We start from the raw sequence: 134563 nt of genomic DNA on the forward strand, positions 1-134563 counted from the left end.
TTACCACTGGCTTGGGGATATATTTTTTAAGAAGACATTTTTTTTTTCCAAGAGGAAAAACACGCAAGAGCTATAATTAGTCAGGAAGAGGAAAGAGGAGCGGTGTGTGAATCACCAGCGACAGACGGTTTGAGCCCAGTTAGCAAGAGTTTCAGAGTTGCTAGGGCGTGGGTGAACCGAGGTGGGGGGGGGTTGTGCAGCGTGGGGACGGTCTGTTACCCTAGGATATCTGGGGTCCTTGAACTGAAAGGACTGATCCTTTGGGAGGACCACTCTAAAGAATCTTTCTGTCCTTCTCTGCCTAAGCCTGTCACCTGACACCCCAGTCACAGCTTTTAGCTTTACCTGCCCTTCCCTGCCCTTCCCCCGGGCGTCTGCCTAGCTTTAACACTGGAAGAATGAAGTCCCTGCTTGCTAAGAGACTTGTACCTCAGGGGGGCAGGGTTTAGGGATTAGAGGGTTAGGGACAGCCCAAGTTATGCTGGCTCTATTTGTCCTTCAAGCACTCACTAATGAATGCTCTCTGTCTGGCCCACAGTCAAGCAAACTGAGGTCCAGGCAAGTGCCAGTTCTGGCCCGGGGCCACACAGTCATGAGTGGAGTGGCCTCTCTGCCTATCAGATATCACAGCTCTGCCAACCCAGAACCTGGGCAGGGCTCTGGGCCAACCTTGCTCACCCAGCCCACGTCCTGGTGGGAAGGCAATGGGTCACCTATAAGGCAGGTAACTTGAATCGGCCTCCCGTCAGTCACAGAGGAGTTTACAGGGGAGGAGTTAAAACCTGCGCTTAAATGCCAGAGCAAGGAGACAGTGAGGCACACAGTTTATCCCAGCAGGTTGACCCTGGAAGGACACCAGTTCAAGACCAGCCTTGGCCACATATAGAGACCTGTCTGTTGTGTCGTGCCCACCAGAGAAGACTGCTCCGATATGGGTTTAATCCGATAAGCATGAAGAAGTATGGTTCCAACAGCTGGCACCACTTGGTACACAGTGCTTTCTCCTAACCCTACACCGAATTAGTCTTCTAAATTACAGGGTGCACCACTTCTAAATTGGAGATTGGGTGGGAGAACAGAAGGTAAGTTCCCTTCCTGTTTCCTGCTCTCAGAGGCCAGTTCCCAAGGGAGGACCATGCTACGGAAGAGTCCTAAACACATCCTCCCTGTCTCAGTGCAGGGATCCCAGGTGTCAGATGCCAGTCAGTTCTCAGGTCAGGCCTGTGCTCTGTGGGTATTTGACAGTGAGCTTAGAGTCAAGAGGTCCAGTCAAGAGTAGTGCCGAGTTCAAAGGGCTTTTGGGGATCATTCATTTACACCCTGCCTGATACTGTGCTGGACTCTGACACACCAAAAGGCGATGAAGGCGACAGTCCTGTGGCCACAGTTCAGGGCAGAGTGAGAAGCTTTAGCAGGGGGTGAGCCAGAGTCTGTGGGAACTCCTGATGGGTTAGGGAGGACTCCCTGAAAGAAGAGGCAAATGAACTGAGGCTGAAAGGATGGATGTGTCTGTCCTTAACCAGGGGAAGAGAACTGCAGGAGAGCAGAGCACCAGCAATGGGAGCACAGCTGGGGAGAGCACACGAGATGCGGTTGGGAGCACTTCCTTGTTCATTCAGAACTGAGGGCCTTGTCAGTGTGTGTTTGTGTGTGTGTGTGTGTGGTATATATGTGTGTGTGTGTATGTGTGTGGTGTGGTTTGTGTAGTGTGTGTGTGTGTGTAGTGTATGGTGTGTGTGTGTATGTGTGTGATGTGTCTATGTGGTATGTGTGCTGTGTGTATGGTGTGTGCTGTGTGTGTGGTATATGTGTGTATGTGCTGTGTGTGCTATGTATGTGTGTGCTGTGTGTATGTGATGTCTGTGTGTGGTGTGTGTGTGTGTGGTATGTGTGTAATGTATGTGTGTGTGTGTGTGTGGCATATGTATGGTGTGATGTGTGTGTGGTATGTGTATAATGTATGTGTGTGTGGCGTGTGTGTGATGTGGTGTGTGTGTGTGTGGTGTAAAGAGGTAAGGAGGAAGAGGAGGGCTCTCTGGATTATCCCACACCAGCCTTCTCCACAGACATCACAATCATCAGGCCTTGCTGCAGGGGGCAGGAGATAATGGCTTCTGAAGCCCAGTGGGGCAAAGAGAACTTGGTGGGGTGGGGCAGAGCTGGGAGGCTTCTTCAGCATCTGCTCTGGGTTACACAGCGCTCCTGCCTGTCAGCTCACTGCTCACCAGCTGCTTACAGATGTGCCTGGCGTCACCCCTTCTGGATGAGGAGCTATTCTCTTTAAGTGCCCAGCCATGGCTCCCTGCAAACTAACCTGCAGCCATCCCCAGCTCCCATCTTTGTCTCTGTTACCTCATTTGCCTGAGAAGTCTGGGGACAGGTAGACCCTGGACGGGACCTTAGTTCTGCACGGCACAGTCTGTCAGATTGATTCGTCTGTGATGGATGGTGCTAGCAGTCCTGCCATATGGCTGTGGGGTTCTAGGTGAGACTTCCCAGCTGACTGCCAACCTGTGAGCACTGGAGGTGCCCAGTGTGCCTTCTGAATGCCTAGCTTGTTACTGTGCATATCCTGCCTGCGCTGGCCCAATGGCGCCTGACCAAGTTGTGGACACCAGCCTGTAGGCAGAGGCAGTGCCAGGTAGACAGCTTCTGGGTCATCATTAGATAGATGGACACTTGATCAGTGAGCTCCTCTGGCAGCCTCTGCTGTGTCTAGCTCTGGAATTACAGAAATTAATTAGATGCCAGCCGAGCGAGGTTATACACATCTGTAATCCCAGCATTTGGAAGGCAGAGGCAGGAAGATCATAAGTTCAGGGCCAACCTAGGATATGTAGTATGTTTAAGGCTATATAACAAGTCCTTATGTCAAAGAGAGAGGGAGAGTGAAGAGGGAGAAGAGCTAAGTAAATTAGATGCAGACCCAACCCCAATTCCTGCCCTCAGGTGCTCTCGGCCTAGTCAGCCACAAGGGAGGCAGCAGGTGACAATAAGTCCCTGGCCATAATAGCAAAATATGCCTCAGACTTTGGGGAGCAAAGTCCTTCAGAATCTACCTTCTACTTGGAAACCAGAGGGGACCATCTCAAAATCACCCCTGGTCTCCTGCTCCTTCAGATTGACCTGCCATGGTTAGACATACTAGATGGTTTTGTGTGTCATCTTGACATAAGCTGGAGTCACCAGAGAGAAAGGAGCCTCAGTTGAGGAAATACCTCCATGAGGTCCAGCTGTAAGGCATTTTCTCAATTAGTGATCAATGAGGGAGGGCCCAGTACACTGTGGGTGGTGCCATCCCTGGGCTGGTGGTGCTGGGGTTTATATGGGCAAGCCAGGGGAAGCAGGCCAGTCAGCAGTGCCCTTCCATGGCTTCTGCATCAGCTCCTACCTTCAGAATTCTGCCATGCTTGAGTTCTGGTCTTGACTTCCTTTGGTGATGAACAGCAATGCTGAAGTGTTCACTGAATAAACCCTTTCCTCCCCAATTGACTTTTTGGTCATGATGTTTCATTGAAACAGGAGGAACCCTACGGCAGCTCCCAAGTGGCCTGGTGTGCAGTTTTGCTCCACAATTCCACTGCCTCTTCCTGGAAACCTGCTTCCTCCCTGCCTCCAGTTCTAGTGCCCAGTTAATGATCCCTCTGGCCATCTGCCTGTGCTGGACTTTCCTTTCTGCCAGGATTTTGTTTGTTTGGTGACAGAATCTCTCTATGGAGCCCTGACTGTCCTGGAACTCAGTATGTAGAGCAGGTTAGTCTTGAACTCACAGAGCTCACCTGCATCTCCCCCCCCCCCCCCCCCGCCCCCAGTGCTGAAATTAAACCCCAGCACAACGCCTCATCTTCCCTTCCAATTTTACTCGACATTTCCTGCTCAAGAGCCAGCTTCTTAGTCTCCTCCTGTCTCCAACAGGACTTGGACCTTATGGGGAGGTAGATAACCAACCAGCTGTTCTTTTCAAACACACAGTTTATTGTCCACACATAAAGGGGCCCAGCACAACTCATAACAGATGAATCTAACAATCTAGCTTCTAAATGATACCACCAGTATCGGGATCAGGACTCACGGACAGTGTGCACAGGAGGCACACGTGGGTTTCAAGCCTGATAGCCAAGTGCACAGCAAGCCATCCTGTCCACGTCCACCGGCAGGGGAAGGACAGTAGAGGGTGCTGGCTCAAGACTGACAGAAGCTAACTGGTCATGGCCTCAGTTATGCTGAGCTGTGTCAACCAGAGTGCTGGACACTCAGTGGTCACAACGTGAGAGCCAGCCAGAGTCAGGTTATCACGGTAGGAGATGAAGTCACTGAGAGGGTCTATACTGTTGCTGGAGTGTATGACTAGTGTGTTAAGGTTCGTTGGAGACCACAGTCGGCTGAGCTGCCTAGAGTCTGAGTTTTTAGGACCTTCTGAGGATTATCATATAATTGCAGACTCTTTGGCCTGCTCCTGATTGGCAAGGACTGACTGATCCCAGGGTGTCTGCTGGTTACGCTGAGGTGCTCACTTCTGCCACTAACACACTCTGCTGTCAAGAGTGTCTGCATTTTGTTTTTTCTTTCTTTCTTTCTTTCTCTCTCTCTCTTTCTTTCTTTCTTTCTTTCTTTCTTTCTTTCTTTCTTTCTTTTCTTCCTTCCTTCCTTCCTTCCTTTCTTCCTTCCTTCCTTTCATTTTTCTTTCTTTTTTTCTTTTTTCTTTCTTTCTGTTTTCCTACACTTCCTTCCTTTTTGTCCCCCCTACCCCTTTTTAGACAGGGTCTTTCTATGTAGACCAGACTATCCTGGTCTTTCTATGTAGACCAGACCAGATCCTCACAGAGATCTGCCTGTCTCTGTCTCCTGAGTGCTGGAATTACAGGTGTGCGCAAGTCCACCCGGCCCTGCTTTGTTGGTTACAACACTCTCAGAGAAGCTTCCTATCCTGCTAAGGCTTTGATGGGTCCTGTGCCTGCAACCCCTGCATGTTCCACGGAGCACTCAGCATGGAATTAGATCCCCCCTCTGTGTGTGTGTGTGTGTGTGTGTGAGAGAGAGAGAGAGAGAGAGAGAGAGAGAGAGAGAGAGAGATCAGACTCCACTATAGACAGTACACTGTGATTTTATTGGTCATTGCTATATCTCATCACTTCACCCACAGAATGACGCCAGAGTGTGTTCTTAATAAAAATATGTGCCTATTGAGTAAATAAATGCAGAAACTGCAGTGCTTCTAGAACAAAAACACAAGTTCAAGTCCCCCAAGCTGGTAAGAGGGCAGTGTCAGCCCATATCCCCCTGCTGAGAATGTTTACAGAGGTGGTTTATGGCGTTTGAAAGAGAATGGCTCCCATAGGCTCATACATTTGAATACTTGGTCCCAAGTTCATGGAACTGTTTGGGAAGGATTAGAAGGTGTGGCCTTACTGGGGGGGGGGGGTGTCACTGGAGTCAGAGGTACTTTGAGGTTTCAGAAACCCAAACCATCCATTCCCAGTTCTCTCCTCTCTCTCTCTCCTTCTCTCGCTCTCCCTCCCTCCCCCCCCTCTCTGTGTGTGTGTGTGTGTGTGTGTGTGTATGTGCCTTGTGCTTATGGATAAAGATGAAAGTTCTCAGCTAGAGCACCAGTCATGCCTGTCTGCCTGCTGCCACACCCCCTTCAATGATGGACATGGACTCTAACCCTCTGAAAACTGTAAGCCCAATAACCTTTCTTCTGTAAGTTGCCTGGATCACACAGTGTTACCTGTGGCTGGTTTGGGGACAGCCATGAAGAGATCAGCAACAGTAATGACACCAGCTAAGTCGGTGGCCTCTTCATTATAAAATGAGTGAGAATTTAAAAAAAAAAAAAAGCAGGATCCTGGCCACAGGGAAGGGAAGCTGTTTCTCTTACTGTTTGCTCTCTGAGTATGTGCTGTTTGCAGAAGGATATGGGCTAGGGTCTGCAGGCTCCTGGAAGTTTCCTGTTTCTCTGGGAAACCTGGGCCTGGCCCTCAAGAAATAGTCTTTAAACAACTGTGAGGACCAAGGGACTCCACAGAGACAGGCACAGGCCTCTCTCTTCTGTAGCTATCCATTTGATGGCCTCATTGGTAGGTTCCTGTCCCCAGCTGTGGTTGCTAAGAGTCACATATGGACCACAATTCAAAGCAATGTTCAGTTTCTCCCTAAGGCCCTGTCACCGGTCAGTATGTCTGAGGAGCCAAGACTCTGTGGTGTAGGTAGTGGTGGGCATGCATAAGAACAGGCACTCGGAGATGGAATGAAAGGCTATTGTGAAAACCACACCCCAGCCGGGCGGTGGTGGCACACAGGCAGATTTCTGAGTTTGAGGCCAGCCTGGTCTACAGAGCGAGTTCCAGGACAGCCAGGGCTACACAGAGAAACCCTGTCTCGGAGAAAAAATAATAAAGGAAAAAAAAAGAGAGAGAGGGAGAGAGAGAAAGAAAACCAGACCCTGCCTCTCTCAGAGTCTGTAAGGCCAAACCTGGTCTCTCCTATCAGACCCTGGTCGTCAGGACAATCTGGAGAGAGCCAGCCTCCCTGGGTACAGAGCCCTATCATCCTTACCTGGCAAACTCTTAGGCCAGAGGCCACGTGCTATGCCAAGGCCAGGCAGGGAAGGCTCTAAAGGACACAGATAGCTCTTCTTCTAAAGGACACTGGGCCATTTATCAGGGAGAGATAAGCAGTAGCCAGAGAACAGAACTGGAAGGAACTGTCTGCAGGAGATAACCCAGGGTCACTCAGAGGTCACAGGACAAATCATGTCTCCACCCTGGGCCCACTTCAACACCCCCACCTGTGCCCCATACAGTGATATTCTGCCCCCACAACCACAGGCCGCAGGTGCCTGTCTTTGTTTCCTTTTGGTTAAACTCTTCAGTAGCATGGCCCCTGTGATTCTATATTGCTGACTTTTATTTATGAGTACACTGTAGCTCTCTTCAGACACACACCAGAAGAGTGCATTGGATCTCATTACAGATGGTTGTGAGCCACCATGTGGTTGCTGGGAATTGAACTCAGGACCTCGGGAAGAGCAGTCAGTGCTCTTAACCACTGAGCTATCTCTCCAGCCCCTATTGCTGACTTTTAAATGGGAAAATGAAGTATCGGGTCTGGCTTTGGCCTCCTCTTAGCAGAGGAAGCAAACAAACACTGGACCCCAGCCTGCCTTTTGCCTGGCTCAACAATGTGGGTGGGAAGAAAACTAATGACCTACCTTATTGGGTACTACACACACACACACACACACACACACACACACACCACGTGACCTCCGTGCAGTTCCCAGGTGTGGACTAGACGAAGACAGTGCCCAGACAGGTGAAGCCCCCAGGCCCAGGCCCTATTTCTTGGGAGTGGTCAAATTGAGTTTGAAGGCACTGGAGAAGTGTTCCAAGTCAGAGTGGACCACTGTCTGCTCACTGTGGTCATGGGCACTGACTGGCAGAGTCTAGAACAAACCCACCAGGCAGAAGCAGCTCTGGGGTCCTTCTACCCAGATAGAAGCTATCAACCATAAACTGTCTGAACAGCCAGGGTTGTTCTGCCTACCGTTCCTCCCTTCTTTGACATTCAGTAGGTTTCAACAAATGCTTTGCAAAAGCTAAATGCGGTGGTGACACATGCCTGTAATCCTGGCACTCAGGAAGCTGAGGCAGGAGAATTGAGAGTTGGAGGCTGCCTGGACTGTATAAGAAAAAAAAAAAAAAAAAAAAAAAAAAAAAAAAAAAGAAAGGGGCTGAGCTGCCCCAAACCCAAAAACTTTTGCTGGGCAGTGGTGGCGCACGCCTTTAATCCCAGCACTTGGGAGGCTGAGGCAGGCAGATTTCTGAGTTCGAGGCTAGCCTGGTCTACAGAGTGAGTTCCAGGACAGCCAGGGCTATACAGAGAAACCCTGTCTCAAACAAAACAAAACAAAACAAAACAAAACAAAACAAAACAAAACAAAACAAAACGGCTCTGTAAAAAAAAGAAAGAGAAAAGAAAAAACTTCTGAACAAAACATAAGCAACTACCACCTTTAAAAACAGTTTTTCTTACATTTCTTTTTTTAGTGTATGTATGTGTGTGTGTACCCACACTTGTGCATGCACATGTGTGCACATGTGTTGCATGCACAGTGGTTCACCTGTAGGAGTCAGAGGGCAGCTTCTTCTGTCCTTCTACCTTGTGGGTGCTGGATGTTGGACTCAGGTCCTCGCGGTTGGCAGTAAGCACCTTTACCCACGAGCCGGCTTTCAGCAGATGACAAGCTCCTGACTGCTCATCATCTGCTGGGTCCCCATAATACCCCGCCCCATATAAAAAGGACAGTGGCCTCTTTGGAAGCTAAGAGGTTGAGTCTAAGCCTTGGATTTCACATACAGAAGGGGGAGGAGGATAGAATGAGGGGACTCTCCTAGCTGGAGCCAGACTTATCATCCCCTTAGGGTGCAGCCCTCTCCTGGCATCCCTAAGGGCTACTGCATTCAGATGTTAGAGGAGGCTAGACCTCAGGATTGAGGGAAAGTCTTAGGGAGAAAAATCTGAATTTCTTCCACGTTCTAGTATTCAGGCAGTAGACTTAACCCAGAAATATTTCCCTTTGAGTTCATCTGACAGGCACGAGAAGTCCCAGGGGCCTGGGGAGGGGGGCACTGGGGCTCACAAGTATCTATCTTCTAGGAGATTCCGTATCCTCTTTCTTTAGCCTGGGCCTTGCTGGGAAGGCATGAAGGTCTAGCTTGGGACCAGAAGGGAGCCTGTGGCCATCATCGTCATGTAGAAAGAATCTCACAGCTCTGATGGATGGGCGCCAGTCTGGCCGCCGCAGGCCCCGGAAGCTCCCATACTGAGTTGCCCTTCCTTCAGTCTGGCCAGGGTCCTCCACCCGCACTCCACCATGGGCTTGCATGGACTGGAAGTTATGGAAAGGAGTTTTGCTACATGACACAGGTTGAGTGACCTGACATTGTGCCATGGGGAGACACAGGCCTCCAATCTTTAGGACACAAGTACTTTCCTTGGCTGGCCCTGGACCAGAAGCCAGAGCAATCCTCTCATAGAAAATTCCTAGCCTTAGGAAGCGGTTCTGGTATTTGTTCAGGGAAGCGAAGGAGGTGCTGGCTGCCGGGCACAGACAGAACAGGCAGGTCCTCAGGGGACAGAGCATCCATGTGATCACAGGACAACCCAAGAAACCTAGAGGATGGCACATTCTGCTCTGGCTCTGCCCCAGATGCTGGCTGAGCTCAGTTTTCTGGTACTCCCTTGTTTAATTAATTCTCATGACCCTGGGAGATTTGCACAATTATTAATCCCTGTTTACAGATGAGGAACAGAGGCCCAGAGGGGCTAAACCCTGCCTGGCATCCCAGAGCATCGATAATCCCCGTGCCCAGTGCACACACTCAGAGGGACTAACACTCCCCAAGGAGCACCTCACTGCTTAAAAGCACAGGCCTGGCGCAACATCCCCACTGTGGAATCCTGAGAACTTAACGTGCCCCACACAGGTGCTTTTCACAGGATGCCAACCAGATGGGTGCAGGAGCTGGTCGGGAGACCAAGACAAGGCAGAGAAGCAACCCAAGGCCCTCACTAGAGGAAAACCGGTTTCAGCAGTGTGGATCCACCCCTGGAGCACATCTGTGATTCTAGCTGAGGCAGGCATTGAATTCATAGACACAGGGCCACACTGTGTACAAACAGCCCAAGAAGCGTTCTCAGGGCCCTCTGTGTGCTTGCACACACACAGATCCCCCGCCAGGGGCCCCTCACAGTCTCTCTGTCTACTGGGGCACTGCACCCTTGCTGGGAACAAAGAGAGAAGAGCAGAGAACTGAGGCCCCAGGACCGCATCCTGACTAGGGCTGCAGGGCTGGCCCAGACCTGACTGGCAGCTTAAGAGCCTTCACTTTGTTGTTCCTCAGCTCATTTCTCTTCCTTCTCAGTCACTCTCCCCCCCCCACGCCCCCCGCCCCCCCACCCCACTTTACACTCCCTACCCACCCCGGCCCCTCTATTTCTGTCACCTCTGACACAAGTCACACATGGTACCCTCTTCTGTCTCGGGCATCTGTCTGGGGGTAGAGTTGCCTGAGCCCCACTCCTGCTGGGCTTCATGCTTGCCTTGGGCTGAGCTTGAATAAGAAGGAACTCAGGAACCACAGGCCTCCTCTGTCTCCTGTAGCATTCCTCAGCCTGGTTGCATTATGGGAAGATGGAAGATCCTCAAGGTAGGTATAGCATCAGAGGCTAGAGAAAAAGGGTTGGAGCTCCACGGGTGAAAACGTGCACACAGCCAAGGCTTTCCACAGTAGGTTGAGGCTTTGGGGGCTTCCCATCTCTGCCACCCGCCCAAACACCTTCCTGACTATTTCCTGTGGCCCAGGAGACTAAGGTGAGGCAAGCCAAGCCGATTCTGAAACAAACTCCCTGTGGCCTTTGACCAATCAGGGCATTATCCTCAGCTCAGTCCTCAGCTCAGTTTCTCCACCTGTCGAATGGGACAGGGGAAGGGAGAGTGTGGGAAGTGTAGGCCTCAGGGATATCCACTTGGATTAAGAAGACAATCAATGGGCTAGGCCTGGTGTTGTAAGTCTTTAACCTAGCACTCCGGAGGCAGAGGCAGGAGGATCTCTGTGAGTTCAATGCCAACCTGTTCTACATATTTAGCTCCAAGAAAATCAGAACTATGTAGGGAACCCTTGCATAAAAACAAACAAACAAAAACAAACAAACAAACAAACAAACAAACAAACAGGACAAGTCGTGCCTCCTACAGGCCTGTCACAGCCAAACCGCATTCATCACGGCCTCTCGGTCCCCTTTTGTTTAAATACTGCAATTTCCCTCACTCAGCCTGGCCTGAGATCTCTTAGCTGGTGCCAAGATCTGATAGGGCTGCTTCTTGGTAATCTGTGGCTTGAGTGCAGTGTGGGCTGCCAAGGACCTGGCTGAGATGGGGCCGCCAGAAACCAATGGCCTCTGTGAGCTACACAGCTCAGCTTGGTGAGGCGCAGAGAAACCCCGAGAAGCAGCCACAAGGGCCACTGGCCCCTAATCGCTAGCAGATCCTAAAGCCTAACGCCCAAGCCGGGCATGCCCTCTCCTCAGCCATACCATGGCCAAGCTGTACTTTTGCCTTCTTTGCCTAACGGTAGCTGACCAACCCTATTTAGATGCTGCCCCCTTCAAGTTCCCTTGACCTCCCCACTCAGGACAGCAATGAGACCCACTCCTCAGTGGGCTCAGACTCCATTTCCATGCCTTGAGTTCCACCCCCAGGGGCCTCTCACAGGTGCCCAGTGTCAGGTCTGGTGGACCAAGAAGCAGGCCACATGATGCAGGGAGCAAAAGGTCCAGGGCAAGGGACCATGGAGAGCTGTCTCTTAACTCTTAACTTTGATCCTTACCTGGTAGGGGTGTAGGGCAGAGCAGGCAGAGTTGAGCCTTGGCCTGAGTCTCCAGGTTGGCGTTGGCACTTTCTCCAAAGGAAGGAGGAAGCTGCCAGGGTTGATCAGAAGCAGGCCTCCTGTTGCCTCAGGGCTGGGCTATCCTTCATCAGCTGGGGGCTGGGGTGGCAGGGCAAGGAATCCATTCATGTTGGTGACTTCTCTGGGATCCTAGCCAGCACCATGTGCAGGCCGGAGAGCATTCTGTTGGACTGTGGTTGGGGACAGGGGGACAAAGCACCTGTGTCCCAGGGACAGTCAGGGTCTGGATAGGAGCCTGGTTACTTGGAATCAACCACTTAAGTCTGCCACCTCCTGAGCATTTCTGTCTCAGCCTGACCGGGCTAAGCAACACAGGAGAGACCAGGACCAGAGCTACAACTGGGCTCAGGCATCCTCTAAGAACGGGACCCCAGGAACACTCCCTTTGTAGCACTTTGGAAAGTTGACTAGGACCAACACTGGCCTATGAACAAGCTGGTTTAGCACCTGCCCATACTCAGACTGCCATCTTCAGATGCTTCCCATCCAAATCGCATTCCTGCACCCCTGCTGCTCCACCTCCACAGCCTTTCAAGTCAATATTCCCTCACCCCCATCACTGGCCTCCCCACAAGGTGATTCAGCCCCTCTCTGATTGTCTGTCTGTGACCCATAGAGCATACCGCGTGCTTTAGGAGAATAGGTGTGTCTCATGGGTTTTTTTGTGATGATTCAAGGCATGCACAAAAGGCTTTGTGTAGAGCCTGAACAGACCAAGGCCACACTCAGGTGGCAGTGGCAGGAGCCATCATGGTCACTTCAGGTCCTGCCCTGCCTCTTCCAAACTTCTGAGGTTCCCATCAGCCTCTCCCCATTTTCCACACAGGAATCTGGGACATGCTGGGGTTAAGTGTCCCAAATCACGTAGCTATAGAAGGCACAGCTGAGGCTCTAACCTGGCCATCCTGACCCTGTTCCCTGTTCAGAGGCCACATGTGGCTCTCAGGGGACTGCAGCCTGCTTCACTCACATGGTTCTATGTTAAACTGGAGGCTCCCAGGACAGGAGCGCTGGCTTTTGCCTGGCTCTGCCTCCAGGTCTCTGGACAGTGCTTGTGGGTTCAGCAGCAGTTACCTCGAAGAGAAGGGTCCAGGACTCTGCGGATTCACTGCTTCCTTTCTCTCCCATGATAGTCTCCCAGGTCTAGAGGTGGGACAGGAGTTGGCACATTCTCTATTTCTTCAAGATGGGGTGGGGATGAGGGTGCCCCTGAGGCTGACCAGATGCTGCAGTAGCTGTATAGAGCTAAGAGAAGGATTGACCTTGCGGCTCTGGCCAGACATCTCTGCAGCTCAATGTTGGGATTCCAGGCACATCCAGAGGCTGCAGCAGAGACTGTGTGTGTGTGTGTGTGTGTGTGTGTGTGTGTGAGGGGGGGTGACACCAGGGCTTGGTATCTATGGCAGAGAGAGAAAGAGAGAGAGAGAGAGAGAGAGGCAGGCAGGCAGGCATCACCCTCTGCCTCCAGCACCTGCTATAGTTGTTGTGAAGGGAAATGCTGCAAGGAATCAGGATGGGCTATGAGGGAGCTGGAGGAGAGGCTCACATATTCCCCCCACCCACCCACCGTGGTGTCTCTTAGGATTCCCTCTGGTGCCTGCAGGATTACAGCTGAGTTCCCTGGCTCTTTGCCTCAGCCTCCCTGGCTGCCTTGGTTTTATTGCATGAAAGACAGGGAGAATAAAACCTTGCTGTGAGGACAGGATGGAGTGTTACGGACCTAGAACGGAGCCCGGCACACAAGAGGGCTAAAGCTCACAGCCTGCTTTGCCCCGCCTCTGTGGATATCTGTATTCCTGAGAAACAGACATCCTGTCTGGGTGGGCAGGGAATAGCATAGATATGGGACCTCAAGTCTGTGGGAGGGGACAATCCCAGTGAGGAAGTCTGGCTACAGCTGACAGCCAACAGGAGTCAGGATCACTGAGCACATTAGAGGCTGCCCCCTCCCTGTGCATTCAAGTGGCTTTTTCCTTGGGGCAGACACACAAGGATAGATGGGATTTCTGAGTTAAAAATCTGTGTGTATTTCCAGAGCTTTTGACTCAAGTGGCCACATGACTTCCAGAAAGCAGCTCAAGCTTGCACGTACCCGGGAAATTATCAGACAGCAGAGCCAGGTACAACTGAGCCACCCACCCCCTGGTGCTGATAGTTCAGTCATTCCCAGGGCCAGGGATGAGGCCACCTAGGGTCCCACTGCCAGTACGGGAGGACCCCTGACCTGATCCCAAGGTTCCATGGCCTCGTGGTCCCTTCCCATGGCTCCTTCCACTTAACTTCTTTAGAGACTTGAAAGTGAATGAGCTAGTCTTGCCCTGTAGAGGAAGGAGCAGGGAGGAGGTGCAGCCAAGCCACAGCCTTCATCTCTCTCAGGAAGAGGTGGTACCAGCTCAAGCAGGAGGCAGCCTCTGGTACAGTGGGATAGACCATGGGACAGCCTGGTTCCTAAGCCTCTCTAGGGTCGAGCCAAGGTCCAAGACACAGCAGCTCAAGTCTATCCCTCCTGTCCAAGCAAGGGCTGGGCCTTTGGGATTTCTAGCTGTAGCTTGACCTATGATATTAGCTGTATCTGTTAGAACCGCCAATATTGGTTGTGTCCCTTATCCATTTGTCCACGGGCACTCCCCATGACATTAATGGTCTAATAATATTTTTACATTCAGTATTTGCATTTCAAACGTTGAGGTCTCTATCAGCACCTGCCTTGCATCAGAGTCTGATATGGTTTTGTTTCACAGCTGAGACTAATCTTTGTAAAAAAACCAAAAAACCCAAAACCAAAAAAACCAGTGAAGGATTCTCCAGAGCTTTGTATAATCTTTGTAATTGAGGTGACCTTTCCTCCAAGTTCCTCAACTTTGTTCCAAGCTCTTAAAGCCACTAAATGACATTGTTCTATAGTAGCGTCATCAAATTGAATCTGTTCTTGTAGATCAGGATACCACCCTTCACCCAGCAACTGTGGACTGGCCTCTAGTACAGCTGTTATCAATCCCTTCCAGTCTTGGGGAATAATCTATTTTCAGAAGCCCAGCCATTTAGAGTTTGTTTCACGTAAGGCAAGTGCATCTCATATGAGATCATGACCTGTTTAAATGACCTTAGATTTAAATGGCCTGTAGGATGCCATCCTATCTCTTAGCAGGCATCTGCTGTATGACTCCCAGGAAAGCTGAAGATGGCCTCAGAATCCAGGACCATCCCTCCTCTAACTGGCAGCACAGTTGGTGCAAGATTGACCCTTTCTTTCAAAACAGGCTGTTTCATCAGATTGTCCTCCTGCCTTTTCAGTTTTTCTCTGACCTGACTCCCCTCTCACAGTTTCTTTCCCTCTTTCCTCCTCCGAGTAACTCCATCTTGCTCAGGTACTAGGACTGAGCCTCTTTGTTCTCCCTTCTCTAGTGTACCTCACCAACTCTTCCTCGCCAACTCAGAAACAAGAGCGTAGAGTGACCCTACCTTTGAAACAATAGAGGAAGAGGAGGAAGAGAAGGGGATGGAGGAGGAGAAAGAGAAGGAGGAGGAGGAGGAAGGGGAAGAGGAAGAGGAAGAAGAAGAGGAGGAGGAGGAGGAGGAGGAGGAGGAGGAGGAAGAAGAAGACCACTTCTGGGAACAAAGTGGGGGATATCCTAGTTGTACCAGACACAGTAACATTTTTTTTTTTTTGCTGCCTCTTGAAAAAACAAAATCCATCCTTCATCCCCTGCTGTTTCCTCTACAGCATTTGAAATCAATTTTCCCATTCTGCCTAGCCCCACATTTGGGTGCCACTTGTGGTAGGTAACTTTACTATTTTGTGATTTTTCTTTCTTAGACCTTTCTCTGCCCCTTTCCACCCCTACAATCCCTCTATATAGAGAAAGGATAGAGGTTAAAGGGGGAAATGTTATCATTAGTCTACTGATTAGGGGTGTAGAGTTCCTTGGGGCAAGTTTGATCTTCACCATCAGGATAATTAATTTCTTCTTGTTGTTTCTTCTTTATGCACCACTATTAAAAGCCACAAACAACCAACAACCCACCCTGCCTCTTAGGGCCCTAGCATGTATATACCTTTCTAAAAAGTTCCCAGAATTCCAAACCACACAATCACAGAAAATATCTGAAGCTGGCAAAATCACGCCTCTGCTAGAGCGCAAGGCAAATCATAGCCAGCTGCCGTGAACAATCTGAAGCAGCCCTGCATCCCACACCTGGGATTAAAATGAAAATGCATTCTTATTTCTGTGCTTTGTTTTTTTTTTTTTTAAAGAAACCCAAACTCCAAAATTTCCACTACAGGGGTCCCCCATCTCACCCCCATTTTATTGAATACTGGCCTCAGGATCCACACACATGTAAGAATGAATCTAATAGAGTAAGATGGAGAACTTGAGCCAAGTCTTCAACCTGGTCACTGCTGGCCTCAGATGTCAGGGAACATCCCCTCTGGGAGGGGAATTTGCCAGGGCTCATTGACAGTGGTTTGGGACCCTGGATTCTCCAGGTCACAGGCTCAGATTCTCATGGCCAGGGGGTCTTCACTGGTGGAATCCCTCCTTTAGTTCTGCCACTCGGCACAGTGGCTTGGTGTTCTGTTCCTTCCACCAATCTACGGGGACACCAAGGTGCATTCTATCCCTGGGTTCTCTGGTTGGGGCAGATGCCAGCCACAACGGGGCTGTTTGCACTCTGCACAGCCCCAACAATACAGCTCCCAACCCTGGGCCCTTCCCTCTGCAGGAGAGGCCTTCTGCAATGTAGATTAATAGCAATAGGCACTGATGGGAACCCAGGAGCCATAGACTCATGGCCTGGGACAGGTAGAAAGCCCATCACAGTTGGCCCCAACAGCCTGCATCCTCCAAACTTCTGAGCACCCTCTGCATGTGCACTACTACTGTCCTGGGAGGGATTCAACTCCCCTGGGCCCCCAGGATCCCCCAGGTCTGATGAGGTATCTTCATAGTCATCATTCAAGCGAGACTCAGAGAAGTGAAGTGACCTACCCAAGAGTCCTACAGAGGGTCCCTTCTGACAGTGGGCTCCAGGTCAGGCTAACAGCAAGGCCTTCCATGGCCTTTGCTCTTCTGAGATCTCTGATTCTGCGCAGAGCCTTTAAGGAGGGCAGAACTCACTGTGTAGGAATTGCAGTTACAGCCCAGAGAGAGCAGGGCTGGCTGGCCCTGGATCACATAGCATGGAGTCACTGACTAGCTCAGGCAGCAGTAGGTATCTATACAAGAAAGGAGGTGCTAAGGAGTTTCAGGGGTGCTGGCCCAGCCACTGTGGGGTTTTCTGTTTGTCCCACGTCCACCCCGGGGCTGGACTATTTTATGGTTTGAGTGATGAAATGCGTTCAGGTCCCTCTGCATAAACCTCAGTGTGAATGTTACACAGGTCTTAGGCCTGTTCCATCTAAGGGTACCTTGTCACCCTGCTGCCCCACAACGCTAGCTTCCCTCTGTGTTCTTCCCAGACTGATACTCCATGGGAGGACAGAGTGGAATCCTCTCATAGGGACTCCCTGAAAGCATGATGGCTGGGCTGCTGGCTACAAGACACTCGAGTGTTTGGCCTAGCAGGTTATTTTGCAAGAACTTGGGAGTCTGAAGTAGATCGTCACCAATGGCTGGCCAATGTGCAGCTTAGGAGACCCTGGGACCAAGAGCCAGCAGGACATGGCTGCAAGCCTGTGTCCCTTCAGGGGTAGAGCCACAGTGAGAATCCAGACAGTTACCCTCCTGGGCCTTCTGAGGATCTCTGGCTCACTGCATCTCTCCTTTGGGTTTCAGTGGTCTCTGTTTAGGACAGGCCCTGCTTGGGCAGGTGCCCTCAATCTAGAAACTGCTCAAAGTCCGAGTCCCACACTGCTTCACCCTGATCCTTTAGGCATCCTAGAGGGGGTTGGTCTCGACTGTCTGTAGGCCAGGCTCCCGTTTCTCCAGGCCTTGAGGCACTTGCACCCTCGCAGGCCCTTGGATAGACACTGGTCCTGAGTGGACTACCCAGGAGTCTGAGGAAACTGAAAACGCCTGAAAGTCCAGGCCTTGCTCATCTGCTGGGGGGCTGAATATCAGCTTGATTTCCTCTCAAGACCCTGGGCTCTTAGACACCGAGATTTCTAAAAGGTAGGGTGTCAGCAAGACTGGCATCTAGGGCAAGGGAATCCTTGGCCAGCCTTGTGTGAAAGGGCACCCCCTTCTCCCCCAGAGTGTCTAATGATGGCCTGGGCTGAGCTCAGCACAGCTCCAGAGAAGGCAGCACCTCCAACCCCGTGCTCCTAGGAGGCCTGGGCAGGAACCCAGATGAGGATGCCAGGGCACGTGGCTCTGAGGAAGGCTGAGCTGGGCACTTCCTGCTGATGGATGCCAGGGCTCTACTCCCCTGCAGGGGTAATTCTTCAGTCTTAGTCAGCGGAAGTGCGGTTGGGCCGCCAGGCCTGCAGGGACTATGGCGGCAGAAACTGTGGAGGCGGCCCAGCCCAGCAGGTCTCCCACACCCACACAAGCCATGTTTAACCTTCACATTTATCCTGCGGCCCGGTGCCCAGAAGCTACCCTGAGCCCAGCCCCATGGTCCAGCTGCCTCCTTAACTCCACCCCTTACCTGCCAGAGAGGTTGGCTATCACAGCATGCGTGCTTATTCTTAAGATTTATTTATTTATTTATTTATTTATTTATTTATTTATTTATGGTTTTTCGAGACAGGGTTTCTCTGTGTAGCCCTGGCCGTCCTGGAACTCACTTTGTAGACCAGGCGGGCCTTGAACTCAGAAATCCACCTTCCTCTGCCTCCCGAGTGCTGGGATTACAGGCGTGGGCCACCACCGCTCAGCTTTATTTTTATTTTTAAAAAAATATGTATACCTGGACAGTGGTGGTACATGCCTTTAATCCAAGCACTTCAGAGGCAGAGGCAGAGGCAGATGGATCTCTGAGTCTGAGGCCAGCCTGATCTGGTCTACATAGCAAGTTCCAGGACAGCCAGAGCTCTACAGAGAAACCTTGTCTCAAAAAAACAAAAAGAAAAAAAATCTCTGTGTCCGTGGTGGGACACATACACACACATACACAGGGGGTATGTCAGGAGTGCCTGAGGTGGCCGGCACTGCACTTTCCTGGAGCTGGAGTTACAAGGGGTTGTGAGCTGTTGCTATGGATGCTGGGAACCAAACTCAGGCACAATATGTGCTCTTAACTGCTGAGGCGTTCCAACCCTGTCAGTGTGGTTCAGACCACACTACCTCAGGGACACAGGTTCTTACCTGTGAAGTGGGCCTGATGGTGAAACACATACATCCTTGGTTTATCCACACCCAACACAGGGAGGCCATTCTGCAAGTGTGCCCCACTCTCAGGGTCCTGAGTCTATGCCTTCACTGAGCAGAAGCGCTGAGTGCTCCTTTTGGAACAGGCTTGCCCGGATGGTTTACACCATGTGCTTGTGAACAGCTGTGATCCCCAGACCCATTGCCTTGACTCTCTGGGTTTCTGGACCCACGGAACTTACTAATACTATTGTGGTCTTCAGGCCCAAAGGTGCATGGGACCACAGCCTGCCCTGTGTTCCACAGTCCCTGCCCCTTTGTGAGGAAGTTGGGTCCCTAGGATCCTAGTGCTGACTGTAGGACAGTGTGTGTCTCTTCACAAAAAGCAAGGTAAGGCCTTCTATACTTCTCTAAGCAAAACCCAGCTTTAGCCACCTTCTTGGGTCTCTGTGCAGCCAGATAGCCACAGTGGGCTGAGGCTAACCCCCAAATAAGTAACTCTGGCCTCAGACTAGCTTACATGATAGAAGGCCAGTAGCCCCCGAAGGCCAGGCAGAGGACAAGGGTCTCCTTTCTCTACCTCCAGAACAGAGACCCTTCCAACTGGGGACAGAAGACACGGGTAGAAGTTGTTACATCTTGGTGTGGTCAACTTGAATGGAGCCTGATAGTACACTACCGTACCCTCTTTCCACACGGGAAGATTGAGGCTCAGAAGCTGGTCTAGCATTCTCTCACAGTAAGCCAGAAGAAGGAAGACGAGAGTCAAGAGGGTCTTGGGGACCCATGAGGTTGGACCAGACCCCAGAGTCCTGGGCCTGGCTGGGTGGGGGGCAGTAGAGCTCGGTCGGGCAGGCTGTTGATCCAACCCAACAATGATGAAATGGCTCCTTTGTCCTGTGGCGCCAAAGTTGCTGTGACTGGAGGAGGCGTGACGTGAAAGGGTCATTGTTCCCACTTGGGCGGCCACTCAGGGAGCTGGAGGACCAGCCCAGGGCAGGCTTTGTGCCAAGGCTGTAGCCCTTGCCTGCTGCCTGTGGCTGCTTGGGATGTCCTGGGTTTTCTGCCTCTGACCCATGGCCAATCCCTCTTCCTCTTGAGCCAGGCTAGACACAGGTGTCCCTCTGCGACCCTGGAATCAGAATTCTGCAGATCCTGAATGGGGGTGCTGATCCATGGGGGGCTGGGCCCGTTGCTTCACGGGCAGGTGCACCTCGGTGCTTGTAAGTGCCACAGAGCTCAGAGGTAAGGAAGGTGCTTTGTCCTGGGTCACGGAAACATGCTGGGTGCCATTTATATCCCAAGGCTGTGGCCTCAGGGCTACCTCCTCCCCACCCACCACCCCCTTGGCACCTTGCCAAAGAGGAAAGAGACCCAGAGGAAGAACTTGGGTGTCCTTAGGCAATGCAGTGGGAGTTTATCTGATGCTATCCACAGATCGGATGGGTGTCCTTGCTCCCTGGGTCTGGAAGCCCCTCTGCCCCAGGGTCACCCTTCTCCTGTTTCTCCAAGTCCCTCCCCCTGGACTCTTTCTAAAACCTAAACCTGATCAGGTGCTATGCCTGCTTCAAACCTGCTGCAGCCCTCCTCCCACAGCCCAGATTTTATGTGCCTGGTGCTGGCGTTCAAAGCTTCCCCGCAAGGCATAGAAGCAGCAGCGTGCTCGGGGGTGGGATTACCTGATCCCCCCCCCCAGCCCTGTGCAGGTTCTATTCTGCCAGATGCATCCTCAGCTCCTGGTTTCTCTGCTTCTCTCTCTCCCTCCAGGACTAACTCTCTGCTCTCCAGCTCACCGTGTGTATGCTCAGGAATGCAATGTGCTCAGGGTCCAAGACAAAGCTAAAGGCCCCTTCCCCCAACCCCCTGCTGTCCCCCTAGGTGGACCAGCTGGCTCCAGAGCCCAGAACTCCTCTATACAACTCTCTCCACTGCCTCCCCAACCATCAAGCATGAAGCTTCAGGTCGGGCCTGACCCCAGCTAATGAACCCCTCCCCCAGTCCCAACTGGGCTTTGGCTCAGCCCTAGACTTCTTTCCCTGGAGGAATGTAGCTAATTAACCGAGAGGGTTTAATTAATCAATTAGCGTGGCTTCCAGACCCCTGCACTTAGCTGAAGCAATGGCAGATCCTTTTGAACAAGATGACCAGAACCTTCTCTGGCTGGAGCCTAGCCAAGAGTAGGGGAGCGATGAGGGTGGGGAGAGGCAGGGGAGCAGCACCATGGGGGCGCTCAGTGCCACCTCCTTTGTATCACTATAAGCCCGGACAGGCAGGATTGGGTCACCCGGCCATATGAAGGCTTTGAAAGGGGGCAACCCCTCTAGGGACCTAGGCAATACCTCATGTGTATAGTTCACACAGATACATAGATACAGAGCTCATCATGTTCCCAAGGTGGCCCAGGGGATGGCTGGCTGAGCCTGGCCCCGGCTTGATACTGCACAGGGGCCCATGGAAACCAGAAGAGACATCAGTCCCCAGTTTGGGGACTGAGCTTAGGGAAGGGCCTCCTAGAGGTGGGGGTTTTGGAGACGGGCTTGGAGAAAAGCCAGAGAAGAGGTAGCTGTTTGAAAGGGATAGTGAGCGGTTCCACATTCTGGGAAGAGAAAGCCACACACATCAAGGACGGGAGGCAGGGTGCTCTGAGGGTTCGGGGTCACTGGAAGATGTTGCCTCCTCTGGGACGCTTCCTGGGGTGTTTCCTGTTAGAGCTGGTGTCTCTACCTTTCTGCTCCTCCGGCTTATGTGCTGTGGTAGGGTAGCACTCTCTAAGCTCTCCTCATTGTTGCTAACTGTCCCCTTCCCAGATGTATGGGCAGGGTCTCCATGTTCTATCTCAGCTGCTTCTGGTGACTGTTATGGCTTCGGAGGGGAATGAAGACCAAATGCCCCTTTAGGAGCCTGTGAGCCGGGTCGGTGTGCTCACTGCCAAGGCTGACCACTGGAGTTCTATCCCCAGCACCCACCGATGACCAGAGAAGTGACTCCTGTGGGTCTCTGTTCTCTGACCTCCACAAGGTCCACGCCCAAGTACATATAGGACCACACAAACAAACAAACAAACATCTCAACACTAAAGGTTCCTTTCATCTTCCAGCCCAAGCCTGCCTAGTGTAACCCCTTCCTGACCACAGCCATACTGCTTTACCTCAGCTTTCTCATCTGTCTCTCAAGGCTGGTCCAGCCCTTCCCTCTGAAGGCTGCAGGGAGGATTAAATGAGTTTATCATCTCAAGCCTGCAGGACAGCCAGACCTAGAGCGAGGGCCATGCTGGGTAGGTTGTCACCACCATCACTCTTAGAAATGCTGGGGATCCCACAAGTCGGCACAGTCCCCAGGCAGGGCCAACCAGGAGGGGCAGTACCGGGCAGGGGCTCAGGCCAAGGAGGGGTGCTTAGCTAGGTCTCTAGCTTCTGCCAGGGACAGCTGACTTTTGGCTTTCGCAAGTCAGCAACAATAGGCCAACAGGAAAGCCAAACAGCCCTGTTCTTTCCCTTTGGAAGCCAAGTCCAAAAAAAAAAAAAAAAAAAAAAAAATCAGAACACAGGTGTTTGCCCCAGAAATGCTGCTTCTGGGCAGGATGCCCAAGGGACAGAGAGTCACAGATGTACAGAAATCACAGTCAGACTCTCTGCCCAGAGGTATGGAAGGGCAAAAGTTGGACTATCAGAACTTCTAGCAACCAAGGAGAGGTTGGTTATCATTCCACTCCCCCCACTTCCCCAGCCCTTCAAGGACAGGGTAAAGAAGAGTTCTCGTTCTAGGGGTCTGGCATTAGGTATGAATAAGACTTCTCTCCTGCACTCTCCTCATGCACAACACACATGAAGAGCTGGGAACTCCCAGCTCCCAGCTCTTCAGAGAGGAAAAGAGGCAGAGCTAGTTAGAAAGTGGGTCTTGGTTAGGGGGACTGAGGGGGGCTCGTGGAGATGCTGGGCTAAGGGTGGGTCTGTTGGGAAGATTGTGTGGTGGGATAGGAGATAAACAGATCTAATGTCAAGAGGGGAAGGGAGTAGGCTGGGACTAAGGCCTTTCCTAATGGCTACATAGGAACAGTCACAATCCAAGCTTGAATGGTTTCCAGACCAGAGCAGTTAGCAGAACTGGGACCCGAGGGAAGTACCCTCTGCTAAGAACACTCTTACTTCCCCGGGACCTCAGGAACAAGTGAAGGAGGGTGTTCCCTGGGAAGAGAGGAGGGACAGGACAACAGAGAGGCTACTGTGGAGGGGTCTCATGCTGCAGTGGGAAAAGGCCTAGTCTGGGCTCACCTTATCCCGGCAGCCCTTAGGCCCTGTGCGGAACTCTGGCCCTCTTCAGCTAGGCAGTGGCCTCTGGGGTCCTCGTGGGTACTGAGGCCAAGCTGACCAGTCCTTAGGACAAGGCTGAGGGTCTGAGTTTGAGGGCCAGGTCTCTCCAGATCATTCTCACCATCAGGCTGGGTAAGGATCCTATGAGGGTGGTCTACCTAAGGTCTCAATGAATTGTGGCGGTCCCCTGAAAGGTGCCTATGTAAATGACTGTCACTGTGGGTCACATTCCTAAGACTGAGGAGGGCCATCATGGTCGTGCTTTTCTGGGAAGCAGAAGAAGAAGGAAGAATCTTAAGGCTACTGCCCCTCCTGGGGGCTCAGTTTGGAGGACGATAAAGGTTACTACAAGCTCTACACAGAAGATATGTGTAGGCACCGGGACCCATACAAACCCTGGCTAAGGGTCACTCTGTGTGTGTGTGTGTGTGTGTGTGTACATATGCATGTGTATTCATGTGTTTGTGGACATAGGTGGGCAGACTAGAGTATTTTTTGCAGTTTACTCTTCCACCTTATTTTTTGACACAGAGTCCTTTATTGAACACCAAGCACGCACTGATTCGGCTAGGCTGGCCAGCCAGCTTGAGGGACCCTCCTGTCTCTGCCTTCCTAGCTGGGATAACAGATGCACACTGTGGTGACTGACATTTATACGATGCTAGGTATCGGATAGAACTCAAGTCCTCATCACTAAACCATCTTGTCCTCTTAGCTGCAAGAAGCATCTCCTAAGGTTTGGACTCATGAAGCTGCCAGTCAAGGACTCAGGCTCTCTGGACACAAGTTGGGACCCTCTGCTCTCATATGACACCTGCTTCCCATAGGGCCAAGTCTTGTTGGTAGAGACAATATGTCCTCTCACCGTCTGCTCCTGAGCTATGTGATCCAGCCCTTTTGATCTACCCAGAATGACTGTCTAGCCTCCTCGCCATCCCTTGACCTGCGCATTTTCTCTTCAGGCTACTTGCCGCTCAGTGACTAGACTATCTGACAAGGACACTTAGATCCAGACAGCTTTGAACTGGAAGTTACTTAGGGGCCTTTGTCCCCTTAAGAGGTTTCCTGGCCTTTGGGGCTCATGTAGAAAGGAACGGTCTCTGGTTTGCTTGCAAGCCACCAGGTGAGAGGAAAAGTGGCCAGGGACGTGGCCATGGAGCCCAGGAGCTGTGGATAGTGTCCCTGGAGCTGTGCCACAGGAGTCCGGGGGGGAGGGGCTGGCCACCTCGGCAAGGGGGATATCTGCCTGGCCTGGAGTCTGTGACAGGGGCTGCATGTGGCTCAGTCAAGAGACACTGAGGATAAGGCCCCTGAGAGCTTTTAAATGCTGGGATTTAATCTCCAGGTCTGGGAAGAGCTGATGTCACTCAGGGCACCAAAGGACGGGAGGAAGCCGTAAGTCAGACAGGCTCTCCTTCATCCCCGTAGGACTTGCTTGGACCTGTTCGGCCTGTGAAATGAGGAGGCCTCATGTGCACCCACGAGTATGTGTGTCTGGCCTCTCGCAGGGCCCGAGGGAGGAATGTTTCCAGACTGATGGCAGAGGAAAGATGGGGCAGCAGGGTGAGGACTGACTCCCTCTGTGGCACCCCTCTGCCCCACTGTGGAGGTGCCTGAAGAGCTGCAGGCCTCCTTGGAATCTACTAGGTCTCTGACATCAGACAGGACCTGTCGAGGAGGCTTCTCGGGTAGGAGAGTCCTGTGTCCTGGTGGTGCACAGGACAAGAGTGGAGCGAAGGGTCAGAAGCTTGGGCTTTCGCTTACGTCCAGAGGTGTCCAGAGGTTGGTGCTGAAACTCCTAGACAGAGCACGTGGCCCGTTTGGTGGGAGCGCTGGAGGCAGTAATGAACCACACAATCGCAGCACCCGAGTGTGCTGGGCAGTAACGGTGGCACAGAGAGGTCCTGTCACAGCCTGCTACCACCCCCTACCCACCCCATTCAGGAGGCATCAAGTGTTTTCAATCTTAAAGGTAGCAGGTAGGTAGAGTGGCCCTAGTCTAAAGGCTTTCTCCCCCCAGGCTCAGATCAGGACCATTAGGGGACATGTTCGTCTTTTATGTGGTCTCCTTGTCACAGCCACCCTGCCCCACCCCCCAAGATGACTAGTTCATAGTGCTTCCAGTTCTTCTTGGTGTCCAGCCTTAGTCACTCTTGCTGTTGCAATCTGATTCATTTATCAGAAGTTGAGGGCCCATTATCCTACCACCCAGGCTGACATCACAGAACTTTCCCTGGGGCGAGTTCCCATTCCTGGGACTGGCCAGCCGGCACAGGAAATGGCTGGTGTGTGAATGTGCCCGTGAGTAAGTGGCTTGGATCCTTCTCCCCTGGGAACACTAAAAAGCGACAAAGAACTGGGTTCGTTGGGTTCCTGGGGAAAAGTCTGAGAAGGCAGAAACAGGGACCTCGCAGGGCTAAGACAGGGTCAGGAAAGTGAGGGACGGATAGAATGACCTGTGAGTGTTCACCCAAAATTCAGGGGGGCTCGTGTTTGGGGTCCAGCTGAGGTCGGGTTTGAAATGTTCAGAACCCATGGATAGGATTTGGCTGTGACAGGGTAGAAAGACCATGCGGGAGTCGACAAGGTGAGTCTAGGATTCAGAGCGGCCTGGCCTGGCCGAAGGGTCAGACCGGGGATGCTTCAGCCGTCATCTGGACCACGGCCCCCAGCCTCAGCCTCAGCAGCCAGCGCTTGAGGGCAGAATTTCCAAAGAATGAGGGTATTGTGGGTCCGAGACAGACCACCAGGTTTAAGACTGCATGGTTGTGGGGCTCAGTGGTTAAGAGCACTAACTGCTCTTCCAGAGGTCCCGAGTTCAAATCCCAGCAACCATATGGTGGCTCACAACCATCCGTAATGAGAGCTGATGCCCTCTTAGTGTCTGAAGACAGCTAAGGTGTACTTACATATAATAAATAAATAAATCTTAAAAAAAAAAAAACTGCATGGTTAGGAGGAATGGGGTTGGCCCCCTTTGTGCACTCTCCTCAGTCCTCAGCTGAGGAGTCTGCTCAGGAAGTCACTGCTGTTCCCACCCCTCTAACGTGCCTTGGGCACACTGGCACTGCCAGGCACTTACTCGGCCTGTTAAGGGCCCAGCCTCCAGCCAGGCGCCTGCGGGCTTCCCTAGCCCCAGGCAAGGGTACTGAGGGAACAAAGGGGCAGTCTCTGCCTTCTCAGACACCCACCCCTGCCCGGCCCTGGCACAGAAGGACCAGGGCCCCAAGGAACCCTGACAGCAAAAAGCAGCACATGCCTCCCTGGCAGCATTGCGAGAACCCCACTTCACTGGCCGCCGGCAGGGACGTGAGGCCCTTTACTCGGGAGTCCTGAGCACTTAAATCAGGCCACCAGCCGCTACGGATGGGTGGCAGAGCCTGGTCCCTCTGTCCTAAGGCAAGCTGTGAGGGTGATGACGGTTCGGGTGCTCTGCGACTGAGGGGCGGCAATGAGACAGGGTCAGAGAAGAGGCAGGACAACAGAGGACCAAGTCCTGGGAGAGGCTGGGCCTGCCTATTCACCTTGCGCCTGTGTCACCTGATGCAGGCAGAGGCAAAGGAGCTAAGGCATTCTGCGACAGTCCAACAGGGGGCTGTGGCCTGCTGTGCTCCCTGCGCTCCAGAGCCACTCTCTGGCTCCCAGCTGTAGCCTGTTAGCGTGGGAATCCCAATGGAGGCCTGAGCATACTGTTTCCACCAGGCCCCAGGCCTCACCAGAGAAACAGGTGCTGGATACACCAAACACCAGTTCAGTCTCTCAGTGAGTTTGGCGCTCCTTTACAGTTTTCAAAACAGGGTAGCTCTGGCTGTCTTGGGCACCCAGAGAACCATACCTGACCGGTAGACCAGGCTGGCCTTGAATGCAGAGTTCTGCCTCCTCTCCCTTTTGTGCCAGGATCAGAGGTGTGCACCCCTCCCCCTCCCAGCTTGGGTTTATTTTCATCCCAAAGTCCTTGCTGCTATGTCCTATATTTGAGCTCCTCCTGGCCGGGCTGATGCTAGGCGAGATGAGGCCCACTCTCACAGAAACAGACAGCACTGCTCCTGCCTCACCTTCCAGGCCTTAGTGAACACCAGGACTCCGTTTAAAGAAAAAATAATATTTATTTGCAATATAAACAAAGTCCCGTTGCTAGCTCGGGATATATATATATATGTGTGTGTATGTCTGTGTTTGTGTGTGTGTGTATATATATAGATGTATGTAGGGTCGCAAACTTTCCTTCATAAGATCTTAGAGCAAAACTGGCCACCCTCTGGTGTACCCTCATTTACACTCTGACCCATGTTTCTGGGTTTTCTTTTTAAAAATGAGAGAGAGAGAGACAGAGACATACCATGTACAGAAGTTTTTAGTCAATTTCTCAACTGTGGCAAGTTTTTAAACTGCTTCCCTAAGAATCCCTGACAACCACCCCTGTGAGGTAAGATGTGGCCTCAGTCACTGCCCACTGAGGTGTGGGTCCCATCGGGGCCCCAGCACTTCCCTTTCCTCATGGTGCCCAGGAAGAAGCCAGGCTTGAGAAGCGATGGAACTGGAGAAGTGTTATGGAGCCGGGCTCTGTGCTAGGTCCGGGGCCTCTCCCTCCCACCGGCCAGTCCTCGCCCCACCTGCCCCGCCTCTTGGGCTGCAATAGATGTAGGTTGCCTACAGGTAAAAGGCAACACAGGCCAGGGCGGGCATGCACCTGGACAAGGGGGCCGGGAGTAGACCTAGACGAAGTCTCTGGCAGAGATGAGGGGCTGGGAAGGCTTTGTCAGGCACTGTGGGCCTCTATTCCCAGTTAAGAGACAGAGATGAGTGAGGACAGAAGTGGTGGACAACTTATAAAAGGGCCAGGGCCCAGCCCTCTGAGGGGCTGGGCCCAGATAGCTAATGCTGCTGCTTGGCACTCCCCTGCAGCAGCACCTCCAGTAGGACTTGGCAGAGAGGTCTGCAGGACTCTTAGGTTGGCAGGGGGGCAGACAACACAAAGACCACCAGCGCCCACCAGGCGCAGCTTGTAACAACGGCCCGTGCCAAGGCGGCACTGAGGTGGGCCGGGCCACAGGTAGGAGATGGTATGACCAGGGCCCTGATGCCTGGAGAGCGACAACCCACCCTTTCGGAATGGCCTGCTGGAGAGACAGACTTCACGCATGTGCAAAATGCATTTGGTCAAGAACATGGCGTTTGTCTTTTCCACTGAAAACAAAATACACTGATGGTTTGCTTTTGGAAACAAGAAAAGAAATTGAGAACACATCTACCCCCCCTTCTCTCTCTCTCAGAAAGGGGTGAAATATCGGTTTATACAATCCATTGTTGCATTTAGCCTGAAAGATAACACTTTGTTTTTTTTTTAAAAAAAAAAAGAAAGGAAGAGAAAAGAAAAACCAAGAAGAGCTTGAACACTCTCTGCTCCAGGGAGCTTGGATTTACCTGCCAAAAGTAGCAAACTCAGGTCTGTGTGTCTTTAAAAATAGCCAGAATGGCTGGGCCATCAGCAGAATGGATGTCCTCGGGGCAGACACAAGGCCCCCGCTGGCCCCCAAGCCACAAGTCTGAAGGTTGAGGCCTGTGCTCACTTCAGCAACATGTCTGGGAAGCCGAGGCCATCTGGCAAGTGCTGCCACAGGCAGCCTTACTGTGGGCCCTGCACAGGATGGCATGGGAGCTCAGCCACTGCTCAGCCTGGTTCTCTGGACGCAGGTGACATCTGTGGGTTCTTCAGGCCAGAGGGGCAGCAGGCTAGGAGCCCCAGCAGGCCCTGCAGAGGGCCAGGAGACCCCTGGTGCTGCGCCCATCTTCGTCATTGGGGCACATCGGGCCTCACGTGGACTCAAGCGTGTTGATTGGGAACAGGTTGTGGTTGGTGGGTGTGGAGAAGTAGAGCTGTTCCCGGGGGGCGTGGTTGTCGCAAGGGCTGCTGAGGCCCAGCGTCCGCTCGAAGTCCAGCAGCTGCCCCATGAAGTTGAAGTTGGGCGAGATGTTCGACTTTTTCCTCTTGACGAAGTCGTAGGCATCGTTGAGGGACAGGTTCATCTTCTGCATCAGGTAGGCGACGGTCACCGTCACTGAACGGCTGATGCCTGCCAGGCAGTGCACCAGGACACCGCACTTCTTGGAGCGGGCTTCATCTGAAACACAGGGACATGGGGGTCACAGTAGAGCCCTCTCCCAAGAAACCCCCAAGACAGGTGGGGGGCAGAAGGGTCACACAGAAGGACAGAGGCACAGAGGAGAACTCAGCAGCCAGCTAGCACAGGCAGAGGCTTCCTGGTAAAGCCCAGCATGGATGGAGTCCTGGAGGACAATACTGACCCCCCTGACCGCCACTGGGCCTCCACGTCCTCCACTTGGCAGCCTGATTTATAGCGACAGGGTTTCTCTGTGTAGCTGCCTCAGAACTCACCCTGTAGATCAGGCTGGCCTCGAACTCAGAAATCCGCCTGCCTCTGCCTCCTGAATTGCTGGAATGCAAGGTGTCCCCTACCACTGCCCAGGTGTTGCCAGTGCTTTTGTAGGGACCTGTGGCACACACCGGGGTTCACCAAGCACAAATTACTGTCACCCCTGGGCTCACTTCTAGTCCCACTGGGCCACAAGTGGTACACAGGGTGTCACCCACATCCTCCTGATGACACCACAGCCAGTCAGCCATTGTGTCAAAGTGAAAACGGATGTAGAAATGAAGCGACAAGTGCTCACAGAGGGTCCCTCCACGTCGCACCCGCTCCCCCCGGGACTCCCAGCACATCCTGGGATGAGGCACCCGTGGAAAGGAATGGGCAGCCAGGCCCAGCATGGCCGTGGACTGTACCCACTCAGCCTCCTCAAGACCCAGGGATGAGAATGACATCTCCTGCTACGGGCAATCCCTTTCCTCCCTTTCCTCCCCACTCCCTTCCAGGCTCCTCCAGGGCCACGGAGGGCACCTCTGCCTGAGACACACAACGTGACCTCTGCAAATACTGAGTGAGCCCCTGGACAGTGTCACTGGGCTCTTCACCCCTAGACCCCACAGCAGTAGCTTCTTTTTGTACCACAGCTGCTAGGGTCATGACCTTACAAGTGACAGCCCCGGGCTCCTTACGATCCCTGCCTCCCAGCCTCCTGGCCAGGCCCACAGCTGACAACTGAGGTTCTCCTGTAGGACACAATCACTGCTATTCTTCACTGTCTCTGGACCGGCCAAGCTCCCCTCACCATCTCTGTTCATCCAGGGCATCTACTCCTAAGTAACCAGTAGGACTGGCAGGCTGGCCGATGGCTCCTGGGACTAGGGGCAGGACAGGTGGCAGTTGTGGCCCTATAAGGAGTCAAGTGGTCTGACTTTGGAATTTGGGAAAGGGGTGAGGGAAAAGCCCTTAGAGTGACATAGTAGGGTCACCCCAGATGGCCCACGCTGAAACATTTCCTTAGAGCTTTGAGACTATGGCTCAGTCCTGTGTCAGGGAGGTCTAATTAGGGGGTGGGGGCGGATTCTTTCACATCATATCTGGGAACCTTCCCTTCCACCTCTGCATCCTGGACTCTTTCTCACCAGAAATGGAGGAGAGCTCTCAAGAATAAAACCATCCACAAGCCAGGCTTTAGTCCTGAGCAACCTGGGGTCCCTCTCTCTGTACCTTCCCCTTTTTGTGGGAGCCCAAATGCTGAGGCAGCAGCTCCAGCGCGCTTGGCTCCGTCTCCTGGGGCAGGGTTGGAAGCGCTAGGCAGCCCCTCCCCCAGACCTCAGCTTCCTTCCTTCCTCCCAGCCCGGGCACCTAGTTTTGGTTCCCAGTAAGCGGATGAGGCGGGGGAAGCCTCCCACTTCCTGTTGTTAAAGTTAGCCCAGCCCAGCTGACACTAAACGCCCTCAGCTGGACACAGTGGCCATCAATCTGGAAAACACTGCCCAGGTCCTCCCTTACCCTGACACTGGAGGCTGGGCAGCAGCAGAAGCACCAGGCTCAGAGCGCACAAGGTTTATGTTTATCCCGAGCCGGTGTCCTTTCCTGGCTGCCTGGTTAAGACCTGAGGCCAGATGAGATGACCTCCAGGCCCGCTGGCCAAGGAGGAAGCAGGAGGAGGAGCCTGAGTCAGCTGAGGTCGGGGACAGAGGCCTTCCTCAGGCCGCCCCCACCTTCTCTATGTAGGCAGCTAAGAGCACCTGGATCCCATAGAGACACACCAGAGAGCACCCCACGTCCCAAGCACCATGTCAGTTTAGGGTCAATCTGGTTCCCTGGGCTACCTCTTAGCCCTTTCGTAAGCATAATAAAGCCAGAAGAGGCATCGTGACAGTCCCATCCTACAGAGACACATGTGCCGAGGCGTGATGCAGAGAAGTGAGACCCGTGGGAGTCTGTGCGCTGTGATGTCTCAGCTTGCTACGCTAGAAACGACAGCAAAGCCAGAAAAACAGAGGGTGGACCACAGAGTGCATTAGGTACTGAGAGCTGGGGGAGTCCAGGATTCAGGGGACTGCTGCTCAGGTCCTAACAGGTAGAGGGGCCCGAGGGACTCCATGAGTCACTGCAAGCACGGGTACACCCACAGGCACACGCCAGCACATGCAGAGCACACACAGGTCTTGACAGGCCCAGAGGTACCCAGTTGGGCAGGGGCGACACCCAGCGTCCCTCACACACTTTGCCTCACCCACCCACCCACTCACCCACCCACCCACCCAGCCCAGACAAAGCCACCTACCAATGAAGCTGATGGCCTCCGGGAAGAACTGAGAGAGGTTTTGGCTCCAGTGGTCAGAGATGGGGATCTGCTTGTAGGTGAACTCGCCACCGTGCTCAAAGGCGTTGGGCAGGTTGGGTGTGACATTGAGGATGTATTTGATGCCGTACTTGCCAAGAACATCCAGGTTGGTAGAGTCCTTGGCACAGCCGAGGTAGAGGTAGGGCAGGATCTGGACCGGAAAGGCCGGCTGGCTGGATGGCACGGGGCTGCCATCCGACTCGGTGGCACTGCTGGGCAGCTCTCGGTCGGACTCGCCGTCCGAGCAGTCTGAGCTGATGCGCAGGCCCCCCAGGCCCAGCACGGAGGTGGGCGGTGAGCCGCTCGGCGAGGCCGAGCTGTCCACGTTAGTCTCGCAATGCTCTGAGTATTCCGTCTGGAACTTGTTGAAACCACCTGTGGTTAGGGCAAGATTGGGGGGTGGGGGCGTATGGTGAGTCAAAATGGGCCCCAAAAGACTATTGATGGCCAGGACTCCCCACGTCAAAGGCCACATACAACATGTCCACGGTCAAAGGACAATGTGACCATGCCAAATCCATCACGCGTGCACCCACTCATGTTCTGACCATCTAAACTATTAGCACTTCACAGATGAGGGGACCAAGGCCTAAGCTCTGAGCGGGTTCCATGACCGTTAAAGTATACTGGCCCTGTGGCTTGATGTAGATCACCTGGGGCCGGGTACCTCTTCCACATCTCCACATACACCAACACACACCTGAGTGCCCCGGAGTGGCTGATGGGCAAAGAAAGGCCAACAGTCCCACCACAGGCCAGCACCTGTAGGTCAGCAAACCCCTATTCCAGAGAGAGAGAAGCCAGGACACATATGGGCCAGTCAGAGGCAGAGGCCGTGCGACCACACTTGGGGAGGGTGGTAGGAAGTCCTTTTCCCCAGCAAGAGGGGAAACGGGTACTAGCGATCTTTTCGTCTGGAGCCCTTCCTCAGGACAAGCACCCACACACTGTATGTGACCCAAAGAGAGGGGTCATGGGGGCTATACAAGGACAGGAGAAACAAGGAGCATCATGCAGTTAGACATGGCCCTGCGGCACCCGAGGGTGCCGCAGGACTCCCCTCCCCTCCCTGCCTGTCTGCTGCCAGCAAGAGGCCATTTTGGAATGTTAATTGGAAACACCGGCTGCAGCCAATAGCTCCCCCCCAAACCCCCGGCCGCCAGCCTGCCTGCTTCCCCCTTCTATAAACTCAGGGGCAGTGAACTGAGGACCACTTCCCAACCCCCAACACACACACACACACACCTGAGCCACTGCCCACATCCTGCCTGAGTGCCTCCAAGAAGCCGCGATCCAGATTGATAGGGGACATACTGGGAAACCAACATAAACGGGCCCCATGCACAGGAGGGTGGGAGATACTGTGAAAGGTGCCTTCCCGATCTTAGCTTCCTAATGACACGAAATCCCAGGCTAGCCTATGGGCCCTGCTCCTTTCTGGGCTCCAGCAGCGATCTCTCCCCTCCTCCGAGCTCAGCCGGAGCCTGTGCGCTGTTGTCTACCCATCAGCAGAGAAAAAAATAAGTAGGAAAGGAAAAGTTGTCTCAGCCACTGAACGGTACTGAGAAAGAGGACACAGATTGGGTTCCCTGTGCCTGGCTAAATCCACACCTCAGGGGATGGCTCCCAGAAGGGCGGATTCGGACCAGGGGCGACGTGGCGCCCGGCCTGGCCAAGCGAGTGGAAAGGAAATAGCCTGCAGCGAGGGCGCCAGGGAGCACAGGCGCAGCCCCAATGCCGTCTGGGGTCTAGGTTCTGTCCTCACCTTGGAGGTAGTAGGCCTGGCAGCCGTCGTCTCGCAGCTTCTGCAGGAGCAGGCCGAGAACTGAGGCGGGGGCGCCGGGCTCCGGCTGCCACTCAGCCGTGGCCTCGTCGTAGAGCAGCACGGTGGCCGCCTTGCAGCGCGTGGCGAAGCGCTCCTTGTCGGCATGGTTGGGAATGATGGAGCGGATGGGCAGGTTGCCTTTGCGCAGGCGGCGCAGCATGAGACCCGGGATGGCCAGGTTGATGGCCGTCTCAATGTGCGACGATTCGAAGAGCTCGTGCGGCCGGCAATCCAGCAGCAGCAGGGACGCGCCACCGCGCGCCTCCAGCTCCTCCTGCAGCCACTCGGCGCTCTTGCAGGGCATGGCCCCCGCTCCCGTCGTCGCTCCCGTCCCGATGCCTGCGCCGGACCCAGATCCCGCACCGGGCTCCGACCCCGCCCGGGTGCCCCCAGCCGCCGCCGCCCCCGAAGTCGACATGTGCGCCCGCACTGGGGGCCCGCGGAGCTGGTTTTTCATGGGGATCCCGGGGCTGGGGCCGGGGCCGGGCAACCCAGCCCTGGGACGGCGCCCCGGCCGCGCTGGCCCCAGCCGCGTCTCCGGGCGCCCGCCTCCCGCCGAGCCGCGCGCCCGCCGCCCGGGCCTCCCAGCCACCGGCCTCAGTCCCGCCCGGCCGGCCCTCCGCGCGTGCCGCGGCCTGACAGCCCCAATTAAACCGCGGCTCCGGCGGCCGCGCGCCCGGGCGTCCTCCGGGAGGCGGGGCCGTGAGGCCGGCGCCCGGGCTTAAAGGCACCGCGCCTCCGCAGCCCCTCCCCCGCACGCGGCGCGGGAGCGCCCTCGGCCGGCTCCTGCGGTCCCGCCTAGCCAGGACCAGGCTACCACCTGCCCAGGGGCGAGCTAAGGCAGCCAGCCTCGCAGATCCCCTCTGGCTGAGCGCCTAGATCTGTGCCCTGCAGAAAAGCTGCACTGGGACCCCACCTAACATTTACAGAAGCAGAATTTCTTCAGGATTGGGGTAGAGGGGACGGTCACCCAGAGCCAATCTTCCCTTCCTCTTGTCTGTTTTCCTCATTCATCCTCTGATCGCGTTCATTCAACAAATGGAAACTGAATTCCTACTATGTGTCGGGCTGTGTTAGGCGGTCTTAGTTTTAGAGGACCGCATCATCCCCACCCCTGATAGCCATGGGTTCCAGACCTGAGTTGGAGGAACTGCTGAGGGAATAGGTGACTTGGGGGATGGTTCAGGACCGCTATCACACACCGCAGACAGACGTGGAGGAATTCGGAAAGGACTATCCCTGGGTAAGGGAACGCGAGCTCTTTAAGGAAGCTTTTACAAGTGCGGTGGCGACTAGCTCGAAGTGAAGCGCCACGTGACTTTCCCAATGGGGCGGGTAGGAGGGAGGGAGGGCTCCATAATCCGAGCGCTTCCCTTCACCTACCTCTCTCTTCATGCGCCAATCAACTTTCGCGGTAGGCGGGCACGCGCTCGGCAGATAGTCAATCACCGCCGAAAGAGGCTGCGGGGAAAGGAGGCGGGTCCACCCCAGCTGGAAGTGGGCGGGGCCTCGTCCGGCGTGGTGCTCGGGTTCTCGGGCGGGTGGGGCTAAGGAGCTAAGTGGCTCTGCAGGTAGGGCTCAAACAAAGCCGCTGGACTCCCGCGGCGAGCGTGCGCAGCACCTACCGCGCGGTTTTGACCTTACCTAGGCGGTCTTTCCCTTGGAGGGAGTTGTTCTTCCCAAGCCCCGGGTGCATTCTCGGAACAAGCAGGGGGGGCCAACTTCTCCATCCCGGGCTAGTCATTTCTGAGCCAACTTGACCCCAACCCGGGATTGAGGTGTCAGGGGTGTCCAGTCGGGCTGCAGTTTCAGACTTCATCTCCCACGTAAAGGGTTTTTGTTTGTTTTGTTGTTCTCAGCCGCAGGAGCCCTCTTCTACATTCACTCTCAGAAAGGTCGCAGCAGGGCAGCCAGGGAGAGTTTTGTTAGGAGGGGTTGTAGTTGTAAAGAACTGACCCTTTTGCAAGTACTGTACTGGACGCTGCTTGTAGACAGCTTCCAGAGTCCAAGTGCTAAATCCCAATCTGTCCTGCCACTTGGTGATGTGTGGTATATCTTGAGTACCATTCTTCCTTCTTGGTCTCAGTTTTGCCAAGCGCTAATTTGGGCGAGCAGTGGTGACAGGGTTTTCACTGTGTACTCTTGGCTGTCCCCGAATTCTCTCTGTAGCCTAGGCTGGCTATGAAGTCAGAGATGGCCTGGCACTTCTGCCTCCCAAGTGTTACCACGTCTGGGCTTCCTATAGTTTTTTTTTTTTTTTTTTTTTTTAAAGATTTAAGTGTTTTCTCTCCTTGTATGTCCATGCACCACAGAGGCCAGACAAGACTGCCGGGGCCCCTCACAACTAGAATTACAGAGGGTTATGAGGCTATGTGTGGTGCTGGGAATCAAACCCAGAGACCTTTCTTTTTAGGAGAAAGATGGGCTTGGAGCCTCTCCTCAGAGGATTTCATGATTTACTGACATGCTGTTAGGGGGACACGCCCAGAGGGGCAGGCCAGAGTCACATTAACAAGAGTCTCCTGCTGTCCTCAGGCAAGGCTGGGTCCTTTTGTGTGCAGGCATGCTTGCTTCTGAGTGTTTCTGAATGGAAAGGTGGGAAGAATTAGCTAGGTTCAGCCCAGTGATGGCTCCATTGAAAGAGACACCTTTGGGGTGCACCCCATGCCCTAGAAAAAGGCTAGAGAGCCTGCCATTCCTTATGTTAGCTGTGATCTCACTGGTTGGCCTTTCTCTCCTCTGGAGTCTCTCAAAGGGACACACACCTGCAGGATGCTGGGAACTGGAAATGGTCCTGGAGTGGGGTGGGGGTGGGGGGTAGAGGGTGGGGTATATTGAGTAGAAATGGAAAAAGCATCAGAGTTTGGATGAGGGAGACCATATGGGAAGGGGCTGACTGTAGAGACAAAGAACAGCAAAAAGGGTCTGTGGAGATGCTGGCAGGAGCAGGGCCTCCATCACCCACCCAGGCTGGAGGAAAGTCTCAAAACCTTGGTTCTGAGTGGACACCAGAACCTAGGAGCCTCCCTCAAAGATGCTGTGGGAAGGCCCTTGAAAGAGATGTTTTGCTGGGAACCTGGTACCTCGTTCTCTTTAATCCCTCCTGCACCTCACAGACGTGCCTAGCTTACCAAGGTGTCCCTGAGGGAAGGGAATAGCAGACCAAGGCTTCCCTCACGGCCTGGAACCCCGGGATAAGCAGACCCCAGAAGGCGGGCGGTCCGTAGGTGGATTTACTTTAGCTCTTTGCAGGCAGAGCCTCTTCCACACTTCCAGGCCCTTGTACCATGGTGACAAGAATTTTTCAGATTGCAACACAACACATCTGCTCGCCCCAGACAGGAAGCCTACGACAGACCACAGTATGGATACCACCAGGTTCAACTTGGTGAAACATGAGTTTTATTGGGGTTACTTACAGGAGCAGAAATGACTCAAAGACAGCTGTATCAGCAAAGCCCACTCCAGCAAGGGTGACAGCTCACAAAGGCTGGGAACATGGAGCACACTGCACAGCCTGCAGGCAACTCCACAGGTCGGAGAGGCCTTTCCGAGTGACTCAGTGGTTCTAGGCCTCTTCCGGGTAGCTCTGCTAGTTTCTGCTGCTTCCAGGCAGCTGTTCTGGTCTTGAAAGTCGCCTTTGCCTCTCAGCTTTGGTCTTCCTAGAGCGACTCTCAGCCTTTTTATTGCTTACTCTGACAGGGAGGGGCCTAGTGAATCTGGTCAGTGTCAGGGACTTCCGGAAGCTATTTTGAGTTGTTTACCTTCCTGTTTAAGTAGTTTCCCTGCAGGATAGAGTATTCAAATCCCAGAGGAAACTGTTACACAGTAACCATCAGCTACAAAAGCTGAGACTTTTTTTGCCCCTAGCCTTTGTCTACTCTCTGATGTCAGTTTAGGTGTCCCTGTCCAGAGGCGTCCTTTGATCCTTCAGTCCAGATCAGCTGCTGTTAGCTTCTAAGACCCTTGTCCCTGTCCGGTCTCTATCCCATCACAGCTACCAGGCCACACCCCTACAGATTCTTCCATCTGGATGCTCAGCGGTATCTCTGGTCCTCCACTTCCTCCATCCCTGTCTTGTCTCTAATTACCTGCAGCCCAAGAGGCGCGTTTGAAGCCACCTTCCCTGTGTGTGCACATTCAATCCAGAATGACAGGGAAAGACAAACCTGGCCACAAGGCAGCAGGGCATTTCCTGCCTTTTGCTGTTTTCTAGGAGGAGCTGCAGATCCCCGAGAACAGATGTGAGCTGGTGTGTACGTACCCCCAACCCCTTCCTGTGGCTTGGTGACCCCACTGCTGGGTCAGTTTAAGCGTCTTTGAAACAGACTTCCATGGGTGCTTGAGGTTTCATCTTGTTTTGAGTGGCGTGGCTTGTGGGAGAGGTCACTCTCTTGTCCTCCAAAGAAGCGAGCCGTATTTAGGTTGAATTCCTATTCTCTTTCTCCTTTCTGCAATCCCTCCATCTTTGTTTCTTGTTTGTGTTTATTTTTTGAGACAAGACCTCTCTTTTGTAGTCCGGGTTGTAGCCCAGACTGGCTTCAAATTACAGTCCCCGGTTCAGCCTCCTGGCTGCTAGGCCTACGGGTGAATCCTGTGCTTCCAGCTAAGGGGGAGTGGGGCGGGGCTTCTGAGCAGTCTTGTCTACCATCACCCATGCGGAATGAGCAGGACTAGGGCAGTGAGGGACAAGGCAGTCAATGACTCCTGCTGCCACTGGCTCAGCCACCCTGTGCCCAGGCCACCACCGGAAGCTCGCTGGCTCGCTCGCTTTGCTAGCCCTCGAGCCTTGGACAGTTTGCTTAGCCCTTGGTGGGTCACTCACCTGGGGAGATGATGTCCAGACAGGTAGGTCAGGAGTGATCTGTGAAAGACTAGTCTGGAACAGAACTCTTGCCACACACGCTCACATGTTTGCATCTATACACGCATGTAGGTTCAAGAACACACGGCATGCCTCCCTAAGACATGGATCTACCTATGAGATACATGCACATCTCATAGATATGGATCATAGGTATATATCTCAGGCACCTAAGTGCATGTAGAAAAGATAGACAGCATGTACGTACATTGTTATATGCATACACACACCCAGCCCCCATCTCTGGCATTTGCTGTTCCTGTTAGGTAGGGCAGACAGGCCAGCCAGGCAGAGGGGCTGTCCCACCAACCCAGAAGGAACCACACACCTACCCCTACTCACCAGACTCATTGCCTCCTACTGGCTAGTTCTAGGGTCTCAGTGGTTTGAAGTTCTTGGAGAAGACTCTATCCTTGGCTAGTCTCCTGATTTCTTCCTGGCCCCAAAGGATAGTCCGAGGGCACAGGGTATCCGAGAGCCACATCTGCCCAGATGTGTGGGCAGAGCAGGAGAGAATGTAGAGCCTTGGGGAACAAACAACCAGAGCAAGAGATAGGGCCATGTCCAGGTCAGAGCACAGGGCATGATAGCCCGGGAAATCTGGGGCAATCTGATCCCCAAGGCTGCCTTGAGAAAGCAAAGAGAGAGAGAGAGATGGGGGGGGGGGAAGGAGAAAAGCCAGGCCTTAGGCCAGCCTTCTACCTGCTCCTTCTCAAGCACTTCTGGAGAGCCTGCTCTGTGGCAGGAAAGATACACCACGGCAGAGGTGTGGGCATTCGGGTAAGGTGAGGCGAATGCAAGTCCTCCTTACCCAGCAGGACAGGGCAGAACCTCTCCACATGGAGTCCCCATCTCCACAGGGCAGTCTGAGAATGGAAAATAGGAGGCAGGAATCTACATGGGGCGGTCATCCATGGTTTATTCCAGACAGACATTACTAGTCAATTGCAGTACTTCTTGCTAAGCCAGACCCTAGCTTCACATTTATTTTATTTTTTTACAATAAACATTACCAGGCCAAATAATTGTGATAGCAAAAGGACATAAAACCTATTTGCAGCCAGTCCTGGTGCAAGACCTGGCTGGACTACAGAGCGAACTGAAGGCCAGCTTGGGTAGCTTAGTGAGAACTTGGCTCAAAAATAAGAAAGTAGGGGCTGGCGAAGTGGCTCTTCGGACCCAGGCACTTGATGGGAGTACGTGAGTCGGATCCCTGGGACTCATGTGACAGACGTGGAGAACCCAGTCCCACAGGGTGCTCTCTGACTCTGTACTCAGGCCCTGGTACTGCAAAAACAAGCCTTCCTTGTGGTGGACTCTTAGTTCACAGCCTCACCTATGTCATCCTGACCCTCCCACTCCCTGTTCCAGGCTCAGGGCTTCTGTCCCCACCCTCTTCTCCCCAGGTACTGCGGAGATAACTCATGCGCTCGCTCGCACAGAAGATGGGCACTTTCCTGTATCTCTAGACCATTTCGTTTTTGAGAAAGGGTATCACTTTGTACCTATGACTGGCCCTGAACTCCCCAGCCTCACTTGGGTCCCCATCCTCTCTGTTGGAAGTGCACATCTATTGCACAATGCCCATCGCGTCTCTAGTTCCTGAGGGGCCCCTGGGAGGCAGTCTCTCTGCCTGGTCACAGCGGGATCTGTTCAAAGCTCCAAATTCTCCCATGTAGGGCCCAGCCATTCCCATCCTTTTCCCACTTAAAGACAGTTGGTCCCGTTGGGTCTGGTCCGTTTCATCCCTAGAGTCCTGCCAGTCAGTGTCAAGCTAGGCTCCCACTGGCCACTCCAAGTCCTTGCTGTCCCTGAGAAGACAGGGACTGTCGGGCTGGTCAGTCCTGGGCAGGTGAGACCTGCGCCACCCTCTTTCCGTGGTGTCTCTGGCTTTCACCTTCTCAGCCCTGCGATTGCCCCACATTCCTCAGTGAGGTGAGTGGAGCGGGGCTCTGACCATTCTACAGATGGGAAAGCTGAGGCACAAGAAGGGAAGTGTTTTGCCCACTGGCTTGGCCCTGGTCCCAGGCAGTTACTCATATACCCACAGGGCCCGGGGTGAGTCATGGTGGCCCAGGTGATGGGAAGAAAACATATAAACTTGGGCAAGGGAAGGGCGGGCTAGGAGAGGGCGGAGGCCGGCCCGGGGCTCCCTGTATGGGTTCCCACACACCAGCCCTGTGGGCTTCACTGGCCAGGTGCACCTCTGACTGTGTCTAACACATTCCCTCTTGGCCTCGCTTCCGGCCTTTGTGTCAGCTCTGGGAACACTGCCAGCTTTGCTGACAGATGAAGAAACTGAGGCCCATGGCGTTCACAAGTCAAGCCTTGGCTAAGGCCTGGGTCTGGACTAAAATCTAGACCTCCTGGTTCTTTGCCTCATCTGGATGCAGGCGTCCCTGCTCTGTCCCCAACACCTCAGGTCAGAAGACTAGCACAGCGCGGGAGACTGGGAGTGGGGGGCAGCCCCGTAGAGGGAGGGGCTGCAGCGTGGTTTTCTACTTCTACAGCAAACGTGAACAATGTACCCAGGACCTGGAGACCATTGGACTCCACAGCCCGGCATCCTGACCTCTCCCATGGGTCCCTCCAGTCTCTCTCCAGACTTCCTGTCTCCAGCCCTATAGCTCTGTTATACACTGCCCCCAAGCACGGCTAAGAATGATGGTGAGTTGGTCCTGCCCCAGGTCCCAGCCTCAGCTGCCCCCCTCCCGCACCCCCTCTACTGCTACCACTTGTGGCCAGTCTAGCCCTGACTCTCTGTACTTTACCTCAGGGTCTCAGCTACCCACCACATTCCCTTTGGCTAGACTCTGACAAGGTCTACCCAGCTTCCTGTCAGACCCCTTTGCTGGTTCTTGCCTGGGTGTATGGGTTCCCCTGCTAGAACGAATCTTCCTTTTCTTCCCCAGACCCTCCAGTCCCTTTCTACCTGGGTACCTGAGTAGATACCCGCAAAGTGGCTGTGTCAGGATTAGAACCCACCCCCCGCATGCTTCTACACTGTCAGCCATAATCACGTGCTCCCACGACTTAAAATGTTTTGGGGCCTCCCCTGCCACATGGTATAGAACTATAGCAGCCTCTAGCTTCCATTCCCCCTGTGGCCTTCAGTGTGTCCCGCCTGACCTACCTGGAGTGGCTCAGTAGGATTCCCTGGAGCCTAAAGTCTCCCTGTCATTGGCCTCTGCTCTCCCCCAGGGCAGGGCCTCAAGTTCCTGTCAGAGCTTGTCCCTCCCCTGCCAGGAACAGGATGGCATTCCCTTCCTCCACAGGCTGGACCAGAACTGTAGCCTCTTCGTGGATGTCAAATCCTTAGAGTCCTGAGCCTGGTTTCCAGGCCTATACCAGCACCCTTAAACTTGGAAGAGGGGTGTGGCAGGTTTTTGGCTCAGCCAGATGCCCCATCTTCTGACACTGAAGTCATCCTTAGAGAGCCAGGGGAATCAGATAGGCTGCTGACATTTTTCTGGGGCCTCAGAGGTAGGCTGAACAGAGAGGGAAAGGGGTCACTGTCTTGAAGTATCCTCCTTCCCAGAATTCCAAGCACTCTGTCCTCCCCTCCTCTCTGACAGTCTCTGGCTAGAGGCAGCACTCCCACGAGCCCACCCTGGACATCTTTGGGGAGCAGGGTATTTGGCTGCCGCCAACTGCTCACCACGCCAGCCGTGGCCTCTGGCATCAAGCTTCTGGTCCTTCTATGGTTACCTCAGCCAGGGAGTACGGATGGGCTGGGGCCCAGCTAAACTCTAGAACTCATTTGTAGAAAGTAGCGATGGAGTTAGAGGTCCCTGCTTCCATCTTTCCAAACTCACGGTGGGTTTTGAACAAGGGAAGCAGGAGTGAGAAGGTTCTTGACTACCAAGCCAGTCCCACCACCTCTGACTGAGGTGGCGAGGGTGGAGCAGGCCAGGAATTCCCAGGGCACCTGGCCTGGGCTGGCGGATGTGCCAGGGGCCTGGGCTGGGCTTGTCTTGGGTGGGCAGGTCTCTCTGTAGCTGCTAGGCCTAATTGCCTCATTAGCATCTGCCTGTCGCCTGGGCCTGTCTGTACCCCTCCCTACCAGCCTACGCAGCCCTGTTTTTCAGGAATCCCTCCTATGAGGTATTGACGGTGGCAGTGACGGTGACCATGATGATGCTAGGGAAGTGGCCTGGGAACCACCTGGCCTGGCCCAGACACGGCTGCCGGCTTCGGGTCCCTGTCCCAGGTGTCACACCTAGTACATCTCGCACAAGCTGGGCTGTCCTGGAGCTAGGTGGCCTGACCCCAGGTTGGTGACACCAGGAAATAGATTGGGGGTGGGAGGATGTCCTATCTGGCCTGGCTGCACCCAGTCCTCCTCCTGGTACATCAGCAAGTGTCCCTCCCAAGGCAGGCCCCCTCCATCTCATGAAACATGCAAAAGATTATTGGCAGGGCAGAGATTCAGTGATTGTTCTCTGATGTGAGGATAGGATGGGCCAGAGGCAAGCATCTCCTGGCATCTAGCTATTACAGCGCATGAAGTATCTGCCATGAAGTCTCAGAAGACAGCATGAGCCAGGCATTCTGGTGCACACCTTTAATCCCAGCTCTGGGGAGGCAGGGACAGGTGATCTCTATCTCTGTGAGTTCAAAGCCAGCCTGGTCTATATGGTGAGTTCTAGGACAGTCAGGGCTACACAGTGAGATCCTGCCTCCTTAAAAAAATAAAAATAAAAAGTAAAGAAGAAGAAGGAGGAGGAGGAAGAGGAAGAAGAAGAAGCAAGAGAGTAAAACCAAACCAAAACAACAACAAAACCATAGCTCTGACCCCCATCTCCAGGCAGCCTGACAAATCTGCCTGGGCTCGAGGGCAGGGGAAAGGGCCCCTACTCTTAGGGCTTGACAATGGGCTTTGAGCAGATTCTGAAACAGCAGTCGGCCCAGGAACACTGTCCCTGTACAGGAACTCAGGGTGAAACATGGCTGGATTCCTCAGGGCCCAGGCTCTGCCCGGTTGTGGGTCGCTTAGCCAGCTCCCAGGACCACACAAAGACTCGGGGAGCTGAGAAGACACAGCTATGCTGTCAACTGGGTGGCCCCAGCCCGGGGCCTCCATCTCTCCATCTGCCTAGCTAACTCCCAGAAGGAGGAGGGAAGCCTGGCAGGTTCTTAGTGGGAAATCCTGGAGAAGCCCTCTGTGGCCAAGGGGGCTGGCTGAGTACGGGCTCTGCTCTCTTCTCAGTCTGTAGCAGTAGTCTTGGTCTGGTCAAACTGCATTAAGTAAGATCAAATACAGATACCTGCCAGGCCCTGCTGTGACTTTCAAGACAGAGTAGGGGGAAACGGAGCGAGGTGGAAGCTGTAAGGCCTAAGCTAAGATAGCTGGCTCCAGCCGGAAGCCATCATTGCCTCTCCCCGAGCTGTTTCTTTCTCTGTAAAGTGGGTTGTAGGGTGCCAAGCAAATCCTCCTATGTGACTTGTGTTCAGTCAGGGCAGACTCATGGAGGACCGTGGTGGGGAGGCCTTCTGGAGCAGAGATCCAGGAAGGGTGAGGGGTACCTGTGCCAGCACGTAGGCAGAGTGGGCTCTGGGCAGAGAGGCTGGCTCTAACTGGGTGGGAAGCCGAGACAAAGGAACTCTTTTGAACCTTGAACCAGTGGCTGCCCCATCCCCAGGCTGATGCCGTGGGGTGGCAGTGCGGGCACTCCCAATACCCTGGGCCTGCCTGTGCAGGCCTCACTGCATGGGAAAGGCCCTGCCTGCCGCCCGGGCCTCAGCACCCGATGCTGTCCCACCCACTTGCTTGTTCTCCCACGAGGAAGGAAGATTAGGCGGAGAGTCACCAAGGCCCTGGCCCGATTGAAGCCTCCTGCAGCCTCCTGCCTTGACCATAGATGTCCCCTGCCCCCATGGGCTCCTCCCTTCTTAGCTATCACCACCGTTCAGTGTCCACCTTTCCTAAGAGCCAGAAGAAAATTACTGTTCAGTTCCGTAGGAGTCTTTCTTATTAGGGGTTTCTGACTGCCTTACCTGTAGTATTTTCCAGAATGGATTCCACACAACTCTAGGCTCGCCATGTACACACCTCTACACAAAAGGTCATGTGGTCACACATCTGGAAACAGTTCCACTGTATGGGTATTCACTGAAGGCTCTGTCAAGTCCTGCAGGGAGGGTATCAGCTATACGTACTTATTCAGGTATTATCCAAACTCTAGCGATCAGAGTGATCAGTGTCAGGTTTCTGTCTGTCTGTCTGTCTATGCGTGCATGCATAACCTCCATGAAATGGACTTTCAGGAGAATGTGGCCTTATGTTTACTTGGTGGCTATTCTACAGGGCACTGATTTCTTCCCTGGATTTTTCCATTTTTCAGACAGGAGGCTGAAGGTCATCAAGCCAGTGGCTCAGAAGCCTCAAAATCTGCCCTCAGGGATATTGAGCCTTGCCTTTTACACGGATCCAGTTGCCCATTAGGATCAGGGCTCCTAACCCAGCTGCGGAGGAGGCTGAGGTACTTACTGAGGAGGCTGAGGTACTTACTGAGGAGGCTGAGGTACTTACTGAGGAGGCTGAGGTACTTACTGAGGAGGCTGAGTTACTTGCTGAGGAGGCTGAGGTACTTGCTGAGGAGGCTGAGGTACTTGCTGAGGAGGCTGAGGTACTTGCTGAGGAGGCTGAGGTACTTACTGAGGAGGCTGAGGTACTTACTGAGGAGGCTGGGTTATCTAAAGGGAGAGGACAGGAAGCGCCGAGATGGCCTGGCTGTACTTCCTTCCTCAGCAAGGCTGACTCTTGGCCATAACCAGTTCTTTGTGGTCTCGGCTTAGAGCTACTCAAGGCCAGACAGAGATGTTGTGGGGTGCACATGGGGAGGCCGAGTCTCCGCATGCGGGCTGCGGACAGAGCACTCTCCCCAAGCCCAGGCCAGAGTTGGGTTACGAGCCCTGAGGGTCTCTTAATGAGTTCCACATGGCGTGGATGGCTGAGCGGAAATGGGAAGGGGCTGGGGAGGGGGAGAGGGGCCCGGGAAGGGATTGGAAACATGTGGCTGAGGAGGAAGCCACGGCAGGCTCAGTCCCCAGAAGCTCTACCGCACCCCAGATTGGCAGGCAGGCTCCCAGGCCCCTGCAGGAGGCCTCAGGCCAGTGGTCCAATGGGGGCGGTGCAAGAGGCCCTAGGAGGCTGCTCTTCTCTGATAGAAAAAGACAAAATCCTGGCTCTGCCTGTCTAGGTCCTGGACCACAGGGGTTTGGGGGTATAGAACCTGGTGGGCAGGAGAAAATGGGGATAAAAGCCTCTTCACTTGCAGTGACTAGTGACAGAGCTGTCCTCTCAAGTCCTGTCCTTGTGCCAGGCCTGGTGGTTTGAGGAGCTAACCGCCAGTCTGACCCTCACCTTAGCACTCACAGCTGGTGCATGGAAAGGCCTGGCACATGGGGCTGTGTGGAGGCACCTGGACTCGCCTGATGGTTGGAAGTCCTACTGGGAAGAAGCCATGCTGGTCTGTGGTGCATGGTAGAGTCCAGTAAAAGATGTGTGACATTTGGGCAGGCAGTGACCTTCGAGGCGTTGTGGAGCACAGTGGAACCCCTCTGCGGACCGAGCCCTAGCTGGCTGGCATGGAGGGTGGGGGGGCACCAATGATCCAGGCCAGCCTCGTGGGTTCCTATCCGCGCCCTGGGCCATGCGCCTTATTTCACTGCAGAAAAACCCAGCTCTCGGAAACGGAATTGTCTCAGCAGCCAACAGGGCTGCTGTTGGCTGTCACTCTGAGAAGGCCGAGGCTCAGAGGTGAGGTTCTACCTTCCTGGCTGCAGGAACCCTGGGGCTGAGCAGCTCGCCACGGGGCATGAAAGCGAGCCCCCCTTGGCCTGTCTTTGGAGGCTGGGCAGGAGTGGGTGAGCTGTCTTACGAGCGAGCGGAGCTTTCTACTGTTTGCTCTTTTTGCTTTACCTTTGGCGGGCTGAGTGCCGTGCTCCCAGGGGCAGGCAGGGGGGAGGGTTGGAAAGGCCTCGGCTTGCTACTGGGCTTTCTGTTGATCTGCAGGAGGGGGGACAGGTTCCCGCTCTTGGGGGTGTTGGTGGCCTCACTGAAGTGGGAACACTTCCCCTTGCTCTATAAATGGTTCTCTGGAGAGGGCCTCCACATACAGAAGGGGCTGCTTCCCCGTGCTTCCTACCAGCTAGGGAGCAAGAACTCAGGGATGGTTCAGGGCCTATCCAGGCACAGTCAGGAGCGTCCCGCCCTGGGCCAAAAGACAAAGTGAAGCTTTCAGAAGCTTTCAGTGTGGTGGAAGTGAGCCCACGGCACTCACTGCGCCTAGGCTGGGGTGGGCTAATCTACCAGGCAAAGGAACCAGGCCCGGTGCCCATTCAGCCATGTTCACAGCAAGGGGAATTATGCTCTGAGGTCAATGATGCTGCCACCAGCCTATCGGTGCTCCCTTAGGGAACCTGGTGTCACTCTTCAGCAGCCCAGGGAGGGGTGGGGCAGGTGGAGTGGTGCTATTTGGTGAGAAACTTTCCCTGTTGCTTCTGGTCCCCCTCAAAGGGTCACACAGCAGTTTGGGCTGGAGCCGTCAAGGGCCTATCTTGAGCAAATCATTAGGAAGATGAGGTTACTGACAGGGAGCTGGGATGGGGGTGAGGGTGACTCACCACGTGCTCGCTTGCTCAGCGGGCTGGGTTTCCGGGAATCTGGGTAGTCACAGACATCCACCCCGAAGCCTGTGCTGGCCCTCCCTGTGGCAAGGGGAGGTGGCAGTGGTGGAGTTTTTACCTCCTCACACTTCCTTCTTGCCCCTGGAGATGCCTGTGGCAGGAGCTCTTGGACTAGGAAATGAAGGCCACCTAGAATTTGAGCAAGAGAGACCCTGGCACCAAGTCCCTTGTCCCCACTGACACGAAGAGCCAAGTGCCAGGAAAGAGACCTACCTATGAGGTAAAGACAGTGCTACATCGTCCACATTCACCCTAGGTGTTTTACAGAGGTCAGGAAATACGAGAGGACTCTTTAAGACCACAGAGCCAGGGCCTGCGCAATGGACGAGGACCAACATCTCAACTGTGCTGCCCCTGCCCCAGATGCCCACTACCAGGAAGAAATCCTGAGCCAGGGCAAAGTTGTCAAATGACAAAGATCCCAGGACAGAAGGCAGGAAAATGGGAGAGTTCCCAAGGAGACTGTGAAATGGCCACAGGCCTTTGGGGACCTTGGAACCCACCTGTTAGAGGGGGGTACCCCTGGGGGTAGTACTCAAAGATGAGGGGCAGGTAGGATGGCTAGTTTGGGTCAACTTTGGGAAAGAGGGAACCTCAATTGAGAAAATGCTCCCATCATATTGGCCTACCTGTAGGCAAGTTGGGGGGGGGCATTTTCTTGATTAATGATTGACATGGGAAGGCCCAGCCCCCCCCTCGGGTGCCACCCCTCAGTTAGTGGTCTTGGATTGTATAAAATCCGCTGATTAAGCCTTGGAAAGAATGCCGTGTTTCTCTGTGGCCTCCTGTTCAGTTTCTGCTTGAGCTCCTGCCCTGATTTCCCTCATGGATGGACTGGGATCAGGACGTGTAAGCCAAGGCAGCCTTTTCCTCCCCAAGTTGCTCTGGGTCAGAGTGTTTTATCACAGTAGCAGAAGCAAGCCAGGAAACCGAGGGCTGGAATCAGGCTTGGCGACCTCTTCCTGGGATGGCGCTGATCAAAGCCCACCTGGCCGGCCACCGTGGCTTCTCTGACAAGAAGTGCGGCCCCAAGCCCGGGAACCTTGAGGAGCTGCCATGGTAACTTAGCTTAGAGGGAGAGAGGGATAAGGGCGGGGCACACTGGGGATGGGATCTTCAACCTTGCAGGATACCGGAAGTCCACTCAGGGTCCGCGTTGGCTCTGATGGCTCCAGGCAGTTGCCCCTTTCAGGCAGCCTGGAGTCCTTCACCGGAGTAGCAGATGGCAGTGTAGGTAGTCAGCACAAGAGAACTGTAGAACCCCGCCCCAACCAGGCAGGTTCTGAGTTGGATCTCATGGTAGGGGGAAAAAAAGATTCTTTTGGGAGATCTTGGTCTTAAATGAGCTTTAGCCTTTCATAAACCTGCCCTGGGCATGGAAGTAAAGATCACCGCTCATTCTGAGAACCATGTATGAAGGCTGGAGAACCTGGGTTCCCGACAGCCCTACAGGGGAGGCATGAGCTGCAGGAGCACCTCATGCGGGCAGCACTCTTACTTTCTCCATAGCTTTGAGAAAAGACTTGAAAAAGCAGCTTCAGGAAGGAGAGGTTTATTTGGCTCACAGTTCATCACCGTAGGGAAGCCATGGCTGGCAGCCTGAGCTGGAAGCCGCTGGCCTCCTCAAACCCACAGCCAGGAAGCCGAGGAAGGACGGATGGACGCTGGTGCGCTGTCCCCGCCCCCAGCTGTGTTTTGAGGCTCGGACTCAGAGATCTGCCTGCCTCTGCCTATTGACTGCTGGAATTAAAGGCGTGCACTCCCATGTGGGCCTATCTATCCTCAGCCTGTCTCCACCAAAAGAGCCCATGCTGGGTGGCAGAGCCAGCATGGTGGGGATGACAAGGCTGGCCACACGAGCTGTGCCCTTTGAGTTAGCTACCAGCTAAGGCTCGTGGGATGGGGCGCTTACTATCTCCAGAGGCAGCTGAGTGGCTTTCCTGCCAGAGGTCACTCAGGGCATCTGAGAAGCCCAGCTTCCCTACCTGCTGTCCCTGACAATAGGCTCTGCCACCTAGTGGGACTGGACAGAGCAACAGGTTCCCTCGAGCCAGTAGTCTGCACTGGGCAGGGTACAGCACCTGGAGGAATAGGGTCATTACATCAGAGCCTCAGGTGAAACCACAGTATTAGGGGTACAGCTGGGGGTGGGCAGGACCAAGGGCTGACCCTGGAACTCAGCTTTCCTTACCTAATGGAAGGGGAGGAGGCAACCTCCCACACTTACAGTTTATCAGAAATCAGCACAGATTGGCCCTCTTGGCGACCTGAATCCTCCCCCCCCCCCAAAGGGTTTCTCTGTGTAGCCCTGGCTGTCCTGGAACTCACTCTGTAGACCAGGCTGGCCTCGAACTCAGAAATCCACCTGCCTCTGCTACCATCGCCCGGCCGCAGACCTGAATTCTTAAGACATTGAGGCTCTGCTTTTCCTGGAAGCTGTGAGGGCTGGGGCTGTATTAACCACCGGTGGTACTGACAGTTTTTGAGAACTTCAAGCACTGAGACCCACCTTGGGGCAGGGCAGTAAGCGAGGGTAAGGACCTCCCTGAATGGCTAGGCCCCAAGATGCCCAAGGCTGAAGGCACAAGCAACTCAGACATGGAAAGCGCTCGCTATGGCTTTCCCAGACCAGATGTGGTGAAGAGGCCCCTGGGAGCCCTCACAACAGAGTGGAAACTGGAAACGGGATGCCTGAGGTTCCCACATCCCTACGGGAGGCAGCTGAGAGGGTCTGGGTAGTGCACAGGGCCTTTGCTCTCCAGTACCCCAAACAGCTGCAAACAAGGCTGTCCTTGGTCTCTGAGAACCGCACTTCCCGTTGCTGCTGTGACTTTCCCTTTAGGGACTTGGAATGGGAGGGCTGAGCAGGTCTTACCCAGAACAAGCCGTTCCTGCACAAGATCAGTCAAAGCAGTTTTAATTTTCAGATTCCTTTACTCTCAAGTATATATAGAAGAAGAAGCCATGGGTCCTGGCGAATATATGTGGTGACAGAAATTAAGGCCACTGCAAAGGCCCTACCTATTCCACCCAGCTCCTTCCTGAACAGACCCGACCCACGTGGGTCCCCTGGGGGCTTTGGTCAGGGGAAGGGGTCAAATGGAAAGAAATTCTTGGCTCATCTAAGCAATGAGCACTCAACTCAGAAACCAGTCAGGAGGCTGAAGGTGAGGAAAATGAAGACCTGGCAAGGAGGTGTGGGGGAGAAAGAGAGACGGAGACATGGAGATGGAGAGGGAGAGGAGGAGGGGAGAGAGAAAGAAGGGGGAGGGGAAAGGGAGAGGGGAAAAGGGAGAGGGAGAGGGAGAGGGAGAGGGAGAGGGAGAGGGAGAGGGAGAGGGAGAGGGAGAGAGAGCCACCACCTTAGGATCTGAGGAAACACACAGTTCAAAGGCTCCCTTTGTTAAACTGAGTGTGGCCCTGCCTTCTGGGTCTCCAGGCTCCTTTCTGTGTGGCTCTGCCCACTGGGAGCTTCCCATTGTCAGCCGGAGAGGCTCCAGGTATGAGCAGCACTTGCGGGGTGGGGAGGAGGGCACCCAATCCCAGACTGGGTACGATGTGGCTCCCTCAGGTGGGATCCCTTTATTTATTTACTCAAGTCCCCATACAAATCCCTGGCCTGCTGTGCCCCCATCAACTGAGCTCCTGATCCTTGCTCCCCTCATGGCGGTGGTCTCTGCATGATTAGCTGCTGGTTCTCCAGGCACTGCTTCAGCCTGTCTTCTGTCAGAGTCAGCCGCTGTTCCAGAATGGACACTGTCTGCAAAATAAACGGCATCAGGCTCAGGATGGCAGGCCTGCCCGGCTGCCCTAGGAATCACTAAGCCACTTCAGCCTGGTACCCAAATGCCAGGCGCCTCGCTTCCCACCAATGGGCTCTGCCTGGCCTGTCATGCCCTCTGCGCCTGTCTCTGGAGTTTGTGGGCAGGAGGAGGAAGGGCAGATGTCAGATCTCATAGCCTCCGTCATTCCCCCAAGACAAGCGTGGTATGAGGGATTCTGAGCCCTAGTCTGGCACGTCTGCCCGGGGCAGAGGCCTCTCTCTCTGCTCAGGGCACTCTTTCCAAGGCTGGCAGGACAAAGCTGGGAAGTGTCATCCATGCCACCAGCCCGAGCCCAGAGGGTGTGGGTCCTCTGAGGACAGAGTGAGACAGTGCCACCTGGGGGTGAGGATGAGGGTGACCACTGGCGAGTGACACTGCCTCACGGAACCACTTCCACACGCCCAGCATCCCTAAGGCTATGTGGACCTCATGGACCAAGACCAGTCTTGCAGACAGGGCTCCCACGGAGACTGTGGAAATCTGTCTGCCTCCCCTGGCTTTGGGCAGCTGTGAACTGCACAGAGGGCCGTCCGTCACTCTGCCTGGCCCACCAGTCTCACTCATCCTAATAGGCTGAGCTGACCAGGCTCTGCCGGTCATTTTCATTTCCACTACTGAGGGCTGCTGAGTGCCTACTGCATACATGAAGGCCACCCCAGCCACCGAGGATAAGGTCACCACATGTAAGCTTGGCTCCCACTGTCACTAGAAAAGCCAGGTAATGTTTCTCAAGAGATATTGTCTCATTCCCTGAAGGCTTGAGCTTGATCCAGAAGAAAGGAAGCTTTCATACACTTAATAAAACAGACATTTTGAGAAAAGAGTTTCCCTTCAATGCAGCTATAAACTCTCGTAGCATCCTGTGTGGATGTCAGCTGTCACAGAGGGTGCTGTATCAGATGACCGGCCCCGTCTGCATGAGCTGGCCAGGGACGGGAGGACCCTGTACCCTAAGTCACAGGACAGAGCCTGAAAAATCACTGCCTGTACAACAAGAACTGGACCCCCGAGACAGAGCTAAGCTCAAAGAATCCTCACATCTCCAAGTTGGCCAGCCAAGGACGGCAGAACGGGCCTGCATCTCGTAAAAGTGGCAGTGGAAACAGCCCCCGGCTGGCCCGAGCAGCATTCCTGCAAGTTTCCATTGGCTGCCTTGAAACTCGCACTGCCAGAAACAGTCTCCTTGCAGTCCCTTGCCGACAGACAGTCCGTCTGTCCAGGACTCAAGGCCACGGCGGGAGCAGGACTGATGGCATTTCCTTTTCTGCCTGCTTTTTTTTTCCTTCCCCTTTTAAACTTTTAATAGGAACCCAGTTTCCAAGTGCAGAGACTATGGACCTAAGAAACAGGATTTGCTGGGCCCACGGTAGTGCTGGGGCCTCTGCTTGGTTCCACGGGAGGGAGGAGGAAGGCCCACACTTTAGCCCAGCAGGGCTGTGGTCCTTAAATGTGTCCATATTACATTAAATTGAATAATGTCCCCATTGGAGGTGCCGGGCCCACTGGGGACACGTTTACGTGCAGTTCTGAAGGGGTACTCCTTGCTTTGTAGCCTTAATGTATGTATTCCAGACCTCAAACTTGTGGCAATCCTCCTGCCTCAACCCTTCCAGTGCTGGGATGAGAGACAAGAACACCATATCTTCCCTGCCAGGCAAGCTTGAAGGGTTGTGCCATCTTTGCATCTGGACCACACTTTCTCCATCTGCTCTGCCCTGAGCCTATTCTGCCAAGGAGTCATGTGGCAGTCACCACCAGGGATAACTACCAGACAGTTCCAAGATACAATTGATCTTAACAGGTTTTGAGCCTTGGGCAGGAGGGGCTTTCTAGGTATCTGTACATTCAAATGCTGTCTGGCATCCTTGGTTTGATAGTTTACCCTCTTAATAGATTCTAAACCAATAACACACACGCATTCTTTTTTTTTTTTTTTTTTTTTGATTTGGTTTTTTTCGAGACAGGGTTTCTCTGTATAGCCCTGGCTGTCCTGGAACTCACTCTGTAGACCAGGCTGGCCTCAAACTCAGAAATCTGCCTGCCTCTGCCTCCCAGAGTGCTGGGATTACAGGCGTGCACACGCATTCATTTTCACTGAGAACAATGGTCCCCATGACAGAGCTGGGCCTGGGAACCATGTTTTGACTTCCGCTGTGGAAACTGTAACCCGCTTTAATGCGAATTGCATATCCTTCCAGAAAAATTTTAGATTTCTTCTTCCTCCTCCGTTTTGGGACAAGATCTCCTATAGCCCAGGCTGGCCCTGAACTCACCTTGAAGCTGAGGATGGCCTTGAACTTTTCCTGCCTCTTCCTCCTAGTGCTAGGATCACAGGCATACATGCACCACCATGCCTGATTCATGCCCAGTTAGGTGCTGGGCATCAAATCTAGGGCTTTGTGCATGCTAGACACATGACTACCCACTCAGCTCTATCGCCAGTGTGTGATGTTTTCTTCTTCCATAAAGGAGAGGATCTCCCAGCAGTGGAAAGGCCCCACCAGGGCATCTGAGTAGCAGGATTACACCACCCCAGCCTGGTGATGTAACTAAGCAAGGCCCTGGCCGGGGTCTGTATAGGTCACAGCACTGCAACGGTCCGGATAGGCTGCTGCCACTTTGCCAGGACCTAGGAGGAAGGACATCTGGGGCTTCCCTGGTGAGGACCAACCTTAGGCCACCTCATGTAGCCTTTTCACAGTGGGACTTTTACCTGCAGTAAGCACATGTCTACCAGTGTGGGGGTCTCAGAGGGCTTGGTAAGTATGTCCTGCATCAGTGTCCAGAGGACCCTGACTGCCCAGGGCCCTTGCAGGGGGCCTGGTCACACAGGCAGCTAGCTGCTCACCTCACTTCAACCCCATGGGGTTTCCTGTCACAGAGGGTCTGATGGGCTGGGATATAATGTTATATCTGACCCTCAGAATGTGAATGGGACTTTAATAAAAGTATAACTGCAGGGGCTGCAGAGATGGCTCAGAGGTTAAGAGCACTGATGCTCTTCCAGAGGTCCTGAGTTCAATTCCCAGCAACCACATGGTGGCTCACAACTATCTTAATGAGATCTGATGACCTTTCCTGGTATGTCTGACAACAGCTACGGTGTACTTACATAAATAAATAGATCTTTAAAAAAAAAAGTACACCTGTAATATTGGGAGTCCACACTCCATAGCTTACCTGCCTTGATGCTCTTTAGTACAAAGGCAGATAGTGATTTATGCTCTGGTCCAGTCCCTCATATGAAAGTGTGTCAGACCAACTTGCAGGTGCCCAAGGGGCAGAACACATATCACAACTTCCAGCCCCAGTGTCTAAGCATGCACAGCCCAAGGGGAAGGTGGAGGCCTCCAGGGCACCCAACTCCAGTTTGCTCAGGGCCAACCAGGGCCAACTCAGGCCTCGTCACACACCTGGGAACACCGAGACACACTTTCCACATTGCCAGCATCCTCTCCCCAGACCTCAGGTGCATGGTCTTTGATTTGCCTAAATACCTAGGCTTGGGATTTTTATAGGAGCCATAAGAGCAAGAAAATTTTAAAAACTGTTGGGGTGGTGAGATGGCTCCTTAGGTAAGCCACAAGACTGCCATTCTGAGTGCGATCCTCAGACTCCACGGCTGAAGGAAAGAACTGAATCCCCAGAGTTGTCCTCTGATCTTTACATGCATGCTGTGCTACGTGTGCAGGCATGTGTTTAAACATGTGTGTGTGTGTGTGTGTGTGTGTGTACAATTAGAAAAGGGAGTTGGGGATCTAGCTCAGTGGTAGAGCGCTTGCCTAGCAAGCGCAGGGCCCTGGGTTCAGTCCTCAGCTCTGTTAAAAAAAAACAAACAAACCAAGGTAACAATTAGAAAAGGGAAAGAAGGAAGGAAGGAAAAAAAGGGTAATGTTAAAGAGACAATCTTGTCCGGGATCAGTGGGTGTCCAGGTGCCCATTGGTTCAAAGAGACAAATACCTAGCTTTCCTCTGGCCAGGGACTGAGCTGGCCTGCCTGGCCTCAGGCTATGCTGAGAAAGTGCGGCATGAGCAGCACCAGGCCAGGGAGAAAACCGCAGGAGCTCACTCATAGGATGGGGAGAGGGCCACAGGCCACACAGTCCTCAGAGCAGCAGGGAGAGGATGTGGCTGCAGCCTGGGAACAGTCTGGGAGGGGCTGCATAGCTGTGGGAGGCAAGGTGGAACGGAGGGTGTGAGGGCCGGGGTGGCTCAGACTGGAGGAAGGGAAGCCCTGGAGGAAAACAGACAAAATTAGAGAACTCTCTCTAGAGAGAGAGAGAGAGAGAGAGAGAGCTAAGATTCAGGTTAGAGAAGAGAGACAGAGTGGGAGGTCCCTCGGAGAGGACTGAGGGACACAGTAGGCCTCGGAGAGGTCTAGAGGAGGAATAAGCGGTGAGCTTCTGAGTCAATCCTCACTTCTGGGAGAGCAGGAGGGGGGAGAGAAGGAGGGCGGATGGTGCCTCCACAAGCCCCTGATGGAGGAAAGGGGGATCCATCCAGGAGGGCCAGGAGCCCTGCCAGGGCTCAGGACAATCCAGGGTGCTATGGAGCCCTGCAGAAGACGGCCAGGGAGGGACTGCCCAACATAGGTGACTGGATAGCAGGAACCCAAGGGCACAGTGACAAGTGGCTAGGGCCAGCCCTTAGCTCAGCAGAGCAAGTTTAGGAGCTGGGGCCAGGGGGTGGGACTGCTGTGTGACTCATCTTGGGCTTCTGGAGGAAAATCCTCCTAGGATAGGCTCAACAATGGTATTCTGTTTCCATCCTGATTTTCCTGCAAGGGGAGGGGAGCTAGCGATCTGCCTCTGGTTAGGACAGCATTCCCAGGCAACCGTGGCTTCTTTCCTCACAGTTCAAGGCGAGTAGACATTTTATGTAACACTCCGAAGGGCCTTCTAAACAGTCTGAAAGGAACTGACTCTAAAGCAACAGCCTTTATTTTTAGTCACCTAAGAACCATGGTGATTCTTAAAGAAGCCGCACCACAATGCCACGCCTGCCCTGTCTGGCCCAGGGCGCCCCTGCCCCAGTGGCAGAGAAACAGAGCACCAGGGTTGTTTTGACAGATGCCTTTTTGTACCAGCATTAGTTATGAGGTGTCTGCTGAAGGTCTACTAGGACCCCAAGAAAGCTCTGGGACCCCCCCCCCCCAAACAGCTGAATCTAGTCCCTGCCTTGTCCTTGACAGGACCAAGAACTCACAGTGGCCAGACCAGATGCCCTGCATGGCACAGAGCCGGGGCTTGGGTATCTCAGCTGGCCTGAGGTGACCAAGGGGTGACTCCTGGTCTCTCTGACTGGTGTGACTAGGAAGCTAGGGTGAGTTCACAGGGCCTCACAGGTGGCCACACTGCGCTGGCGGTCCTGGCAAACTCCCAGAGGAGGGTTCTCTGGGTATTTTAAGGAGGGGTGAGAAAGTCCAGAACCCCAAGATTACATTTCTTCCTTAAGTGAAGGCGAAACAGTCGGGTGGCACATGCCTTTAATCCCAGCACTTCTGAGTTCGAGGCCAGCCTAGTCTACAGAGTGAGTTCCAGGATAGCCAGAGCTACACAGAGAAACCCTATCTCAAAAAAACAACAACAACAACAACAACAAAAAAAAAGCCCCCCCAAAAAAAGAAAGAAAGGGGAAACAGTGAAAATGGTCAGGTACAACTGTGTGGTTGTACCCCCATCTCAGGGAATGGGCCCTGACACCCTCATGGTCTCTCCCAGGGTTGTGTGGCCCTTTTATTGTCCCTCTACTTCCTGATGGCCACCTCCTACCCGTCTCACCACTGACCTCCCCTAGAGTCTCACTGGCCTCGTGCCCTCTCTGGCCTGGGTTTCTCAAGGTGGGCACGTCCTGCATCTTTCTACAACTCTTTGTTCTTTTACCCCACATTGCACTGTGTTTGGGAAGAGGGCAAGAAAGCAGGCTTGGCGAATGTCTTACCCACTGGAATGGTGCCCCTGACATAATGGGCTCTGGGCCTGCAGCTCTCAGTGCTGGGGAGGCTGCTGCCTCTGGGAGGAGATTGACACATGTCACATGGTGGCAGATCGTGGTGCTTTCTCAAGTACAGGATGAGTGAAAAGGACAGGGACACCCGGCAAACGGTCAGGAGGCAGTGTGGTTGAGTAGGAAGAGATCTAGGATAGAAATAAGGGCTTGGGGGCGGGGATTGTGGTGGGACACACGGTTAATCCCAGCACTAAGGAGGCATAGGCAAGCGGATCACTGAATCCAAGGTCAGCTGGTCTACAGAGATCTACAGGATGGCCAGGGCGACACAGAGAAACCCTGTCTCAAAAAGAAAAACAAAACGGAAAAAAAGGAAGTAGGGGTCCTAGCTGAAAGGAGGAGGGAAGGAGGAAGCCTCCACTTCCTCTTCCTACTGCTGTGTCACTAAGCCACGGGTCTGAGCAGGTTATCATCAGAAAGATGATATGGTGTCTGCTAGTGGCTGAAGGAACTCTGGGTGAAGACCTGACCCTAGTCACCTGGTCCTACAAATAGAAGAATGAAAGCTCTTCAGAACACAGACAAAGGACACATGCTCAGAGTCGCAAACCTTGCAGCTACTACTCCCTTAGCCACTGTCACCACCTGTGCAGAGTGCCTACCACACGCAGTACAAGGGACTCTGGTTCTAGACAGAGGGCTGAGTTCTGGAACTGTTTTGCTGTCACCAATGGCAAGTGATATACATCTCAGCAGGGGTTACCAGGGGCACTGTTAGGTCTGCAGCGCGCCAGCCACTCTAGCCACGCTTCTCAGATACGTGGCTAGACTCAGGAGGGTTTGCACATGCGCAGGACGCACTGCAGCTTCCCTCGGTTACCCCACTCCCCACTCAGCTCTGGGGACCTTCTTCCCAGCAGCTTCTGCCTACCCTGGTCAGAGCACTTCCCTGTGGTCAGGTCCTATTCCAAGGAGAACCCTGGGCCCTCTTGGGAGAGACAGTAGATTCCAGAGAGGAGGGCACTATTTGGGCCTGCTCCATGAGCTGGAAAGGAGGTGACACGGACAAGGTGGGCAAGTTGGCTAAGCCAGGCAGCCAGATGGAAGTAGATGCCCCTCCGACCCCGGCCACATGCCTTCTGCCTGGGCAAGAGGAGGAATAATTGGAGTCTAGTGGGGAAGCCTGGGCCAGGGACATCTTCCCTAGTCTGGGGAAAGACAGAGATCCACTCTGGCTAGGAAAAGACAGCAGCTTTGGGCAGAAGGTAGCACTCAGCTGTCTCATAGCAACCAAGGAAGCCACAGCAGGGCTCTGTAGTGCTACCTTCTGCACTAGCACATAACCAGCCTGATGGGCTCACGCCTTCCCTGCCATGCTCTGGAGTTTACCTCCTGTCTGCCCCCACAACACCCACGTCTCAGCTTCCTAGTGACCCCTGTCCTAGGTGACCCTTGTTTCCCATCCTTCCCACCGCCTCTAACACGCCCCCTTTCTACGCAAGACATCAGACTCCTTGTGTGTGACACTCAAATGACACCTGTGGCCACTACTGCTTCCTGAAGTCCAGGTACAACTTCTCTCCCAGGGTCCCCTCCTGGCCTCAAGCTGGGGGCCTGCCTTCCTCTCCTTTGTGTGTGGCTGCAGCAGGGGTGTGAGTCCCTGGGAAATGTCACAGGGATTGTCAGTGAGAAGCTTTGGCTTGTATGACAAAAGACCAGGACCCAGACTTTGATGGTCCGCGCTCAGATCTGAACTTGACTGGCCTTGGCTATATTACCACTCAGGGCTTCAGTTTTCTTCTTCTTCTTCTTCTTCTTCTTCTTCTTCTTCTTTTTTTTTGGGGGGGGGGGAGGGTGGAAGGTATGTGTTTTGAGACAGGGTTTCTCTGTGTAGCCCTGGCTGTCCTGGAACTCACTCTGTAGACCAGGCTGGCCTTGAACTCAGAGATCCACCTGCCTCTGCCTCCCAGAGTGCTGGGATTACAGGCGTGCGCCACCACCGCCCGGCTGGGCTTCAGTTTTCTTGTATGTAAAATATGGCTCTCAAAGCTACTGTAACACTCACTGAGTAACTCTTGCCCTGGCTGGGCCTTGGGATATCGGGACACTGAAGTGCCAGAGTTTCCTATAATCAGTCCTAGGAGGGTGTGAGCCAGCGGGGTGCAGGGAGGTCTGTGGCTGCTTACAGCTCCCCTACAAGATCTCTCAGGAGGGTCTTGGGGAGTACCCTCCCCCCAAATACAGGACTCTATTATGGGCTAAGGGGTGTCATTTAAAAAAAAAGGGTGCTGTTACCCTGACCACTGTGAGTAACAGTGGCAGGTCTGGAATAAGGTTCTAGGGATGCCCATTGGCTCCATGAACCTGGACCGTGCGACCCAGTTAACACCTTTGTTCATTTTAAAGATAGAAAATGTGGATTCAGTCTCTCTGTTGCATGGTTTTGACTCTGCTCAGATCCTCAACATCTAAAACAGAAGTGGTGAGTGGGGAGCCCTGCTCTGGTGTGAGGTCTTCTGAGCTATTAAATCCAAATACAGATGCTGAGCAGGCAGTCCCTCCCAGCTCTACTCTGTCCCTAGCAAGCACAGGGACACATCCTTAACGTGCACACACACATGTACTCATAGGAAGCCCTGCCTTGCTGATGGTGGACAGTACCCTGGCCAGTTACATGTCCAGATGACTAGCAACTAGAGGGACCAACTTAGCTCCCTGGGGACAGGTCACTCACTGGTTTGAGTGCAATCCTTCCTGACACTCAGGCCCTTGGTCATAGCCCACACTGAATGATTTGTTGCACGGGGGCTTTGAACTCTGAGGGTGTGCCCACGCTGGCCCTCAAGCAGCCCGTCAGCCAGACATCTAGTGTCTGCACCATAAGGGCAGGGATTCGTATAAATCTTGATCACAAACAAGTCCCAAGTCTTCCTGTTCCGGGACATGGTGGCACTCAGAAAGTACTTGATGGACAGATGCCGAGTCCCCGTGTTGGGAAAGTAGAGAACACAGTTCCCTGAGAGCAAAGGGCAGCCCAAGGCCGGCGATGGGGCTGCTTGGCTGTTGGTCAGCTCTTATCTCACTTTAACCTCTGGATAGAGCAAGCTTACGTGTGGCAGGGAGGGAGGTGGGTGACAGACACCAGCTATCCTACCCCAAGCATGGCCCTCCCCTGCCTGGCCTTGGGAGAGCCCCCTCCCCCTGTCTTTAGGAGAGCAGGAAATGGGGGAAGACAAAGTCAGAGCTGGAGTCAAAGGATCTGTGGTTTCCTGCTCATCCCATCAGCCCTGACTTGATCACTTACAGCTTGAAGGCGGGAACTCTGGAGGGAAGGAATGGAGGGCCTGTCTTACGATGACATCTGTAATGCTGAAGTACCCAGGATCACACATAGCTGGCCCATAAAACACAAGAAGCTACAGAAATCCCTCATAATCTCTAAGTGCCCTACCCCCCCCAACCCCTCTCCCCCCCCCCCCCCAGGTTGCTGCAAGCAATATAAGCATTTGGCTCCCGGAGCCCATGGGTCCCGGCTCTGTTCCGCATTATCTCAGGGGTATAGGATTTCTCTGATGTTTTCGCCTGCCCCAGTCCCCATCTCTACTGAAGATTAGCTCTCTTAGGGAAGTACACGAAATGCTATTTTCTATCATTGGATTAGCCACTGGGTTAAGGAATTTTGACTAATTTACCTTCTCGTGGCTTCATAGCAATCTCTCTTTCCACCTCTCAAATAAGCAGAGCCTCTCCTTAAAGGAGAAGCTGTAAAGGGACCCTCCTCCAGCGTCTGTAAAGGGACCCTCCTCCAGCGTCTGTAAAGGGACCCTCCTCCAGCGTCTGTAAAGCCAGATGCTCCTGGCACCTCTGGAGTGCTGCCCACTCAGAGGAGACCAAAGCCCAGCCCTGCCAACGTGGACCTGGGTTTAGGCACCTCTCTTTGCCAACTACGGGAAAGCCACCTGGGAAACCAGGTGTCTGACAGAATCTAAGGTATAGGATACAGGCACGTTTGTCCTGAGGTTCTGCTACACTGATTCTGCACCGAGTCTAACAGAGCTAAGTAGTGGCATGAACCTTGGCCACCATCTGCATCCCCAAGCCTGGAGACTGCTTTGCAGCTGGGAGGCTTGCAAAACATCACTGCAGCCTGGCAAGCAGGCTGCAGCTCCTGCCCAACAGGACAGCTGCAGGGACAGAGAAGGGCATATGCCATCAGGGTGGGTTTTCATAAGCTATGTCTGCCACTTGGACCCACCAGGGAAAATCCGCTTCGCTGCCCGGAGTTTTCTAGAGGCACTAGCCAGGTTGCAATCAGGACGAGGCATAGAACTGTTCTCAATTGCTGTGATGGGCAGAGCTCAGCACTTCCACTCTTTCTTCTTGCTGCAGCCCCAAGGGTATGAAAGGGTACGTGCTCACCTACAGGCCTGCGTCAAAGCGAGTGCAGGGGACTAGCATGTCCGCCTGACATGGCTTTCCCTGGCTTTGGTGTAATGGAGCTTCAGCAGAGGGAGCACCTGGCAGCCCTCAGGGTCAGCTGTGGCTTGGTTCTTCTCAAAGTGGCATCAGCCTGTCTGCAGCTGCCTGACATGACACTTACACAGGCCCCTTTCTTGTGTTCAGTGTTTGACCCTTCCTTTAGAGGGCTCCACATGAACAGGGGCAGACACTGGAGTCCCTTCATCCATTGCTAAGCACCTCCTGCAGCAGCCAGAATGACGGTCCACGTATGCATCTCATGCGTCCCCGCTCGCGGTCGCCATCTTCCAGCCTGCCCCCCTACTCTAGCTTGGAGCCTCAGAAGAAATCTCATATGGCCAACCGTGAAGATTCCCAGGCTCCAGAGGTAACCACAGCCATTGCCCGGCCCATTTCTTGGCGCGTGAGGGATGGGGGTGGAGTGGTGGAGTGGGGGTGCTTTTCACCACAACCGCAGACGAGATGGATGATAGAAAGCAAGAGATGTCTGCCAGATCCCCAAGGGAGCTGCCATCCAGCCTTCCGTGCAATACCAAATGCAAGCTAGGTCTGGGGTGCAGCTAATAAGCTGTGTGCCATGAGGGGCTGCAGACTGCCTGACTTGGTGTGAGGCAGGAATGGTACCCCTCTGCTCCCCCCTCCCACCTTCCCTACTGTAAAGCCACAGGAGCCTGTGGACTGAATGCCAAAGCCAGCAGCAGGGCAGGGAGGAGGAGCCAGGACTAGACAGATGTTCTTATTCTTCCCTGGAGTGTCTACAACTAGCTAAAGGCAGGGCAGGCATCAAGCCTGTCCCCACCACAGATTATACATGTCTTGAGTCCCTTGTCTCCCAAGAAGTAACCTCTTAACAGAAAGACAAACAAGCCTCTTGTCTCCAAAGCCCCAAGTGGCAGGGGCTCAGGCCATTCTGACCTTGACTGTGCTGGAAGGGTAGGCCAGGAATGCCCGTATGGAGAGGCTGACAAACTCACTGTGGACTGCCTGTGTGCCTGTCAGCAGATGCTGATGTGCAGAGGGCGGTCTCCATGGACATGAACAGGCACCCTCTGTAAGCGGTACTGCTAGGAGGCACGCAGGGAACTCTTGTTCTGCATCTTCCCTAAGAATGGCGTGTGGGATCCCATGAGAGGACCCACAGGGGAAAAGGTGTTAACTACTTTGAAATCCAGTCTGTTCCTACAAACAACAGCTGGCCGGCCTGACAAAGGACACCAAAAGCCCCATGACATAGTCTTGCAGTTCTGCCCATAGCACAGTGGTGTGGGGTAGCGACCCCACCTTTCCCACTAGTGTGGAAGTAGACACTTTACTCCAGTAGCCCATTAAGCAGGGAACTGCTGGGACTTGGCAGGGCAGGGGTGGTCAAAGGTACCTAAATCCCCAAATCAAACAAAAATCTTTGGCCTTGTTGAATGACATCAGCGGAACTCAGAGACCTCAACATCTAGCAAACATAACTGTCAGGGAGCCCCAAATCAGCAGAGGTTGTAGGGCCTGGTTCTTCTTAAATTTTAAGCCTTGGATTAGAGCTTAGCAGTCTCTAGGAGCCATAGGGACCCAACTGTGACGTCGCCGCATGGCTACGGCTGGCCTGAAGCACTGCGTGCTATTAAAAAAACACTTGGAGCAAGAATCTGCAAGAATTTCATGGTTTGGTATTTTTAAAAAGCAGCAAGATGTGAAACTTGAGTCAAAAATAACTCTGCTGTCGGCTCCTGAAACGGAACCCCCCTCCCTGACATTTGCACTTCCCTGGCAGCTCACAGGGTTCCTGGACTCGAATGTTCACTCCTGCTGTTCCCATGCTATAGGCTTGCAGGGCTGTCCCACCGTGCCACGTACAACGCTGCAAATTGTTGGTCTTGATCACAACTGCCCCAGTCCAGTTTACCAGTTAACCAAGGATCCTAGTAGGTTTGGCTAGACCCAGCACTCAGGAGGCAGAGGCAGGTGGATCTCTGAGTTCAAGGCCAGCCTAGTCTACAGAGCGAATTCCAGGACAGCCAGGGCTACACAGAGAAACCCTGTCTCAGGTTGGAGAGGGGAGGTGTGGGGGAAAGGAAGGAAAGATGGAAGGAAGGAAGGAAACTGAGGCCACAGGAATTGTATCAAAGGTCCAAGACATCCAATTGCCTTCAAATCTAGGAAAGTGGCTGTGCCGCTAGGCAGGCGGCTTATTCAGCGAGCTTCTCCATACTTGGTGGGTATGAATGAAGCAGAAGAATCCTGACTACTCTAAGCATGGAAGGCATCCAGCTAGGACCAGATCCTCCATGAACTCGGCAGAGGAGCAAGAGAAGCTCCAAGCAGCAGCCTCACAGGGATAGTGAGAAGTTGTTCTCTCCTGCACCAAGAGCGCGTGGGGGGGGGGGGAGGAGAGGAGGAGGAGGGAATATGGCGTGTGTGCATGTGCTCATGTGTGCCTGGGCAGATGGCCTCAGGGGCTAGCCTTCGGGTTCTGATTACAGAGCTCTGAGCAAGAACTGTGGCTTTGTCCTTCAGGAAGGTCAACTCTGTTCAAGGAGATGGTTTGGTGGGCAGTGAAAGTTGAGATCAGGGTTCTGTGAGTGCCGGGCAAACACTGCCCATGTCCCCAGCTAAGCCAGCTCTCTAGCCTCAAACTTGTTTTTAAAAAAATATTTATTAGTGAAGGAAGGTGCCCAAAGTCCACAGCCTGTGTACAGAGTCAGAGAGTGAGCCCCGAAGGGGTCAGTTTCCCCTCAGCTCTGCGTGGGTTCTAGGGATCAAAGACTGGCAGGCAAGCACAGAATGCTTTACTGGATGAGGCACCTTGCTGCTTCTTCAGGAAACTTCTCGATGAAGACATTCCAAATTCCACCCAAAATGTTTAGCAAGGGATGCAGGGATGCTCTGCCCACGGTGGCCATGATCAGGATTACCTACTTCCTGCCAAAGCCACAGGCTGGGTGGACCCAGGTGAGACCATTATTGAGGCCTTGTTGGCACCTGGCAAGATGCTAACTTCCATGAAATTTGAAGGCAAGCTCCAGTGGGGGTGCAGTGGGGAGCCCAGGAGGAGCTGCTGGCTGCAGCCAAGTATCAGGATGTGCACGCTCAGGGGCTTCCCATCTAAAACAATCTGAGGAGACATGAAAGGTCAGGCCGGGCAGAAGGCTGCCAACTGGGAAAAACAGACAGGAGGAGTCAGCGCAAATGGCCCCGAATCTTACAAGGTCATTTCAAAAGCTGTGGTTCTCTTATAGATGGCTCCTGCCCCTCCAAGACAGAGTTTCTCTATGTAGCCTTGGCTGTCCTGGAACTCAGCCTGTAGACTAGGTTAGCCTTCAAGTCAGAGATCTGCCTGCCTTTGCCTCCCAAAGGTGTGCGCTGCCACCCCTGGCTCATGAGGGCACTTTAGAAAATGAATGTGTGCACTTTATAAACACAGGAGTCTCTGAAAGGTAAAATCAACGCAACCCCAACGTGGGGCTCAAGAACTGACTTCTGATGCAGCACAAACCACAAGGGCAGGTGGGACTCTGAGGGCCTGCAGGGCCTCTTGACCCCAAGGGTCATCTTGTTGTCTTGGGAGGCTAGAAGCCTCCGCTTTGCTGATCTCACCACCCATTTCCTCGACCTGCAGTGAAGTCTGGCTGGCTCCAAGGTTTTAGAAGTTGCCTCCCAGGAGTAAGCCTGTGACAGCTCTGCCTCCTGCCCAAGTCAGTCTCTGTCTCCGTCTCTGTCTCTCTCTCTCACACACACAGACACACACACACATACACACACACATACCCCTCTGGCTTCTGCAGGCTAGGCCAGGCTCCAACTCTGCTCTCTGCAGCGCCCCATCATCCCTGGGCTGCTCTGTAACTCCACCAGAGGCCCGGAAGCCTCCATGCCTTTCCTGGCTGGGCGCCTTAGGCACGGCTCTTAGCTTCGGCAATGGCCCCAGCTGCCTGCTCCCCCCTAAGGCCTGGCTCTGACATCAGATTCAGTTAAGGAGACTTCTCAGGGATGGCACTGGGTTTCACACAGGAGCAAACAAAATGGGCTCAGTGCATGTGTTCACAGGGGGAACCATCACTGACTGCTACAGAAAGAGCTGAGAAATGGCTCTCCTGGGCCTGGGAAGCTGTAACTTCAGGAGGCAGTAGAAGACTGGAGGAAGGCTTTGTGGTGCTGTCATACAGAAGGCTCTGGCCGTAGCAAGCCTTGGGTTGTAGCAGTGGGAACAGCAGGCCCCTAACATGACGAGAGCACAGAGCTCGGCTGGCACAGGTAAGCATAGTTCATATTCCCAGAGACTGGGGTGGGTGCTGCAGTAGCCGACAGGAGGCTTAGGTTTTCCTAAGGTCATCACGGAAGACTGGAGAGAAGCCAGAAATACTCTGAGCCCCAAGAGTGGAGTGGTGCTCAGTTTCCTGACTTTAGGACTTTTCTTTATAGAAGGGCTGCTTGGGGCAGAATGCTGGGAATTTGTATCTATCTTTCCCTCAGACTTGAGGTAAACAGACTACAAACATCCACAGAGGCTGTCTTCCCCCCTCCCCCCAGCTGTACACCCACACACCAAGACAGACTGCTGACTAAGAAGGTAGGTTTTGTTTGTTTGAATGTTTTGTAGACCAGGCTGGCCTTACACTGCTGATCCTCTTACTGCAGCATTCCAATTGCCAGGATTGCTAGTGTGAACTACGATTTCATCTTTAAGATCAGTATATTGGGATGATGAGATGGTGGTTAAGAGCACCAAATGCTCTACCAGAGGTCATGAGTTCAAATCCCAGCAACCATCCATAATGAGAAACAAATAAAGAGCCGGGCGGTGGTGGTGCACGCCTGTAATCCCAGCACTTGGGAGGCAGAGGCAGGAGGATTTCTGAGTTCGAGTCCAGTCTGGTCTACAGAGTGAGTTCCAGGACAGCCAGGGCTACACAGAGAAACCCTGTCTTGAAAAAAAACAAATCCAAAAAGAGAGAGAGAGAGAGAGAGAGAGAGAGAGAGAGAAACAAATAAAGAACCTATGGGCCGGAGCAAGAGGGAGAAAGGAAAGGGGCGGGGGGTGGGGTGGGGAGAACAGCATATCTTTGATCCCAGCACTTGGAAAGCATAGACAGGTGGATCTCTATGAGTTCAAAGCCAGCCTGATCTACAGTGCAAGTTCCAGGACAGCCAAGACTACATAGAGAACCTTGTCTACAAAACAAACAAACACCAAACAAACAAAACAAAACAAGAAAAGAAAAGAAAGAAAAAAGAACCTAGGGTCTCCTGTAATGGGAGGGCCTGTGACTGGAGGGCCTGTGACAGGAGGACCTGTGACTGGAGGGCCTGTAACGGGAGGGCCTGTGACTGGAGGGCCTGTGACTGGAGGGCCTGTGACTGGAGGGCCTGTGACTGGAGGGACTGTGACGGGAGGGCCTGTGACGGGAGGGCCTGTGACTCCTTGAGAAAGCATCCCTGTCCACTATCCAGCGCAAATGCATGGCTCTCTCTGGAAGGATGCTCTCTGCAGGACAGAAGTGTAAGCGACCCAGGAGGTCCCGTCTCCCTCTAGGAGGCCTTGAGGAAGTGGACTTCCTTGAGGAGGAGGAGGAAAGAGGCAGTAAGCGTGCTCACTTCACCACAGATGATTCACTCACGTGGACATCACCGAAGCAGGAGTGGGTGCTGAGGTGACCAGAGCTCAGAGAGCTTGGACTAAGCAGAGGAGCAACCGTTGACGGAGCACGCACAGCCAGCACTCACAGACTAAATGGGAGCCCTGCTCAACAGGCCACTTGAAAAGGACGGTGGCAGTGGTGCCTGGGCTCAGTCTCTGGAGAGGGCTGGCTCAGTTAGGATCAGGCCCCCAAAGAGCACGGTCCGAACTCAGATGTACCGTGTAGACAGGGGCTGAGCCTCCTGGCCTCCTGTGGGGCTTAAAGGAATCCAAGCTTCCTCAAGACACAGTGGGTCCAAGGGCGACACTTCTCACTTTGTGGTGCCAAGGACACACGGGCACGGTCAGAGGAGACCACTATGGCAATGCAGAGAGCAGTGTCAGGTAGGACATCCTGACAGCCAGCTGCAGGCCACTCTACTCCGATACACGTTTCTTACAAACCTCCTATCATACTCCTGACGGCTACAGAGACAACCTTCCATGTGTGCCCCTAAGCCAGCAGCAGGAGGTGGTTTCGGTGCTACACTCCTTTATTTTTAGACTCTCAGACTCAATTTCCAATTTTATCCTGTAAAGTCCTAATGACTCCACCTCCCCTGACCTCTTACTTGAAGAGGCTGTGAGGAACATGAGGCAGTTTCTGTCGGGCCTCAAGTGGGCTTTTCATCTTAAAGCCTTGGCACACTGTTCACGCCTCTTCAGAGAAGGCTTTTTTTCTTCTCAGGGGTTAACAGGTTTCCCAGAATGTCTGTACACTGTGCTCTGGAGATCCACAACCCTGACACCAGCCACTCAGCCACAGATAGTGGGTGCCGCTATCTGTGGGCCCAAAGGCAAAGCGTGAAGTGGCTTTTCTCCCTTAGCCTAGGCTTTAGAGTTCAGGAAGGGATAGCAGGCACTTCAGCTCCATTTCTATCACCGTCCTTTGCAGTCCCCCTGCAGGGACAGCTCTAGCCTCTCCCTGCGTTTACAGCCTTTCCTAGCAGGCTGTCCTACAGCCTGGGGTGTAGAGCTCTGCAGGGTGCCCACCAGGCATCTAAAGCCAAGGCACAGGGAGACAGGATCTTTCAACACTGCCCTGCCCACTGCTCCCCTTGTGCCACATGTCAGCCGCTCTGATTGGTTCCTCCAGACCACAGGCAGGCTCTTCTGTGGGGGGTGGGGGGCCTCCCTCAGAGGGATGTTCCTCTGGGCAACCACAGAGCAGCCGCCACCTCCTTTGGGGTACTTTGCTCCCACTGAAGGTGCTATGCTGTGAGTTGCAAGTTGCCACTGTTAAGTTAAGCTCCCAAGAGTCGGACCCACATTTACCTCACTGAAGAAAACCAGAGGCCTTAGTAAACACTCACTCAGCAGACACCCAGAGACAGCAAGAGACAACACTGCAGAGACTCAAATCCGCTGACCCTTACCAAAGCACAAAGGTCAGTGTCCAGACTGTCTGTGCATTACAGCCCGGGCACCAGAGTTTAGGGCACCAACAGGGCCGTTCCCAGGGCACCTGAGAAAAGGCATGGACGGTGCTGAGTTCAAAGCCAGGCCTGTAGAGACACCAACTCACTGCCCAGCTCCCGGCAGATGCAAACAGGCATGAATAGACAGAGATTCCTCTCTAGTACTACAGTGACCCAGCCATACCAGGGGTATGGCAGAGACCTGTGTGGTGATTTTGGAGTTCCGTGGCTGGGTCTTCCATAGCTCCATCAGTCAGAATCCCAGGGAAGACACTGATATTTCATTAATATTGATTGGAAAACAGGTCCATTCTCCCAACCCTCTTTACACTCAAGGAAATAGTTTTTTATTTTAGAAGAGTCTCACACTGTGTAACCTCAGCCAACCTGGAACTGTTTTTTTGTTTTTTTTCGAGACAGGGTTTCTCTGTGTAACCCTGGCTGTCCTGGAACTCACTCTGTAGATCAGGCTGGCCTCGAACTCAGAAATCCACCTGCCTCTGCCTCTTGAGTGCTGGGATTACAGGCGTGCGCCACCACTGCCCGGCTAACCTGGAGCTTATTAAGACTAGCCTTAAGACTCATTATAGACCAGGCTGGCCTCGAACTCACAGACACCCACTTGCCTCAGCTTCCCCAGTGCTAAATTAAAGCTGTGAGCCACTGTGCTGGCTAGTTTTATGTCAACTTGACACAAGCTATAGTGATTAGGGAAGAGGGAAACTTAATTAAGAAAATGATTTCACACAGCACAAGTTCCAGGACAGCCAGGACTACACAGAGAAAGAAAATGCTTTCATAAGATCAAGTTGCAGGCAAGCCTCCAGGGCATTTTTCTTAGTGATTGATGAGGGAGGGCCCAGCCAAACATGGGTGGAGCTGCCCCTGGGCTGGTGGTCTTGAGTTCTATAAGAAAGCAGTTGAGCAAGCCAGGAGGCAGTATCCTCCATGACCTCTGCTTGAGCTCCAGCTTGCAGTTCCTGCCCTGTTTTAAGTTCCTGTCCTGATTTCCTCTAATGACTACAACACGGAAGAGGAAGCCAAAGATCCTTTTCCCCCAGCTTGTTTTCCGCTTTGGTCCTGGTGTTTCAGCAGAGCAATAGAAACCCTAACAAGACAGGCGCCATGTCTTAAATCCGGTAAAGGACACGGTCCATGAGGAACACAAAGGCACTCTGAGCTTGTTTTTACACACCTGTGACAGCGGCGCTGAGGCTGGAGTAAGGGTCAAGGTCAGTCTAGGCTAGCCAAGGTGACCCTGACTCATTAGAACAAAACTCAGTACCAGCCAACCAACATTGAGTGGCTCAGACAGCAAGCAGTGCAGATGAGGGGTGTGGTCCCGTCAGGCCCACCTGTGTGAGGATGTCCAGCTGGCCCACGATGTGCTCGAGCGTGCTGGTCAGTGTCTGGGGCATGCTCACAGGCTCCTGGGCTTCACCTTGGACTGACTCCAGACTCTTCTCTCTGCCTGGCGGGACAGGCAGATCCATTTCTGGCTAAAGACAGAAAGAGACCAGGCCCTCAGTCTCTTTAGTAGTTGAGGAGACAAGGAGAGGGGACCATCTCCAGAGGATTATCTGAGAAGCCAGGAGAGCTGAGGAAATGGCTTCACGTCAGCAGGGAACAGCAGGGACAGTACACGCACCCCTTCCACACACCGAGGTCCATACGCCCATCTCTCACAGCACAGACTGAGGAGAGGAGATGTTGAGTGCCCAGCAGTCCATACTAGATGGGGCCGGGGCACAGGGACAGTGGACCCCTGGGTGCTCAGAGTACTCTCAGATCTCAGAGGTCCTCAGGGAGGCTGGTCCAGCTCACGACTCTTCACTCTCAGGCACCAACCAGGATGCTTCTTGGAGCAGCCAGAGACGTGAAGGCCACAAAGCCCTGGAGTCCCTCTTCTCCCAGACAGCTTGATTTCAATTTTGCCCTCCCAACGGCCCAGCAGCTGTGGCCCAGAAATGAGAGGGGATGTTCCAACCCCTGCCCTGCCCCAGATCCCCTGGAAAAACAAAGATCTCTGTGTGACTGTTGTGCCCAGATGGCTGGCAGGAGCCATAATCCACAGGACAGCCACAGCTGGCTTGTCTCAACAGGACTCCAGGGGTGGGAGGTGCTTGGGTTTTTATGACTTGAAGGGAGACTAAGCCCCCAAGTCATAGAAGTAGAACCCCTCTCTGTACACAAAGGAAGACTTCTCCTGTCCGGGGAAGCAGCCTGCATATGCGGAGCAGGATTCTCTGAGCCCGGGGCCTGGAGGCAGCTCAGCAGATGTCACAGTTCCAATCCTGCAGCTCCACTATGCAATACTGGTGGCCCATGCTCTGGTCAGTCCCCCAGCTTCAATGACCCACATGTGGAATGTCTAGTGGACATTCCAGATGTACCATGTCACCCCCAGGGCTCTGTCCAGTCCAGCCCACCTCCTTCCACACCCTCTTGCTTGTGCCCTGGCACTCACACGGCACTTCCCTCTCTATGGATGCTTTGCTGCCCTCCCCTTCCCCGGCAGCAGCTCCTTTGTCCCCCCCCCCCCACCACACACACACCCTGCTAACTTGGGCCTTCTCCTTCTGGGCCTGTTCCTATAGCCACTTCATCTTAAAAACAAGGGCTAGCACGTGGGCAGACAATCGGTACTGCCTGCTCCGGGCCTTCTGTGGGAACTGTACTCATCACTCCCTTACCCACAAATCCAGGACATCACTGGGCTCAAAGCCTGTGGACCACCCATGTACCACAGAGCTAAGCCTACTGTACCCAGAAGTCGCCCACCTCCCAGCGCCACAGGCAGCGAGCGGAGTATACTGAGGACAACTGGGACTCAGCTTGGACACCACCTGTAGACCCACAATCGGCTGGCTGCTTACATCTCTCCTCAGCGTCGACCCAGCTGTGGAGGATCATCTGGCCTGGGCACGCTCACCTGGATTACCTCACGGTCCTCAGAAAGAATGGATGCAGGAGACGGTTCAGGTGACAAAGGAATGTATGGCAAGCCAGCATGTGGAATCTACCTGGATGTTTCTCTTTATTAGGAAAGAGTTCTGATCTTATAAACCACAAACTCTCAAGGACATATTGATGTGAACTTGAAAAATGCCAGCTCCAGTGGCCAAAGAGCTTGAGTGTGAGATGTGAGCCAGAGGGACATTCTTGAGAAGGAAATGGATGTCACGATCACATGCCCGCCCACTGTTGACATGCCTGCAGTGTGATGTGGCCACTTCCTAAGCTTGGCTACCAGGACCAGGGCTCTTCCAGCCCTGGAATCAATGTACTTCAGATCTCAGGGCCTACCCAAAAGCCCATTCCATAAGGAAACACTTCAGAAGCCTACCAGCCTTGCCAAGACAGCTTGGACTCAGCACAGTGAGCTCCAGGCCCAGGTGGTTCTGCCATGGGTGAGGAATGAGAAACCGGAGAGGCCTTGGCTCCATGACTCTAGCTAGTACGTCTACCTTCTCATCTGTAAAATGGGGTCAGTGAGATAGATGAGCTCACCTGAAGTCACCATCAAGCCTTGTGCCCCGCCCGCTCCTTTCAGACAGACACACTCTTCCCCAGGGCAGGAGAACTGTGGACACACCAGAACAGTCTACTGAGAGAAGGTTATAGGCTTCCTGTCCCGACAGCAGGCACCTTCCAGACTGCTGCTGCTTGCTGCCCAGGAAGGAGGGGAATGGAAATTCTGAGGGTTTCTGCAGAGCAGCCCGGAAGCTGCCAGTGCTGCACTGAGCTTCTGGAAACAGGGGGCGATGAGGTGGGGGGAGGGAGGGAGGGAGCGCCAACTTTAGCAATCGCCTTCTGTGCCAAAGCTGAGCAGAGCCAAGGGGGCAGCAAAGACTGGAGCTGTGGAGCGCCTAGCTGGAGAAGCGGCTTCAGGGGAGATGTGTTCCCATGGATACCGTGGGTACAGGCTGTCTTCACGCCACAACAAAGAAAACTGAGGAAAGAAATGCAAATCCTGGCACTTGGAGGCTAAGACGAGAGGGCTGTGAATTCCAGGGTAGCCTGGGCTACATGTGGAGACATATGGGGTGGCATCATGAGGACAAGTGCTTCCTGAGTTCAGTCCCAAGCCCATGGCAGAAGGAAAGAACTGAGGAACACGGGTCCTCTGCCCTCCACGTACACGCTACGCTACACACAGACAGCTACACTCACACACACTCAATGTAAACAAAGATAGGGTTTCTGTGTAGCCTTGGCTGTACCAGAACTCATTTCATAGCCCAGGCTGGCCTTGAACTCATAGAGATCCACCTGCTTCCTGAGTGGTAGGATTAATTTAAAAAATAAAAACATAATATTAATAAAAAAAGAAAAGAAAAATCATTTAAAAGGATCTGGGGTTTCTGGAAGCTGGACATGGTCCCTGTAACCCCAGCACTCGGGAAGCTGAGGCAGGAGGATCACAAATGTGAGGCTAGCCTGTACTTCAAAGTGAACTTAAAGCCATGGTCTGGGCCGTCCTATCTCAACATAACAAAGCCCAGCACTACCGCACCGAGACCGGCCAGTGTCCCTGCCATCTACTGCGAGCCCATAGCTAACATCACCTCACTAACTTCTCGAGGCTCCTTCACAATAGGGATGGTTTTATTATTTTTCAGTCTAAGTGTTCTCTCAGGAAAGATCACCCTGGCACATTATGTACCTGCTCAGAATCCTTCAGCTGGGATCTAACCTCAAAGCACAACTTCCTAGGTATCAGGCAGTCTGTGCAGGTGACATGTCAAACTGGCTGCAGCTGGACTTGTTTGTGGAGGCCTAAGCGTTTCTGCATCACTGGCCTCCCCTGTGTGTCCTGGAATGCCTGCCCAGGTAAGGACAGAAGTCCTCCACAAATACTTGATGCCTAGAAGAGCCCAATCCATGGGACCAGTGACATTCCTGTGACAAAACCTCTCCAGCAGGTGCACTGCAGCAAAGCGCCACGGGCCACAGGCCCTGCCGCGCTCAGCTGCACTCCAGCCTTCAAGAGCTGGAGCAGTCCCTGTGACGCCTGCGGATAAACACAAAAGCAGATGCGGAAAGCTAAGCCAAGGCAACGGAGCCGAGTGCTGGAGGCTGGAAAAGCAAGCTCACGGCAGGTTAACCTGAAGCACCCTAGGGCCCACAGTGGCCCCTGGGTGTGAGACTTATTCTTGGAGTCATCAGGGCACACACCTTTGGCCCTGACTGTCAGGCGTTTTCAAAGCTTTAACCGGGAAAGAGTGACCCACCCTGATGTGGGCGGCAACATCCCACAGGCTGTGGTGCCAGGCTGAAGAAGAACTGAGGGGACACCAGCATCCGTCTTTTTGTCTCCTGGCTTGCAACCACTGGGTCATGCTCTGCCACCATGCCTTTCCAGCATGACGAACTGTATCCTCTCACACTGGGAGCTGAAATCAATGCTCCTTCCTTACCTTCTTCTCTTAGGTACTTTCCCACAGGAGGAGAAGATAATAATAATAATAATAATCCAGTGCATCCCAAGTAAACTCCCACCAGGATCTGTCCACATGTGCAGTTCCATACTATGCCATTTACATCAAATATTATTTTAATACTAAACCCACAAAAAGTCGGGCGGTGGTGCACGCCTGTAATCCCAGCACTCTGGGAGGCAGAGGCAGGCGGATTTCTGAGTTCGAGGCCAGCCTGGTCTACAGAGTGAGTTCCAGGACAGCCAGGACTACACAGAGAAACCCTGTCTCGAAAAAAACAAATCTAAAAAAACAAACAAAACAAAAAATAAATAAATAAACCCACAAAAAAGATGTGGAAACTCCCCTTGGAGTATTCACTTGGAGTGAGACTGTAGGGGTCTCTTCGCAGGTCCCCTGGAGTTGGAGGCTAGGCTCTCACAGCATGTTTGAAGGTGCTTGCCTGGGTTCTTCAGTCAGCTCCTGTCACACACCACCATGGGCCCCACCCTTCAGATACAGCAGGGATGCATTGAAATCACTATCTCAGTTACTCAGGCACACCAGGAGTCAACCCATGAAATTTCATTAAAAGCAACAAACTTGAACTGCCTCTAGGTCTTCATTGTCAGAGAAATCACTCTGGGTCGATTTCCTGACTGGTCTCTAGGTTGGCTGACTGACTATACAATGGGCCTAGGATTCTGGGAGTTGGGGCAAAGCAGTAATCCTTCCATAAGAAGAAAAACAGGAATAACCTAAAAGAACCAAGCTTTCTTCTCTTCCAAAGAATCTGGGTTCTGTTCCTAGCACCACACAGTGTGACTTACAATCACTCTTAACTCTAGTTCCTGGGGATATGACACCTTCTTCTGACCCCTCGGACACAAAGCATGTATATACATGTAGGTAACATGCCATACACATACATTTTTAAAAGAAAGAAAGAATTGTCCTGTCATTCCCCAAAAGGGCTAAGGTTAGGGATATGGCTCAGCGTGAACTTTGATTCTCACCTGATCCCTGTACCAGGTAAGACTACAGTTATTTAAAGGCTTACACTAGTATAAGTTTGTATTATACCCATTAGAATGGCCACACACTGTGAGAAAAACAGAAGCAGGACTGGAGAGATGGCTCAGTGGCTAAGAGCACTGGCTGCTCTTCCAGTTCAGTTCCCAGCAACCACCTGGTGGCTCACAACCGTCTGTAATGGGGTCTGATGCCCTCTCCTGGTGTGTCTGAAGAAAGAAACAGTGTACTTACATACATAAAATAAATAAATAAATATTAAAAAAAAAAAAAAGAAAGAAAGGAGCTGGGCAGTGGTGGCGCGGCGCACGCCTGTAATCCCAGCACTCTGGGAGGCAGAGGCAGGCGGATTTCTGAGTTTGAGGCCAGCCTGGTCTACAGAGTGAGTTCCAGGACAGCCAGGGCTATACAGAGAAACCCTGTCTCGAAAAAACCAAATCCAAAAAACCAAAAAACCAAAAAAAAAAAAAAAAAAAAAGAGCAAGCAAACCAGAAGCCTATGTCCACAGGAAATATGTACATCAAAGTTCACAGCAGTGTCGTCATCATTGTTGTTGTTTGTAACAACCAAATAACAGAAAATAAACCGCTGTTTCCCTCAGGTAGATAAACAGACTGCGATGCATTCACTCCATTGACTCCTCCTCAGCAGTAAGAGGATGAGCTACTTATACATGTAACAACACAGATCAGCGCCAAAATAATTAGGCTGGAAGAAACCAAATCAACTGAGTAAGTGATTGAATGATTCCACTTACATAGATTCATAAATTCTAAGAGGTACAAACTAACTTAGACAGCAAACTCAGTAAGTGGGGCTGGGGAGATGGCTTAGGGGGTCAAAGGCCTGGCAGGCGAGCACGAGGACTGGAACTGTACTCACAGAGCCTTATAGAGCTGAGCAGGTGTGCCGCAGCCTGTCACCCCAGCACTCTGGGGTGGGGACAGAATCCCAAGAGCAAGATGGCCGGCTGAATCAGCAAGCTCTGGGCCCAGTGGATAAGTGAATGTCACACCCCACAGCACATGCACACACAACATATACATGTACCCACACGTTTACATTTTACTCACACATATATGCAAAAACCCCTCAAAAACAAAAGCCAACCAACCCAAAACCCACCTCACAACAGCTGTGCATGATGGCTCATGCCTTTAACCTCTGCAGAGATAGAGGCAGACGCAGTCCCGGCCTCTGTGAGTCTGAGGCCTGCCTGCTCGCTGCTCACATAGCGGGTTCCAGGCCAGCCAAACCTACATAGCGAGACCCTGTCTCAAAAACAAACAAACAAAATCCTACAACAAGAAAGTTGATTAGAAAGAGGTACAAGGAAGCTTTTTGAAACAGATGAAATATTCTGTATCTTGGTCATGTGTTGGGGTGTGGCATTACCTAATTGGATCTGTTTGACAAAACTCAGAACTGCTCATTTCTTCAAGGTGAAGATTACTACTATAATTACAAAACTCTATCAACTCTCTCTAAAGCTCCTATTACATCTAGGCGCGCCTGGGAGCCCACCCGTCCAGCACGTGCCATACTTGACAGTCCATCCCTGCCATTCCACACTCGAGGTGAAGAACACCACCTCCCCACAGAGCAGCCGAGATGCTAAGCCGGTGCCGGTGATGGCACTAGGTGAGAGGCCCAGGAGGCTTGCCATCCGCATGTGAACTACGTCCACATGTGTGGAGCAGGGCGTCTCATTTCAGTGTAGCCTCCTCAGTGCAAGAGAGGAAGAAGCACACTCCCATGGGCAGGGTCCCCCAAGCAGCCCTTAGCTACACAGGGATCCACGCAGCATCAAGCAAGGACCGCACACAGTGGCGAGTTGCCAGAAGAGTCTGCCATTTGACTGGACGACGCTGAGTTAACAGGACGGAGCTGCAAGTGGACGATGGGTGATTAATGTTTGCCCAGAGTACACAGTTCTCCTTTTCTCTTAATTGTTCGCCCTGGATCTTGTCCTCTGCCTGGCCTGACCCTAAAATGAAAACTCTGTGTCTAAGAACTGACCCATGGCTTCACATGGGGCCAGAATGGGGAAGCTGGGGTGACCCAGGGCTGGGTTCTCACTAGTTTCCTCCTCGCACAACCTGCCTGGTCACGGCCTACTAACATGTCAAAGCATCTCGCTGAGTTTCCAAAGAAAAGCGGAGAACCACTCTGGAAGGACTCGATGGACGGACACACACACACACACACACACACACACACTAGTTAAATCTCTTCAGCTGTCTTTTCTTTCACTGCTGTCTACTCACTTAGCAAGAGGGGCTCAGAGGTCTCTGTCCTGACCTCATGCCATTGGCTGCTCTCAGAAGTTACAGTTGCCTTCAGGTTTGCTAACCTGGCCCTGGGGAGGGAATTAAAAAGTAGAGCTTACTTGGACTCTGCCTCACATCCAGCTTCTCCTGTGGAAGAGGCAGGGCTAGCTTCTTAAATCACACGCATTTGCAAACTAGAAATACTATACCCTTATTTGTCTGGTAATTTAGGGTTCCGGCCTGGAATCCAACAGGGGAACAAACTTCTGGTTCTAAACATAGTTCTCAAGCCACGAGGAATTCTTGTTTCTTAAAAGCATCTAATTGTTTGGCAGTCTGGCTGATGTTTGCCCCAGTGTGATCCTAGGGTTTGCTTCCAGCTGCTGGCTTTCTAGACTATGAACATGACTGTTCCCCACACCAGGCTCTGGGGAGGGCAGGGTGCTGGGTCACGCTTAAGTTGAGGGACAGACAAATACAAGGTCTGAGGCCAAAACAGTAGCCTCACAGCTGAATGGGATACTCTGAAACCAAAGATCCCAGCTAGGTCCCAGCCAGCTACACCTTGATTCTACATAGGTTCTCGCTGGGTGGAAACTGAGTGTATGTCTTTAAGATAGACAGCAAGGGACCCACAGGCCTGATCAACACACCGATGCCAGGCCCTCCCTGTCACAGGCCAGTGCAGTCTGGGTCTGGGACAAAGGTAACACGGTGTACCTGTTTATGTCATGATTCCCCTCAGAGAAGCAGGGAATGCCGGTGATCCCATTATATCTCGGCTGTTCTCAGGCCTGTGTGCATGGAGCAAAAGATAAACCAACAAAGCACGGAGCCCCACTCTGCTTGCCCCAGGGCTGAGACAGCCACTCCGGGGCCCACTACCAGCCTGGCTCTGCACAAGTTTCCAACCAAGTTTTCCACAGAGTGGGGGAAGGGGTGGCTTCAAAAGAGGGGAGAGCATGCCCTGGCAGGCAGGGTTCCCCTCTGCTCTCTGAAGAACAAGAAGAAACTGAGAAAGCTAAGCACTTTAAACCAATGGAGGCCTAGAGACAGCAACTGGCCTGGCCATGCCCATCACATAACCACACTGTTCCCAGGAGGTCCCGACCTTCATGGGGCAAGAAACAACATCTGGCCTTTTGCTGTTGAAGCTTCTCAGGGCATCACTGCCACAGCACAGCTGGAGAGACACATTGGTAGCACCTTGGTAAGGTGAGGTCAGGAACACACAGAGGGGGAGGGCAGACAGTGAGGTCTAGGCCCTGGTTTATGAGCGCCTCAGGAGGCAGGGCCATCCCAGTGAAGCCCACTTTCCTCACACAGCCTGCCAGGACTTAGGAGAGATACTGAGGAGCACCCTCACGTGCATGAACAGCTCAGCCTGAAGACCTGAGCAGGACCCCTGGGATACAGATGGCCAATGGAGAGAACCAACTCTTGCAAGGTGACCTCTGACCTCCACATCCAAGTGAGGCAGACCGCACACATGATAAATAAAAGTGTTTGCCAGACATGATGGAGTTGCTCCCCTTTGATTCTAGCACATGTGAAGCGGAGGCAAATAGATCTCTGAATTCAAGGCCAGTCTGGTCTTCATAGGCAATTTCAGGCCAGTTGTGGTTAAGAGACCGTCTTAAAAACTAAACAAACGCCTGGCGGTGGTGGCACATACCTGTAATCCCAGCACTTGGGAGGCAGAGGCAGGCAGATTTCTGAGTTCGAGGTCAGCCTAGTCTACAGCGTGAGTTCCAGGACAGCCAGGGCTATACAGAGAAACCCTGTCTCAAAAAAATTCAAATTAAAAAAAAAAAAAACAACAACAACAAACAACCCCCTAAACAAACAAATGAACAAAAGTAACCCAAACAAACAAAGAGTCTTTAAAATGAGCTAATATTTAAGGAGGACAATCAGAATAAAGATGAGTGGTCAGAGCGCAAGAACCTTTTTTCTTTTCTTTCTTTCTTTTTTTTTTTAAAGAAACACTGTGGCCAAGTGGAGACTCCCTCCTGGAAAAGGGTATTCCCCTGGGACACATGGGGTCCCAGTCAGGTCAGCCCCACCAACAGTCTGTAAGGTCCACAGAGTCCCCACACAGCAAGTGCCTAGAGGGCTGGGAGGAAGGAAGGAGATGGAGAATCCTAACAAAGCCCTAGTGTTGACTGCAGTTGCTTTTCAATAAAAGATTAAATTGCTTTGAACTAATTTTAGACTTATAGAAAAGTTGCAAAATATAGTACAGAGAATTTCCATTACTCCCTGCCCCCCACGTTAGCATCTTACATAACCACAGCATAGTCACCAGATCAGGAGAGTGCCACTGGGAAACACCACTAACCACAGTCATGTGAGCTTCACCAGTTTCTGCAGCTGATAGCCTCCATTCCCAGGCTACACAGAATATTATCCAGGATTTTCCTGTGTGTGTGTGTGTGTTTGTGTGTTATATGAGTGTGTATATTGTGTTTTATATATATGTGTATGTATTGTGTATGTGCTGTATGTATGTGTGTATATTATGTGTGCTGTATATATGTATGTATATAATGTGTGTGCATGTGTGTGTATGTGCGTGCGTGTGTGAATGTGTGTGTGGCTGCACACACCTGTGGAGGACAGAGGTCAACACTGGTTGACTTCCTCAGTTGCTGTCCTCTTTATTTGCTGAGACGGGGTCTCTCAGAGCACCTGAAGCTCACTGATTCAGCTAACCAGGCCGACCAGCGACCTTCCCATCTCTGTCCCTGTCCCTGGGGGACGTGAGTGCTGTGGTTCCATACTTGGGTCCTCAGGTTTGGGTGCCAAGGCTCTGCCAGGCGCCCGCTCCCTGGCCTCTTCACCATCCTCTAGTTTCCTCAGCCTCTGCACTCTGTCAGCCCCCCCAGGTCTCCTTTGTCTTTCAGGACTGAGACTTTCCAACAGTACTGGTCAATTTGTGTTTGCCTGACATCTCATGGGACTGGACTTACACCTTTTGACACTGCGGGGTCTGTGCACGCAGGACTTACTGCTGACGGCTCTGTGGGGCACTGCGCTCTCTCCAAATTTCTCCAATGCAGAGCTGCTATTTCTCCCTCTGTAGTTAATCTGGGGGGAACTGGGTTTTTAAAAGGAAGGTGCTGCTGTTTGTACAAACTCCACGTGTCAGCCCAGCTTGCCGGTGGCTGCAGCTGTCCTGCAGATGAGAGGCATCTAATGAAGACGAGCTGCGGGGACGGCTCCGGAAGGCTCGGAAGCTTTGGTGACAAAGAGGAACAGTAGCAGTTTATTTATAGATCCACTTGAAGACAGATCATTGCAACTACTGGAGTTGAATTTTAAAACTCTGGGAACAAAGGCTAGACTATTTTAAACTTTCCTTGCACTCAGTTCAATGGAGAGTGCCGGAGCCACCGACCATACCCCAGGCATCGCTCCCAAGCTCAGTTAATTCAGATTTTGCACAGCATAAAAGTGTGTGAACGAGGCCTGCCAAGACAGATAGCCAGGCCTGACTCTAGCCAATCAGCAGAGGCAGCTGGCCTCAGATCAGCTAGAATCCTTTGCAAGTGCTTCATGCTTCTCTGGGAGGCTGTGTCTCATGGGGTCTCATGGCCTCTCTTTCCTAGAAAATGAAGTTGGACAGCAGAATGAACTAACTATAGTCACATCATCCCTCTTGCCCTCCCCCTGCAGGCTCCAACGAAGGCCCGTGCACCCTGTCCAGTGCCGGGCGCAGGTCACCTAGCAGTAGCTTGCCCATGTAGCCTCCATAGCTCCAGGAAGAGGTGGGTCTTCCTGAGGACAGTGTGTCCAGGAGGTCCCCTTGTCCTGGTCTGACTCTGAACTATGGGCAGAGTGGAAAGGCGTGTGCAGACAGCAGGATGATACACATGGGCATTTAGGTTTTTATATCCTTATTCAAGTGAAAAGACACCCTCCCCAGCCCTGCCTCAGTCTTATGTAACCCAGGTTAGCTCTGAAATTGCTATATAGCCAAAGATGACTTGAACTTATGATCCTCCTGCCTTTGCTTGCAAAGGCTGGGATTGTAGGCATTTATCACCACACCTGTTCTTATGGTGATGGGAATCAAACACAGTCTCTGCCAACTGGGCCATATCGCCAGCCCCACAGGACATTCTTGATACAATGTGGGGAAAATGCTATGAAGAAATCACTAATTTTGTTGAATGTGACATCAGCCTTACAGTTATGTAATCAAGGAAAATCCTCATTTAGAGTAAAATGTTGTATCTGGAATTAAAGAAATGCTCTGAGGGCTTCTAAACAGTGTGGGGAAGATGGAAGGAAGGTTGGTGAGTGGAGAGCCCAGATGAAGGGGCTGGTGTGCTGTCTGCTCCACTCCAGGGCTAAGCTGAATTCTTCTGTCTAGGGTCACCACCACGTGGCTTCAGGGTGCCAGGGTCTGAAAGCATGGGCGACAAATGCCTTTGCCCAAGTCCAAAGAATATCTGCACGAAGCGATGGCACCCCATAGGGAAAGCCCCTGATGGCAGTGACAGCATTCAGTGAGCCCGCAGCCGTGTCCAGACCTTCAGGGAAACTAACTGTAAGATAATCTCCATGGAAACCATCTATTCTGATTTTTTTCTTTTGCCATGGTAACCAATAAGAACATAAACATAAGTATTATCCAACACCCTTACACCACATGGTCAACACTACTTGCCAATCTGGAAAATATAAAATGCAAAAAGGGGTTTTCCATTTCAAATGAGAAGAAGCTCTGGAGTCTAGTCCCGACATGTAGCTTCTCCCTCCCTTTGTGGCCTGAGGGCCGCCTATGCCACCCCATGCCATCCGCTGCCAGAGGGGCAAATGAAGCCAGACAGGTACTTTCTTCATTTAGTCTGGGACCATGAAAACAAAACAAAACAAAACAAAAATTAAAACCAAAAAACCAAAAACCGCCTTAAGGAAAGGGCCAAAGCCAGCTGGGCACTAGGCTCCCACACTCTAGCACGTGGCCTAGTAACCCTAGGCAATGCCCCCCAGCATCCTGTCACACGCATACACTGGCTGCTACGGGAGAACAAAGCTCAGTCCTAGGGCTGTGAATGACTGATGGTGGGAAAGGGGGGCCGACTCTGGGAAGCAGGCTGCTCTGGGCAGGCACAGTCGGAAGAATATCTAGGGTGATGAGATAGCTCAGTGAGTCAAGGTGCTTGCTACCGAATTTGATGATGTGAGTTCAAGACCCACATGGTGGAAAGAGAAAACCAACTCCTCAAAGTTGTCTTCAGACTTCTTTCACTGCAATGTGACACACACACACACACACACACACAAAATCTACCTATCTATCTATCTATCTATCTATCTATCTATCTATCTATCTATCTAAAAATAAAAATGGCCAGATGCAATTACCTAGTTCTCAGGAGACAGGCAGACTAATTTCTTTCTTTGTTTTTTTGTTTTGTTTGTTTTGGTTTTTTTGTTTGTTTGTTTTGGTTCTTTGGATTCTGTATTTTCAAAACAGGGTTTCTCTGTATAGCCCTGGCTGACCTGGAACTCACTCAAAATCCGCCTGCCTCTGCCTCCTAGAGTGCTGGGATTACAGGTGTGTGCCACCACTGCCTGGCTGGCAGACTAATTTGTAAGCTCCAGGCCAGCCTGGTCTACATAGGGATTTTCAGGACAGTCAAACTATGCAGAGAGACCCAGTTTGTTTGATTTTTGTTTTGTTTTTAAAGGAAGGAAGGAAAGAGAGAGGGTGGGGAAGAAGAGGAGAGGAGAGGAGAGGAGAGGAGAGGAGAGGAGAGGAGAGGAGAGAGGAGAGGATACAGAATTTCCAGCCTGGGGAAGACCACACGAAGGAGGGGCCATCTGGAAAAAGCCCTGGTGGAAGCCTCTGCTGGGACCAGGCGTCAGTGCCCCAGAGAAGCGGAGCTAGGCCCCAGCACCTGGGCTTGCTTCTACACGTGGCTCTGGGTTTAAAAAATAGAATAGAGGGCTGGAGAGATGGCTCAGTGGTTAAGAGCAGTGACTGCTCTTCCAGAGGTCCTGAGTTCAATTCCCAGCAACCACATGGTGACTCACAACCATCTGTAATGGGATCTGATGCCCTCTTGTGTGTCTGAAGACAGTGACAGTGTGCTCACATACATAAAATAAATAAATCTTAAAAAAAAAAAAAAAAAAAATAGAATAGAGCCAAAAGGAGAGAAGGCTGAGCCTCAGCCGCCGAAGGTCCACAAAGCTGGCTTCGGTCTTCCGTGGCTCTGCTGGCTTCTGTAGAGAGCTGGTCTGCAAGTGTGGACTGACGGGGCTGCAGGTGGCTTGTCATTACCATCAGCAAAATGGCAATGTCACAGCAGTTGCGGAGATAGATGACAGGCACTCAAGGGCCGTATGTGCCTTATAACACAATGGTTTGGCTACCCCATTGTTGTCTGACTGGGAACCATCTCTCTGCATGCAAAAGTGGAGCTACCAACAGTCCTGAGCCCATAGTGAGAAGGAAGGTCTCCCAAAGGAGTTAGAACTCAAAAAGGGGTGTGTGTGGTTGGATTTCCATGGGTGGGTGAGTCCCGACACATGCAGGACTGAACCTGAGGCCTCTGGGCTTGATGCAGATTCAAGAGTCAGCAGGTTCTCTAGAGGATGGGGCTGGTCCGAGCATTCACGTCTAAGGGTGAGGTGGGAAAAGGAGAAGCACAAGAGGAGACACCGAGGACACTGTGGAAAGCAGCGGCGGGAAGTGGAGCTTCAAGAACTGGATTACAGACAGCAGCTAACAGCAGCCGGGAGGCAGGAGGGAAGGCAAGGCTGGTGGGAGCCATGCGCGGCAGCGTCTTCCTTACTGACCGTCTTTGCTGGGAGAAAGCTGTAGGTCTGCCTGCTTAGTTCTAAGCCCACTGATGGGTGCTCATAGGTTTAAAAGACTTATAGGACAGCGCTGGGATCTCTGGGAAGAATCCTGAGGATTCAAAGCAGAGCCACATCCCTCCCCCTACACCCGCTGTCCACTACAGTGGGATGAGAAGGACAAGACAATCTTCAGTTGCCTCTCCCAAGCTGTAACTTCTTTTTTTTTGTTTTTGGGGTTTTTTGTTTTGTTTTGTTTGTTTGTTTGTTTTCTTTTTTTGGAGACAGGGTTTCTCTGTATAGCCCTGGCTGTCCTGGAACTCACTCTGTAGACCAGGCTGGCCTCGAACTCAGAAATCCACCTGCCTCTGCCTCCCAGAGTGCTGGGATCACAGGTGTGGGCCATCACTGCCCGGCTCCAGGCTGTAACTTCTCCCAGTTACAGAAATGTCTAAGATGGAAAAGGACTCCTTGTCTAGGATGTCGAACACCACTGGATACACTGTCTTCCAATAGACCCATCTTCAGAGTGGGTTCTGCACTGGCTGCATCAATGCCTGATGTGTTAGAAGTGGAAACTCTCTAGTAAAGTGGGGCCGGACCAGCACAGTTAAGTTTTAACATCCCCATGTGCGCTATGATTCACCACTAAGTTTGAGAACCAGTTGGAGGAGCTTCTGACAATAAATAAATGTCAAATGTTAAAAAGACTGCCTTGGCTGGGCATGGTGGCACAAACTTCTAATCCCAATAATGGGGAAGCAGCAAGAACTAGACAAATCTCTATGGGTTTGGGGCCAGCAGCCAAGATTTTTATAGTGAGATTCAAAAAAAAACCCAAAAAGCTTGTCTTTATCCCAGCAGCTAACATGGACTCCTGCAAATGTCACCTTGTGCAAATGCAATCTGTCTTTGTAAGATTCCCACTTGCACACCAGGAAGGCATCTGAGCAGCCAGATTACCTGATGGCCCTACCCCTGGGCCCAGATCCACAGCACCCCATGTCTGCAGAGTAACACTAGGCAGTAGCGTGAACACTAATGATCACACTTGACCAAAGACGGTAGGAATGCAGACCCCACGGTGCCCTAGGACAGCAATGCCACGGTTCTACACATGAGTGTGCACTCATACACACACTGAGCCTGGGTGCTTGTCTTAGGTCTGAGGGTGCTGAAGGAGAAATGGGGAGACACCTTTTGAGTCTTCATTCAAGGCCCTCTTAGTTTTGCTGCGCCCCTCCCCAGGGCCCTGCACTTGCCTGGGTCTAGACCCCTTCACCAGAACGTCACCTGACCTGAGCGTAGGTGCCTCCTCTGCATGCAGAGGGCATGTGTCAATTGTACCAGGAGCCACAGAAATGTACAACCAGGTAAGTCTCAGCACCCCCACTGTTCCTAAGTCACGCCTCAAAGCCCTGAGATCTGTGAAGCTTCCCAACAGTAAATGGAGGATTGGGGTCCCTCGGGAGAGGACCTGACTCCCCGTTCCCCACCAAGCTATCACCCACGGGGGGAGGTGAACAATGGGCAGAGCTGGTCACTCAGCTGGATGAACAGCATATACATAAAGAGATGCAGCGCAGCCACCAGAGATGCCGTGGGCCCAGAGGCAGGGGCAGCGCCACATGGTGGGGCAATGGGCCCCGTAAAACCAACCCTTTCCCAAGCCGTGCAGCTGCGGGGCATCTGATTCACCCAGAGCAGAGAGAAAGCCAAGAATTCCCTTTAACAATCTTGAGGGGAAAAAAAGAGCAAGAAATGGGGTCAAGTAGAGAAGGGAGAAGTTCCTTTTTAAGGCACATAAATCTGCTTCAGATACCCTCAATGACCCTTCCTGCTAAGCATGCCTTCAAACTCGAGTTTCTTTTATTTTGCGGTTTGTTTTTTTGGGGCAGGCCCCCCTATAGCTCAGGCTGGCCTCCAGTCTCCCTCCCACCACCTTCCAAGGGCTGAAATTACAGGCGCGTGCCATCCACACTCAGCTTGAGTCCTTATTTCTCTCTACAAAAAGCAAATGCCAAAACCAGAAATTTATATTCTGGGAAACAGACCCAACTCAGGAAATCAAATTGCTAATAGTTTGAGTATTTGTATCCCCCTATAAAATGTGTATGTTAGAATCATAATCCCTAGCATATTTGGAATTAAGCCTTTGAGGGTAACTGGGTCATGAGAACAGAGCTGCCATGATTAGAATTAGTGCCCTTATAAAAGGGTTTTAGCCAGCACTGTCGACTGCAGTAGGACACAGAAGAATGGAGTCACCTCTGTAGCACCACACCCTCACCAGGGCCTCCAGGACTGTCAGACATGAATGTCACATAACATTCATGTTTAAGAAGCTACCTAGTCCGCAGGATTTTGTTACAGCAGCCAAAAGGCACCGAGATGAAATCCTTGAGGCGGATGGAAATGGGTTTCCTCTTAGCCTCCTTAGGTGAGGCTCCTGTGGGGAAAGCTAGGTCTTGAACCCCACCCCCCAAAAAGACCACTGAGGACCCTCCAGATCCTCAGAATAGGGAAAGTATCTATGAGCAGAAATCAGATCTCCCTTGCACCCAAAATTAGAAGCACATGGTAGGAACCAAAACCAAACACAGGCATAGCAGGTGACTAGAACTTTGCCCTTAGAACCCAAGGCACAAGGCAGAAGAGGAGAGCCTCAAGGAGGCCTCCGGCTAAGGGCAGATCTTCTTGGCTGAGCAGACCACTTCTCTGGGAAAGGTTCTAGCACTAAGGCTCTGAGGTTCCTGGGCATTTTGTCTTAAGGAGTCTTGAGGGTGTGTATGTGTGTGTGCATGTATGTGTGTGTGTGGTGTGTGGTGTGTGGTATGTATACGTGTGGTGTGCATCCGTGTGGTGTGGTGTGTAAGAGTATATGTGAAATTTGTTTCCACCCTCCTCAGAGATTTACTTTCTAATCTGTAAGCTCAGATGACTTTGGATGTGTCAGTTAAAACAAACAATATATATTTGGAGGGGTCTAAAACCCTCCCTGGTCCTCACAAGAACCACCTGAGGGAGGAGCCAGCACCAGAAATTATCCCAGTCAGCAGTGCACCCACGCCCTCGTCCAACGCCCCTCACCCCAGAAGGTTTGAACACTTGATTGCCCTGACTGGCTCTCAAGACTGAAGAGAGAAAAGAACATTCTTGAAATAGCCATGTTTGTGAGCACTCGCCATGTGCCAGGGGCGGGGCCACGTCTGCCAGGCACGCCACCTGTGAAATCGCAGTGTCTCCCGGGTTGATAGAAGAGGAACCAAGACCTCAGAGATCTGGCCACTGGCTGGGGTCACAGCCCAAACAAGGCAGGGACAGGATTCACTCACTGGTTGGTGGGAAGCCAGAAGCCAAGCACTTAACCACAGGTAGCTTTTCTCCTTCAGATGCAATCTTGAGAAGTGAGCAGAGAAAAGCCCTGGACCCAGAGATCAAGGTTAATGTCTAACCAGGAGCAGCCAACCTTGAGAGCTCAGAAAGTGGGTTGGTTTTTTTCCTCTGTCAGTTTCATTGAATTATTAGAATGTGGTGTTCTTCCTCTCTCACCCCACCTAGTACAACTTTTCAACTGCATAATGGGCCTCTGACTAAGGCAAAAGTAAGGGCAGATCCAAATAAATCCATCCTTGTTCATTAAAAGTAGGTTAAGAAGCTGGGCAGGTAGTACATGCAGTTAATTCCAGAGGCAGGCAGAGGCAGGCAGATCTCCAAGTTCAAAGCCAGCCTGAGCTACATGGTGACACCCTGTCCAAAACAAAACAAACAAGAAGTTTAAAAGTACTTCTGGGGCTGGAGAGATGGTTCAGCAGTTAAGAGCACTGGCTGCTCTTCCAGAGGTCCTGAGTTCAATTCCCAGCACCACATGGTGGCTCACAACCATCCGTGATGAGATCTGATGCCCTCTTCTGGTGTGTCTGAAGACAGCTACAGTGTACTCTATCCATAAAATAAATAAATAAATCTTTTTTTTTTTTTTAAAGTACTTCTGCAGCTGGGGTAGAAATCTGTCCTGGAGAAGAAGTGGGGTGGGCAAGATGCTAACTCTGAAATCAGTCAAGACACCAACCAGGGTCTTTCTGCCTAAAGTCCAGAAAGTAGGAAGATGGGTAAGAACAGACAGCAGGCGGGGCTGCAGTGAGGAAGAGGCTATGCAGTGATTCTCTGAAACACCAGTACAAGTGTCTGCTACAGGGAAGTCTTCTGGGTGCCCACCCATACCCCTCCAGCGGGCACTCCTCTGCCTTCTTTCAGGGCAGAACACGGAGATCCCTGCCTACTCTCAGCCCACAGCACGGCCTGGAATCCTTCATGTGCAACCTTCCAAACAGAGAAAGAGCCCCGGCCGCTAGCCCTGCAATCCTCCTTTGTACAACTCAGCCGAGAACAGAGGGAAAATGGCGCCCATTATTCTCATTCTGAATGGCTGGGAAATGGCTTTTGCTTTTCAACATGAAATGTGCCTAAAAATAAGCCGTGAATTTCAACCAGAGGTTGAAAATAGCTCCACAGTGAGCACAGCCCCGCCTGGAGTGAGTTTAAGGACAGCCTTCATTCCCAGATCTGAAAGCTGAAACGTCACGTTCGGAGACGAGGTCACAGGCAGGCGGGCTCAAGGGTGAAGACCCTCCAAAGCCTCACAAGGTTGTCCCTGCCAGCCTCCTAGGGGGTGAGAGCAAGGGTCTGGTTTCCATTGGCCACACTGGAGAAAGCGCGGGGTCAGAAGTTCCACACGTGCTTGGCCCCGTGAACTCCCTCGTTTTGGTGATTGGGAGACAGAGATGAAGGGGTAAAGGGCATCAGCACACCAGCACAGCTAGGTCATGAATGGTGAAGTAAACCACCCTGACCGTCCACAGCCTCTCATTAGGTATAACCTTTGAATCTGAGAGCCTTTGGGTAGGAAGGGCAAGACACTGCCAAACTGAAGAAAATCAAGTTGCTGAAGGTGAAGAGTCTTTCTTACAGTTTACCAATATCTCTACGAGAGCCTGAATCTGACAGGCTAAACAGCGTTCCCACAAAAACGCTCTAAGAGCTGAGAGCTCTGGTCCCCATCTTCCGGTGGGAATCCAACCCTGAGCCATCTGAGCAGAATCCTTGCACAGGTTCCTAGAGCAGCCTACCTCAGTTCCCCTGAACACCTCTCCCACGGCCTCACCCCATGCCTCCCAACCGCTTTCTTTGTGGGTTCTCCTGAACAAGGAGGTGTTGCAGGGATTCTCAGTGGTGACACCTGACAATAGCTGGAGACATTTCTGGTCATCCCAACTGGGAAGCAGGATGCTGCCGGCAGATATTAGGTAAAGGCCAAGAATGCTAAAGACATCATGGTGCACGGGCTGCACTCAAAGACTATCTGCCGCAAATGCAAGCTGCTGAGGTTGAGCAACGTAGACTTACTGGAAGGATGGGCTGTGGGCAGAAATGGGGTGTGGGAGCTCGTCAGACCTAGTTCGCAGGACAAAGCAGGGCCCCGGGCTCCATCCAGGGCATCTGAGTGCCAGGAAGAGGGGATCTCACTAACCAGCCACCTTCCTACCTCAGGAGAGAACCTAGCCATCACAATTTTGCAAAACCTTGTTGTCTCCAGCATTGGAGAATAAAAACATTGTGGAGGTGATGGCTTCCTAAGACAGACACTGAAATGTGGTTAAAATGGTCAATTTATCATATATGTGTCTAGAAGGCATACCTGTTCTCTCAAGGCTCTAGAAGGGACTTAGGACAAAGAACAAGAGGTTCCTACCTCAACCAAAAATAACTCTAAGACTACCGTGTCACTTTAGGTGCCTTCATGACATGTCTGTGGGGTACTCTGAACCCCTGAAGAAATGGAGGCTTGGGAAGATGGGGTGCTTGTCCAGGATTACCCAACTGGGTTCAGAGGCAGCTCCATGACACCAGAATTCATCTCCTGTCCCCTACTGGAGTTCTATGTAGGACTATAGCAATAGCCCTGATGTGGGCCTCGAAGTAGTTTGGGGACAACTAGCTGCCTGGAGTCCTGTGCAGCCTTCACCGCTAGCTCTCCATCCTGTCAGGCCGGCTTCCTCTGCTCACGAGACTGGATCCTAGACTCTCAGGCCCCGAAGCTCTGGGAAACAAGGCGGGTATGTTCCCCATTCTGAGTGAGGCTGAGGGAGAACAGGCAGTTTGTCCACGTTAGTTTCCTAATAACTCTAAGAAAAAAAAATACAGGCAATCTCACTAGTCATCAAAACTACATACAATGAGGTTCCACTGAGTCCTGTCAGAACTGCCACTAAGAAACAAACGACAAATGCTGGCAAGGATGCAGACAAGATGACCACTTAGACTCCACTGGTGGAAACGGAAGCCAGTAGCCACCGTGGAGCTCCGATGGAGGTCTCTCCAACAACTAAAAGCAGATCTACCGTGTGGCCCAGTTCCACCGCTGCTCGGTATTTACTGGAGGAACTCCAAGTCAGAGACACCTGCAGCCCTACTCACAACAGCTGAATTACAAAAAGAAGGAAGCTATGTTGTTTGCAGGCAAACAATGCTACCAGAGATGTCCGGATTAAATAAATCAAGGCAGTCTCAGAAAGGCAAACACCAGATGTTTTTCTCTCATTTGCAGTTCTTATATATTATATAGACATAACTCTGTGTCTATACCTATGACATGAAAATACAAGTTGAGGGGCTGGAGAGATGGCTCAGCGGTTAAGAACACTGGCTGCTCTTCCAGAGGTCCTGAGTTCGAATCCCAGCAACCACATGGTGGCTCACAACCATCTGTAATGAGATCTGACACCCTCTTCTGGAGTGTCTGAAGACAGTGACAGTGTAATCATACACATAAAATAAATAAAATCTTTAAAAAAAAAAAAGAAAAAGGAAATGCAAGTTGAACTGTAGGGGGCAAAGGCAGGAGGGAGGGAAGAGAGAGGAGAGGGCAGGGGTGGGGGAAATGGGCTTAATACTTGCATGAAAATCTTTTTTTTTTTTTTTTTTTTTTGGGATTTTGGTTTTTTGGAGACAGGGTTTCTCTGTATGACCCTGGCTGTCCTGGAACTCACTCTGTAGACCAGTCTGGCCTCGAACTCAGAAATCCACCTGCCTCTGCCTCTGCCTCCCAGAGTGCTGGGATTACAGGCGTGCGCCACCACCGCCCGGCTATGAAATTCTTTTTAATAAATAATAATAATAATAATAATAATAATAATGAAGTAGCAATGTCAATCTTTCTTCCACCTGACACTGACCACTCCCCCGAGGCAGACAGCAGCAGCCTGCTGGATGGGAAGATCTGCCACAGCCCCCGGCAGCAGCAGACACCTGTGTGGTCACTAAGCCTTGCCCAGAGGAGACAGCATGGTCACAGCTGACAGTCTCACCTGAGAGCTAGGGCAGGAACCACCCACTCGCTCTGCCGGCACTGAGCACGTGTGACGTCTCCCTGGTAGTATCCAACAGGCAGGGAGCTGCAGGGCAGAGGGCAGGATCCACACAGGACCCCAGCCTCGCCATTCAAAGTGCTTTCTAGGCAGAAAGGGGATTGGCTGCAAGGAGAACACTGGGGCGACCCAGAGAGCCCCAACTAGCCCATAGCTCAAACACGGCGCAGAAACAAAGCCTCCAGGCATGGCGGCTGCTCAAGGGAGAGATTCTTGGGAGAAAACTGTAGGCGCAATGTGGCCTACTCCAGAGGCAGCTCTAGTGCAGACTGGGGGCATGTGGTAGGAGAGATTCAGCCACAGCAAACCGGGGACAGACTCAGAGGCTTCCTGGTTCTATTCTGAGTCCAGCCTTGACTTGCTGGGGGATTGGGTGCACCGCCTCTTGTTCCTCAGGCCAGCTTCCTCCTGCCCAGGAGGCCACAGTGCTTCTTTGGCCCAGGAGGAGAAGATAAAACAGTCCAGGGCCGCAGAAGCTTAACTTAAAGCCTTCGGGATTGCAACCAAAGTTGAAGTAAGTGATAGGTTTATTTAATGAGCTTTTATCAGTTATCATTTTTCACCCAATCATTTATTTTACAAAATTAGATTTTTTTTTTTTTTTTACTCAGGAATACTGAATGTCCTTTTACCAACAAAGGCACTAAAAATGGCTTGTGGTTAAGGAACTTCCTCTCCATGGTTTAAGGGGAAAGAGAAAAAAAGAAGTGAGAATAACCAAACCAGGGTCTTTCCCATTCGTCCCAGCTGAGCCCTCTAGGAACCATATATGTGGGCCCTGTGACTGAAGGAAGGCCCGGCACAGGCCAGCTCCTTTGTATGCCCTGGCCTTAGCAGCGCACGCCATGACAGTGCCCCACCTAAAGGGCCGGCATCCTGGACCCAAGACTGCTCTCTGCCTTTATGTCTCCTTTGTTCATTCCGGACTGGCCTGGTGTAAAGCGTTATTTGGTAGGAACCAGGGTTCCTTTCTCAGAACAGAGAAGCCTCCAGGACCCTCAGCTCCAAGCCTTGTGCTGGTCTCTGTGACTACCTCAGAGTCACGCGGCTTAAGCCCTAACTGTCAAGTCACTTACCAGAGTCCCAGCAGAGCTGGCTAGGGGTGGGGGCCTCCGTGCCTTCATGTCTCCATAATCAACGATGTCGAAGTTACTCTTCCAGACCATCACCTACAGAGCAACAGGCGGAGAATGGGAGATGTAATTGAGTCAACCCTAAAGTTCTCAGGGGCAGTGGCTCCCAGCTGATATGCCAACTCAACTCTGGGACCTGCCCCACATCCCTGATGAGGAGTCTCTGGGAACAGGCCTGATGCATGTGGCACCAAGATGGGGTATCACCACGTAGCACGATTAGATCTTAGCACCTGGTTGTTCCTCTACCCAAGTGTCATAGATGTCTCAGTGTCAGAATCATTATTAAATCCATTTGTTCCCTTTCCTTGTTTATAATGTTGATCTGGAAAGGAAGGCTGGAGGGTAGTGGCTTGCCCATGATGCTGTGTGAAATGATAAACGTAAACTCCAGACCACACTACTGGACTGATGGCCTGGCTCCGCCCCTTACTGTGAGGCCTTAGGAGAGGAATTCGGCATATGTCTGGTGCCCTGTCTGTGAAAAGATTGTGGCTCCCACCTCCCAGAGCCACTAGGAGGCTCACAGGACACAGTGTGATACAGTCACTGGCATCATGGAATGGAGAAAACACACATCCTAGGTCCAATAAGTTTAACAATACAAAATATACACTCTTAGCCAGATATGGTAGCATATGCACTGGGGACAGGCAGGTAAATCTCTGTGTGTGCAAGGCCAAGCTGGTCTACACAGACCACCTAGCCCTAAAAAGTGAGATCCCACCTCAGCACAGACAGACAGACAAGTTTGATTCCAAAGTAGCTACTGTAACCTCTGTAACTCTAGTATCAGGGGATCCGACGCCCTCTTCTGGCCTCCACAGGCACTGCGCATATATGATATACAGACATACATAGAGGCAAGGGAGACCTATTCACATTTTAAAAAGAAAGTTAATGGCCGGGTGTTGGTGGCGCACGCCTGTAATCCCAGCACTCTGGGAGGCAGAGGCAGGTGGATTTCTGAGTTTGAGACCAGCCTGGTCTACAGAGTGAGTTCCAGGACAGCCAGGGCTATACAGAGAAACCCTGTTTCCAAAATAAATAAATAAATAAATAAATAAATAAATAAATAATAAAAATAAAGTTAAAGATACAAAAATAAATGTCAAAAAATCCCAAATAAGTAACTAACCACACTATCTTCCAAAACAGGATAATACCTAAGAATACCTCACAAAAGCTCAGTCACACTGCCAGGAAGCAAGAGCACCCCTAGTGGTGGCTAGAAGCCATAGGAGGCTGGGGCTGCCAGGCTTATTTTCGGGGGTGGGTGGCTTGGCCATCAGAGAAGAATCATGCAACATGATGAGTAGTCAATGGTTGTCACAAAAAAACAGAACAAAGCAAAGTGACAAACCCACCGCTCTATCACCCTAGAAGACTTGATGTGCCCTAGATGCCACCCCACTGGGACACAGCAATGAACACGATTCCTCCGGAGGCTCCTCATAGTTCCCACTGTTTATACGTCCCAGAGAGATGGCAAGTGGGTCTCTCATCTACCATTTTACAAACAGAATGTTGGCAGACGCATACCGCATGCACAAGGTCCTTCCGTAACTGTGGAGACCTGGCATTACCAACAGCAGAGCGGCCATCATGAATGTAGACATAACACTGATGCCACCCCAGAAAAACATGAACAAACTGTAAAAAGTTGAAGAATTGCCAGCCTCGCTGTCTGAGGATGGCCACGGCAAGCTTCTTGTGCTGGTGATGTTAGGGTGGCGTTTAGCATGTGGATCTATCTACCGCCCTGTGAACACGAGCACCTGCCACCCAGGGTCTGCTCTCACTCCCTGGAGGCCCCGGAGAGGACGTCTAGGCTGAGCACCAGGGGATGAAGTCTCGGCAGCCCACCACATCAAGTGTGTTCACGGCCACCACTCCTTCCTCCACCGTGTTTGGACAAAAGGGACTGTGTATACTCTGGGGGAATGCTGGCAGGTGCTCCCTCAGTGCTCCACACCTTTCCTGGGCCAGGCTTTGAGCTAGACGCCAAGGTCAGAGTCCCTCCCTCCCCCAGCAGATAAGCCTGTGGCATTTAGCAGGCTGGGCAGAGGCACAGGGCTGACAGGATGAAGCCTCAGTGCAAGTGGAGAGAAGGGAGACAGGACTTCCTCTCTGCAGCCAAGGATACAGAGAAGGCTGACCCTTTAGATGGGCAGCGAGCTGGGAAACAAAGGCATCGAAGAACAGAGCAGAGGCTCCCGGGGCAGCAGGCCCCACAGTCAGCCTCAGATTGGGGCCTGCTGGGACTGTTTTCTCACCTACAAGAATAAAGGAAGACTCGCCCCACAGGACTCAGGAGAACTAAATGAGCTCTGAAATTCTTGCCACACTGAATTACCAGATCTGCAGTAAGTAGTCAGTAATTCTTCACTGTTTATGTAATCAAGAAAAAAAAAACAAAAACCCTGAAAATCTTCAACTTTCTCACCATGATAATTAGCTCAAAGTCCTTCTGACCCATTCTCGTCTGAGACACTTCCATGGGTCATTCCTGAAGGAGACTTGCTGGGGAACAGCCAAGGCCGTGGACCTGGGTGCTCCCGCCCACACTCTGTCAGTCTGTTCACCATGGGTATAGTCGCTGAAAGCCTCCAGCCTCCTGTGGGGTTCCAGTTCCTTAGGCCATTCTTTCTTACCTGCTCATCAGAGCCGCCCGAAGCGAAATACTCCCCCGTTCTTGAAAAGGCAACGGTGGTAGCAGGCCCCTAGCAAAACAGTGCAAACACACAGGTCAGCTAGACATGCTGCACACCAGTGATCCTAGTACCGGGAAGTGGAGGCGGGGAGATCAGGCATTCCAGGCCAGCCTGGGGTACATAAGACCCCATCTCAATATACACCCTGCAGCCCACCCAAAAGGTCAGTCTGAGTCTAACTGCACAGTTCCTGGAGGCAGCAGCAGTGGGACAAAGGTCTGAGCACTCGATCAGCACCCGGCCCTCCTCAGCCTCTGTCCAGGAAGCCCGCATGTGTTCAGGAACAAGAAGCACAACTGGGCCTCAGCCACCAAACATCTCAGCAGAGGCCAGACCGAGGGATGAAGGGCAGGCAGGGCGGACAGCAGGACACCCACACCGGCAGTCTGACCAGGCTGGCATCATTTCCATGGCTTCCCTGGTAAGAAGCAGGAGGTCAGAGATGCCCAGCTGAGATCAGCACTCAGCTCTCTGACGTAGGCCTAACACTGCCCTGCTCCAGCCCCGAGACGGGAACCCCTCAGAGAAGCCGATGGCTCACATGAACAAGGTGAGGTCAGGGGTACGAACAGTGGGAAGGAGGCCCAGGAGGAAAACCCTGAAGGTGTCTGGGTAATGGACCAAATGATGCAAATGTCTCTGAGATATGCAAGCATTCTCCTTAAGTTTGGGCCTTAACACTGGGTATTGCTCTAGCGTCCTAGGGACAGAAGGTCAGAGCGACCATCCAAAGGGGAATGCCAACTACACGCTATGCAGAGCTCTCCAACAGGCATGCCTGGGGTTGGGTGAAGGGGAGAGGATCATGATCTTCCAATAGAGACAGAACGTTCCTCCCCATATGCCTAGAATCCATTCCGGAAAAATAAGCCAAGCAAGGATCTGGTCACAGCCACAGCCACAGTTGCAACACCTCTACCCAGCTATGCCCAGCACTCTGCAAGGAAAACCAGGCCAAAGGTTATCTCTTACATCTGTCAAGGTCATCTCAGTTCCTCTAGACCACCAGAGTGTAACAAGAACTGCCCACAGGAGGGGCCTTCAGCAGCAGAGCCTGGGCTAGAGACAAGAGGAACCTAGGGAAACTCCCTGCACTTAGCATGGCTTAGGTCGGAAAGAAACCTCACAGCCATGAGTGGCTTCTCCCCCAGGAGACAGGCAGGTTGACAGGGACAAGAGGATACATGCCTGCTCGCACTTCCAGAATCCATTTCTAGTTCTCTCTCTCGGGGGTGTTCAGAATGGAGTGAGAGACAGAATGCGCCCCACTTCAGCTAGCGATGGCTCAGAGCCCTGCACGTGCATCTGATCCCCAGAGGACAGTGTGTGCCTTTCCTACTCCTAGCTGGGGGAAACAAAGCCCAAGCGGACACAATACAAAGCCAGCGCCTGCCTGTCACCTCCCTTCTCCACACAAGTGGAGCCACAGGCTCCAGTGTACCCTACCCCTCGCAGCCCCAGAAATTCTAAGCTCCCATCAACCAAGATAACATGGACCCACTTTTACTGACAGGGAACAATGCCCACTCACATCCGAGAGCAGTGAGTGTCAAACACCAGGGGGAGGCAGCCTGGACCATGTGACTCCATTTTTGAGTAATGCTGACTGCATGTGCAGAGAGCGGAGGTGGGGAATGTCCCTTCCAGTGGACAGTTGACAAGACTGATGGAGAGAGGTGGTATGCTTTCCAAGAGTGTCTACCTGATTCTTGACAATCTTGGCCATTTTCATATTTGGAAGTTTATCATGAATAATAATGATATAATATATATATATACATATATATATAATGATATAATAAAAAATAAGACAACAAAATGCTTCTTCATTTTGAGGGGGAAAAACAACGAGGAAAGAAAGAAACAGGAAGGAAACGAGAGCGCAGACGGCCCCTTGCCACACAGAGCAGAGCGCATGGGAGAGCTCCAGGAAGGGCCAGCACTGACGCAAGCGCACACTGCGACTCACTGCCCTGCCTGTCATCACTCCACCACCAGATGCCAAGCTGGGAACACACTGTCAGCAGCACCAGCAGTGGGCTCACTGGAGAATGCGCCCAGCTTACCAGGGGCTCAGGGCCAAGGCCAGGTGCTGAGGTTCAGGGCTGAGCAGCCAGCAGGAGGCCCTGTGAGGCCCACTCCTCCCCATCAGAGCCGGACTATAAAGAGAACTGCAACCAGGACCCTCTGCATTCCTAGAAAGAACAGCATTCATCCAGCGTCGTCCCGAGCCCCAGCGTCTGTTGGCTTGTCCCGAGCCCCAGAAGCAGCCTGGGCACTGAGCACAGCCTGTACTCCTATCCGACTGCATCACCGTGCCACTGCGGCCACCTCGGCTTGTGAAGTACGGGCTGTGATGTTGCTTGATGACGAGACCGCATGATGATGAAGAGCTCAGACTGGCTGCGCAGGCCGGGCTCTCTGCTGACGCTCTGCCCCGGCTCTCAGGCCCTGACAGTCACCATTGGCTCATTCTGCCAGGCCCTTTGCTCCCTGCACCAACGCTCGAACCTGCCTGACTGCTCACTGCTCCTCAAAGGCTGGGTCAAAAAAGGACTCTTTCTCAGGATTCCTTCTAGAGCCCGCAACATTGAGCTCTTCAGTCATTTTCTTTTTCTTTTTTTTTTTTTTCAAAGATTTATTTGCTGTTATATGTGAGTACACTGTAGCTGTCTTCAGACTCTCCAGAAGAGGGAGTCAGATCCCATTATAGATGGTTGTGAGCCACCATGTGGTTGCTGGGATTTGAACTCATGACCTTTGGAAGAGCAGTCAGTGTTCTTAACCGCTGAGCCATCTCTCCAGCCCTCTTCAGTCATTTTCAATCTTCCTTCATCTTAATAAATTTGTCTATGACTCCACCTTAGCCAGGTCCCAGCAGTTTCTAGTCTGTAACAAGTGCACGGACACGCCCTCCCAAATTGCCAGTTTTGACTCCAGTTCTTGTTCAGGCATCAGTTATCTGGAAGTGAATGCATCTTCCTTTCCATCCACGTCACTGACAGAACACGTATGCTCTAGCTTTGTGGCGGCCTATCCCTTCCATTTGATAACCACTCCTAGCGCCTTGTCCCTGGCTCAGGCAGGAACGTTGCTGAGTTCTTCCCTCCCAAAGACAGGCCTGTCCCTGGCCCCTCCATATCATCTAAATGTGGCCTGAGCATCATCTCTTGCTGGGCCTTGGGTAGCATAGATTCCAGCTGCCCTGTGCCCCAGCAGCAGGGTGGCCCACATGCTGGCACCCTGTCCCATGTCTGATTCCTGACTACAGCCACGGAGATGCTTCCCAAGCTCATCTGGGGCCAACACCTCTCCTTCACTGAAGTTGTTTTATGAGGTGACATTTCTTAGTCTGTCGTGACCACTGTACACATATGGTATCTGCCCTCTCTTCGTCCCTCACCCTGTGGTGCTTGGCTGAATCCACACCCAGTCATTTCACCACATGCCTCTTTTCCCTTGTCAATTCCATACTCGCAGAATCTAGCTATTCCATTTTTTCAGCTATTTAGCAAGAACATGTGCACCATGGCACACATGTGGAAGTAGGAGGACCACTCGCAGAGGTTGGTCGGTTCTCTAGTCCTACCACATGGGTTCTGGGTATAGAATGTTGGTCATCAGGCTGGGCAGCAAGATTCTTTACCCACAAGCAATCTGGTTAGTTCCCTGTCTATTTCCTTTAAACAGCAAACATCAGTAAAACAGAAAAAGGACAGAAGGAAGGAGGGGAAAAAGGGAGGGAGGGAATAAGGTAGGGAGGGAGGGAGGACAGACAGGCAGAAAAGCTCATGGTGATTAAGTTGGACCGCATACTTTGCTACCCTTAAGCAACCTGTCTGACCCTTGCTGAAATTCAGTCCAGCCCATCAGGTGTTTACATAGCTAAGTGGTGACCCACGGGGACACTGCAGCTCCGTATAGGAGGTGCTGCCCAGGGACAACACGTCTCTCTCAAGCCTGACCCAGGACCCTGCTCCCAGCTCTCCACTCGGGGCTGCTAGAGGTGACAAGGGGCCAGGCTGACTGTAGGTTTCTTACAGTGGTGCACGTTACTACTCCCTGTCTACTCCCTGTCTACGTGGCTCCTTACACTTCCCAGAGTCTAGCCAATCCCACGTAAGACCTTATGGCGACCAACGTACTCCAGAATGGAGGGATCGGAAAAGGACTAAGTGCACTCAAGACACGGGGTGAAGAATTCATGACCACCACTGAAGCCCAGGGGCTACCCAAGCACCAAAGATTCCCTTCTCCTCCAGTTCCCCAACCCCAGCCCAGGGCCCGGCATGGCCTGCGTGACCAGAACACGTCTGTGGATCCCTCCAGAGCCCACCGAGTACAGCTAGCAGGCTCTGTCCAATGCAAGCGTTCCCACCCACATTAGAGCAGATGCCTGTGTTCGCCGGATGGCGTGCAGCTCAGTCTCTCCACAGTAACAGTCTGCAGTAATATGCATACCAAGTGCACAGCCACTAATACCAGATTTAACTCTCTGCCCACGCCCACCCACCATCCTCTCCCAAATAGCTCTAGGGGATTTAAACCAAAATGAGTGTGGCTCAAGACTGTGTTTCAGAAAATACAGAAAAATAAATCTGTATTTCTAGCATCTTGCCCCCACACTTGCCACACGAATCTGTGAGGGCCCTGTCAGGGCACGAAGCTTTAAATGACAGCTGCAGTTAGTGGGAAAGCCCTTCCCTCTCCTGCCGGTGTTCCCTGATGTAAAATGAGGGGGCACACAGCAGCTCCTTTACAGCTCTCAATTCCCTAAATCTGCACCGAGTGGAGAGACAAGCTGGGAAGTCTGCCTTCCTTCCTGCTTAGCTTCACTACCGTGGCAGACCCCCCAGCTTCAGACTCAGAGCAGGCCCTCCTCTAGAGCTGACCTGATCCAGGGATCTCAGGTTTGCATCTGGTGGCTTGTAGACAGTCCACCGCCTCCCACCATTGCTGAGAGGCTCCAAGCTAAGGTAGGGCCATAAAGGGCCAGGGTCCATGCGAGTCCAGGCTCTCCCAGGGAGCTCATCCTGCTCTCTGGCCTGTCAGCCATGTCACTCAGCAGTGTTCCCACAGCACCTCAGAAGAGCTGTCCACACACCCCCAGGTGCAGGGGAGCAACATGGACTGTAAAATGGACTACAGGAATCTGAGTTCCGAAGCCAGGCCCACATAACAACACTAGAAATCATTATGCCTACAATAAACTTACCAATTTCTCTCTTTCTGATGGTTTGAATGTTTTTGTTCTTCTAAAAATTCATGTTAAAATTTAGTCCCAAAGCAGAAGTGTTCCAAAGTGTGGTGTTTAAGAGAAAATCCAGACATCAGGCTCTGCCTTATAAATGGACAAGGAATCTGGCTTTGTTGCCCACCTATTACCTGCCTAGTGAGGTAGAACTCATGACAGGACTCCTCCCCAGAAGGAGGCAGGATCTAGGTACTACCTTAAAAAACCGGAACAGCACCAACTGTCTCCAGAGGCCAGCGCCCTCCCAGTCTCAGAGCATGAGGAAACAACTTCCTATCTTCATCTCTTTCCCAACTTGGAAAATTTTTTATTTATAGCTGTTGTTTTGAGGCAACAGCTAACTACTAGCCCAGGCTGTCCTTGAACTTGTAAACCTTCTGCCGCTGGGACCGCTACAGTGTGCCCCTAAGCCTGGGGGTATGGTACTAAGGCACTCCTTAGAGCAAACAAGAAGTGGAGCTGGGCAGTCTGCTTACCCTGCAGAGAGCCCTCAGCTCATGCCACAGTGAAAGCCCTGCAACCCACAGAGGATGTCCTCAGCACAACAGAATCAATCCTTCACCCCGAAATGAGCCCCCCTCCCACACAGAGCAAATTCCTCACCCAAGAGTTAGTCTCTCAACTCAGGTGAGCCTTTAGCCCAACAAAGTAAGCCACTCACCCAAAACGAAGTCCTTTGCCCCACAATATGAGCCCCTCACAATGGGGGTCCTCCATCCTATATCAAACCCTTTGCTGCATAGAATCCCCTTCAGTGGGACACTGGAAAGCCTGGCCTGTCATACACCAGAGAATGACCAAGCTGCCACATGGTCAGACTCTTTGGCTGGTATCTGCCTTCCACATCTGCACACAGGTCCAATCTCAGAAACCCAAAGCTGACTAAGTTGATTTTGAGCTTATCCTGGTGCTTGGCAAGTTACTTCATGCTAATGCCCTTGTGCCCAAGGAGACAACGGAAAGACGCACTGAGGCAGCTGTGGCCTCAACGCAGATAAGAAAGTCACCCAAAGTGTTGCAGCCCTGGCCCTTCCTCCTGTCTCCACAAGGGCTCACTTAGGCCTCCCTCTGACAGAACTGGAAGCACAGCTCTCCAGCATGCACAGCCCCCTCCCTCCTGATCAAGGGCTGCTCCCTGGTCTGACTGAGGCTGACCTCCCACAGGCTCCACCCTCAGCCAATGCTGGTCCCCTTCCCACACGCATGGAAATGGAAGCACAAGGAAGTTGCTTTATTCAGTGGGCTCCCTTGTGAAGGCAGTCTAGGGATTACGCCTGGGGGCTGCCATGTAGTGAGAGTCCCATAACACACAGTGGGCCCCCCGAGTTTAAGCTAGTTTCATGGGGTATCCCTCCTCATAGGCCAGAACAGGGTCACACAAAGTAGGGATACAACAGTTACGAGGCTTGCTGGCATCATATCCAGACCAGTGATGCAGAGCCAGGGGAAAAAACTACCACAAAAATGTCAAAACCATATGTGACGGGCAAGTGGGTGTGGCAGAAACTGTGATGTGGGCGTCCGTCTCAGCTCTGCTGTCCTGAGAAGCTCAGAGGCTCTCAGTGTCACCTGTTCTCAGGACTTCCAACTCTGTCACGCTGCTTATCTGCAGGGCGGAGCCACTTGCAAACCCTAGAGCTTCTAAGCCACGGAAAGCCCGGAAAGCCGGAGGGTGGGATGAAGGACCTGTGACAGCCGTACTTCATCCCCTGTCGGGCCACTGCCCCCTGGAACAGGATGGGAAAGCTTAAGACACCAGAGCCCACCTGCACTTCCTCAGGAAGATCAAGGCAGGGAACGGACTTCCCAAGTGGAGCAGTACTTGGGACTGGGAACCAGTGGTCTAGAGCCTCTGGTGACGAGACTCCCAGCTAGATCTTCTCTCAAGGACTCAGCCAGAGAGTACAACAGAGAACTTCCAGCAGCTAAGTTGAACCTGCTTGGCAGCAGCTGACAAACTCTCAAGTCACAGACAGCCCAGACCAACCACCAAGGATGGAGTGGATCAGAGACCACTCTCGGCCACAGCTCTCCATAAGCACAGAGTTCCATCAGGCTGGTGGGCTTTATTAGCCAACTACCCAGATATTCAAGGCTGTTCTCCTGTAACTTCCTCCCCTCTGGGAAGCTGACATTGAACCTCCAAACAGGGCAGAGCCAGGAGGGTGAGAAGGACTGGGCTGGGCAGGCTCAAGCAGCCCTTGTTAGGCCTCAAACCACAACAAATGGCTGAGGTGCCTATTTAACATATCAAAGCGGACTTAGCCGCCATGTTCTCCCAGCATCCCTCAGTTCCTGTTACAGGGTATGGCTGGCATACCCTGCCCTATATAACCCAGCCATCTTGGTTACCAATCCTTTTTGTCTACCCTTTCCACTTCTGGCTCTCCTCTCCTTTCCCTCTTCACACGGCCTGGCTTAGGATCATGCTCACTCTAGACTCTCCCAGATGTCCTGCCTCTGGCTCTGATTTCTCTTTTATCTACAGTAAGCCTTCTCCGCCCCCGCACGTATGAGCAGTCATGTCCTTTTTTTCTGTTCAACCCTGACCTCATATTTACTGCCTTTCCTTAACCTTGACACCCAACTTCTCAAACTGGAAATCACTTCCTTCTACATTAGTAAGACCAACCAGCCACCCTGTTCTGGGAGGATCAGGAAACTAGGTTGGAGACCAGCCTGAGCGGCCACCACCAGCCATGCGCGCACAGGGTCTCCCCAGGGGATTGAAGGGGAAGGAGGTAGATAAAGAACCAGTGTCTCTACAAAGAGCAGGGATCTGGGGAAACACAGGTGCAGGGCAGAGCCAGGCAACCCCTGGCTTCTTGGCCAGTTTGTAGAACTCAGAAGAAGACAAGCCCAGGATACCCCGGGCCTGCAGTACCACAACAGAAGGCTAGCCCAGGATACCCTGGGGCTGCAGTACCACAACAGAGGGCTAGCCCAGGATACCCCGGGGCTGCAGTACAACAGAGGGCTAGCCCAGGATACCCTGGGCCTGCAGTACCACAACAGAGGGCTAGCCCAGGATACCCTGGGCCTGCAGTACCACAACAGAGGGCTAGCCTAGGATACCCCGGGCCTGTACTACCACAACAGAGGGCTGGGTATCACAGACCTCAAGAAGGGAAACCCAGAAAGCCCGTGATAAACAACCCTGCTTCCAATTCGGATATGGAACTTAGAGGATGAGGAGAGAGAAAGACTTGGACCTCATCGCCTCCATCTGCTCTACACCACAGGAGCCAGCAGGCCTGCCCACTCTTACCTGACCCTCTCAGTACTTTCTAAGACTCAGCCTGTCCTTCTTAGTCCCTTAGCTCCTCTTCCGTGAGTACAGTCCTTCACAGCCCAGGCTGAAAGCACCAAAGAGTAGGACAGCGACCTTCATTCTGTCTCCCTCCTGTGTGGCCCAGTGAGCAGGGGAGCAGATGACAAACAGATGCAGGAAGAACAATGTGAACAGGTTTGTCTTTGTGTGCTGAACAATGCACCAGAATACTGGGAATGCCATTTGCAATCCGCACTGAAGTGTCCCCTGGCTGAGAGAGAAGTCCACTGTTTCAAGGACCCTCACAGAAAGAGGGAAATGAGGGCCATCATTTGATATGCACCTGCTGACGTGTTGTTTCTGAGGAGTGCTTTTGTTTTCCCCACGGGAAGCAGGAGAGGTGGCATTCACAGGCCCTCCTGTTACAAGACCCAAACTGGTCACACGTGAATCTAAGCAACTGGCTTGCAGTCACTACACCGCAGGCCACTGCACATCGTATACTGGCTGTGGTGGCCCAAGGTAGACAGGCACACTCCTCAACACGAGGACGACAGGCCTCGCCACCAGGCTAAGAGCAACAAGTAGCTTCCAGGTCCCAAGAAAGAAGAATAAGCTATGTCTTCACCTCTGAGCTCCGGCCAAAAGGCTCCATATGCCCTAACAGCAGATAGCAGGTTCCCCAAACAGCTCAGAAGCCTTAGGCTACATCCTCCACATCTGGCTCCAGGCCCCTGAGCCCAGGAGGACCTGGCCTACTCTTTATCCTGCCTTCCTCCAGCTCACAGATGGAGAAAAGGACACACTTGAAATCCCTGGACCCCACACTCTACCAGACTTGCCCATAGTAACTATGTTCCAACAAATGACACTTTTGTTTGTCATGATCTGTTTAACAGAAGACATCTACATCACAACTCCCTGGGAGCGGATACAGTTGAGGCCTGGCCCCAGGCTGCCCCTCCCCCATGAGAGCAGCATGCAGCCTAACTCACATACACTAGCCACCACCCACCAGAGTTTAGAGGGCTAACGAACGCTCTCTGAAGCCACTCAGATAGAAAGCGTCTGTTTCCTTGATTCAATGCCAGAAATCCTTAAACAAACATGCGGACTCCCTCTCTTGCCCAGCCTCTGAAAAATGTTATCATTGTCTCTGAGGTCATGGGACATCAGTGCGTCCCAGAGCACCAATGGTGACTCGGGTTCCAGGACGCTACTCAGCCACCAGACTGAGGAGCCTAAGCTTTTAGGGGACTGATTCCATTTAGCCCACACCTCTCCCAGCCTCAGTTCCCCACTTCCTCCTCAGGCACACCAAGTTCAATCCCAGCAATCAAGTGAGGTCACAGACAAGGCCTCTATCAGCTCCTGCTGGTACCAGGCCTATCTCTGTCTCACTGCATTGTCTAGGCTGAAATGGAACCGTGGTGGGCTCCAGGGAACAGCCCTCATATCTGAATCCCCTTAAGTGAAACTTAGCCCCGCACCTACGCCAAAGCTGTGCCTCTGCCCCACGCCATGCCACACCACGCTACGCCAATTCCCTCACCTGGTGCCCGTGGAGCGTGTAGAGCAGCCGGCCCTCCATCAGGTCCAGGATCTTCAGGGTTGAGTCACTGGAGGCTGTGATGAGGTAGTTTCCCGACGGGTGGAAGGAGAGGGCATTCACGGCTGCACTGTGTACTGGAGAAAGGACAGCCATCAGGCTCTGGCTGAGAGGCCCCCAGAACACAACCGAAGCCTCAGACAGGCGACAAGAGTCAACAGCACCTCAGCATCGGTCTCGGGGCCAGGCTAGGATGGCCACTGAAGAGCAAGGAAGAAACCCCACATGGGCTTCCCAGGAGAGTGGCACAGCCCATGGTGGGGACCAAGGGCAGGCACTGGAAGACACAGGGAAGAAAGTGATCCTTCACCTTTTCCCACAATGCTCAGCAGTGAAGCTGGAAGAGAAGAGGACACATGAATACAGTGCTGAATTCTGTTACTGCAGGAAAACTCTCAAAACCCTCACACAACGTGCTGTCCTCTAGGAGAGGACCTGTGTGGGGACAGGCAAGCAGAGATGCAGAGAGTTTTCAGGAGCCAGAGAGGCCTGGGCTCCCATCCTACTGTCCCCACTGGCCTGCCTTGTGACCCTGAATAATCGCTGACCAAACTGGGCAGCTTCTTTCTCGGCACCATAGCAGTGTTGGGGCTGGCATGGGGAAGCCACCAGGGAATCTCAAAGGAGCCCTCTGCTCCAGTGCCAGCGTGGGTAGACCTCTCCTCCGGCCCCTGTGCCAGCGCGGGTCACCCTCTCCTCTGACCCCTGTGCCCTTCTCTACCCATTTAGGACTCCTTTCCCACCATGCTGACCACCTATCCTGACGTTCCTCACTCTCAGCCATCCTAGTTCTGCTGGTTTACCCATCTGTGGAGCCTTTTCACCCCGTGTTCTCAACGAGTCGAGAAGTCTCTTACCCTGTCGCTGACCATGAAGTTCTCCACTTAAAGTCACCTCCCTTGGGAAGCTTGCTGGGCCCCCCACTTCACTGTTCTTCCAAAGCACCTCAAGCCTCACATCAGTCCACACCACTCACATCTGGGTGTCTCATGACATCACAGCCTTTATCAGACAGAGGCTAAGGACAGTTCCTCACTACTAGCTTGGTGTTTCGCACCAAGTGGAAACTAATGTACGTCATGGCCGGCTCACCACAGGCTTGCTCATCGCAGGCTTGCGAAGGCAAGACCCACTCCTTTCCCAGTCACCACCACGGATCTCGTGAACAAATAGTGGAGCTGAGGTAATCATGACCCTGACAGGTAGGCATCGCCACAAACAGAGACAAGTTCAAAACCCAGGCTCTCACCTGGGCAGTGGGAGCACGCAGGAGCCTCTGAGGCCCTTAGCAGAGCTCACAAGGATCACGAGGTGCCTCTTAGATGTGAAGCACATTGGCGTATGAATGTGCGGGAAGTGTGCAGACATATTCCCAGGAACACTTAGGGAGACAGCCAAGGCTTTATGTAACCTGATATTTATATCTCAACAACACGTTCCAAAGACATAACTCAGAAAGCAACATGGAAAAGATCTCAAAGTTTCTGCAGACCACTCCTGGAGACAGAACAGAGACCCCTCAGCCTACCCTGGAGGGAAGGCCACCCTGACCCCTGCCCAACCTAAGACAAAGCAGCAGAGGCACAGCCAGTGGCAGAAAGGCGGAGCCCAGCAAGGCATGCTCAGGGGCCCTGGGCTTCCCAGGAACCACCAAGACAGCAGTCTGTGTAGACATACATCCCCACCCCTACCTGAGAGAGAAAACAACCCCAATGGAAGAACAAAGGAGCCCCACTCTGTCACAAATGCCAGGTTCCCCAACTTCTATAGCCACGTGCTCCCAAGAAGGGCTGAGCCTGACATGCCAGGCTTCGGGGGACACCCAGGCACAGAACCACCACCACTATCCCCCACTTGCCCTCCTGCCTGGACTGCTGGCCACAGCCTCCTCCACTCTGCTCTGCTGAGGTAGTGAACAGGACCCATCAGGACCTCATCTTAAAGGCCATCCCTACATAATATTCCCACTCAAGGGCTCAACGGCCCTCAGAGGGTGAGCCTCTTCTCATAATGCCTTGAGCAGTGAGTGATTGTCCAAGAACAACGTCCTTTTCTTTTCCTTTTTTTAAAAAGATGTATTTATTTTATGTACTTGAGTACACTGTAACTGTCTTCAGACACATCAGAAGAGGGTATCAATCGGATCCCATTGCAAATGGTTGTGAGCCACCATGTGGTTGCTGGGAATTGAACTCAGGACCTCTGGAAGAGCAGTCAGTGCTCTTAACCGCTGAGTCACCTCCGTAGCCCAAATGACATCCTTTTTATGAAGTCCTGAGCTGTCCAGGTCACCTTGGCTTTGTGGCAGATCTTAGGGACAACACAGATCATCATTTGGTAGCCGTGTGCTCCTAGCTGTGATCTAGGTGGGAATTCATACAGAGACGCACAGCAGAACACTGCTACAGGCCAACGAGGAGCCAGTGGCGTCCTGCAGGCCCTGTCCCTAAACACCAGGAAATGGCTACAGTTTGTGGGCAGCAGAGAGCTGAGGAGAGACTTATGTACACACAATCCTTTCCGCCTACACTATTCTGTGTTCAGGAAGAAGCCTTTGGCCAAGTCTGAGTCTGACAGAGTCCAGGGATGCCAAGGGACCCAGAGAATGTCTGGTGACTGGTAGGATGGAATTCTCTGAGGTGATGGTGCTGGGGCTGAGCTCCATTTCCACATCCTGTCACAAAGGGTCTGCTCGCTTCAAGAGACCAACATGCTTCTCATGATGCTAACTCATATTTCCAGTGACTCGGTGGCCTCTGGGTTTCCAAGAAATGTTGAATATACCGAAATATATCCTGATACTAGCAGTAAAGGACACCTTAAGTATCCCTCTGTGCAAAGGTCACATAAATGGCCACTTTGGGATGGTAGGAAATAGTGAGGTGGGTTGGCCAGCGCTGCTCCTGACTCCTGACCAATACATTAAATCTTAACACCCCAACTAGGACCAGAGAAATAACAAGTACTTGCTAAACCTGACAGCCTAAGTTTAATTTCTGAGTCCTACATGACAGAAAGAGAAGCAGCTGCTAAAAGTTGTCTTATGACTTCCACAAGTATGCCATGGCACATTCACATGTGTATACATACGTGTGCTTGCACACATTCTAAACAAACAAACATTTAAATAAATCAGTGTAATTAAAAAAAAATTAAAACACCAAATGAAGGGCTCAATATCTTGCTATCTATAAGCCATTTAAAAGCCCTTCATGATGCTCTGGAGAGAGAGAGCTCAACAGTTAGGAATGTGTACTACATGGGCTGGAGAGATGGCTCAGCTGTTCTTCTGAAGGTCCCGAGTTCAAATCCCAGCAACCACATGGTAACTTACAACCATTCACAATGAGATCTGACACCCTCTTCTGGAGTGTCTGAAGACAGCTACAGTGTACTTACATATAATAAATAAATCTAAAAAAAAAAAAAAAAAAAAAGAAGTCGGGCGGTGGTGGCGCACGCCTGTAATCCCAGCACTCTGGGAGGCAGAGGCAGGCGGATTTCTGAGTTCGAGGCCAGCCTGGTCTACAGAGTCAGTTCCAGGACAGCCAGGACTATACAGAGAAACCCTGCCTTGAAAAGCCAAATCCAAAAAAATTAAAAAATAAAATAAAAACAAAAACAAACAAACAAACAAACAAAAAGAATGTGTACCGTTCTTACAGAGAACCTGAGTTTAGTTCCCAACATCTGGGGGGATCCAGCATCCTATTCTGCCCTCTGCAGGCACCAACACACACACACACACACACACACACACACACACACGTACAATTTAAAAAAAAAAATCAAAAAACAAAACAAAGCAAAAAAGCCTTTGTAATGAGACTGGAATAGACGACTTGATGACAATACAGGTTGATGGCAGCATGCTTGATGTCCTGGGTTCAATACCTAGTGCCACATTAAAACAAAAAACCGGAGAGATGGCTCAGTGGTTACAAGCACCAGCAGCTCTTGGAAGAACCCTGGTTCAAGTCATGGTTCACTCCCTTATGACTGCTCATGACAATCTACACCTCCGGTCGCGGGGGCCCAGTGCTCTCCTCTGGCCTCTTTGGGCTTTGTACATATTTGGTACACAAACATATGTATAGGCAAAACATTCATACCTACAAAAATAAATGAAATTGAACAAACGCCCCTTGGGCAGGGCAGAGGTACATAACTGTCCTCAGGAGCCAGCGGCCAAACAACCCAAGACTAAGCAACTCCAGTTTCTGGAAACGACCACACCAAGCCTCCTGACAACCTATCAAGAAAACCCATCTCTCCCAGGAATTTTGTAGATAAAACACTGGAGTGCGTAGGACCCAGTGTGGGGGCAGTGGGCAGACTCCCAGACCCTTCCTACTGATAGCTAGATTTGGCTTTCAGCTGCGTGACTCTAGGCAAGCCTCACGTTACCTGGGGGTGAAGCCGGAAGTGGCCGTGCCCTGCTGGTCACCCAGGCCTGGATCATGACCTGCACATGGTCGTAAACCACAGAGCACACCCTGGGTTTCGGGGATGGCAGGGGCCACTGCTCAGATGTTTGAACAGTCTTAACGTAGGCTTCGAGCATATGGCGCTCAGCTCGCCTCCTTGGGAACTGGCACTATCAGCTCCACCAGTGGCCCACCGGCTCCTCACTGAGTTAGGAAATCAGAACTGCTCCTTGCAGTGATAGGCAGGAGCCAAGAGACACCTTGCCTGGGAGGACACTCGGCCAACCTTAGATAAACAGCGCTGGCCAGCCACATGCTGTAGCTCAAAGCTACAGCAAGCTTTACTCCAGCAACAGAGGCAGGCAGGAAGCACCAGCACGGGGCAGCTAGGAGCACTAACCACATCTCTCAGGAGGGCCCATCAGCCTCTCAAATCAGAAAACCACTCAGAGTATCTGGCAGCCATCCCGCATCATCAGGGAAGACATCTGGACTCTGTGTCCTTAAAGCCTTCACCTGGGTTTCACCTTCAATCTGGAACAGAGGAGAGATCAGAGGTTTGCTACCACAACAGTGCAGAGGGCCTGCAAACAGACGCACGTGCGCGCTGAAGAGGTGTGATCCTCCCGGGCAGTGTTTTAGCCACGGAGCTCTCTGCGAAGGCCCTTGACCTGAGCAGATCTATCCAGAGCCTGGGTAGAGCAGAGTGAGGCATAATTCTCCCTCCCATTCCCAGGTGGTGATCCCCAAAGCTAAGTCAGAGATGAGGTTGCTCTCGTGTGAACACCTACCAGGTGCCACAGCCTCATGCAGGAAGCTCAGGAGGAAGCTGACTCTGTTTATAGGCTGCACAAAGTGCCCACAAGGCTCCGACACACACCAGGACAGCCGAGAACTATGACCCTGCAGCCCTGCTGAGGCGTTCATCCCAAGAGGCAAGGACAGCAGCAAACGCCCACTGAAAGCTTCCAGAGGGACCTGTGGGTTGGAAGCACTCCCGTCCACTCGGAACTTGGCCTTGGTGCTCACCAAGTCCACATACCCCAGCCCTGCTAGCCACACTCCCGTGAGACCCACAGTCCTCTCCCCTACCTCCTCTGCACTCTTCCACCTCCGGCCTGCCCCCTCCTGAGACCTCAGTCTCTGCAGGGCTCTGGCCTCCCCGGCTGTCTCACAGGTCTCTGGCTGCTGCAGTGGTCCTCCAGTCATAATGGCTGAGAGTATGGCACTAGCCAGTCTCATGTCCCAGATCCCCAGGCCCAGGTGGCCCCTCTACCAACACAGCATCAGCTTCTGCCTCTACTCATCCTACGTAACAGTTCCCTTGGCCTGACCACGCTGATTCACGCTACACTGGGCATGGAGATCCACGCACCAGTGACCAGTGTCTATCAACCACACATTGTAACAGAATCACTCAACACTTGTCTTCCCAAATCTGCTCCGAGATGGAGGAGAGGAGCCCCTCCTCCATCTGCTCCGAGTGCCAGGCCCCAGAGTTACCAGCCAGTAGGATTTGGAACCTAACATTTAAAGGTGGCATTCAAAGCTCTTCCCATGGGTACATGCTGCTACAGCTCATGAAGACCAGGACCAGGCTCCCAGTCCATCGGAGAGACTCTTCTGGGGACAGCTAGCAACTCTCCCAGTGGAGGGGCTCGAGTGCCCCCAGCACTGTACTGTAATACCTATACATACGCTCTCATCAGATCACCACCTCCTGGGCGAAGGGCCGAGAACACAGCGTGCGCTCTGGTCACCGTCTCATCTCTCCCTGCTCAAACCCTCCTTGCTCTGCCACCTTCCCCAGTCAACATGGAGACAACGCCCAGTCTCCAACCCTAGTCCTTAACTTGGGCCTGGACCAGAACAGAAAAACAAGTCTCTGAGCCTGAAGGAGGGAGCACGGCTGTGTAGGCGGATGGCCACCCACCCACCGCTGTCCTGCTCTAGAAACCTCTGACAGAACATCAGGGGTAGATGAATAGAAAAAACCTGGTTCTTGTGGCTGAGCCCTGCCACCTGGTGGTGGCACCATGGACTGTATGCTTCAACAAGTCACCAGGAGACTCCTGAACCCTGGGCCGCAGCGGCAGCCGCAGCCGCACCTATGACTCTGTTCCCAGGTTATGCCCTTCTTAACAAGGGCTAAGTCAAACCCTGTCCTGCCACCTGTAAGATGAACCCTATCACTGTCCCAGAGCCCTGAGGAGTCCACTGACCCACCCAGTGTCACGCGACTGAGAATGCTGGAGCTGGCTACAGAATCCACACTCCATTCTGTCCTGCCCCAAACCAGGAACTTCTCCCAATTCCTAGAGGTCCGCTCACCTCGGTTACCCAGGAAAGCGCTGCTTTCCAGCATCCAAGAAGCAACCACGAAAGGGCTTGTGGGAGTATTGGGGTAGAGAGTGCTAGAGCTTGAGCTCCAAACCCAGTGTCAACAACTCCCCGCTGTTTGGCACCCACGGGTGGCAGTTAGAGAAGGGGCCGCGGGCCTAGGCCTGTTACCAGGGCCTGGCCCCCCGGCTGAGGTCAACCTGCTATGTGGTTCATGGCTCTAGGCAGCCTTGTCTCCTGGACCCTGGAAAATCATCTCTGTTACAGGGAGAGGGATGAGTAGTATGGGGCTCTCAAGAAGTAGGGCTCCGAAACAGTCCTAGCCAGAAACTCACTGAAGACTCCGCAGCCGCAGTGTGCCTGAGATGGCTATCTCATAGCAGGGTACCACCTGACCAACATTCCAAGCCAAGATGGCTATACCACCAAGAGCCACGGGACTCCTCCCAGCTCAGGGCTGTCCTTGGGCCTGTGTAAGCAGCACAGCAGTGAAGCAAATGGCTGGTCCTAGCACCGTGCCAGCAGTGGCTGCTGTGGGCCTGGGCCGCTGCTCGACACTCACACTGATAATGCTGCAGCAGCCGGTGGGTCCGCGCATCCCACACCTTCACTGTGTTGTCCATGCCAGCAGCAGCAATGCAGGTACCACTGGGGTGGAAGTCCACGTAGGTGACAAAACTGGAGAGACAGAACAGTCATATCCCGTAAGAGGTCTTCCCTGGGTAGGACGGACCCAAAGTGCCCTTTCCCTGTGCATCTGCCCACACAGTTCCCTCAGCCTGAAAACATGCTGCTCTAGGTAGCCAAGAGAGACCAAACAGAAGGTGACAACAGTGACCAGCAGTAATGTAAAGTAGACTTATTAGGGACCATGTTCTTCCCTCAGCCCCCCCCCCCCCGCCTTTAAGTTTTTGGAGACCACACCTCTATATTCAGTATATTTTCCTGGCCGACCTTCCCGCTTCCCTTCATCAGGACTAAGATTACAAGTGTGTGCGTAACACGTCCAGCCCACTGCTGACTTTTTTTTTTAAAAAAAGATTTATTTATTTCACATATGTGGGTACACTGTTGCTGTCTTCAGACACACCAGAAGAGGGCATCAGATCCCATTACAGATGGTGGTGAGCCACCATGTGGTTGCTGAGAATTGAACTGAGAACCTCTGGAAGAGCAGTCAGTGCTCTCAACCCCTGAGCCATTGCTCCAGCCTTCACCACTGATTTTTGTTTTGGTTTGGTTTGTTTTTTTTTTTTTTTTTGGTTTTTCGTTTTTTTCGAGACAGGGTTTCTCTGTATAGTCCTGCCTGTCCTGGAATTCACTCTGTAGACCAGGCTGGCCTCGAACTCAGAAATCCGCCTGCCTCTGCCTCCCAAGTGCTGGGATTACAGGCATGTGCCACCACTGCCGATTTTTTAAGTACAAGTGGAGATAGCTATCTTCAGACCAATAGGTCAGCCAAGTTGCTCTGGGGTTCTTTTGCCAAGGCTAGCTCCAAGACCAACTGAGGAGTGGGTGGGAGCGTCTAGCAGGGCCACAGGGCTGTTCAGCCATCTGTCTTAGAAGACAGGCCACGAGCCTTCCAAGGAAACACGTGATACTCAGGCCCTCTGCAGGCCCTGCCAGCAAGGCCCCAGGTTAAGGGATGAGGAGTGAAACCGCAGTCTGATCAGACGAGCAGAAAAGCTCCGAGGCGGGCTCCTCCTCCTCTCCTCTCTGTGTGTCATGTAGTGCAGCATGAAGAGCCCCCACAGTGACACTAAGTTTTAACATGCAGTTTCGGGGGTTCTCTCGATCCTCAGAGAGCCACTTCACAATTTTGAGAACTAGAAACTAAAAGGCGGGGGGGGGGGGGGGGGGGGAGGCCAAATCATTGTGTGACGTTAGGTCAAGGATTTCTGCTGTCCATGGGTAAGGATGGGGCTCGACTCTCCATCCGCAAAGGAAGAGGTAAAAGCTCCTATGAGAGGCAGATTCAGTGGAAGAGCAGCAGGCAGGGCTGATGACGCATTCACAGCCGCGGCCCCTGAGGCCCTGGGCCTCCTCATGCCAGGACAATGGCACTCACCCGCCGTGCTCACAGTACGAGTGGATGCACTCCCGGCTGGTCTTGTCCCACAGCTTGACAGTTTTGTCATCACTGGCAGACACGATGAGCCGCCCGTCAGGGGAGAACCTAGGTTGACAGGGCCGGAAGTCACACTCCTTTCAATACCACTACCCCATGCTCTCTATGGCCACCTCCTCTAGCAGACTATTGCCTAATCCAGGAACTCTGGGCATTTAGGGCTTTTTCATGTTGCTGTTTTGACATAGGGTCTCACTATGTAACACTCGCTAGCCTGCAACACTCTATATGTAGATCAAACTGCCCCTGAACTGTGGCAATCCTCCTGCCTCAGCTTCTCAAGCCCTGAGACTCTTAAGTGTGCACCACCAGCTGCCCGACCCAGGAAGCACCTATGGTTACATGTGCTGCTGTGATACCGAGTGGTCCTGGGCAAGCAGCCTGCTTCCCTGTGAGACGGACCCTCTGCAGAGCCCACCCACAGCGCTCACACAGAAGCACAGAACCCCCAGGAGGCCTACAGCCTGTAGCGGTACACAGATGGTGCTGCTTGATGCAGGACGGCGGGCAGGAGCTCCACACGAGTACATCCGCAAAATATGACGGGCCAGCAAAAGCACGTGGAGGTCCTGGGACCAACCATCAAAGGCCTACTGAGGGCAGAACACCCCACTTTGCTGGCTTGCCCTCCCCATCAGCACCCACTCTCAGAGCAGGGCCCTCCCAGAATAAAGAATGGTTCTGTCATAGGGAATAAGAAACTTCCAGAGGAAGATAGTCCAATGGTCCCCAACCTCTGACTTTCATGGTTTCTTAGTGCTCCTGGAGATCTTAGCCCCTTCTCTGGAGCAAGCAGTGACATGAGAGCTCTGTTGAAAGAAGCTGACAAACCACAGGCAGGGATACTGTCATTCTTCAAGTCACCCGGCACCCCATATCACAGCGCTGCCTCCCACACCAAAGCCAGGGATGCCAGACCAAGTCCTCACCTAGCAGCTCTGGAGCACAACTAAGCTCTGAGCCGAGACACCATCCTGTTGGAAGCCTGTTTCTTTATCTGCAAACTGAGAATGATGCTACCTAGTTGGCAGAACCGTCCTCAGGAACACGGAGAAAGCACACAGTGGTACTAAGAGGACCTCGCTCCTGCTGCTGCGGCTGCAGCTATCCTGGGAGTGTTCTGCACACGGGCAGAGGCTCATGGCCAACTAATATGTCACACATACGCTCAATGATGCCTCCCAACAAGCTCAGTGTAGCACCCGCTACTGACATATTACAGATTAGAAAACTAAGACTTGGGGTACACGAAGGGAAACTCAACAACTTCCCCAAGACTATAGGCTGACACCTATGAGTGAGTCCTTCTGTCCCCCAACCCTGCCTCCGCCCAGGCTCCCCAGACAGGAAATTCTCACTTGGCACAGCGGACCCAGTTGATGTGCTGCGTCAGGGAAAACAGGAATCTCTGGCGGTGAGTCGACCACACCTTGACTGTCTTGTCATCAGAGGCTGTCACAAGTGACTGGCCATCACTGCAGAAGTGGACACTCCTCACTGTGGCCGTGTGTGCACGAAATACAGTTGACTCACCTTTGCTACGAGGACAGATATCCAGATCAGGAGACTCATAACAGACATGAGAACCTACAAGGACACCAACGTTCTCGCCACCTCTCTAGGCCTGTCCCGGTCTCACCCCCAAGAGGCCAGAGCTCCCCAACAGAACCCAAGCGCTTCTCCCCCACCTCTACCCTCATGTGAGCAGCAGCTCCGGGTGGCAGACAGAAGGAGACAGCCCCAGTGAAGCCTCAGCCTGATGACACCTCAGAGGTCGCACGTCCCACCGTGACCAGCTCGAAGCCAGGATAAGGACCCAAGGGGACAGCTCTTATACCAAGTCCCTCGATGCTGTCAGTCCCTTGAAGTCCAGAACTCACACATTGGGCACCCAGATGCGAACAGTCTTGTCTCGGGAGCCTGAGGCAAGCAGGTGTCCCGATGGGGAGAAATTCACACAAGTCACAGCATCCTTGTGGCCCGTGAAGCGGTAGGCACGTGACTGGGGCTTCATGTGCCAGATCATGAGGGTTGAGTCCATGGAGCCGCTGGCTGAGGAGAGTAGTAAGATGATGATTCTCAGATCTCACGACCCATGAGCACCCACCTCCATGCTAGGGATGTAGGAGAGCAACAGGCCCAGCTCCATCTGCCCAGGAGTTCCCAACAGGACAAGGATAAGATCCCATGCGATGGCCCACATCTCCTATGACTGCTGACCTATAGTTTGGACAGTTATGGCCTGGCACGTCTCCTGGCAGCAGGCCAACACAAGACTAACAGGACATTTACAGGACATTTCTGTACTGCAAACTAAGCTTTTATGAAATGCAAACCTATAGGGCCCATGGTCTCCCTACTGATGCTCTAAGAGCTCAGGGGCAGGTAGGTACTCCCAACGCTCGGAAGCCAGTCACACAAAAGGCCTTTTACTATTAGAGGACCCAACTCGGGGCTGGAGAGATGGCCTAGTGGTTAAGAGCACTGCCTGCTCTTCCAGAGGTCCTGAGTTCAATTCGTAACACCTACAGGGTAGCTCATAACCATCTATAACTGTAGTCACATGGGATCCAATGCCTTCTTCTGGTGCACCAATGTACATGTAAGCAAAACAACCGTGTACATAAGTAAATCAAGAAAGAAAGAAAGAAAGAAAGAAAGAAAGAAAGAAAGAAAGAAAGAAAGAAAGAAAGAAAGAAAGAAAGAAGAAAGAGAAAGAAGGAAAGGAGAAAAGAGAAGAGAAAAGTAAAGAGAAAAGAACAGAAAAAAAGAAAAGGAAAGAAAAGGAAAGGAAAGGAAAGGAAAGGAAAGGAAAGGAAAGGAAAGGAAAGGAAAGGAAAGGAAAGGAAAGGAAAGAACAGAACAGAACCCAACTCGGGGCTGGAGAGATGGCTCAGTGACTAAGAGCACTTGCTGTTCTTCCAGAGGACCTGGGATCAGTTCCCACATGGTGGCTCACAACAGTCTGTACTCCAGTCCAGTTCCAGGAGATCTGATGTTCTCTTCTGAACTCAGGGGCCACCTGGCACACATGTAGTGCACAGACATATATGCAGGTAAAATGTTCACATGCATAAAACAAGACAATCTAAAAATAAATTTAAAATAAACGAAAGGCTAGGTGGTAGCGGGGGGGGGGGGGGGGTGGGGGGTGGGGGGTGGGGGGGGGTGGGGGGGGGGGGATGAGGGTGGGTGGGGGTGGGTGTGAGGCACACTTAATCCCAGCACTTAAGAGCAAAGGCGGGGGAGCCTCTGTGAGTTCAAGGCCAGTCTGGTCTAAGGTGAGCGTTCCAGGACATCCAAGACTACACAAAGAAACCTCGTCCCAAAGAACCAATAGATATATTAGATTAGATTAGGTAGATAGATAGATAGATAGATAGATACAGACAGACAGACAGACAGACAGAGTAAAAATAAAAGAAAGAACCAAGCTTAATAAGAAGCCCAAGGAAAGGACAAAAAATGGCTTCAGTTCCTTCTTTGCTTACAGCAAACCACTCCATCTACAGCAGGAAATCTCAACAATAAGATAAGGAGGGAAGCTTAATTCATGCAAACAGCAGGCCACAGCCAGGAAAGCTGTTTAGGAATCCCGGTGTGTACAAGGCAGGGGCAGTGGTATGGGGTCAGGAGACAGACCCTGTTCAACATCTTTTTCACTTGCAGGCCTCTGAAATAAGAAACTGTGCTGTATTACTGTGGCAATCAAACTAAAGGTGCAGAAGAAGCCAGTTTGAGGCCCATGCCATAGAAGAGACCCAAGAAGTGGCCAGAATGTACAGGGAAAAATTTACCCCCTAGTCTTAGAGGCTCTCAGTATCTCTCTGTATCTGTCTCTCTGTCTCTCTCTCACTCTCTCTTGGTTTTTTGAGATAGGGTTTCTCCATGTAGCACTGGCTGTCCTAGAACTCACATAGATGCAACTGCCTTTGCCTCCCCTAGTGCTGGGATTAAAGCTGCACGCCGCCACGCCCGGCCTACTCGCTCTCTTCAAGACTTTGTTACCAGCAGTGCACAGAGCCTGCATGAGTCTGCACCCAGTCCTCTGCAGCACATACTAGAAATTCCAACTTAGTGTCATTATGGGACTCCCGAGTGTGCAAACAAAAAGGATCCCTTGGGACTGGAGCTACAGACCGTTGCGAGCCGCCATGTGGGTGCTGGGAACTAAATTTGGGTCAGGTCATCTAGAAAATCTGCCAGTGAGCCTGGCGGTGGCGCATGCCTTTAATCCCAGCACTTGGGTGGCAGAGGCAGGTGGATTTCTGAGTTCGAGGCCAGCCTGGTCTACATATTTGAGTTCCAGGACAGCCAGGGCTATACAGAGAAACCCTGTCTCGAAAAAAAACCAAAAGAAAAAAAAACAGCCGGGCAGTGGTGGTGCACACCATTAATCCCAGCACTTGGGAGGCAGAGGCAGGTGGATTTCTGAGTTTGAGGCCAGCCTGGTCTACAGAGTGAGTTCCAGGACAGCCAGGTCTACACAGAGAAACCCTGTCACCGGAAAAAAAAAAAAAAAAAGAAAATCTGCCAGTGCTCTTAACCGCTGAGTCACCTCTCCAGCCCCAGCTCTAAGTTCTGGGCCTTCTCTTGGGCTCTTTTCCTTCTGTTTTAGTTTGTCTTGTCTAAATCTGATGTGATCGTTTTTTTTTTTTTTTTTTTTCTATCTTACTACATTTTATTTTGCTGTTTTATTTTTTTCCCTTAGCAGCTTGTTCTTTTCTAATGGGAGACAGAAAGGGGGTGGATCCAGATGGGAGGGAAGGTGGGACGGGACTGGAAGACACAGGGGGAAGGGAAACTGTAATCAGGACATAGTTTGTGAGAAAAGAATATTTTCAATAAAAAGAACGAATGAATGAATGAATGAATGAATGCTGCATGACCTGGTCAAGGCTCCTAACCTCTCTGAACATTATACTCTTCTCATGCAAAAGGAGTTTATGGAACCTAATAAGCCCAGTGTCCAAAAAGGCAGCTGGAAGCAAAGCCAAGGGCTAGAAAAGGCAGCATGTCCTTGCTGTATGCTGCGTTCCCATACCATGTCTCACGTGAGAAACTTAGCCTTCTCAGTTCAGAAGCCAGAGGCCTTCTCTTACCCAGGTGCTTGGTGTTGAGACTGAAGTCCACACAGGTAACTGCATCTCGGTGGCCCTTAAAATGTCTCTCCAGCGAGGGGTCCTCCTGGAAAAAAGCAAGGTCAAATGGTTATAACCAGAAAAAGGGTCTCCTCTGGAACTAAGACTCTTCCTATAATCAGGAGACGTTAAACGCACACAAATCATGATCTTGTATGTAGAAAATCCTAAGAAATCCACTAAAAACTACTAGAATAAATGAGTACAGCAAGGAAAGGCTCACCATCAGGAAACACATGTCCTCGAACGAACGAACAGACAAATCAATAAATTTACAACAAATAGACGGAATATGGGTCCAGTGTGGGGGCAAACACCTTTAGTCCCAGCACTTGGGAGGCAGAGGCAGGTGGAACTGTGAGTTCAAGGCCACCCTGGTCTACACAGTAAATTCCAAGCTAGCCAAGACCATAGTAAGTTATCTCCCTCCACCTCAACCAAAAATTAAAAGCAAAACAAAACAAAAAAACGACAAAACACAAACAACAACCCACCTTAGGAGCTCCAAGGAACCCAGCTCGGGAAAGGACCTTCCTTTGGCATAGCAAAGCCATTGATACTCCATAAAGCTCTACCCCAAACAAAGGTGAGGTCCGTGCCCAGCTCCACCCCCAAGCACACCTGCAGGGCCACGCCTTTCACCAGATGGTCGTTCCTGGGGAAGGCTCCAACTAAGCTGCAAGTGCTCATTCCGCCTCCTGTCCTCACCAGAGCCTCTGAGAAGCACAAGGGTGAGGTAGTCCACCCTAGGCTGAGTGGGCAGAAGCGTGTTCAGGCCCAACCCTGATCAGCGAGACCCCTTCCCAGTGCCCTCTTCCCTGAGCAGTTTCCTGCTTGTACGCCTCCGCTACCCTAAAATCTGTGTGGGGCTAAATGTAAACAGACTATCAAACTGCCATTCAAACGTCTGGATCCTATTTCTCCCCAAGTTATCTCAGGTGCATCAGGGGCCACCAGTTACCACCTGTCCCTGTGAAAGCAAATTCTTTTTTTTCTTTTTTTTTTTTTTTTTTTGATTTGTTTTTTTCGAGACAGGGTTTCTCTGTACAGCCCTGGCTGTCCTAGAACTCACTCTGTAGACCAGGCTGGCTTCGAACTAAGAAATCCACCTGCCTCTGCCTCCCAAGTGCTGGGATTAAAGGCATGCGCCACCACTGCCCGGCGAAAGCAAATTCTTATTTAAAAGACCAATTTGAAGTCCCTTTCTGGAGTGGGAGGAGGGGTCAGAATCGAGCCCAACTCCCATTACAGGATTCCGCCATCCCAGGCATCCCAGTGGTCTACTGCTTCTACTTGCTGGAAAAGGATGTCACCTCCAAAAAGACCTGTTGCTAACAAGAGGACAAGTTTACAAGGCTCACCCTGGCCACGTCCCTGGCGACGTCCCAGGCCACGACAAGGGCCGGGCCTTGATTGTGTCTTCCTCAATAAGCCGTACATTCCAGACGCAGGGACTTGTTTCTTCATCCTGGTGGTCCAGCATCTAACCTGGTACTTGCGGTGCTAAGTCAATGCCCGGATCCACCCCGTAACCTTGGATGAAGAGGTCACCCTAGAACCCCGCGTCACCATCCGCCCCTCTCGCGGCCATTGTTCCAACCAGTCAGATGGCCACTCTCCAGGAACTTACCTGGCTGGGAGCAGCCATGGCAGGGTTGGCGGGGCTGGCGGGGCTGGCAGAACCAGCGGTGCCCCAAATGTCCGAGATAGCCGGGTCGGCAGTTGTGCCAGTTCAGTTTCCGCGCCCCTAATCGCCGCCAATAGCAACGCCGGTGGCGTCGCCGCGTCCCGCCCACCGCAATTAAAGGAAAAGCACCGTAGGTTTTTTGCCCGCCGACCGGAAGTTGGGTCACTCGGTAGGCGCCCAGGTCTTGTCCTCCCGCTCTGCCAGATGAGGTGACCCGCTGAAGAGCCAAAAGCCTCCGTTCGCTGTCATACTTTCCTCCTGAGAACTTAAGAAATCATAGGTGAAGGTTTCGGCCCTTCAGCTCTAGCTCAGGTAACGGAGCGCGCAGCCATAGGGGAAATGAAGTCCTACATAGCACTTACCCCCCCCCCCAGGCTTAATAAAGGCAGAACTACGTTTCCCGAGATGCCCCGGGGCGGGCGGAGTTTTACCATTATGAGTGACGGCTTTAAGGATCCCGGAAGGAGGATACTGGTACTCTTGTTTCCGCCCACGGCACCATTGAGAACCAGTTATAAGCACCTTGGGACGCCAGAATGGTTCGTTCCTGCGAATACTCCTAAATGTCCATTAAAAAAAAACTGGAGTCACTCAGAGTCAGAACCATGGAGCAGAGAGACATATGTTCAATTCTTAATTCTCTACTGGGTGACCTCAGGGAAAATGCGTCTACTCTAAGGACTTGCCTCCCCAATTGTCTTAAGAGGGAATGTGATTGCGGCCCGTCTTGCTCGGAACTCTATAACTTTAAGAAGACTTTATGACTGTATGTCTGAAAGTTGTCGATGTGTTCCAATCACTGCGGTAGTCTGAGGAGAATCTTGGGTTTTTGCTGCATAGCCTGACCCTAGCTTTAAAAAAAATAAAAAGAAAAGAAGCAATCCCCTGTCCCGACCACCAGAGGCCGGCCTTTCCCACTTTCCGCAGTGAACGCTGAGAAGGCGGGGAGAGACCTATGCATCTGACCTGAACTGGATGTTTTGTAAGATTCAAGAACTTTCTATCACCTCTCCTGGGCAAGCCATTTGTCCATACTCAAATACTAATTAGGATCTGGCTGTGTCCTGAGGTTTCTTACCACATGCCTAGGCTTGAAACTGTGTCCCTAAATCTGCAGGGACAGTAAACTCAAACTGGCGTGTCGGGGGATGAGTGTATTTGGACCTAAAAGAGTGACTCATTGGTTAAGAGTGTATACGGTTCTCCCAGAGGACACAAGTTCTATTCCCAGCTCCCGTGTCAGATGGCTTACAACTGCCTGTGACTCCAGCTCTGAGGCAATTCAACACCTCTGGTCTCCTGAGGCACACACACACACAGCCACTCACTCACATATCATTAAAAATATCTGATCCTATTTTAACTATAGAATTGATTCCTTGACATTAGAAATGTTTAAGCTAATTTAACATAGGCATTGTGAAAGTCCCAAGACAAAAATAGTTGCTCACATACACGATACACTCTGGGCCATTCAGCACTGTTAAGAGGACTAATTCCCAGTCTTCCCATAAACAGTATTCAGTTTTCCTCTTGTCTATAAGTGTCATGAGCACCGCACACCAGAAACATGGTGGTCACGTTTGTGTATTCCTACAATGTCGAATATATTGAATATCAATAAGTCCACGAGCTGTATCCGCTTGCTGCTGTTGCCCTGATTTGGGATAAGGTCTCTATGAGGTCCTAGCTTCCCGTCCTCTGGCAGCCACAGGTGCTTTTACTTTTACTTTTTTAGACTCATATGTATGAGTGCTTTCCCTACCTGTATGCATGTGAACCACACTTATGTCTGATGTCTTATGAAGATGTCAGACACCCTTGGAACTGGAGTTACAAACAGTTGTGAGCTGTCATGTGGGTGCTGGGAACTGAAACGGGGTCCTCAGTAAGTGCAGCGGTGCCCTGTGGTGATCTCTCCAGCAACCAGCAACAGGTTCTTTTCATCTTTTTTTTTTGTCTTGCCTTTTTTTTTTTTTTTTTTTTTTTTTTGAGAATGTTGTTGAGTGGCCACCAGAGAAGACTGCTAAGACATGGATTTAAGCCAATAGAAAAATCTTTATTAGCCAGCCAGCAACTACACTGAGTGTTGTTAGAGATCCCACTGTAGCCACAAAACTTTCTCAGGGTGAGCTTTTAAGCATAAAAACCATGATCTGGGCTGACATAACACAGACAGAAGATGAACCACAGAAGCCTAAAAGCAAGGTCAGTACACTTAGTGAGTCTCCCATATCTCTGGACTTGGATGGAGTAGGTGTTTGTTTAGTTTTGGCAGTGGTGCTCTGTGTGCTGAGTTTTACAGCCTGAATGGTACTTCCACCATGGAGTCAGGTGTGCTAAGGTCTGGGAGCTTGTTACAAGAAGGGTTTCATGTAGCCCAGGCTGGCCTGCAGATCACTACATTACCTAAAGAAAGCTTTGAACTTCAAATGATCCTGTCTCTATTCTGGAAATACAGGTTTATACTATTATGTTTGGTTTATACAGTGGCGGGAATTCATGCATGCTAGGCAAAGCAAGGTCTTATCTGATCTACAACTGGTTTCGTGATTCCAATCTTAATTAATTACTAACATTGCTTCTAGATCTCTTACGTTTACATAATAATATACATGGAAATATGTGTATATAGAAATATATGCATACACAATGTATTTTTTTTTAAGATTTATTTTATTTATGAGTGCACTGTCACTGTCTTCTGACATACCAGAAGAGGGCATCAGATCCCATTACACATGGTTGTGAGCTGCCATATGGTTGCTGGGAATTGAACTCAGGACCTCTAGGAGAGCAGTCAGTGCTCTTAACCACTGAGCCATCTCTCCAGGCCCCCACAATGTATTATTATTTAGACTACAAAATGACAAAATGACACAAAGATGTTTAAAAGAACTACAGAGTTCAAAGAAGCCTTGCTGGAAGGAGAGGTGGGGAAGGGATACAGATGTGAGTTCTGTACATTGTTACACATGATATTAGTGAGCACAGCTGAGAGCTGCGGTGGGGGAGGGGTTCTCAGGGCCACCCTGTAGGGGCCTAGGGGCTTCGGAGACACAGGATATCTCAGATATGGATGGACAAACAGAGAAATCTGAATGGGCCAAGTTGAGTAGAGGGAGTTGCCTGAGCTACAGCCTTGAGGACTGTGCCTTCTGTTGACTCTCTGACACATTCACTTGGTGACTGGACAACTGGTCCCTGAGAAGCAGATGAGTAGCGCTGTTACCATGGTGGTATTAGGCGTTCTTTTGATGGGACCGAGAGGAGGTTATTGCACTCTTCATTGGTCTAGTCTGCTCCGAGAAGTTCTCAAGGGGCTGGACATGGTGGCACATGCCTTCTATCGCAGCTCTTTGGAAGCAGAGGCAGGAGGGTCTCTGAATTTGAGGCCAGCTATTTCCAGATCAGCCAAAGTTGCAGAGACATGTCCCCTCTCTGCTTAGAGAAGGATGTAGGTGGTGACTTCACTCAACAGAATGAGGTGTTTGGTAGTCTGTGTATCGAGACTGGTGCCTAGACAGCTGGTGATAAGCTACACGTGCAAACAAACATAAAGAGTCATCCTGCCTCTGTTTGCATTCACTACAAAGCCAGCTGCTGCTGTGTTCCTGTGGAGTTACCTAGGGCAAGACATAGCGATAAAGCCACTGTTTCACACAATGTAACTTAGAGCAGGACACAACCTCCTCTCCATAACCAACTAAACATTGAAGGCTTGTGGGTAGGGGATGAGGGGTTGTGGGGTAGGTTAAAAAAGAAAATGCAGAAAAGTCTGTCTACTAAATTTAAGATTTAAACTAGGTATGGTTTTAATCTGAGCACTCTATAGCCAGAGGCAAGTGGATCTCTGTGAGTTCATAGGCTAGCCTGGTCTACAACGTGAGTTCCAGGACAGCTAAGGCTATTATACAAAGAAATCCTGTCTTGAAAAAAGAAATAATCATAATAATACAAACTTAAAATTTGGGGTGGGGGATGGTAGTGGGGTTTTGTCTGTTTTACCTGTTAAATACCCTTGGTTAGAGGAATCTTCTGTTCAGAAGACTAAATTTAAGCAGGCTCGTAGCTCAGCCCTGTAGTCGCAGTTACTGGGGAAGCAGAGACAGGGTGATCACAGGTTCTTAGCCAGCCAGGGCTGCAGAGTAAATGTGAGGCCAGCCTGGGAAACTCAGTAAGACCCTGTCTCAAAACAAAGTGTGAAAAAGGGTAAGTGACCCTTCTCCAGGACTCATTGCTTCATCCCCTCTCTTCTGACATCCATTTTCACACAGAGGCTGGTACCCACACACATACAGACACATACACATAAAACAAAGTGAGCAGGTAGGTGGGTGGGTGAGTGGATGGGTGGATGGATGGATGGGTGGGTGGATGGATAGATATTTTTAAAAGGAAAGGGTTAGCAATATGGCTGAACAGGAAAAGAGCTTGCTGCAAGCTGAGTTCAATCTTGAATTCAATCCCCAGAAGGTGAAGATGTCTTTGTGCACACAAAGAAGCATTAAAGGAACCAGGAATGTTAAGCACGCAGGCCTGTTCCTTCAAAGGACAGGATGCACAACCCGTTATCAACCAAGGGGGCTGGGAGCGGATGTGGCTAATAGCCTGATGACATTTATCACACATTTTCTATGTGGCTGAGATCACCTGGGATCTTCCCCAGGACCCTTAGTGTGAGCTTGTCAATCGTAGGTGTCCTGTGTACAAAGAATTTCAATGTCATCTTGTCTTAAGCTATTTTTGTGCACATGAGATGGAACTAATTATCACTAGGAATATTTTTCACCAAATTGTGCTATGCTTAAATATGCCCAAAATAAATTACTTGGGGGTCAGAGTCCACAAGTTTGGACCAACACTGGCTACTTAGTGGTGTTGGACCAAATATCTTCTTTCCTCCCTTGATCGTTACTGTGGTAGCCATTGTAATCACAGGGCCACACCCTTTCCCACCACCAACCCACCCCAAAGGATGGAACCTACAAAGTGGAAAGAGAGAACCAACTCCCTCAAGTTATCTTTTGACTTCCACACGTACACCATGGCACATGTGCCTGCAAACACAAAAGTAATTAAATGTATAAAAAAAAAAAAAGGGCTGTAAAGAAGCTGAGGCTGTGGCCACATCAAGGCCCTAAATCTCATCTTCAGGGCCACAAAATAAATAAAAAGGAAAGAAACGGAATTTGGAAAAACTTCTGAGCCAGGCATGCTGGTGAACACCGTTAATCTCAGCACTTGGAGGCAGAGGCAGGAATATCACTCGAGTTCAGGGTCAGCCTGGTCTACAGAGCAAGTTCCAGGACAGCCAAGACTACATAGAAAGACCCCATCTCAATAAACAAACAAACAAACAAATAAGTAAATAAATAAATGACAAAAAAACCCTAAGTAAAATAGTTTTCAAATGTCAGTTTTGTTCTGAGTTCAAGTCATGGGAAGATTTTGCATGGTGTCCAGGTCTCCTCCATAGCTTCCCAAATCTCAGTCCCTACCTGCCAGGGCAGAGAGACGAGAAGCCCACCTTAGTCAGTGAGCTGCCCTCCTACCCTCGTCAGCTCCTTTAGATTGGACTGCAGCTCTGACTTGGGCCTCCATGTTGTGTCAGAGGTCAGTGTCTGAGGAGCTTCCATGTTGGAGAGAGTGTAATGTGATGAGGGGCCCTGCCTATTCAGGCCTCTGTCCAGGGAAGTCTCTTTCTCAGCCTGAGGCCACAGGCATGTCCATCTGTGTGAATCTCTCTTCCCTTCCTGTCATCATTCCACAACCCCAGTCCTCAGGCCACCCAGGACAGGATGAAGACATGATAGGAAAGGCAGGTGTCTCTCTCCTCAGCCTAGCCCAGCCCAGCCTGCAATGCCGTCAGGCAGTCTGGTTCTGTTTGAAATTCTGTGCCAGGGCAGCTCAGGGCTTGTCCCCAGGGTTGGGCTGCTCTGGGGATGCATCCGGCCTCGGCCACCTACAAGCTGGATAAGCCAGTAAGAGTCATACCACCCCTCCCAGCCTCTCTGCTCACAACTATAGCATGATCATAGCACTATACCTGCTCCAGTGAGGACAGGGAAATCCCGTGAGCTATTGATTCATGTTGGAGCCTGATGTTCTTCTGTCATTTAATATGAAGTGTGTGACTTCATACTTCCTCTGCAGCAACAGTCTAGCCAGCATCTATCCCTACTCCCCGTGCTCCCTCCCTCTACCCCCCTCCCCCCCCCCATACTGGATGCAGTACCAGTGACAGCTTGGTTCTCACTATTGCTCCCATCAGGTCTTGTTGAAACATCATGGTTACTCTTCTTCATCCTCAACTCTTCCCTCCTTGTCTCTGCTTCATTTTCCTTTTCCTCCAGTGGCTTATTACCAGCTGACACACTGGGTTGATTTCATTATTGTCCTTCATTGTTGAGATAGGGTCTCACTATGTAGCTTAGGTTGGCCTAGAACTCACTACGCAGACCAGGCTGGCCTCAAATCCATAGAGATCTGTCCACTTCTGCTTCCAGAGTGCTTTGGCATGAGCCAGAACTAGCCTTGTTTTTTATTTTTATTTTTTTGATTTTTATGTTTTCAGCTGAGATCTCTTGTGACTCAGGCTAGCCTCCAATTCACTATGTAGTCAAAGGGGGCCTTGGACTCCTGTTCTCTTGCCTCTGTGTCCCAAGAGCTGTGATTACAGGTTGAGGAAGAACAGATTGTTTGTAAGTAACACTCTCCACAAAGGTCTTGAAAAGAGACTTAAACAGAAACCTGAGGATCAGGACAAAACAGATGAGAGATGGCGGTAAACCAGATTGTGAGGACCCAAAGCCCACTAGATCCTTGAAATCAGTCTCCAGTAGCCCCACCCACTGCTCTAGTGCTGCGGTGAAACCAGAGAGCTCCCCATGCCCCTCCCGTGGGACTCTGGCTGGATTCACCTACTTGGGGGTGATTCTGCAACATTCCCTCCCTAGCAAACCCCACAGCAATTCCGGTCTCAGTGATACCCCGTGCAGAGCTGACATGACTCAGTCAGCTTTCTCTATAGTTGGCCAGATCCTGGAGAGAGAAGAGAGCCAATGGGGTTATAGGTCTACAGTCTCCTGCCCTGGCTCCTCAGTCCAGCAGCTCTGGTTTAAAAAAAAAAGAAAGAAAGAAAGAAAGAAAACACCTCACCAAGAGGGACATTAAATTGGGTCCTTCTAGATGAGCACCTAGCTTTGGCCTCTTTTCCCACATTGCAGGTCAAAGACATGCCTGGAACTCTCTTGTGCTTCCTGGAAATAAGAACTAATGCTGGCTTTGAACTGTGTGTCCTTCAGTAGCTTCTAAGAAGTGTGTGGCTCCTAGCTGACTATTAACCACTCTGCTCAACTCAGACAGGGGGGGAGGGGGGGTGCCTCTGTGGCCCAGGTCTTCTAGTCATAGCCCCTGAGCCTGACCTATGCCCTTTCTCTCTTCTCCCTGAAAAAGTCCCAGGCCATTTTCACAGTGCCTAGAGCTGAGGGAGGAGCCAGGAACCCCAGCTGCGATGAGACAAATTCCTCAGCGATATTCTCTGATATTCTCTGCTACAGGGTCTGCAAGCATGGGCCGCGAGCAGGGTTTAAATACCCATGGCCTGAGTTCGAAGTGTAGATCTTTCCCACTAAACACAGTGGCCACGGCTTCAGGGCAGTGTCTCCCAGCCTGGCCATGTGCAGAACCTCTCTCTGCCAGGGCAAGCAGCAACAGCAGTGGTTTTCAGTGTTTGTTATTTTGTTGTTACTTTAAATGTTTCCCCATACACTTGGCTGGCATCAAATTCAGCATGTAGATCCTCCTGCCTCCGCTTCCTAAATGCTGGGATCAACAGGTATGCACCACCAGGCCCAGTTTATGTGGTCCTGGGGATCAAACCCAACACCTCACTATATCAGGACCAGGGTGTGGTGGGGATGGGGACGTGTCTAAGGCACCAGACTCAAACACAAGGCTTTGTACGCTCTGGGCAAGCGTGAACTCCTAGTGAACTCCATGCCTAGCCTGACATCGCTGATTCTATTTGTTTGTGCCATGGACTCACTATTAATCCCTGGCCAGCCTGGAAGTCCTTCTGTAGACCTGGCTGGCTTTGAACCCATGGATCTTCTTGCCCAGTGAGGGCTAGGATTAAAATCGTAAACCATCATACCTAGTCTAACATCAGCGGTTTTAAAGTTCTCCAGGTGAGTCCAATGGACAGCCAAGACTGAGAACCCTGCTCTGGACCGGTGATGACCAAAAAACTTTTCCTCTATGCAGGTATCCATATGTTCTGTCCAATGTGGTATACATGGGTCACATGTGAGTATGGAGTACTTGTGTGGCTGAAGAACTGAATTCCTCATCTAATTTTACCTTAGTTCATTTAAATATAATTAGCTGTGTGTGGCCAGTGGCTACTGTATTGGCCAGCACAGTTATAGAATGTGACTTGGCTCTGCGGATTCAAAAAAGTCGCTGACCACTTGGACTTCAGTCTTCTGGTAAGATCATGAAGGGGTAGGGTCCAACCTATGGTACCTATGGAAGTCGTTTGGCCTATGCTCCATTATCCAGGTGAAGGCAAGGGGTCAGGGACACTATACCAACGTCGATACTGGGAGCAGGGAAGGAAAGGGTTGGCCATAGCTCTTTATGCCCCATGACAGGGCTTCTCTAGCTGTTTCCAGAGGTTCTGAGGAGGTTGAACATTGATGCCCAAATTGGTTAGAGTGTAATGGGACTTGAAGAAGTAGCCTGAAACCAGATGGTCAGCAGAGAATAACTCTCATCTACTGAGTGTATAGATAACAAATGTAAATTAAGTCAACCTAGACACCAGGAGCAGTGCAGAAGTAGGCCCCTTTTATTGTTGGAGAAACTGAGGCACAGAGTTGATAAAGAAGTGCTAAGCTTAGAACTCATCTATCTACAGACCTGACCTCTTAACCCTAGTGTGTTCAGGGAGAATGACTAAGAGGTCTGAACCAGTTTGGGATTCTGCAATACTTATGGGGTGGGGTCTTGAGACATGCTTGCTCCCCACAAAAGAGATGGAGCTAAAACTGTCCCACAGTAGCCAGTCTCATACTAGAAAGTCCCAAGTTGTCCTATGAAGGATCACTGTCACTCAGATGTACACACACACACACACACACACACCTTTTTTTTTTGAGACGATTAAAGGCCCTTTTAATGCGGTGTTTTGCCACAGCATACCTGTAGAGGTCAGAGGACAACTCTTTGGAATGTGTTCTTTCTACTTTTACATGAATTCCTGGGATCAAACGAAGATCATCAGACTTGCAACATCTGGTGACGACGGGACCTTTGCCTGCTGAGGCGTGACCCTGGCTGTCCTAGAACTTGCTCTGTAAACCAGGCTGGCTTCTAACTCAGAGATCTGCCTGCCTCTGCCTAAGGAATTCTGGGATTCCTTAAGCAAAACTACTACCTGGCTTCATAGGCTCATGTCTTTAAATTGTTTGTTTTATGTGGATGGGTGTTTTGCCTGTATGCATGTTGGTGTACCACATGTGTGCCTTGTGCCTATGAAGGGCAGAAGCAGGTGCTGGATCCCTGGAACTGGAGTTACAGACAGGTGTGAGCTATCATGTGGTTGCAGAGAATTGAACTAGGGACTTCTGGAAGAGCAGCTGGCGCTCTCAACCACTGAGTTATGGCTTCAGGTGAGAGTCCCAACCTGCTTGTGTTAAGCAAGTTCACGGCCCCGTTCATGCGGTGCTTTGCCACAGCATACCTGTGAAGGGCAGAGGACAACTCTTTGGAATGTGTTCTTTCTACTTTTACATGAATTCCTGGGATCAAACATAGATCATCAGACTTGCAACATCGGCTGAAGGGACCTTTGCCTGCTGAGCTGTCTGACCAGCAGCCCTTGAGTTTGTTGTTGGTTCGGTTTTGGTGTTTTGGGGGGGGGGGTTAGTTTTTGGTTTTTAATTTTCTGAGACAGGGCTTTTCTGTGGAACCCTGGCTGTCCTGGAGCTCTCTCTGTATATCAGGCTGGTCTCTAACTCAGAGACTGCCTGCCTCAGCCTCCCCAATGCTGGGTTTATAGGAGTGTGCCACCACGCCTGGCTTGGGCCTTGATTTTACATGGGGAGAGGATCCCTCTGTGGAACTCAGGCCCACCTTGAATCTATGATATATCCAGGCTGACCTCAAACTCAAGATTCTCCTGTCTCCACACCCTGAGCGTTCACATTACGGGTGTACACCATCATGTCATGCCTGACTACTCAGCTGACTGTTCAATAGGGTGAGTCCCCCAGCCCAGGCCTCCAGGGGGTGTAGGGTACCGCATTAAAGAATCCATAGAGGTCTTGCTCTAAATGTCAATTCTCAGGCCTGCCAGATTTGACTTCTGTTGAGAAAGAGGGCAGAAGCTTGAGTTTACCAAAGTCCCCATGTGACTGTGATTCAGTCCTGGGGCCTCACTGGAAAGGGCATCCCGGTCTTGTCCCTGTGAAGCAGGGGGACCCTCACCTGTCTGTGAAACTCTCTGGCCAGGGTCCCAGCAGTGACCTCATCCATTCTATGATCCCATCTGCTTCCTTATTTTCTCCATCTGTAAAATAAAGACACACAGCTTCTCAGGGTGATCTGTTAGCATTTCCTCTAGGCCCCACCCAACAGTTACCTAGCAATAGTCAGGTATGAGTCTGGCTCAAGTATAAAAGGACTCTCCATCTTTCCTCTCTCTCCATCTATTCTCTCTCCCTCTCTCCCTCCCACATGTCCTGGCTGGCCTCTTCCCTTCTTCCCCCTCCCACTCTTTCACTCTTCCCTCCACCCTTTCCCGTCTCACCAATAACCCTTCCTTGTATTAGGTCTGTCTCATGACTTGATTTCTTAGAGGGAATGCTTTGGCATGGTCGCACCCAGGAGCTCCCTTCTACCACTTCACTGTTTTATAAAACTCATCATGTCCTGTGGTCAGAGTCTTGTAAGGTTCTTAGAAGAATCAGGTCCATGTCTGTCCTTCCTCCCTTCCCTCTACTAGCTCTGACCTGGCCTTCCTGCTCCAATAATCAACTGCAAGAAAGTTTTACCTCAGTCCTACCTAACTGCCAGATACGTTGGAGATTTTTCTGGTCTCAGTGGATGGACGTGATCAAGGCGTCTCTGCCTCACCACACCATAGACACTGTCTCTTCTCTCTGCCAGCCAGCTTACTCCATATCACTGCTCTGTAAGGTCGCAGTCCTCCAGGCCTCAGCTGCACACTTCTTCCTCAGAGATGCTTCCCTATGACTCCAGGCTGCACCTTGAGGCTTCACCCTCCTCCAGACTCCTCCCTGCTTAGATGGTAAAGTCTTATCTTCCATCTCTAGAACTCTAGAGCCTGACTGTGACCTTTTGGTAGATGATGGATATTTTGGGCAACTTGTCCTTGACATGGCCCAGAAAAAGGCCAACCAGACTTGTTTTACAAGTCAGCCCCCAGAATCCACAGATATCTGGAGATCCTTTCCACCATCCCCAGTGAAAATTGGGCTCAGGGAGGGGGTTCCTATACATTCAGGAGTAAACAGTTTGATTCCATAGGTGTTTGTGGAACACTGCTGTGTCCTCAGCCCTGATACAGGATCCATGCGGTTAGGGAGTGCCACTGTATCCCGGCCCCTGGACCTGGCTCAGCCAGGCAGGCTGGCTGACTAACACCGCGTTTAAGTGAGGAAAGACAGGCAGGAAAAGGGCCACCAAACAGGCTGAGCTTGGTGAGTGTTCTCAGGGGAGTTCAGTCCAGCGTGGAGGCAGGGAGGCACTCCAGTGGCAGAGCTGGGGCTTCTGGGAACAGAAGCATCAGAGAGGGAGGGAAAGATAAAGGAGTCCCAGAGGCAAGCAAGAACAAACTCCCCTAGAGAGTAAATTCACCCCTCAGGGACTGTTAGCTCTCAGCCCAGCTCTAAGAAGCAAGGGCCTCAGCCAGTGGCAAGGCCTTCTCTAGGAACGGTCATTTGTGTATCCTCAACAGGCCCAACCTCCAGGGTGTACAAGTCAGAGACTGAGCCCCAGAGAGAAAGCAGCTGGTTCTGAGGCCCTGGAGGAGGAGAGAGGAAGCCCTTGTGAGCCTCCCTGGGGCTCACTGTGTGGTCCCTCCATGGAAGTCCATCTGTGGTGCCCCAGGGTAAAGCCTGGTTCACCATCATCCTCCTGCTCAACCCCTCCCACCTCTCTACCCTCACTGTGCTCCACCCAACTAGGATGACTTCAACGGCCACTCTCCCTCCCACCGTTACCCCCCCCTTTCCATGTAGTCCCCTTGCCTAAGAACTGAGGAATGGGGGGATCCCGACCTCTAGCCTGAACTTGGTCTTAAATGTCTCTATCCTTTATAGTTGCCTGAGGTCTGGACATGAACTCCCTCGGGCCAGTTTCATCTCCCCTGGGGCTCCATCGTGTTCTAGGCAGGGGACTGAATTCCTGGAGGAAAGATTCATTTATGTCCTCTCTTCATCAGATACAATGGGCGGAAGTACATGGGCAGTTGTGTGTGCACGTGTCTCCACTGACAATGTGTGTTTGCGTAGGTGTGTGCACATAGTCATGAGTATTCTGGGGATAGGTGCCCTGTGTATCTATGGCTGTGTATCTGTGTGCTTGTGTCTATGTGTGAATCTATGGATTTATGTGGTGGTGTGTCTGAGTGTGTGTATGTGTGTCTGTGTGTGTACCTATGTGAGACTGTATATGTACCCCTGCCTGTGTGTTTTAATCTGGGCTTTTCTGGTGTAGCCAGAGAAAGGATTGGCAGCAGTTCTCATCCTGTGGGTCGAGACCCCCTTTGGCAAACCTCTATCTCCAAACATATTTACATGACGATTCATAACAGTAGCAAAATTACGGTTATGAAGTAGTGACCACATGAGGTCGAAGCATTAGGGAGGTTGAGGACCACTGGATCAGAGGGTCTTTCATTCACATGGAGACTGACTGGAGGGAACACAGGAGGGCAAGGGAAAGTGAGGCTGGGGAGAAGACGGACAGGTTTGTTGCCATGGTGAGTAACAACACTACCACTGAAAGCCCCTGGGGCATGTCACGCAACAGTGCCCAAGGCCATCTCTGAGGAGTGGGTCAGTCCCCTTGTCCACCCTTTCCTAACAGGCCAGTTGGGCCTGGCATTTCCCTTTGGTCACACACATGGCCTCAAGACAAGGAAAGGTCTCAGGCATAGGATCTCCAGTTGAGGTGGTTGGAAGTAAGGTTTGTCTAGGCAAAAGATAAGAAAGAGGGAACCAGATGGACTGGCAGTATAAACCACTGTACCATGTACCATAAGGCCCCATGTTAATGACTGTGCTGCTGCCCTGTCGTGCTCATGGGTACAGGGACAGAGCCCTCTCTTTGACAGCTTCTGCGAGTTCACAACAGCAAGCGGGCTGTGGCCTTG

At 52.0% G+C, this 134563-nt stretch overlaps 2 protein-coding genes and 1 long non-coding RNA gene across 8 annotated transcripts in view; all 3 read right to left on the reverse strand.

Moving 5' to 3' along the window:
* LOC127688607 (uncharacterized) overlaps positions 1-13254 on the reverse strand; it is a 15144-nt gene extending 1890 nt beyond the window's left edge. Inside the window, exons 1-3 of one of the 3 annotated variants that reach the window (XR_007978718.1) lie at positions 13192-13254; positions 12546-12706; positions 11391-11549 (exon numbers count right to left, since the gene is read on the reverse strand). This is a non-coding gene — a long non-coding RNA (uncharacterized LOC127688607). Of the gene's footprint in view, positions 1-11390; positions 11642-12545; positions 12707-13191 lie in introns of all 3 variants that reach the window. The other 2 variants (XR_007978719.1, XR_007978720.1) reach the window with 2 other exon arrangements.
* Positions 13255-27120: 13866 nt separating this feature from the next.
* On the reverse strand, positions 27121-34310 carry Dusp7 (dual specificity phosphatase 7). Its single transcript, XM_052187403.1, has 3 exons — positions 33539-34310; positions 31714-32148; positions 27121-29156 (listed from the first exon to the last, which is right to left on the reverse strand). The coding sequence occupies exons 1-3, from the start codon at positions 34053-34055 to the stop codon at positions 28849-28851; spliced, it is 1260 nt and encodes a 419-aa protein (XP_052043363.1). The 5' UTR covers positions 34056-34310; the 3' UTR covers positions 27121-28848.
* Positions 34311-50067: 15757 nt separating this feature from the next.
* Positions 50068-121238, reverse strand: Poc1a (POC1 centriolar protein A). 4 transcript variants are annotated; one of them, XM_052187410.1, is made up of 12 exons: positions 121102-121234; positions 120833-121004; positions 119433-119517; positions 116211-116382; positions 115689-115868; positions 114271-114378; positions 112765-112880; positions 105379-105512; positions 95242-95310; positions 92531-92623; positions 69844-69987; positions 50068-50913 (listed from the first exon to the last, which is right to left on the reverse strand). In XM_052187410.1, the coding sequence occupies exons 4-12, from the start codon at positions 116369-116371 to the stop codon at positions 50815-50817; spliced, it is 1104 nt and encodes a 367-aa protein (XP_052043370.1). In that variant the 5' UTR covers positions 116372-116382; positions 119433-119517; positions 120833-121004; positions 121102-121234; the 3' UTR covers positions 50068-50814. The 4 variants fall into 4 exon arrangements, with proteins under 4 accessions (XP_052043370.1, XP_052043369.1, XP_052043371.1 ...); XM_052187409.1 differs by lacking the exon at positions 120833-121004 and having other exon boundaries at positions 121102-121235; XM_052187411.1 differs by lacking the exons at positions 69844-69987; positions 120833-121004 and having other exon boundaries at positions 121102-121237.
* Between the last annotated feature and the right edge of the window lie 13325 nt (positions 121239-134563).

Source organism: Apodemus sylvaticus, chromosome 7, assembly GCF_947179515.1.
Source record: "Apodemus sylvaticus chromosome 7, mApoSyl1.1, whole genome shotgun sequence".
NCBI lineage: Eukaryota > Metazoa > Chordata > Mammalia > Rodentia > Muridae > Apodemus > Apodemus sylvaticus.

Excerpts from the sequence above, each read along its gene's own strand:
- Poc1a (XM_052187409.1), bottom strand. Across the intron at positions 115,869-116,210 it reads CGCATCTGGGTGCCCAATGT|CAAAGGTGAGTCAACTGTAT; the intron begins GTGAGTTCTGGA and ends CTGTCCTCGTAG. Across the intron at positions 114,379-115,688 it reads AACTGGGTCCGCTGTGCCAA|GTTCTCCCCTGACGGGCGGC; the intron begins GTGAGAATTTCC and ends CTGTCAACCTAG.
- Dusp7 (XM_052187403.1), bottom strand. The coding sequence starts at position 34,055 with ATGAAAAACCAGCTCCGCGGGCCCCCAGTGCGGGCGCACATGTCGACT. Across the intron at positions 32,149-33,538 it reads CCAGGCCTACTACCTCCAAG|GTGGTTTCAACAAGTTCCAG; the intron begins GTGAGGACAGAA and ends CCCTAACCACAG. Across the intron at positions 29,157-31,713 it reads GGAGGCCATCAGCTTCATTG|ATGAAGCCCGCTCCAAGAAG; the intron begins GTAGGTGGCTTT and ends CCTGTGTTTCAG.